The sequence below is a fragment of the Pinus tabuliformis genome, chromosome 5_2, assembly GCF_031772625.1.
Source record: "Pinus tabuliformis cultivar Carrire ecotype Pingquan chromosome 5_2, CPIR1, whole genome shotgun sequence".
NCBI classification, from domain to species: Eukaryota; Viridiplantae; Streptophyta; class Pinopsida; order Pinales; family Pinaceae; genus Pinus; species Pinus tabuliformis.
In genome coordinates, this window is record NC_142306.1 from 522,929,601 (window position 1) to 523,073,779 (window position 144,179).

General features: G+C 37.7%; 1 protein-coding gene and 2 pseudogenes across 1 annotated transcript in view; 2 read left to right on the forward strand and 1 right to left on the reverse strand.

The window, feature by feature from the left end:
- Positions 1-51,545: 51,545 nt before the first annotated feature.
- Positions 51,546-100,659, reverse strand: LOC149160000 (cryptochrome-1 pseudogene; annotated as a pseudogene).
- A 12,391-nt stretch (positions 100,660-113,050) lies between these two features.
- Positions 113,051-114,733, forward strand: LOC149160001 (LRR receptor-like serine/threonine-protein kinase SIK1; annotated as a pseudogene).
- A 19,048-nt stretch (positions 114,734-133,781) lies between these two features.
- Positions 133,782-144,179, forward strand: part of LOC149160002 (uncharacterized) — a 254,342-nt gene continuing 243,944 nt past the window's right edge. The window contains exon 1 of the mRNA XM_089436599.1: positions 133,782-134,498. Within this exon, the coding sequence (XP_089292725.1) occupies positions 134,378-134,498 (121 nt within the window). The 5' untranslated portion in view covers positions 133,782-134,377. The remainder of the gene's footprint in view (positions 134,499-144,179) is intronic.

Sequence of the window (144,179 nt, forward strand, 5' to 3'; positions counted from 1 at the left end):
TTATTTCCTGTCACCGAAAGGTGAAAAATCGATATAAAACTTGCCCAATTTTGACACTGGACCAAAACTAACCCCCTGGAAAATGTGCTCAGGTAAGGTTTCACCCCCTGTCATAGGCCTGCTCATGATTCTGCCACCTGTAATTCATCTGTCTCGAAATGTGTGCATTCCCTCCTCCCTGACGCACTGTGAAAAAAGGATGATATAATGTTCGGTGGGCAGATTACCCAATAAAGGTGTTGGGTGCATTGGTTAAAGTTAAAAAATGGTTGAGGAGGGTTCAGGGGATCAAAACCCACCCCTCCCATTTTTAACACATAATACATTTGGTTGTTTTAACTTGGGCAGCAGGTCCGCCATTCTGGTGGCCCGCTCACCCATCTTCTGCCTATGGTTACATTATAGCGGTGAGCTGGAGGGGTGACGGGATTGACAGCCCATGCCCCCCACCATATATTTAATATGTTTTCGTTTGGTGGACTCCGGGGATGGCGGGGTCATGGTGGCCCACCCCAATTCAACTTTGATTTTGTTGGTTATGGAATTTCCAGGGGTGGTAGGGTCATGGCCGCCTGCCCCCGTATTTTTTTTTTATATTTTTAAAAATAAATAACCACTGCCTATTTAAATATTTTGTAGAACCTTAGGCATATTAGACAAATTAACGGACCCACAATTCGCCCAGAAAACTGGTAGGATTCTGGTGCCGGATTCATTCCAAATTGTGCCCTCCTTAAGCTTACCACATGGGTAAGTCAACCCAAAACTTTGACTGCTTCCATCTTCTTCATATGAACTCAGATTGGAGTGTCATTCACATCATTGGAATTAGGGCAACGAGTGCTTCGATCTGATGTAAAGTTAATCAACTTTCTGCCACTTTGAATTTTGAGCCTTTTTCATGCCACTATTGTTTAGAGATCCACCTGGATCAATCCTCCCAATTGACGAGCTTTTGGATCACCAAAAGCTTTATCAATCAATTGGCAAGTGAGGAAATTGTTCCCTCACTCTTTCTTTTTCTAGCCATTTTTCCTTGCTAGGGTGCATCCCTTCGAAACCAACTCGAAGGTATTTCACATCCCCCCATCATGAAGTCCTAGTTCTTCTTTCAAGGATGATATCTTTAGGAAACTCATCGAGATACTCTAGTGCAAAATAATCAACTGTAGGAATTGATCCCACCTCTTCGGTGTCCACAGTCAATGGTGGCTCAGAAAGCTTTAAATTTTCCACATTCACTATGGACTACATTTGCATATATGTCAGCAAATCGAGATGAAAGGCATTGTCTCCAATCTTCTCCAAGATGGTGAATGGACCATACCAGATTAGTCACAACTTCTTCCCTTCCCTCTTCATTATTCCCTTGTTGATATGGAACCAGACTTTGTCTCCCACTTGAAATTGGTGGTCGACTCAGTGTTTGTCATGTCAAGCCTTGTACTGGGCTTGACTTTTCTCCAACTACTCCTGTACTACTTGGTGAAACAACTGGATCCGTTGAATGAACCATTTTACTTTATCCCTGTCATCACGTCCACTGGTGTCATCTTCCCTTCCAAAGACCATATCAAAAGGATCTTTGAGCAGGTAGCCAAAACATGTCTCAAATGGTGAACAATGCGTAGATGAGTGCATAGCTTGATGGTAGGAATGCTGCACATATGGAAGAGGCTCATCCCACAACTTAGGATGTTTTCCACAATAGCCTCGCAACAAGTGTACCACAGTGTGGTTGAAAACCTTTGTCTGTCTGTCTGTCTATGGATGAAATGTCGTGCTTCTTTTCAACTTGGTGTCCATGATCTTCCACAAGCTAGTCCAAAACTCTCTGAGAAAGCGAGAGTCCCGATCTGACACAATCAATGTGGGCAACCCAAAATGGACCCAAACATACTAAAAGAAAAGATAAGCAACCTACTCTGTAGTGATCTTCTTTTTACAAGGAATTAAAATAGACATCTTACTAAAACAGTCAAAAATGACATACAAATAGTTGTGACCTTTTCTAGACAAAGCCAAACCTCCTACAAAATCCATTGACACACTTTCCCATGGACGACTTGGAATAGGGAGTGGTGTGTAGAGCCTAAGTTTTCTATAGAGGGCTTTGAAACAGAACACATCACCCATCCATTTACATAGAAAGTCACAATGTTCTTCATGTAACAATGTAAACTTTGAAAAGGGAACCCATACTGTTACCCGTTTTGTAGAGATAGCAAAAAAGTGACCCGATTTCGAAAACGGGTTATCTAGAACACACATGTGTTTTTTAAAGCTTAGTTTTTGGCACTATAAATTTTTTTATGTACATTGTGTTTTATAAAGGTAGTGCTTTTTATGCTGATTTAAAAACGTGGTAATTCTGCACCACACTCTTTTTTTAAAAGGTTTTTTTTTTAACTTTTTTATTTTCTAATGTATGAGATGTAAATAATTATTTTGTAAACTTAATAATTTTTGAAGTGGTCTTTTTCTTCATATTTTCTTGTTTTTATCTTAATTTTATTTTTGTTGTAGTGAGGTTTTTATTGTTTCGCATATTTAAAGAAGAAGGTTGATATTTGAATTTTCGATATTCTACATATTTATACATTGTTAATTAATTTTTCAATCCACAAGAAATAATTGTTTCTAAAAAACAATATTTTCTAACAATTGACATAAAAATAGCCATTTTTACAATAAATATAATTAAAAAACTACACATTTTGATAATTTTTTGTTACAATTGACATGCGAAAATCACAATTTTTATAATTTTAACTAAAAATAGTTAAATAATAGTTTTTTTTATGAATTTCATATCAAAAAATAATAATAATCACTTTTTTTTTCAAAAAATAATGGTTAACTTAAAAATTAATGTGAAAATCACATATTGCAAATATTCAACGCATAACAACCTTAATTGAGTGTATATTCTTCTCATAAAATGTCAAAGTCAAAACATTGCAAGTATAACTACTTAATAGTTACAAAAATTGAGCTTGATTTCCAAGCATAACTTAAATTTAATCAACAATGTCATGTAATCCAAACTCTTCGTCCTCCAAAGTTTCACCATTGTTTTCTTCTCAATATTTTCTACTTCCTTTTGCTCATTTTCGTCTTCTAATGGATCTTTCATGTCTGTCAATATCCCAATGTATGTCTTTCCAAAAATCCCATGTAATGGTGGTTGAGGTTCCTTTGCCTTTTTTGCGACACGTGATTCACTAAAGTCCCCTTTCTTCAACCCAATTTCTTGCCTTGCATCTAGAAGAAATTGAAGAGCATTAATTCTTTGCTGAATGAAATTGCATTGTAATGGATCTTTTTCAATTGCAATGCAATTTCTTCCTTTTTGAAGGCGACATGCTAGTGTTGTACCTAGTTATCAAGAACAAAAGAAATAATGAAGTAAATTAGTACAATGACATATTAATTAAAAAAATAACATATTGAAATTCAATTCTATATAATAAAACTTACCTGAGCCAGAAAATAAATCCAAAACCCAATCTCCTTCATTTGAACATATGTCTATAAGATAGTTAATCAATAATTGTGGTTTTTGATAAATGTTAACTATCTCTCCTTTTGCTTCTTTGTCTTCATATGTTAGTTTTCTCACAACAGCATCAAAACTCAGTATTTGGCTATGACTCTTCCGTCCACCCAATTAAAAATCATAGACATACAACTATCATCTTTTGCCCAACTATCAATATGAATGAACTCACAATCATTTATAAATACTTGATCATCACAGTTAAGAAGATTTGACTTTTTCCTGTAACATGAAATAGTAGAAGTTCAATCAACTTGTACATAAATGAATTTTTCAACATTAATCACATATACATTTTAAACGTCTTACCATGTAAGCTGCATCCTTGAATTTGTTTTCCCTTTGAAGCTTGACAATATCATTGCCAATTGTGTGTCTGAATCAAATGTCACAAATCTCCATAATGGTGATGACATGACTTCTACAAATCCCGCAACCAGTTTACTAAAATCTTGATAAGTATAAGGGTCACTATCATAGTCAATATTTGGAACATTGAAACCATGGGGAATATCTGCAATAACTAGGGCATACTCCCTTTTAGGTATGAGTTTGGCAATGTCTTCACAGTCGCCTTGTATTACTTGATATTGAACAGTGTCTAGCCCATTCCAAATGAAATGAGTAAGAGTTGCATCAAGTTCAACATTCTTAACACGTTGCTTCCTCATTCTTGAGGTCTTTATTTTTTCAATAAAGGTTCTGAAGCTAGTTGGTGCTCCATTATCATCCTTCTTCATATTTTATAAAATAAACAAATATATGTGTAAGTTATAAATTAAAAATAGTACGTAGATGAATAAAAATGAATGTGTAAATCAAGATACCTTTTTAAATGCAAGATAAAAAGCTTTTAATGTTGATGTAGAACTTGAATTTGGATAGTTGCGTACGAAATCATCCCAACTATCTTCATTCAACAATCTAACCATTTGTTCTTGAATTTTCATGTAAACTTTGTGACTACATAGATAAAGTAACAAAAAGTCAATATAATAATATTTATATCAAATACTACCAAGAACAACATGTTTTATTTAAAAGAAAATTATAATCTAGAGCTAAATAGAAATAATTCAGCAAACTTACTTTTAAAAATCTCATCAATCAAGTTCCAAACATCTCCAGTTCTAAATTCCAGTTGGAAAATGTTATCAACACCTCTGAATATATCATTAGGAAGGTTGAATTTTCCACCTTTTGAATTGTGTTTCTCTTCAATTTGATAGCCTATTTCCATACAACATTCCCTTCGGAAATATGTAGTAACATTTATCCTGTCCCCACCACATTTTTCTTGAAATTCACTATGAATAAATCTAACCCTTTGGATGAAAGTCATAGACATCCTATATTCATTATCTGAATTATGATCCCATGCCACTAACTTTTCTTCTGTATCTGGTAAACCAACATAAATGATACATTTCATTGTTTCAAAACGTGGTTTATTGGGATATTCCTCCATCAATTGTCTTTGAGCTTCTACAGAATGGTTCCCCCCAAGACCATAATAATTGTATTCAAAACATTTTGACTTATCAAATGCTTCTTTGTTGGGAACCTTAACTGGATCAAAAAGAAGCACATAATTAACCACATGAGCATATGGATTATACCTCATCAATTTCTTCAAGTTGTGAACATGCATATGGTGTGGCTTTCTGACTTGATATTGACATTTTCCTTCACTTGCCTTATAGGTTTGTCTGACATTAAGCTGAAATGTACGACCACCATCAATTAAGTTTTTCTTTGTCAAATTCTGTCAAATGGCATTTTGTTTTGTTTTGATAATGCCATCCTCTAAATCAGCTCCTGGTGTAATGATTTCTCTACTTTCTTTTGAAGTTTCACTAGGTTCTTGACTATTGGTAATGACTACCTCAAAATCTTCAACTTTACTTTTCTTCGTCATAACATTCTCAACAGATTTATTTCTGGGATTTGTTACTTTTGGTGTTTTACAACTCTTGTCAGTTCTAATGTCATCTTCAGTAACGACAACAAATGCTTCATTGTCACTTTCAACTTCATTGCTCTCAAAAGTAACTTGTTTACCCTTGCTAGATTTATCCACTAGAGGCCTTTTTTTCTGATCCTTTGGATGTAGTTTTGTAGCATCATCAATTACTACATTTTGCCTATTTTCCATATCTTCTTCTGACACTGAGTAAAAACTACTCACGACTTTCATGATATCATGCCCTATGAAATGAATGCCTCCCAACCTAATTGAACAAATTTCAACAAAATTCTGCCAAATAAAATATCATATGTCAATAAAAACAAAATTAAAAAAATATAGTGAGACACTTTCAAGAAAACAAAATACAAATATAAATGACAATACTTACGATTTTTTGTTTCATCTCATTTATGATTAGTTTACACAACTTTGTAGATATCTCTCTCATGTCATACAATGAATATGTTAGTTGATATTTAATCCTTTCATGTGACTTGGGAGCTTTTGTAAGTACGTAAACAACTTCAGTGTCTGGTACCGAACAATATCTATGACTCTTCCCATCAGCTGAAAAATTCCATTTTCATTCGGTATATCAATATATAGATATATGTTCACATCTTGACATTCTCTTTCTTTCACATACCATATTCTTGATGGGAATTTCACCTCTTTTGAATTCTTCCAGTCTGAAATCATCTTCTTATGATTTGAGGCACTTGAAAGATTTGTATCCATGAGCTCAAGTGGAGTTCGTTGACCAATGTTTTTTGAAGATGCACCTTTAAGTGTCTTTGGTCCAGACATATTCACCAAAATCTTCTTTGATGCCATTTTCCTTGAAAATAGAAACACAAATTAGTAAAAAATGAAAACATATTAACTTAAACCCACAATGAAAATATATATTAAATCATTAATTTGTATAATCAGATAATTGAAATTAAAAAAATATTAACACTAAGAAATGACAGAAGCCCACTGACACCACCCTGTCCATCCACGGAGTGGTGGGTGATTTTCCCACCCGTTACCCTGCACACCCCCTACCCCTCTTCCCCCTCAACTGACCCACGGCACCACACCCCGCAATTGGACGGCCATCCAACCGCACCCTTACCCCCCTTCCACACCTCCCCCCTACCCCCACGCCACCCCAGCCCACCCTTACCCACCTTCGACCTATTCGGCCTACCCGCCTCGCCCCCAACTAAACCACCCCTCCTCGCAATCGAATGGCTACCCCAGCCCGCGTTTACCCCTCCTTCCCTCTACCCCTTAACCCCCTCTCCCCTACCTCATCCCCCCTACCTGGCCCCACTACCTCACTCCCCCTGGACTCACCACTCATCCACCCCTCCTCCCTTCCTCTCACCTCACCCCTCATCCCCCCCTCTTCATACCCCTCTTCCTCACTCCCCCACCACCCTGCCCCCCCCTCCCCACCACCCGCGGCCACCTCTACCCCTTGTTCCCCCTCACTCTACCCAGACCCCCCTCACCCCTCACCACCTCCTCCCTCCCAACCTTCCCCCTCACTCCCCTTCCCCCCCCCCCTCACCCCTCGTTCCCCCTCACTCTACCCGCCCCCCTCACCTCACCATTCATCCCTCCCCTCACTCCCCTTCTCCCCCCTCTACCTAGCGCTCCCCCCTCACCCCCCCGCCTCATCCACCTCACCCCTCGTTCCCCCCTCACTCTACCTCCTTCTCCCCCTCATCCCTCCCCCTCACCTCACCCCTCTACCCGGGTCGCCAACCCTCCCCCTCATCCCCCTCACCCCTTGTTACCCCCTCACTCTAGCTCCTTCTACCCCTCATGTGTCCCCCTCACCTCAACCCTCTACTTGGGCCCCCTCGTTCCCCTTCATCCACCCCACTCATTTATCCCACCCCCTCTACCAGGTCCCCCCCCCCTGCCCCGTGAACCCTTAACTACCCCCACCCATCCTACCTCTACCTCCCTTAACAACCTCCCCCCACAACCCCTCGGCACCGCCCTAACCGCCCCCCCTCAATCTACCCCTACCCCCCTCACCCTTCGGCCCGTCCCATAACCCACCTACCGCCCCTCACCCTACCCATAACCCCCCTCCATCCCCACCCCTCGGCTCCCCCCTTAACCCTACCCACCGTCCACCCCACCTAACCCCTGACTATACCCCTCCCACACCTTGCCCCTTACCCCTCCGCCCCCTACAGCTACCACCCCCCTCCTCCCCCACACCCATGACCGCCACCCTCCCCGCTACCCCACCCCACCACACTTACCTTCGTCCCCTTTTCCCCCTACCCCATCCTCCCCCTTGGGCACCCCCCCTTATCCCCTCCTCCTCCACACCCATCCCCGCTCCTGGCACACTCCAAACCCACCCACCCTTAACGCCCCCCGAAACCTGTCCACCTCGCCCCCTAACCCATCCCCACAACCCCCCCCCCAAAACCCCACCACCCATCCCCCCACCCACCCATAAACCCCCACCCATCCCCGCACCCCCCTTACCCCCCTACCCCCAAACCCTACCACCCAAACCCGCCGACGACCCCAAACTCGTCCACCCATAACCCCCCACCCAAACTCACCCCCAAACCTCGCCACCCATCCCCACGGCCCTCCTACCCAAACCCGCCCACCCATAACCCATGCCCCCCCTATAACCCCCTACCCAACCCCCCCTACCCATCCCCACAAACCCCCCCCCCAAACCCCGCCACCGATCCCCACAACCCCCCACCCAAAACCCACCCCCCCATTACCAACACCCCCCCACCCATCCCCGCGTCGCCCCACAATGCCCCTTCCCAAATCCCCCACCCATCCCACACCGCGGCTCGCCCGTGTGGCCATCCGAGCAGGTGGAGTTCGGGGGGTAGAGGCAGAGGCGAAGGAGGGAGGAAGGGCGAGGGGGAGGGGCGTGGTGGGGATGGGAGGGTGCAGGGGGCAGGGTTAAAGGGGGGCGGGGATGGGCCGAGCCGGGTTACGGGGTGGGGGGTGAGGAATGGGTTACGGGGTTTGGCGGGGAATGGGTGTGGCGGGGAACAGGGTTACAGGGTGGGGGGCGAAGAATGGGTTACGGGGGCCGAGTGGGGTGGGGAACGGGGTTACGGGGTGGGGGGCAGGGAATGGGTGGGGTGGGGGGCGGGGAATGGGTGGGGGGTGGGGTTACGGGGGTGGGTGGCGGGGAATGGGTGGGGCGGGGTTACGGGGGTGGGCGCTGGGGTTACGGAGTGGGGTGGGGAACGGGTTATGGGATGGGGGGCAGGGAATGGGTTGGGAGTGGGGTTACGGGTTATGGGGGTGGGGGGCGAGGTTACGGGGGTGGTTTAAGGGGCGGAAATGGGTTGGTAAGGGGAGGTTAAGGGCATGGGGCGGGGATGGTTAGGGAGAGGGGTTAAGAGAGGGGAGGCGGGGATGGGTTAGGGGGAGGGGTTAAGAGAGGGGGGGTGAGGATGGGTTGGGGTGATGTTAGGGGGGTTAGGGGTTAGCGGGAATGGGGTGTGGTTTGGGGCATGGGGTGGGGAAAGGGGTGGGGTTAGGGTGTGCGAGTGGGATTAGGGTGGTGGAGGATTGGGTTGGGTTGGGGTAGGGTTGGGTAGGGGTAGGGTAGTTGTTGGGAGCGGGGGGGTTATGCGATAGGGTTAGGGGCTGCGGGTAGGGTTTTGGGGTGGGGGTGAGGGGGGTGAATGGGGTAGGGTTATGGTTATGGTTAATGGGGATGCCCGAGGGGTGAGGGTGGGAGTAGGGTGAGGGTAGGGTCCTAGGGCTAGAGGGGGAGGGCCGAGGGGTTGGGGGGGTTATGGAGGGGGGCCAGGTGGTGAGGGGTAAGGGTGAGGTGGAGGGGGAGGGGTTGTGGCGGGGGCGTGGAACAGGGATGAAGGGTGACAGGGGGAGCAGGGGGTTGTAGTGGGGGGGGTAAGGGGGATGTAGGGGTAGGGTGGGGAGAAACGAGAGGTGAGGTGAGGGCGAAGGGAAGGGGAGTTGGGTATGGGGGTAGTTGGGTGGCTCTAGGGGAGTGACGTAGGGGGCCAGGTAGGGGTGAGGGGGTCGTGTGGGGTAGAGAGGTCGGGCGGAAGGGGGGTTGAGGGGTGAGGGGGAAAGGGGTTGCTGAGTTTGGGGAGGGGCCTGGAAGGGTGTGCAGAGGGAGTGGGTGGCCGATCGATTGCAGGAAGGGGTTGCCCTAGGCCCACCATGCTCATGTCAAAAATATTTGTTAATTTGGTTGACAAAAAATTTTAAGTTTATAAAAAAAAATATAATGGCGGGTCGATTGCAGGATGGAGTTGCCCTAGGCCCACCATGCTCATGGCATAAATATTTCTTAATTTTTTGACAAAAGATTTTAAGTTTAGAAAAAAAATATACTTCGTTAAACTAATTTAATATGAGAAATTTCAAGGAAAAAAATTTAACTGACCTTTCAATTGCAGAAATTCTTCGTTCAATATGTTTTTGATCCCAATGTAGCTGCTCCACAAATTCACTTGAAGTCTTTTAACGAACCTCAAAAAACCTTGATGTAACGTGAGTAATAGTGATAATGGAATATATAGGTGAAACTAAGGAGATGTTTTATCGTACGATGAATGCGGGATTAATTAGTTTTAATAAATTTTAACATGCTAATTTTTTTTATGGCGATGAATAAAAATATGATAAAGCGAACAGTTTGGAATTGTTCTACAGCGGGGTGAATGTGGGATTAACTTGTTTCTCAATGTATTATAAAAATTTAAAAAACATTCAATTGTTTAGTAAAAATTATATACTTTGACTATTAAAATAATTTAGGTAGAAGTTGTAGTTAACAATTTTAACTTTAATGATTTATTTCATAAAAAAAATTAAGTTTACATTTTCCATTAAATTGCATAATAAAATAATGAAGTGAAATATATCTCACAAACTTTTAGGAGGGAAATATTTTCACAAAATTTTTTGGTTGGAAAATTTTTGGAGGGAAGTATTTTCGCGAAATTTTTTGGGAGGGAAAATTTCATTCTCTAAGCTATATAATAGCTTTAGGAGACTCTCCATTTGTATCATTCAACATCTTCTATTTGAAAAGGATGGATTGTCTTGATAGTGAAGTTTCGATTTATACAGCATCAACATCTTCATCACATAACAACTCTCTTCATATGGATGAATATAGCGGGAATTCTTCCACTATGAATAGAAAGTCAATTCTTCAACTTAGTCCTGATCCTAAGGACTATGAGAGCAGCACTGATGAAAGAGGGGATGGAGAATTTCAAATAAATAAAGAGTCGCAGATTCCACTTAGTTCGAATTCGAAGGACTATGAAAGCAGTAGTGATGATGAGCTTGATGAAAAATTTCAAAAGAATGGAGTCTCACGGTGTCCACTTAGTCCTAATTCTATGGACTATGAAAGTAGCAGTGATGAAGAGCAAGATGGTGAAGTTCAAAAGAATGGAGTGTCATAGTGTCCACTCAGTCCTAATTCTAAGGACTATGAGAGTAGCAATGATGAAGAGTGCGATAACTAACTTGAAAAGAATGGAGTGTCAAAGTGTCCACTTAGTCTTAATTCTAAGGACTATGAGAGTAGCAACGATGAAGTGCATGATGATGAATTTCAAAAGTATGGAGTGTGACGGTGTCTGGTTAGTCCTAATTCTAAGGACTATGATAGCAACGGTGATGAAGAGCGGGATGATGAAATTCAAAATAATGGAGTGTCACGATGTCCACTTAGTCCTAATTCTAAGGACTATGAGAGCAACAATGATGAAGAGAACGATGATGAATTTCAAAAGAATGGAGTGTCACAATGTCCTCTTAGTCCTGATTCTAAGGACTATGAGAGCAGTAGTGATGAAGGACATGATGATGCACTTAGTCCTAATTCTAATGAGTATAAAGGTAGCAGTGGTGAAGGACAAGATGATACACTTAGTCCTAATTCTATGGACCGTGAGAGCAGCACTGAAAATGCACGAAGAAGAATATCCAATAAAAATCGAATCAAAATTTCCATTGAGTCCGAATTCTATGGACTATGATAGTAGCACTGAAGAAGGGGAAGATGAAGAATATCCTCCAAGTCAGTATGTGAAAAGCATAGTTGATCATAGTGTGGACAACATTCCTCTTAATGATGATAAAAATCCTTGTACAAATGATGATCTAATGATGGAGATGTTTCCAAGAAATATTGTATCGAGGAGTAGGAGCAGACCTTTTCGTATCAATGCAAGATGTTCTAGTTATACAAGGGGTAGAGCAGAATATCTGACAAGAAGAAGTTCTATCAGCACACTCATTTCAAGTGAATGTTGCCAAAAAGATTTCTTGAAACATATGGATTTCAAATTTTCATTAGAGAGCAGGAAGAGATATTTGTCAATGAATAAAAGCATGCAAAATTCATATTTAGTTGGGTGCATGCAATCTACATTGTCAGGTTATGATTATCATATTAAGACTTTATTTATCTATAGAAAAGATTTCAAAATGTTTCATTCGATTGGGAATTTTCGTGTCTCAAGAATTCAAGAAAATTTGGAAAAGGATCCCACATTTTATTCTGAAATACATCATAAAAGATAGTTTGGGCCATTATCAAACACTACAATGTCATGGATGAAAGATTTCTTTTCAAATCATGGAGAGTGTATGCCAAATAGAGAGACAATACATATTCTAGATAATTTTTCAAGACGCGAAATCTACAACTTATACAAAGAATATGCAGAAGGTGCTAAGGGACATGGCGAGTTTATTACATATCAATATTTTGTGAAGATATGGAAGAAAGAATTCAACAATGTCCATATTCCTAAGAAGACAAGGATGGGGATTTGCAATACATGTGCTTCTCTTAAATAAAAAAGGGACAAATGTGAAGGGTCAGAAAGAGGTAGGCATTCATAACTTTAACTTTAAAGATTGTATATTTATCAAGTATGAAAACATATTTCTTAATGGCTTTCTTTTATGTTGTGTAGATTCAATTGTCAAAGAACTTTAGGAGCATTGTGAACAACAAGAAAATGAATGGAAAAATTTGTACAAGCATCAAAAGAAGTGTTATGATAATCCGAATAAATATTTGGGTTTGATAATTGATGGTATGGACCAGAAGAAAACACTTTTAGCACATTTTGTTCGCACACCCAAAAATTTACAGGAGGAAATTTTTTTTCAGTATCACTTGGTCGGTTGTATGGTCTTCAATGGGAAAATGTTGCCAAAGGTGTACTTCACAGCTCCAAATATTCATAATGATGCAAATCTGACCATAACAATAATTCATGATGTGCTTTCTCATTGGTCTGGTAATCTTCCTAAAGTTTTGTATCTACAATTGGACAACACTTGCCATGAAAACAAAAATCAGGTTGTTTTTGGAAATCTAAACATGCTTGTTGAATTGATAATTTTTCAGAAGGTAAAGGTTGGTTTCCTTCTTTTTGGGCACACTCATGACCATATTGATCAGATGTTCGGTCATTTTTTAGTCACATTGAGGAGGAAGGAAGTTGGGAGCTTGCCATCATTAATTGAATGTATTAAGAAATCATACATGCCAGAGCCTACTTTTGATGTGTTGGAAGAAACTGTTGACATGCGAAGGTTTATTATGGGATCATATGGTGAGGGGAAATGCATTGAACAACTTAATGACATTAGCTTCCAACATCAATTTTGTATCAAAAAAATTGATGGGAAAACACTAATATGGGGCAGAAAGTATTCAACTACTACAGAATGGACACCGTCATTAGGTTTGCAATTTTTGAAGTTCATTCCAGATCATCCAATATTTGAATCCAAAATATTGTTATTACAATCAGTTGGTGAAGTTCATAATGCATGCAAACAAAACAGAGATATAAATTATTCTAATTGCCTAGAAGAAATTAAAAAATGTATTAGATATACATTTGAGTACTTTGACATTGCTGATTCAGTTTGGTGGGAGTCATTTTTCAATAATCAAAGTGATATCATTTCAACAAGAACAAATCGAGATATACCTTTGAAAAATCCATTTATTTGGCCACAAAATGTGTCGAATGCACATGAGGAAATAAACATTGTTGAACAGCAACAATCTCAAGGTCTCATTAATTCTTCACAGGGAGAGGAAAGAGAGATGTATATTGGTTCCAGAAGATCTCATGCACAACTTGAAGCCATGGAAGACCTTTACAGGGGTTCAGTATAGGATATTAAGGAGGGTTCCATGATCGCAATGCTAGCAGATGGAGATCTCAATGGCTATCCATTTTGGGTTGCTAAAGTTATAAAGGTCTTTACAGAAAATGAGGATGTTATAAGTGTTGAAGTACATTGGTATGCCACAAATACACACCCATTCAATGGTGTGTATAAGCCAGAGATGGTAGTTGACAAAAAAAATGGCGAAAAGAGAAAAAGAAACGGTATGAATATAAATCGTCGCCGCACAGACATATTGAAATTGGAGGATGTTGACATACTTGTTTATGACTTCAATTTAACAAAGAGGGGAACTCTTCGCTTCAAGACGATAGAGATTCTGAAAAGGTTGTTACCAGAAGGAACATTATTGAGATGGGAGTCTGTTGAAACCAGTCATAGATCTAGAAGAATTTTGAAACATAAAATGATGGTCATGCATATGGACTCAGATGGGGCACTAGTTGATGAAAGAGAAGAATATGGAATATCTTCATCAACATCCAGTGACTCATTCGAAGATGTGAATTCTGATGGCATGCAAGAAAATATGAGTGATTTTGAATAATTGTTTAAGACAGTTTATCTAACTGATGTATTCATCATCTCTTGAAATAAAATTTTTAATTTCCATATGCTGTTAAATGAGAAGTTATGAGTCACTTTTATGTTGTTAGATCATTTTACTAGCATTTTTTTAAAATTTTGAAGATTGACCCTAAAAAAAAATCATCGTTCCAGTATAATCACTTTTTCGTTTTCAAGCTATATTTTGCACGAAAATTTTGTTTTCACTGCCATTTTTAAAACATGTTCAAAATTGTCCCTAAAAAAACCATCGTTCCAGTATACACACTTTTCATTTTAAGCATTGTTTTTGATGTTTTTTTGGCGTTTTTTGCCAGAGTTCCCATTTTGAGTTTATAGTTCCTATTTCAAAGTTTACATTGTTATGTGAGACCAAAAGCAAAATCTTTGTACATGATACAAAGTTTTTTCAACACCAAAATGACCAGACACAAGGGAGGTGTGGGCCTCCCGAATTAAATGTACCCTTTCCCCTGTGTGAATGCACAATTTACCAAGGTGATACAATAGTTTCCCCTGCAAGTGATAGTTGTCCACCTGTGAACCATGGGCTAGTTTTGCATAAATCTCCTTAAAGTCATCATCATTAGCATATTGTTTAGCATAACTTTCAAAAGATAATGAAGCATTATGAAAAATAACAGAAGCAGAGATAGGAGGGTGAGATATCATATCGGCCACTTTGTTGCTAGTACCCTTCTTATACTTTATTACCAGATGAAATTGCTGAAGAAAACACATCCACCTGAAATGACGAGCTTGCTGCAGCTTGGTTTATGACTGAAGATACTGTAAGGGCTGATGATCCATATGGATGATGGTCTCCTCGTCGATCAGGTAGTGTTTCCACTTTTTCACACTTTGGACCAAGGCATATAACTCTTTGTCATAAGTGGGATAGTTTATCACAGTTTGAGATAATTTCTCTGAATGGTAACATATTGGCTTCTTTTGTTGCATCAGTGCAGCTCCCATGGCATATCCGTTGGCTTCTGTCTCAATCTCAAATGGTTGTTGGAGATTTGGTAAGGCCAAGACCAGTGCGGTGCTGATCTTTTCTTTCAATGTTTCGAAGGACTTCTTCTGCTTTCCTCCCCATTGAAAGAGTTGCTTTACACTTGTCAGTGTGTGTAGAGGTGCTACAATAATAGAGAAATTGGCAATAAATCTCCTCCAATACTGTATTGCACCCAAAAAGCTGCGAACATCGGTTACACTAGTAGGCTTAGGCCAATTTACAATTGCTTCAACTTTAGAAGGATCAATTTTTAACTCACCATGACCAATAATATGACCTAGGTAAACCAAAGAGGTTTTCCCAAACTCACACTTTGACAATTTTACATAGAGTTTTTCTTTTCTCAATACATCAAGCACTTTCTTTAGATGGCATACATGTTCATTCCAATTTTTACTAAAGACAAGAATATCATCTAGATATACAAGAACAAATTCATGAATGAAAGGCCTAAAGAGATCATTCATGACCCTCATAAAAGTGGCTGGAGCATTGCAAAGTTCGAATGGCATCACCATCCATTCGAATAACCCCTGTTTGGTCTTGAAGGGACTTTTCCACATATCCTGCTCTCCAATTCGGACCTGGTGATAACCACTACACAAATCCAATTTGGTGAAATAGATAACATTCGTTAATTGATCTAGTAAATCATCAATGCGTGGGAGAGGGTACATGCCAATATTTGGTAAAGGAGCGTCATGCTGCAAATGGATCTCATGTTGGATTTCCCTCTTCGGAGGTAATCCCCTTGGTTCCTGAAACATCTCATCATAGTTAGAAATTAATTCACATAATTCCTTTTTATGCACATGATCATAGCCATGGAAAGCATCGGATAATTCTGCATCTTTCCCCCTTACAACCATAAGCATGCAACCCTTACTGGAATTCAACAACCTCTTCATTTGTCCTGCACTTACAAGGCTAGCATTGTTTTTAGTTTGATGAGCCCTTACAATATATTCTAGCCCATATTTTGTGATTTGGTATTTGTTTTCATGACGAAAGAAGATTCTTTTTCTATCATATAGATATGGACTCCCTAACACCATGCCACATATATCCAATTATATCACATCAAGTTCTACCTAATCCACTAACCTGGAAGTGATCACAAATTTAACCTTGCACTGCTTAGTTACATTCAATTTTGCTTTATCATGTATCCATCCAAGCAAGTAAGTTTTTGGATGTGGTTTGGTTTCTAAGCCTAGCTTCTTTACCAAGGACTCTGAAATTAAATTTTCTTGGGATCTGGTATGAAACAGAGTTTCCACTTTCGTATGATTTATGACAACTCTAATATGAAATAACTCAATTACCTTTTGTTCATTACGAAGAGAATTATCTATTGAACTAGTGCCTTCATCTGATTTAGAATTACATGAGGTGTAATATTACCTTTTGTTCCAGATGTCGTGATCAATGCTTCATCTTCGGAATCAGATCCAAGGTCTTGTTGCACAGTTGCCACTATCTTCTACTTGCCCTTTCCTCCATAATTCTTTAGTCTCTTTTCTGGGTACAGTTTCCAACAATGATCGTCGTCATGACCTTCCTTTTTTCAGTGAGTGCAATAAGGCCTTTCTCCTTCATCTTTCTTGGTTGATGTCATCCTCTTCTCCTTTCCCTTTCCTTTCACTTTGGGTTTTCCATTTGGAGGTTTGAAAGGTGGTTTCTTGGAATGATCATCTCTTTCATTTTTGCCCCTGTTCTCAAGATGAATGGCCTTCAGACTATCCAAGTCAATAGTAGTTGGTTCAAACAATAATAACGAATTTCTAATGTAACTATGTAATGATCCAATATACTTAGTTACTACTTCAGGTGAGTCAAGTGCAATGCCAAAATTAAGTGCTTGTTTTCTAAAATCCTTGATAAAGCTTTGAAAATCCTGACCTCTGCCTTTCCTTAAGTACTGCCAATCCATTAAGGATTTTTTCTTATAACCTAAGGGATAAAATTTTTCCTTTAATGAAAAAACAAAACTAGGCCATGAGGAAAGAAGATTACCCACACTCTTACTGCTTCACAATTTTCTCTCCCACCAAATGAGAGTAGTGCCACTCAGCCGAAGAGAGGCCAGCTGAATCTTTACCTCATCCTCTTCGATTTGTTGAATCCTGCAGTAGATTTCAATATGCCTAATCCAGTTATTAAGCTTTTCTGCATTACTTTCACTTTTATACATGGGAAGATCAAATTTGACATCTAAATTAAAGAAAGGTTTCTTAGATGCATCCCTTGAATTTCTATGATGATGGTGATGAGAGGAAGAATAACTTTCACTCGTGGAAGGAGAAGGAGGGGGTTCTTCTCCACCATTTCCATGTACTAAACCTTGTTCTTCTATATTTCTCTCTTCTTCTTTCTCCAGCCTTGAAAGCAATTGATCGAACTTTTTTGCCATTGTATAGAATGTTTTGTGGTAGTTGCACTCCTCTTTATAACGATCCTCTTCATCTGCCATGTTTCTCCTTCAATGTGCACGCCCCTCTTTGGGATCAAAAGACTTTAGCTTCCCTTGGCCTCTTTAGAGCCTGTTTCTTGTTAACATACAAACATGCAATTCACATCTACAAAGACCTACTCTGATACCACTTGACCCAAGATCTTTTGCTTATAGATGTATTAAAGAATTACATGGATAAATTACAGCTTAACCATAGAAATTTACTGTGCACATGAGAGAAGAGAAGAAATACATAAAAGCATGAAAGAAGATAAGAGACTTGATAACAAAGTTCATCCAATTTGGACTACATCTCTGGGCTTTGCTCAATCAATGGGGAGGCCTTCATTCATTAAGTGGCATGAGAAAGAAGAGTACAATCAACATTTACAAAAAGGAGTCTTATACCTCCAATCTGGAAAATGGCCGAAAAATGGAGATCGGCATCACCATTGAGTTCTTGTCACTGAGAGGTGAAAAATCGATATAAAACTTGCCCAATTCTGACACTGGACCAAAACTAACCCTGTGGAAAATGTGCTCAGGCAAGATTCTGCCCCTTGTCATAGGCTTGCTCACGGTCCCACCACCTGCAATTCATTTGTCTCGAAATGCATGTGTGCTCTCCTCCCCAGCGCACTGTGCAAAAAGGTTGATATAATTTTCAGTGGGCAGATTACCCAATAAAGTTGTTGGGCGCATTGGTTAAAGTTAAAAAATGGTTGAGGAGGGGTCGGGGGATTAGAACCTGCCCCTCCCATTTTTAACACATAATACATTTGGTTGTTTTAACTTGGGTGGTGGGTCCACCGTTCTGGTGGTTCGCTCCCCCATCTTCCGCCTATGGTTATGTTAAAACGATGAGGTGGAGGGGCGGGGGAGTTGACAGCCCACGCCCCCCACCATATATTTGATATGTTTTTGTTTGGTGGTCTCCGGGGGTGGCGGGGTCATGGCCGCTCACCCCAATTCAACTTTGATTTTTTTTGTTATGGTGGTTCCGGGGGCGGCGAGGTCATGGCCACCCGCCCCCATATTTTTTTTATATTCTTTTTTAAATAAATAACCACTACCTATTTAAAGATTTTCTAGAGCCTTAGGCATATTAGACAAATTAACAGACCCACAATTTCACCCAGAAAACTCACTGGATTCCAGTGCCAGAGTCTTGCCAAATTGTGCCCTCCTTAAGCCTGCCACACGTGTAAGTCAACCCAAAACTTTGACTGCTTCCATCTTCTTTATATGGGCTCGGATTGGAGTGTCATTCATGTCGTTGGAATCAGGGCGACGAGTACTTCGATCTGATGTCAAGTTAGTCGACTTTCCACCACTTTGAATTTCAAGCCTTCTTCATGCCACTGGTGTGTGGAGATCCACCTGGATCATTACCAATGCACCTTCTAAATTTCAAGGTTTGATGAATTCCATTTTCAAGCCCTTCCTTAGAAAAATTGTGTTAGTACTTTTTGATGATATACTAATCTACAACAAGTCTCGGAAGGATCATGTTCAACATGTTGACAGGGTGCTCAAACTATTGGAGGAGAAACAATTATGTGCAAAAACCTCCAAATATTTCTTTGCAGTACAGGAGGTGGAATATGTGGGTCATATAGTATCTCATGAAGGTGTTAAGGTAGACCATCGCAAAATTAAAGCCATTAAGGAATGGAAAATCCCCACATCCATAAAGAATTTGCGAGGATTTCTTGGGTTGACATGGTATTATCACAAGTTTGTTAAGAATTATGGGAAAATAGCAACACCTCTAACAACATTACTGAATAAAGATGCATTTTCTTGGACTCTAGAAGCAACCAAGGCCTTTTAACATCTTAAAGACGCAATGTGCCAAGCATCTGTCTTAGCTATGCCAAACCTCATGAAAACCTTTATTGTGGAATGTGATGCCTCAGGAAATGGAATTGGTGTTGTTTTAATGCAAGAAGGGAGACCCATTTCTTTTGAAATTCATCCAATCAAAGGAAAGTATTTACACAAAGCTATTTATGAGAAGGAAATGTTGGCAATACTACATGCACTTAAGAAATGGCAACCTTACCTAATGGGAAGACACTTCAAGGTAAAAACAGATCATGATAGTCTTAAATACTTTTTAGAACAAAGATTATCATCAGAAGAGCAACAAAAATGGGTCACAAAGATGTTGGGTTATGACTTTGAAATCATATACAAAAAAGGGAAGCAAAATGTTGTTGCAGATGGAATCTCAAGAAAGGATGAGGATGTGAAAGCATTGCTTTGTGCCATCTCTATCATCTAACTAGATTGGATAAATGAAGCAAAGGATGAATGGAAGAATGACGAAGAAGTGTGGGCACTCATTCAAAAGTTGTAGCAAGATCCTAATACATCTTATACATTTAGCTAGAAAATGATTCGTTATGGTACAAATATCGCTTATACCTCTATAATAATTCCCAACTCAAACAAAAGATTCTTTTAGAATTTCACACCTCTCCCTTAGTAGGGCACTCAAGATTTTTAAAAACTTACCATAGGGTTAAGAAGGAATTTTTTGGGGATGGCCTTAAATACGATATTCAAAAGTTTGTGGCAAAATGTTTGGTTTTCCAACAAAATAAAGTTTAGAAAATTAAGACGCCAGGTTTGTTACAACCTTTATCAATTCCGAGTCAACGTTGGGATGAGGTTTCAATGGATGTTATAGCAGGTTTACCCAAGTCCGAAGGAAAGAGTGTCATCATGGTGGTAGTTGATAGGCTTACCAAGTATGCACACTTTTCTCCATTATCTCCTCCATTCAAAGCCATTACAGTTGTTACTACATTTATGGAAACAATTCAAAAGCGACATGGAAACCCAATGATTATTATATGTGATAGAGATCCCATTTTCACTGGAAATTTTTGGACCTAATTATTTTCTTGTCTCGGTACTTAGTTAGCTCATAAATCATCTTTTCATCCTCAATCTTATGGGAAAACTGAGATAGTGAACAAATGTTTGGAAGGATATCTTCATTTCTTTGTATCTAATAAACAAACACAATGGGTCAAGTGGTTACCTCTAGTTGAATGGTGGTATAACACTTCCTTCCATACTGCAAAAAAATGACCCCATTTATGGCACTTTATGGATATCATCCACCATCCATCACAACATATTTAAGAGAAAAATCTAATGTTCAAGCAGTGGAAGATCACATCAAGCATCAACAACAGGTTCTCCAACTCTTAAACGATAACCTCACTTTGGCACAGAATAAAATGAAACAACAGGCAGATCAACATCACAGCGAAAGAAGTTTTGATGTAGGTGACTAGGTATTTCTACGAATACAACCATACAAACAAATGTCCCTCAGGTAAGCTAAGAAGGATAATAAATTATCACCAAAGTATTATGGTTCATACAAAGTGTTGCAAAAGATTGGTATTGTGGCGTACAAATTGGAGCTTCTTGCATCTTCCTCAGTGCACCCAGTTTTCCATGTTTCATGCTTAAAGAAGGTTATAGGTGACAAGCTCCCAATTCAAACAATATTTCCAGAACTTGACGAGGAAGGAAAAATCATGTTGGAACCTGAAGCAGTCACAGAAACAAGAACTCAGCAGCTACGAAATCGATCAATTTCAGAGTATCTCATCACGTGGAAGAACTTACCCACTGAATATTTCACATGGGAGGATGAGAATTTTATACAGAAGCATCTAGAACTACTCAAGCGTTGAGAACAACACTTTTTTTGAAGGAGAGAGGCATGTTAGGTCCCTATAATACTAGTGATTCCCCCATTACTATTGTCATTATAGCCCCTTATTGTTATTGTTGTGCCCCTATTATCCTCATATTTTTGTTATTGTGCCATATAGAAGCCCACTATTATTATTATTGTGCCCTTATATTATTATTGTTATGTCAGCTCTGATTATATTGTGACCCCTTGACTCTTATATATACAAAGGATGTTTTGTCATTTGAATCATCCAAGAATTGTTCATTTGTGTAATGTAAATGAGTTTTCCCCCTCGAACAGGCTTATTTTGAAGTCATTGATCTATATTTTCTTCTATTTTGTGAGCTATTTTCATAACAGCCAGGGTAGTTACTCGAAACTAGCCAAAAACTTTTAAGTATATAAAAAAATGAATCCAAATTATAAATTGTTAACAATTTTAATTTAATATCACAAAAGAAGAAAAGTTCATGTTCTAATGAAAAATTGTAGGGGTCACAATTCAAAGAGACTCCCACAGAGGAAGACCTAATTTTTTTTTTCAAGTACGGCTATCAAGGCGTGATTTAACGGTGGACAATCTTGGCATCTTCACAATCTTCCACCACCCAACTTAACACTCAGGAAAATAAAAGCAACGAATGGCATTTATAAATCGTTACTTGTACAATCTATTGGTTATTATTATTCGCCATAAAGTAATGTGCTTTTTTGTAAAAAGCAGGCAAGCAATCTAGATACAACACATGAACCTACTAATGGTGGAGTACCTAATCTTGAGACTGATGTTTAGCTCAGTATTGGAGGTATTCCATGTGTTATAAAAAAATGTAATAGGGAATATAATTAAAAATATTTAAATGCAAATGGTGTATTAATTATAACCTTTCTTGTTTCTACACCAGAGCATGTATAGTATGTGGTCAAAGAAGAGCAGGAACATATCACCACATCCGAAAGTATTTCGCTTCCCTCCATTACCAAAGCAGGAAAAGAACACTCTACTAATTTCTTTATTAATAAAACATTTGTAATGATAATATATATAAATATGAATTTAACATTTGTTTCTGATTGCAGTTGATGCTCAGCTCCACTTGTAGCATCATAGTCATAGAACTAAGTCAATAGTAATATATATTACAGTAGAGACCACAACAATTGAAGGGGGGCAAGATCAAGAAATTCTTGCTAACTACATGTTGAAAAAGGGAAAGAAACCTGATAAAAAATGACTACAGTCATTTAGAGACTGTTTTTTTTAGTACCACATTTTTTACTGAGAGGTTGAATTCCTCATGGCATGTGCTCATGTAATTTTAGACTATCTTTATAAAAAAATTGTGATTTTTCTATTGCAAAAAATTAGAATGATTTTGTTTCATATTATGTAAACATATTTTTTGTGATTAAATTTATTGAGATAAAATATTTTTTGGATGTACAAATGAATGAATGAATGATGACACCCTTGAAGGCATCATATATTTGTGATATTTCTCCATCCAAGTCTAGTTTGATGTTATTATCAAATTATAATGCAAGCACTTGTTTATAGAGGATCAACCAAAACCCATGTAAATTGAATAAGGGGAAAAATCTAGAAGACGCATTCTAATATTTTTTCTCACATAAATTTTGTGGATTTTAAACATCTTGGTATACAATTAATTTTGAAATATGTACAACACTTATCACTACCATGCAAACAAGCAAGCTTTCATAGGTTATAACACTAGTTTCCATAAGATTTATAATTAGAAATACCATGCATTGAACTTGTTTTTAGCATACCAACATTTGTTAAATCAACCACCCATTTTAGTCTTGGGGATGAGATACTTATAAACATTTGCCTAGTCAAGGATTTGAGTAAATCCAAAACTGAGTTTGTAGACTAATGTATTATTACAGTGCAGTATGTTAGGGTCCTATAATAATAGGATTCATAATTTTGAATTGAATATGGTTAGTCTTGTAATATTGTACATACTTTTGCTTTCTGCAAAATGTTTTCCATATTAGAAATTAAAAAATGTAAAGAGGGTATGTCCTAAAAGAATAATCAAAGGACAAAAACAAAGACAAAAAGATAAAAAAAAAAGTGAAAAATATGAACCCCAAAAAAGAAATAAAACAGATCATGAAAGTGTGCAAATTCAAGTGCCACTACTTTTTACTTTACTATGCAAAATAAGGTTGTGTGCAGCTTGTTAGAAATTCTACAATCCATGATGGTAAAATAGCTTAATCTTGACCCATTCATGTTCTAAATTTTATGTTCATAAATAGAGAATAAAGATATAGCCAAACTGTTTAACCTTGGCAGATCAGTAGTTAGGTAGAGAATAAAAATGTGCTCATCAGCTTAATCTGAGCCATTGGAAGTAGGGTCTGGTAGCTTAAATGCACCCAAGAAAGTGAAGAAAAAATGTTAGGATAAATAATGGGTAGGTAGAAGAAAATTTGCAAATGTACAAGGTTGCTCAGTCAAAAGCACATTTATCATGCTTAATCCAATGTTTCATGTGCAAGAGCATTTATGAGAGTGAAAAGATGTTCAAAAGCTTGTTTGATTAACTTCCCCTCATTTCATTTCACCCCCACATACATACTTACTAATTTCCCCATTATCTCATCATTTTTAATTAAATACCATTTTTCTCTTCATTTTGACCCTTATCCCTTGGTTTCACACATTTGCCTAGTAAATTACCTTCCAAAACTCACCCCTTACCCAAAACCCCTTTTCCCTAGTGTGAAACCCATTCCCCCATTGCAAATATTACCATCCCCCTTATTAATTTCCCTATTTCCCCTCAAAACCCATAAAACCCCTTATCCTAAGTTTTTATCCCCCCCATATTATTTTAATTAATTCCCCAATTCATATTTCCCCAACAAAAACCTTTTAACCCACCAACCCTTTGTGCGGTTAAGAAACCCCACCATAATAAACCCTGGTCCCACTTTATTAAACCCAACCTTATATTTAATCCCTACTTTACTCATTAATTAATTACATTTATTTGTAACTAACCCCCTGGGCCCCGCAAATCCCAGTCCCAATCCCAATCCCCTCCGTGCAGCTTGACCGCACGACAACTGTTTGACCTCCCAAACCCAAATCTGATGGTGCGCATCCATATCACACATGATCACTATCTGACCGTTACCAGCCGGACAGCATGCGAGATTCACGGTTTTGCTTGGGCACTATTCTGCTACGTGGCAGCCCCACACTAGATTGCGTGCTCGCAAGGAAATACTGCCTGCCCTCCAAAAGCGGGGTGATGGCCCATGAAACTGCCTCCTTGCCAAGACCAAAACCATCCACTGTTCATTTGTAAATTCCATGCCAAAATGTAACCCTTGCCGGTTAAAAGGCCGGAGAAGCCCCATTTCGATTCTTTTCACTCGTTTGCACTGTGAATACTGCTCAAGCTTTTCTGCAACACCCTGAGCCTCTGTGACCAAAATTGACCGTTGTCTACCACCCGAAGAAGCTCTGGACAACCAATTTGAGCATCTAGTTCATAGCTATAGCAACCATACCCTCTGGAGCCACCATTCAAACTAGTTTGCAATCCATACCACCAAATTCCATGTATTCTCGAGAAAAACTAGAACAACCCTCTCAATTTGAAAACATACAGTCAATTAAAAGATTATTAATTGCAATTAATTAAAATTTCCCTAAATTGAAGAGTATTTCAATTTAATACCCAAAGCCCTTCTCGTTGCAAACTGTAATTACCCTTCGCTGTACCAAAGCTCCAAAAACCTAACATTTGCAGCAACCACAAGCCTAATCCCTATCCATAAACTCAGTCATGGCTTCCCAGACCTCTCTGTACGTAAGATCTATGTCAACCCCTCACCTAAACATCGACCATTTGGCACTAGCAGGCAGGGATTTCCAGATAAAAGATATTGCCTCACTAGCCTACCTTCTGAAGCTCCACTTCTAGAGTAAGGATAGATTCCTAAACCATACTAATGACATCCATCTGTGGGAATCCAATTTACCCAAGTATTTATTCTCAGAAGTGCACCCATTCCCTGATATCATACACTTCTGCCATGCCTGCTATATCCATAGCCAAAGGGCTATTGTTGCCCCCAATCAACAGTTGTTCACAATCACTCCAGAGTCTATTAACCAAATGCTACAAGTCCAACCTAGCCCTAATGAGACCCCATTATCCATTGGAGACCTATTGGACCTATATATCACACTAGACCTAGTTAAGATAAGACAAATCTTCCAAACCTTCATCATAGAAGACCGCCATACTCCGACTGATAGTCCACCTTATGCTACCAACATTTTTTCAGAGACAGTGAGACATATAATCACCATGCTCTCTTGCATCCTAGGATATACCACAGATGAACATGTGGAAGAGGTTATCCTGGATTTCCTATCCATTTTTACCCCAGGCAAGCCTCCTGCTATCATATACAACTATTCTCAGTTCGTTGCAGATAAAATGCATGAACAGTTTACCAGAATGCCAATTGAAAGAGTGTTTAAGTACTCTTCAGTGTTACTTCACATGTTTTTATATTATCAAGCAGATAAGTTCCCTTTCAGCATCCAAAAGTTGGATACCAAGGGAAAAGAGAGATCAGTTTTTTACTGGACACCCTTAATCTAGAAATACTCCACAACATTTACCTATAAAGATTTAATTGATTCATTTGTCTACCCAGTCATGAACATGCTGACCAGTAACACTTAACCTAGAATTAGCCAAGAAATCAAGAGGGTGCTACAGTTGACCAAGAACAGCAAAGTGGGAGACTAGTATCTGTACTAGAACCACACTAAAATTAGAGTTTATGGCTGCCAACTAGCCCCTTATAAGCTGCCCAAATACCTCCCTATGAGGATATTTGTACTTGAGTATTTTAGGCAAATCATCAACTCAGATGAGTTCATCTTCCTAGCAGCTAGGAAGAAGACCCAGTTTAAAATAATTAACCAATTGGGCCCCTTCATATGTAATAATGGGGAAGTTGAACCTGAGGCTGACAAGATTGATGAGCCCCAAAAATGGACAATTATTTGGGCTCATTCAACCTCCTAATTTGACTTAATCCACCATTCTCATTAGTTTATTGCATGTTTTTGATTATATTTATGTTAATAGAGTGAATTTGGTTAGTCATTATGCCAACAAGTCTAATGGGTGCTTTGTGTAGCCTTTTTGGTCAACTTGGAGACAAAATTGAAGGTCTTAATGAGCACTTGGCAGCCAAATTCGTGGGAGAACAAGCTAGAGGATTTGTAGGAAGGTGTCCCCCTCATTTATGGGCCCTTACCTCGAATTCTCCACCATCAGCTCGGAGTTCAAAGGCCACCAAATCAATGAGCACAAGGGCAGCCAAGCAAGTCAAGTAGGACTGCTGTTAACTACAAGTCTTGGGCAGCCAAGTCCCTAAATTTTAGGAGGACTGTTGGGTCCTCAAATTGTATAAATAAGAAGGCTTAGGGCCTCATTTTGGTTAGCTAGTGGTTAGTCAATTTGGTTAGCTAGTTAGTCAATTTGGGTTTTTGCTCTTTGTAAGCCAGTTTTGGCATGATGTTAGACTCATGATTATTTAATAAAGGTAGGCAGCTTTGGATTCAATTCTGAGTTTTTAAGGGAGCAATAGACCTCCTCTTCCTTGTATTGTTACTTGTTTCCTTGCAGCACTTTATTTCCTCTGTTTTGACATGCATTTAGAATTTACAGTCTGCTGATTTGATTTCTTTTATGTGATTGAGTAGGATTAGTTTACAGTTCAAGTGCTTTTAGTTGCTTAGATTAGAGTAGGAGGATTGTAATCCATTAGAGCTCCAAAAAAGGTTGATAGTGCACTCGCTGCCATCTCTGTTTAGAGATTGGGGGTGTGGGCTGTACCAACCACCAAAAAACGCAGTCTTATGCTTTCATGCAAGCTGCCACACAGTCATTTCAATTGTAGATCCATCCATGCATTCTGCTCTTGAGCACTACTGCTTCGTTCCAACACCATGCATGATTTTTCTCCACACTTTACATTGTTGTTCATTGGTTTAATAACACAGTTAGAATAGGTTGATGGAATTCTCGATTTTGTGCAAGATATAGATGATTTGTTTCTTTTACACTGCATAGCTTCACTTTATCATGTTCTTCTTCTTCCTAACCTCGCCTCAAGCCACCTACTCGACCATTGTTCAGCTCGTTCACCTTCCAACTCTTCCATTGCCCATGTAGCTTCATCCTTTTGACCTTTCGTTGCTGTCATCCTTCTATCCATCAACCAACTTCGTGCACTCTTTCTCCATCTTATTTCTCTGCCCCCGAATCATCACAAGCTCCATCTCCACCTTACCTATCAACCCATACCGGTCCATCACTTCACCATCACCCAAAACTTCCACTTACAGCACATCCTGTAGAAGTTAGCAGACTTCCTGTAGAATTCCTTAGTTTCGTGTAGGATCCCCTGCAGAAATCCTGTAGAAGCCTGCAAACTTGGTTGCTGAGCATCTGAACGTTGTAGACTTCTATGGACTGATGCTAGGAACCCTCTGGGACCTCTCCTAGCCCTCCTGACCTTTCCCAAGCTTTCTCTCCCTTCACACCACCTCTGCACAGCCAAACCCTAATAAGAAACAAATTCATAATCACTCCATCCGCTTAAGCAAAAATACAAAAACAATGTTATTTATCATAGGAGTAGTTTGAGTTAATGCATTTCACATTATTAGAAGTAATGGCATCATTTGTAGACATTTGCACTCTCACTATTGCACCATAGAGGTTAAACTAGTCAGATTAGGGTTTACTAGGGTTTCCATGCTTTGGTTGGCTTTCAGTTCATTTTTGCAAAGTAGATCAATTTCCCTTGAGATAGCCTTCGTCCATCATTTAGAAAGCTTCTTCTGAGAGCATATAGAAGTTGGCTTGATCCCTAGCAAACTTGTGCCAGCTGACCAAGTGACAGTTGCGACAAGAGCTAGTACTTGTGCATACAGCACCGTCGCTTCCAAGTTTGTACGAACTACCGAGTTGATAAAATTAGAGATAGGAAGCCCCAGGAGTTGGAGCATTATTGCTACAATACTGGAGCCCACCATATTTTTAGCGCCGTTGCCGGGGAAGCGTCAGAGTATTGGTGATTGTCGCTTTTCCTCTATTTTCCACTACAATCTTCTTCTAAGTAGTTTATTTCATTTCCATTATGAAATTTCATTTATGCAAAAGTAGATTAGCATTTCTTGCTTTCATAGATTAGCATTTCAATTCCGCAATTTCAATTCTGCAAGCGTAGATTAGCATTTCAATTCTGCAAGCGTAGATTAGCATTTAAATTCCGCAAGCGTAGCCTAGCATTTCATTCCTGCAATTTCATTTGAGCAAAATAGATTAGTCCTTTCCTTCTTTCATTTCAATTCCGCATTTTCATTTTAGCAAGATAGGTAGTTGTAGTTCAATCTATTTCAGTTTTGCATGTAGAAGTAGAAAAAAGAAAAAATCAACCAAAAAGATTTCATTTCATGTCTTGTAGGAGTAGAGATAAGTTAGAAAAATGATTGCACAACACCCCCACTGCTTCACACAGCCAACGTTCTCTCTTCTTCGATGGCTGTGATTAAAGAACCCCTGGGTGGACATCAAGGCATATTTCAAGAACCTCTAGGGGAGAAGAAGAAGAAAACATTCCTCTGGAGCAAATGGCTACAAGTAGAAATGTTGGGAGCAACATCTTGTCCAAAGATGAATTTGAAAATCAGATCAAAGATTTCAAGAGTGATATGAGCCAGTTTCTTGCCATGCAACTGGATACCTTGCGAATCCAACAGAAGCAAGAGGAAGCCAAGAGGGCTTTGGTCATTTTTTGTCCTAGGTGCACTAGAAAACATCCTAGGAACAAATGTCCATTGTACTCCATAGAAGTGTGTTTTGTCTGTGAAGAATACCATCCTACAGATCAGTGCCCTTCCTTACCCAGATTCAAAGCTGCATATCAGAGAGCCAAAGGAGCCACTGAATCACTCTATTACATGAACCAAAGTTTGCCGCATGGACCTAGATCTCACCAGCAGGGACTGCAAGGGACACCCGAGACCTATTATGACCCCTATCAAGCCACTTTCATGCCTTCTTGGGGTCCCCTTGCTCATCCTTCCTGGTCTACACCTCCTCCTTGGTCATATTCTCCTTGTTCCTTCATAGATCCATATTATGCCCAACCAGTTGCTCATTCATTTCACTCTTATGCTCAGCCACAACCTCAGTGGAATGCACCTTATCAGGAGTGGAGGCCCCAGTACAACTCTCATCCCACTCATTTTCCTCCACCACCTGCTCATCCACAACCATCGCCTCCTCCTCCACCAAGGCAACCCCAAATGCCTACCCAACCACAATGCCATCCATCTCCATCTCAATTTCACACCTCCACTCAACTACTCGTACCATTTCCAAACCTACCCATTGGAGTAGCTCAACACAATTGCACATCTGAGGCACAACATGTCCAAACAACTCCTCTTGAGCTCAATGATCTTCACCATAGCTCAGGAAAAGCATTGCAAAAAAGAGATCATCTTGAAAGCATTGAAGGATCACATCCAGCAAAAGAAGATTCAAAAGAGGAGATCAAAGAACCATGGGTTTCACTTGATGAAGAGAAGAGATCAGAATCAGATATCGAGAAAACTTCCTCATGGTTACCATCAAATCTTCCATGTATTCAAGAGAAAGATCAGCAAAAGGAGGAAGATGAGAAAGTCATGATAGAAAGTGACATGAAGAATGATCCAGATCAGCAAAAAGAGGAAGATGAGAAAGTCATGTTAGAAAGTGACATGAAGAATGATCCAGATCAACAAAAGGACCAAGGATATTAGAGCTGTATAGAGAGATGGTTTCGGAAGGTCACTAAGTTGCAGCAGTACTCTCTTCTTCAGCTATGTTTGATCCCTTCAAAGTCAAATCATTTGGTCTCTAAGATCTGGATACCTGTCAAAGCATGCATTTTGAGCCTTCACATCATTTTTTCTTTAATCTCGATGTGCACATGGCTCCATTGGAAGTATTCTTATACTTGAAAATGATTTTGTTTTTCAAGTAGGGTAGGGTAGAAAAAAAAGAAAAAAGAGAAAAAGGAAAAAGAAAAAAAAAATGAAAAAAGAGGAAAATAGAAATCTAAGGTGAAAACCTCCTCGGAGGTGCCTTAGATTGCCTCATTGATTGAAAACCTCCATGAGGCAGTCAATGGGTTGGAAAAAAAAGAGAAAAGAGAATAAGATCCCTGGGTGAAAACCTTCCTTGGAGGCGCTCAGGGTAGGCAATTAGGGTGAAAACCTCCATGAGGCACCCTAGTTGTTTTTCAAAAAAACAAAAGAGAAAAAGAAAAATAAAAATAAAACTAATTTCCATTAGCTAATTACAGGTTGCAAGAAGGACGTTTCATGACAGGAGGAGCACTCAAATCAAGGTCAAAGTAATTTTTCTTGTGCCTTCTATAGGAAGCTCTGTATTTCTACAGGAAACATACTGTAGAACCTTTGGACGAGCCAAATCCAATTTCAAAAGTGAATCTAATGGTGGGAATCTATTGATTAGGCCTTCAAGCACTTGTGTGTCCATCCCTTGCCTTTATCCATCATTTTTTTCCACCTCCTTGTGCTTCTCATTGTGCTTCTACAGGAGCTTCCTGTAGAAATTGTGGGAAACTAGACATGGATTTCAAAAAGTGGTTTGGCGAACATGGTAGCTTCCTCAAGGGTTGAGAATTTGTCATGCAATCTTCCAACTCCTCCTCCATCATCTCCATACCTGCATCACAGAGCAAGCTCAGTTTTTCCTTCCATGCAAACACATGCAAAGTGCCTTGAAGCAAAAATCCATAGAACAATTTTTTTTTTTGCCATAACTTGAAAACCATGCATCCATTTGACAAACCATTTTATGGGGAATTGTACAAGGGTGATGGCAACATGCTTGAGCAGTTTCAGCTAATTCTGGTGCATGGTTCCCAAGAAATCAGCCTCCATCAACATCAACCATTTTTGCATTTTCTCTATATCCATGCATCCGTTTCAAAACCTGTTTCATGGGGATATGCACGTGAGTGATGGTAATCTACCGAAGTAGTTTCAGCCGATTCCGATGCACAGTTTCCGAGAAGTCGAGGTCTGAATTCTTCAGCCATTTTCCATTTTTATCAAAATCCGTGCATCCATTGATCACGATTTTTCTATGGGAGATGCATCATGATGATATAAAAATGCTCAGCAAGTTTCAAATCAATCCGCTTCACCGTTTGGGAGCAATGGCGAAAACAAGTTCTGGTTTTGTGACCATGCAGCAGCAGCAGCTTGAAGGTGCAGATCTGAACGTGGAAAACAATTGCATGCAGCTCAGATCCGGCCAGAGGACACCTGCACAAGGAAAAAACAATCAAAGATTAGCAGCCAAGCCACATGCAATCAGAAAAAACCAATGCATGCAGCAATGACAGGCCACAGTAGCTCACGACAACCATTCAACTTCGAGGTATGTGACTGAACCTCATTCTTGTACTGCATAAATTTAATTTCAAAACTGCATGAATCAATGGAATGGTGGGATTAAGCCACGAATTATCAAGGTTAAGCTGATTGTTCAGCCGGCAGTCACGCAGTACATGTGGACAGTTCACTCACGTGGAAATTTAAAAAACAGGAAGTGTTGGCCGGTTAAACTTCAGTTCAATTCACGGCAGTGATTACAGGGGGAAAACACATAGTTCATGAACAACACTTCCAGTTGCATGTGGCCACGTACACTTGGCCACTTCACTCTCTCACGCAAATCATGCACCAATTAAAGGTGGCTCAGCTAAAACTTATGAATTGTTGTTCATCTGCACTTTCCACATTCTCAACTGAAGTGTGGACAATCGGTTAACCTATCGTCCTCCACTAAGTTTTTCTACCTGTTTTCAAAATTATCCCGCATATCATATTGTTTAGAGGCGCAGAGACATCCTACAGGAGTTTCTACAGGAAGTCTTCTACAGGAAATGCAGAAAACAACCAGGCAGAAAGAAAATGTGGGATTTTCGGTGGATTCCAAGATCCAAATGAGGTAGGATCAGGGAAACTTCATTGTGCATGATTTGTTGGTACAAAATGGTGAATGGAACATGGCATCAAATAAGAAAAATAATAGTAACATTCTACCTGTGTATTCAACTAAACATGAAAGATTGCATGCATGTTTCACTGTATTTTACGAAGTTCTTTCTCTGCACTCTGAAATCTCCTCGTCATCTTTAAAATAAAAGAAGATATATGTTGTAGTAGAGGCCGCCCTCTATGCACGAAAACTTGAATTCACATATGTATCTATGTGTTGAGAAGAGAATTTGTGCCCTTATGCTCAGTTATGCAAAAACAATATTGTACTCTCAATAAACCGACAGTTGAATTCTGGGTGACAGAAACAAGAGACTTATTGCTATCTGGTATTCTGAGGAACACAAGAGAAACTCCTCCCTGGGTTCAGAAAACACCAAATTCAGTTGTCTTCTATTTTAGTGATTGATTATTGTTTTCCTGAGCATTTTCTTTTCTAATTAAAACATAAAAAAGCACCCCCACCATTGCATGAGGATTCATAATGGGAGAACACATTGAAGAAGGTGAACAAAAAAGCCAATGATGAGGGAGCACAAATCATTCAAGTAGAGGGAAAAACAAAGGCAGAACAGAGAAAAAAAGGCTATAGTAGAGAAGGCAGAAGCTAAACAAGATGAGAAGAAAGCCAAAGCAGAGCATGAGGAAGCAAGCTAACAGAGGCAGAAAATACCAAAGAAGAGGAAAAAAGGAGGAAGAGACACACCATGATAGATCAGTGACAGTAGACCGAAACAGTTTCTACAGGAAGCCATAAAATGGCCACTACAGGACTTTCTACAGGAAGTCTGGAAACGGAGCAGCAAAGGGAGAAATCGCCTGAGATTTTGGCCAGGGAGGCAGTAGCAGTGCTAGATGCCCTAAGCACATCTCCAAAGCAAAAAGGGAAGCAAAAAAAAGGAGCCTTCCATGTACTTTAAGGCAAGAAGGAGCATGTCGATAAAAGCTGGCAGACCCTAGCCACAGTCAGAGGAGCTAATTACAATTGAGGACACCACAACTAAACAAAAGGAAGAGTCTCCTTCAAAGAGATCCATCATCTGTGAATGAGGAAGCTAAAAACCTTCACCTAGAGAGAGAAAATCAAGATGATGGACTCAAAGACAGTCTACAGGAAGCTGAGACAGTTCTACAGGAAGCTACAGGATTTTCTACAGGAAGTTCTGTATTTTTAACAGAAACATCCTGTAGAAGCCTTTGGGCAGGCCAGAATCAATTATGGAGAGGGATTGGAAGCTTGAAGTCTGTTGAGGAGGCATGCAACCACTCTTTTCTTCCATCCTCCACTGGTTTCATATCCTTTCACCACCATTTCCGCCATCAGATTGAATATACTTGCACAATCATACCAAGGCTGAGAATTCACTAGGAAAAGGAACATGCAGTGGGAAGAAGCAAAGAAACATGGTTTCATGATAGAAAAGAGGACATCACTTCAGAAGCTTGGCATGAAAAAGAAGCCACTAGGGCCATCAAAGATGAGGAGAGAGATTGGTTGCTCAGAGGATGAGCAACACTTTCAGTAGGGGGTTGATGATGAGCCCCAAAAATGGACAATTATTTGGGCTCATTCAACCTCCTAATTTGACTTAATCCACCATTCTCATTAGCTTATTGCATGTTTTTTATTATATTTATGTTAATAGAGTGAATTTGGTTAGTCATTATGCCAACAAGTCTAATGGGTGCTTTGTGTAGCCTTTTTGGTCAACTTGGAGACAAAATTGAAGGCCTTAATGAGCACTTGGCAGCCAAATTCGTGGGAGAACAAGCTAGAGGATTTGTAGGAAGGTGTCCCCCTCATTTATGGGCCCTTACCTCGAATTCTCCACCATCAGCTCGGAGTTCAAAGGCCACCAAATCAATGAGCACAAGGGCAGCCAAGCAAGTCAAGTAGGACTGCTGTTAACTACAAGTCTTGGGCAACCAAGTCCCTAAATTTTAGGAGGACTGTTGGGTCCTCAAATTGTATAAATAAGAAGGCTTAGGGCGTCATTTTGGTTGGTTAGTGGTTAGTCAATTTGGTTAGATAGTTAGTCAATTTGGGTTTTTGCTCTTTGTAAGCCAGTTTTGGCATGATGTTAGACTCATGATTATTTAATAAAGGCAGGCAGCTTTGGATTCAATTCTGAGTTTTTAAGGGAGGAATAGACCTCCTCTTCCTTGTATTGTTACTTGTTTCCTTGCAGCACTTTATTTCCTCTGTTTTGACATGCATTTAGAATTTACAGTCTACTGATTTGATTTCTTTTATGTGATTGAGTAGGATTAGTTTACAGTTCAAGTGCTTTTAGTTGCTTAGATTAGAGTAGGAGGATTGTAATCCATTAGAGCTCCAAAAAAGGTTGATAGTGCACTCGCTGCCACCTCTGTTTAGAGATTGGGGGTGTGGGCTGTACCAACCACCAAAAAACGCAGTCTTATGCTTTCATGCAAGCTGCCACACAGTCATTTCAATTGTAGATCCATCCATGCATTATGCTCTTGAGCACTACTGCTTCGTTCCAACACCATGCATGATTTTTCTCCACACTTTACATTGCTGTTCATTGGTTTAATAACACAGTTAGAATAGGTTGATGGAATTCTCGGTTTTGTGCAAGATATAGAGGATTTGTTTCTTTTACACTGCATAGCTTCACTTTATCGTGTTTTTCTTCTTCCTAACCTCGCCTCAAGCCACCTACTCGACCTCTGTTCAGCTCGTTCACCTTCCAACTCTTCCATTGCCCACGTAGCTTCACCCTTTTGACCTTTCGTTGCTGCCATCCTTCTATCCATCAACCAACTTCGTGCACTCTTTCTCCATCTTATTTTTCTACCCTCGAGTCATCACAAGCTCCATCTCCACCTTACCTATCCACCCATACCGGTCCATCACTTCACCATCACCCAAAACTTCCACTTACAACACATCCTGTAGAAGTTAGCAGACTTCCTGTAGAATTCCTTAGTTTCCTGTAGGATCCCCTACAGACATCCTGTAGAAGCCTGCAAACTTAGTTGCCGAGCATCTGAACGTTGTAGACTTCTGTGGACTGATGCTAGGGACCCTTTGGGACCTCTCCTAGCCCTCCTGACCTTTCCCAAGCTTTCTCTCCCTTCACACCACCTCTGCACAGCAAAACCCTAATAAGAAACAAATTCATAATCACTCCATCCGCTTAAGAAAAAATACAAAAACAATGTTCTTTTTCATAGTAGTTTGAGTTCATGCATTTCACATCATTAGAAGTAATGGCATCATTTGTAGGCATTTGCAATCTCACTATTGCACCATAGAGGTTAAACTAGTCAGATTAGGGTTTACTAGGGTTTCCATGCTTTGGTTGGCTTTCAGTTCATTTTTGCAAAGTAGATCAATTTCCCTTGAGATTGCCTTCGTCCATCATTTAGAAAGCTTCTTCTGAGAGCATATAGAAGTTGGCTTGAGCCCTAGTGGACTTGTGCCAACTGACCAAGTGACAGCTGCGACAAGAGCTAGTACTTGTGCATACAGCACCGTCGCTTCCAAGTTTGTACGAACTACTGGGTTGATAAAATTAGAGATAGGAAGCCCCAGGAGTTGGAGCATTATTGCTACAATACTGGAGCCCACCAAAGATATTGCAACAGGTGAAATTCAGAAATAACGTCATGTGGTAGTATGACCCCCATGGGGTTATAAACAAATTGAGAATTAAGGTTAAATTGGGACCTCTCATCCACCATCCCAGACCTGATATTGAGCAGTTTTCCAACCAATCTGAGTGGTTGGAAAACACATCGATTGACATGGATAGCATAGTAGTGGATGTTGAAAACACACTAATTGATGTTGAAAAGAAAATTGACTACAGTTTTTTCCAGCAGGTTCCAGAACTAGGGGAACCAATGAGTAATCCTCTTGATGAGGACAGGAATCCAAAAATAAATAGGGAGGAGGGTTCTAGTTCTGCCATGGAGACTACAGATGAATACTTTGAACTCAAGAAAAGGCCCAAGTTGAATCTTGTGTCTGAACAGGAAGAGAACATTGAATCAATGGAAATAATTGACACTAAAAAAATGGGGCAAAGAAGCAAAGACACAACTACTTCAAGAGAGACTCATCAACCATCAACCTCCAACACTCAAATGATTGAGAGACAGCTAAGTGTTGAGGTTTCCTCTTTCACTAGGCCAGCTGATAGAGAAACGGACATCAAAGACAAGGACAAGGAAATAAAGATTAGGAACGAAAAGTTAAAGGCTGAGACATATGCCCAATACTTCAAACATACACCAGCCAACCAGAGCAGTTTGATGTTAGCTTTTGACATCAAAGCAGGAAATATGCAAGACTCATTTATGCAGCCCACTGTTCAACAACCAAATACCTTAGCGGATTATAGGAATATTTATTTTGAGGTATTAGCCAGGGATGTTCATCCCATTGAACATATAGAGTTTCATAAATAGGCTGGAGAGATGATTTACTCCACCCTTACAGGAAAGGCCATGGTTGCACACAAGCTGCAGGGTTTACTGGATAACATCACAACCCAATATAAATTGGAGAAGGCATTCTCACAGGCCAAAGACAACAAGATCAAGTCATTGGAGGACTTGGTTATTGAGTTGGTCCATGATCTGACTGACATTAAGGCTACTGATAAGTTGATCAAAAAGAAGAATGGGGATATAGCAGCTCTCAAGAAACAACTAAATCTACCTCATTTAGAACACCCACAAACTAAAGAGGTCCTGGAGAGCCAAACCAATCATGAAGAGATGATGGACCTAGTGCTACAACTAAATGATCAACTAAAGAAGATGGAAAAATAATTGGATAGCTTGATTCAGCAAAAACAAGCTAGTCTAGTGAATGCCCTTGCCACTGTTATTCCAACAGTAACCACTACAGTACCTTCCACTTTGGTAGCATCCTTAGCTCCCATAGCTCCAATGGCCATAGCACTACCAACATCCACACCGTCTACATCAGCAATAGGGTCTACAACAACAAGGTCTACAGGTGATGAGGCAAGCAGATTGGTCAAGGCAATGGAAGACATGTCCATTCAGACTAATGAAATGAACAAGCTTAAAGAGAAGGTGACCAGTCTGGAAACTAACTACAAGCTTGCCCAAATCATGCACAAAGAAGAAGTGCAGAAAGAGACCAAGATGAACGAAAGAATGAAAAGCCTGGAGAAGGAACTTACGATGAAGGAACCCCTTAGACAGGCCAAAGAACAATTGTGGGCCAATATCATTGACTCTGTCAATGATATTTGGCCATCCATCCAATTTATTTTTGAGCAAAATGATTTGATAAAATAGGCTATAGAAGCCATATAGAGAGTAAAAGCAGAACTTGTAGACATGCCAAAGGAAACTACAAGGATCATTCACTTCCTCAACTCCAAGAACAAGTATGAGCTTCAGGAATTAGAGATACCTAATAGAATAGGTACAATTTTGGAAGTGAAAAGGGTCCTCACCAAGAGGAATTTAATGTTAAACCTGGAAGACAAGTGCCAAACCATGCAGCTGGCCATTGATAGATTCATGGTAAAATTTGAAATTTTGAGGCAAAAAGGTTTATCGAATCCCTTGGTAATCAATGATAAGCTGATGACACAGGAGGACTATTATAGAAAAATCTGCGAAGTATCTAGAGATCAAGTGAACACTCCATCCATGAAGGGCATACCTACTGGCAAGGTCTTGTACCAAACTTTTGAGAATTTGTTTTACCTCCAGGATGAGGTAAAACACCTTTTTGTCAATAAGCCTACTTTTTCCAAGTATACAGAGGGAGATGAGATTTTTAGGAAAATGATCAATATCCAATTACCAAATGCCGAAACATGGGAGAAATTAAATGACTTACTATAGAAAGTCAAAAGGTGAAAATGTACAGTAAGAATAAAAGGGCACAGTAAAAGGATAATGACAGCTCAACCAGGTCAAAATGTATCAGGTAAAAGTGTATCAGTTGAAAGATTGGAGTGAATAGACCATCCAGCGTGAAGACCAAATAGAAAAGCACATATTAAAGTGCAAAATATCAAATATTAAAGCCAACACAACCTAATAAGCATGGACAACAAGCATCCTGCCTTGAGATCTGAAGTAACTCTGCTATCTTGCACTGTAGACATTGTATTTAGAACTTGATCCAGTCCTGTTTGTATGACATTTGACCCCATAGCCCAATGGTAAAAGACACCCATATTTTCATCTAAGTAAGTGATCCCACCACCAAATCTAAATCAAAACACAAGCACAATCATAACTAGCCTAAAATCAAATAACTAAACAAACCTAAATAAAAAATAGAGAGCCCTCTCTGAGATTAGGAAGGCTAGATCCTAATCTCCAAAGTTGGTTTGTGGTTACCTATAATCATTTCTTCCTCCAACACTCTAGAGATATTGGAGTGCTAACACGGTATACATGACCTTTAGGAATCTCCATCCACAATATTGTGTTACAATACTTATAACATTCTTGTTAATAAAAGCGCCAATGCCTTCCATTCCTTGAATAATACCTTTCTTATCTTCTCCCTAAACTACTACCTTAGTTGTGATACCTCAATCAACCTTCCAAATGAATAGTTAAGGATTTAGTCCTCTAGGTTTTAGTGATTAAATTATTCATCTTCATGTGCCCATTTCAATTACATAATGGTTTCAATTCATGTGATAGTTAACTCAACTATCCATTTGAAAAGATCATGATCAACAAAAGACAGACTTCTCATTGAAATATACCATAGACTCACTTAGTACTACTAACTAGGCCTCCTAATATAGAACTAATCCAAGTCAATTCAATTAACAAAAATATTATATTCCATTGTCCAGTCACCTCATGATGGTTCTCAGCCAAATGATGCCCAATCCAATTGAGCTAACTCATTAAATTAGAATTTTTTATTGATCTAAAATGTTTCATCAAATTCAAATCTTTAAATGTTTATAGCTGAGGATGGTGGAATAAAATTACAAATTACACTTATCTGATAAACAGGGTGATAAGGGGAAGGCACCATGCTTAGAGCATCCCATAGATGTTGGTGAGGAAGTGCTTAATGATCCCAATTGGTTTGATGATGATGAAATGTACATGTCTCTTGACCCAATCGTAACATTCAATAAGCTTGTGGTTAGAATGAACGAAGAACTTGCTCATTTGATTCGCATTAGAAATAAAATTCTTGATATCAAAGATAGGATCAACATGTTTAACCATCATCTTCGAAGATATTTGGTAATAACCATAATTTAAAGTGATTTTTTTATGTCATAAGTTCAATTATGATTTTTTAGATTTTAACTTTTACATTGTCTAATCGAAAAACCATTTTATTTCTTATATAGGATCTTTTGGCTAAGATCACACCACAACATACAGACACCACAGGGCAGCCAGAAGAGGAGAACAAGGTAGCCATTCCAACAGTTTCTACTAGTGCACGAGGTAAAGAAAACTCTAATGTTATTTTTAGTAATTAATAATAACAAAAAATATAAATTTCACATTTCTTTCTTGTTACAGCTGATGATCCACCCCTCTTACGGTAGCCTCGACAATGTCATGAGTACATGACCAGGCCATCAAAAATAGAGAAAAAGAAAAATAAATGATTGCACTATTTATATCATTAGAAACATCACGTACCATATTATGAAAACATATTTTTGATGATAATTTTTTTTGAGATGGAGTATTATGTGTCTATGATTAATGAATGAATGTTATATGTTAATGAATAATTGGTATATGTCTCTTTATGTACATGACCTTGCTTCATATTATGTAAACGTGTTTTTTATGATAAAATTTATTGAGATAAAATATTTTTTGGATTTACAAATGAATGAATGAATGGATGTTTGCTATTTGTTTTTTTATGTATCTTAATGTCTTGCTTTCAACTATTTTATATATAGTAGATATATTGGTACTGGGGAATTGAGAGTGATGTGAGGGGGGGAGGGGCCATGAGAGCTTCCACCTTCACGTGGTTGGCCCTATTCAGTATAGAATAGATTAGGATTTGGATAATCTTGGAGAAAAACACCCTCAATCCAATGGAGCAACAATAAAGTCAATGTTGACTTCGTTGTTGCTTCATCGAGTGGATGTAGTTTTTCTCTAAGATTAGGCTACTCCAACAATTTATTCTCGAAACCAATAGGATCTCATTCAGGTATTCATGTATGAAATTCCTTTTAATTATTATTTATTCATGTAATTAAATTTAAAAGTTGGTCAAATTTAATCTAAATTTTCCTCATTGGTCTCATGAATATGTGTAGGACAACTAGTTTCAATTCAGATGTTGAAGTGGAAAAATTATCTAAATCAAATAGCTCAAAATGGTAAGGGTTTAGGTAATACCAAAAAAATTGTTTGATATTTGTGTTGTATGTCTTGGTTGAGTGGTAGTTACATAAAATTTTATAAGAAATAACAAACTTTTCCATGAAAAAAAATCATGCAGTATTTGTCTTTATTGGGATGGGGTCGCTGGGGTCAATTTTGTTAAGTTTTGGGAAAAATTTGTAATATATTTTGTAATGAATGTAAAGTCTCTGTAAAATTTGGAAGCAGAGCGTGAAGCTAGTAGAATTCAAAAGGGGCTTTACTCCCTTATTTAGGTAGGTGATAGAGTTGTTTTGAGACCCGCCCATGGTAAGGGCAAGGTGCTAAGGCATGAAAGGTCTATTTCCTGTACTTAGGCAAACGGGAAGGCTCCTGTAGCTGACTGCGCTGAGACCTTGGTAAGTTCATAGGCTAAGTGCGCAGGCCCTTGCAGATGAGTGTGCAGGGAGAAGAAGTCTGTAATTGAATGATTATACTAATAAAGACTGTTTTGGGCCGAAATTGGTGCATCTGTGTCTTGTTATTTACTTCTGCTAAATTTATATATGTTTGATCTATGATGTGTTTTATGTGAATTAATGCTTATTTACTACGTGAAACTAGTGGATCTGTAATCTTTATGCATGATAAGTACAATTAAATAACTTTGTGAAGATTTGAAAGTCCTTTAGATAGATTTTCAGTAGTTATCTATTTGGAAGAATTATAGTTGTGAGAAGGAAGATCTAAGCCATAGGAACTTCAGGAAACCATCACACAGGCCTCTAGATGTAGAAACCTGGTTCTAGCATCCCCCAATATTTCTTTAAGTGAGACTACAGCCTATGCTATGCAGGTTGTTGCCGAAAGGGCCAGCAATTAGGGTTTTGTTGGTTGGTGCAGATAACACTGAACCTTGGTCACGCCCCATCAGGCCAACAAATGGTTCTGTTGCCGGGATCGGGATCTATCCGAGGAATGTGTGATGTCGAATAAGTGGTTCCCTACTAAGAAGGAAATCAAAAAGTGGCTCAATTAGAAGTTGCACGCGTTCGCATCTGAGGAGAACAAAAATCTGTGGTTATCCAAGGAGCAGCGGTTGAATACATACTTATACACAGACGAAACCGAAGCCTTTTTTGTTTCTTCCCCTGCGAATTACACGAGTGGTTATCTAGATTAGCAGAGAGTTAAGGTACGTGGAGACTTGACAACCCTATTGTGTGGACTCCAGAGCTGGTGAGGCACCTAGAAGCTTTAGAAAACAACATCATGGAGGGCGTTGATCACTGGATTGATCGTATATTATGAGGATTTGTCACTGAACTTGTGATTGATACGAGCATCAGCTATAGTGAAGTAGACAACAGGCTCTTCAAGGGACCATGAGGTAAGTACATAAAATCTTTGAAAACTTGGACTAAGATGTTGTTGTGTGAAAAATAGGTTATGACATTACCTTGATGTTCAGGACTACGGAAAGTGGAAAACCCTTCAGAAGGAACGAAGAATCGGGCTCTGAATACAGTCCGTTGTTAGGATCCTCTTCTAGCGATGACAAAGGGACTATTCTGAGCACACCACAAAGCACGCAACAGATAGTAAGTCAAGGTATCTCGAGGATACCTCTTCCATCCACTCCACCTCCACCTCCACCTCCACCATATACACCTACACCTTCACCTCCACCTCCACCTCCACCCCCACTGCATACAGCTATACCTTCACCTCCACCTCCACCTCCACCTCCGCTGCATACACCTACACCTTCACCTCCAACTCCACCTCTGTATCAACCATTCAATAGGGGGAACACAATGAAAATGTTAATCTTTAAGGGGGTAGGAAGCGAAGACCCCGAACAATTCTAGTTTGTTTCAAATGTTGTGTGGACAACGCAACAGATTACTAAAGATAATATAAAGAAAGAGTAGTTGGTCATAGTGCTGCAGGATAGGGTGTTGATATGGTATATTAAATTCTGTCATGATATACTTGGCGCTATGTTTGTAGAGACTCAGCAAGCATTGAACAATGAGTTTAAGAAGCCTAAGTCTCAAGCACAGTCTGTAACAAAGTTTAAGGAGATACAATAAAAGGTAAATGAGTCTTCGTGGGGTTTCGATCAAAGGCTAAAATGCTTTATCTGGTAAGCTAATATGAACATCATAGATGAACACAGAGACTGGTACATTTCTTTGTTGTTTCCTCATCTAAGGTTATCATTATCATAGTAGAAGATAGGAATGCAAGAAGAGGTTATGGAGATTGCGATGAGGTTGGAAGCCTCACCAGTATAAGATATGAATGTTGTAGTACAATAGATTCAGTCACAGTTGGAAAGTATGCACATGGAGTTGTAGAGCTTAAAGAAAGGGAAGGAAGCTCAGCCAAAGATGCACACTGAAGTATGGTGTATTAAATGCAAAGACAAGGGACATGATAAGGATCACTCCCTATTTATCAGAATTACTTGATTGGAGGAGGTCCTGTGCCTCTGAAACTTGATAACATTGTGGGACCAAGCGCGGGAGTACCATTATGGTGTGCTATCTACCAGATAGTTGGGAAGCATGTGGCTAATAATTGTCAGCTCTTGCAAAATCGTGTTCAGGCACCGCAACAATTATTTTTTACTTTTTGTAAATTGGTTGGACATGATGAGAAAAGTTGTCAAAGCTATGAATTGATGATGGAGCAGACCCCTACATATCGAATGCAAGAAGAAAATTAGCCTCAGGATCAGGGGGCAAGTACAACGCGCGGAGGATTTTAGGGTCATGGAAGAGGAAGGGGAGGAGGGGCTGGCAGAGGTCAAGAACAAGTTATTTGTTATAACTGTGGTGAAGCCAGACATTTTGCGCGTGACTGTCAGAACCCAACGCATCCATCTTGTCAATATTACAGACAGTTTGATCATGTGATAGAAGATTGCCTACTATTGATTGCAAAGATGCAGGAGAAAAAGACGCAACAACCTACGGAAAACATACAGATCATGAGGGTAGAGCCTCGCGAAGAGGATCATAGCATCAATATCATAATACACAGTGGTATGGCCATAGGACAAGATAAAGGAAAGAAACCAGAGACTGAAGGATGGGTGCGTAAGGCTACTGAAAAGGAAATTAGGTTTAACCTCAACCGAGCTAAAGAAACTTTTATGGAGGCCAAGAAGAATTTTACTGAAGCTTCTACGTCAGGGAGTTAAGGGAAATCAGCTAGAAATTGTGAAGTATAGGACGTGGATCCCTTGCTATTAGCCACTTTTCTGAAAACTTGTATGAAGTTTTTGAGGGATAAGAAGGCAGTGGAAGGGCTCCAGGAGCTAATCTACAATTTTACGGGAAAAATTCAGATTCCTTTGTAACAACGCACTGTGAGGAAACTAGGTAAACATAAGAAGTGAACAGGGCACAAGGTGAGGCTGACTGCGCAGATTAGAGAATATGAAATGGATCAAGTTATCTTAGATATGGGATTTGATGTAAACGTACTACCAAGAAGACATGGGAAAGGATGGGGAGACCTGCACTACAATGGTCTCCTATACAGCTACGCATGGCCAATCAGTAGAGGATCATTTCTATGGGGTGCTTGTATGGGGTAAGAGTAGACATTGAAGCAGCAAGTGCTTTGGCTGATTTTGAAGTAATTGAAATAGTGGATGACAACAATCCTTACCCTGTGCTACTAGGAATTGATTAGGCCTTTGACATGGATGCAATAATTAATCTGAAGAAGAGAAGAATGGCATTTGAGAATAAGGAACTTAGGGTTATTGTGCCACTGGATCCTGCTGAAGGAGTGTGGTACACTGAACTGGTCCGGGACTATGTGGAGGAAGATGACTTAGATTAAATATACAATATTATTGCACGCGACAAATATTGGATTAATCCCACTGTAGATAGGTGGATCATGTGGGATATAGAAAGCTCATGTACCTTAGATTCAGATGAAGAGCTCGAACATTAGTAGAATAGATTGTATGAAGTATCTATGCTACATTGCAATATGATGAAAAAATCATTGTGGTGCATACCAACAGAGTTAAGGAATCTCCTGCATTATAATGGCTTAAATGATGTTAATTTATTTTTCAATGAGTTTGAAAGGGAGGTGCCTGAGGAACATCGATTCCAAGCACTTGATTTGGCACTACGCGTTATGCATGCTCGTTGGTGGGGTACACAAAAGGATAGCTTCGCTGACTAGAAGGAATACAAGTGAATGATGAAGTTGAGGTTTGGATATGTTAATACCCGTATGACTGAAAAATACAGTGGGAAGGATGATCTGCGTGTGCATTTGGCGTGGTGGACTAAAGCATGGGGCGAAGAGCCACAACAGGAATGGGTACATATCTTTTGTCACACCTTAGAGACTATTCCAATGAATTGGTACTTGGAAACAGAGCTATGTCATGGGACTACTGAATGGGATATCTTGAGGGAGAGTTTCTTATTAACCTTCAACTTTGAGAATGGATTTGAGTGCATTGATGAAGCACTCCAGGAACTTAAAGCTACTAACTTTAGAGCACCTGTAGAGCTGGTACAATGGGTTCAAACGGATTTGAGTACCCAGTTGTGCCATGTGCTAGAATGCTACAATGTGACTACAAAAGAAGAAGAAGAAGATCTGCAAAAAATCAATATTTCGGAGACCGAAGGATAGTGTGAGGTTGAAGGTCCTAAAGGAGCGAACCCTGATATATCAAAACCTTTGAAAACTAGAAAATTAAACATTGGGTCTGATGCGTAGCCTAAGTTTGCAAAGATAGGCAATTACTGGGATGAAGATACAGTTGATAAAATTGTGGAGCTAGTACACGAATACCAAGGCTTGTTTCCTACCAAGTTCTCAGACCTGAAAGGAATAGTAGGGGGTCTGGGAGTTATGAAGATCACTTTAAAGCCTAATGTGAAGCCCATGATATAGATACCCTACCACCTAAATCTGAAGTATAAGGAGAAGGTGCGCAAAGAGCTAGACAAAATGATGGAAGCTAGAATTATTGAGCCAGTAGAAGAATCTGATTGGGTGATCCCTATGGTTGTTCAAGAGAAGAAGCATCAAGGTGAAATCAAAGTATGCATAGACCTAATAAATCTCAATGATTCATGCATTCATGACCCATTTCCAACACCATTTACAGATGAATTTTTGGAGAATGTTGGAGGATAGGAAGCTTATTCATTCACTGATGGGTTCTCAAGGTACCATCAGATTAAGATCATGCCGGAGGATTGCAGCAAGATGACCTTCGCAATAGAGTGGGGATGCTTCCAGTACATAGTAATGCCATTCGAGATAAATAATGCGCCCAAAATACTTTTAAGGGTTGTAATTGCAGCGTTCAAAGAATTCATCGATAAATTCTTAGAAGTGTATTTTGGCAACTCCATTGATTTTGGATTGGTAAAGTGCCATGTTGCAAGTCTACGCCTTATGTTGGATACATGTCGCAGATACCAAATTCCTCTGAGATTGAACAAATGTATCTTTTGTGTGACTTATGTGATATTGATCGGTTGTGTAGTCTGCAAGCAGGGATTAATGGTTGATCCAGTAAATATTGCAGTGATTGTCAATTTAGAGGCTCTGAAGAATGTAAAGCAACTGCGCACAACGCTTGGCCACACCGGCTACTATAGAAATTTTATCAAGGCTTATGCACAAAGAACTATGCTAATGGATAAATTTTTGAAGGACCTGACTTTCTATTGGGATGAAGAGTGTCAGTGCATTCTAGATGTATTATATGAAAAGATGGTGACTATGCCCATTTTGGTATTCCTAGACTAGAAGAAATAATTTCAAGTTCACGTGGATGTCTCCTCTATTACGTTGGGTGTGGTATTGACCCATCTAGGTGAAGGCAAGATAGATCACCGTATAGCCTTCACGAGAAGGAAATTGTCAAAGGCCGAGAAGAACTATTCAACTACACAGCGCAAAGGATTGGTGATGGTATACGTGCTGTAGAATTTTTGACATTACCTATTAGGCGCGCATTTCAGAATTCATGTAGATCACTCTGCACTTAAGTACCTGTTCAACAAGCCTATATTGGGGGGAAATATTTGTAGGTGGTTATTTTTGTTTCAGGAATATGGCTTTGAGGTGATTGTGAAGCCTCAGTGGTTGAATTTGGGTCCATATCATCTATCTAGAATTGAGACAGATGAAGAACCTACTAATTTGGAGGAAGGATTTCCAGATGTGCAACTCTTCATTGTACGCATCACAGATGACCATTTTGATGATATAATCCAGTTTTTGACTACTGGAATAGCTCCAGAAGGATACTCTACACAGCAAAAAAAGGAGTTGGTGGTCTACGCAGCTGAGTTTTCTGTGATTGTGGGAAACTTATATAAGATGGGCACTAATGAAATACTGTGCTGATATGTTCCATAATTTGAACGATCAAGCATCCTTTTCGACACACATGGAGGAGTGGAAGGAGGACACTACGCAAGCAGAGCAACGGCGCAAAAGATTCTGTGCACAGGATTATGGTGGCCAACAGTGCATAAGGATTCTAAGGCATATTGTAGGGCATGTGATTCTTGTCAGAGGGTGGGAAAGTCATCGTGAAGGGACGAATTTACCTTAAATCCTCAAATGTCATTACAGGTGTTAGATAAATGGGAGATTGACTTTATGGGTCCAATACAGCCACTAGGGAAAAAGACGGGTGCGCGGTACATTATTACCGGGATGGAGTATTTGACAATATGGGCAGAAGAACAACCGGTGAAGGATGGAAGCATTGCTGCAGTCACGAGTTTCCTATTTGAGTATGTCGTGACAAGGTTTGGGTTTCCTAAGATACTGATGAGTGATAGGGGTATGCCCTTTCTAAATAAAACTATTGCCATGATGCTTGAAGAATTTCAAGTTTATCATCAAAAGAGTATGCCTTATCATCCTCAAGCAAATGGTACATTTGAAACATTCAATAAAATTTTGGAAACTACATTGACAAAGGTATGCAATGCACAAGGAATGATTTGGATGTAGACATACCAGTGGTCCTATGGGCATATTGGACGACGTACAAAAAGTTGATTAGCTAGACTCCATTTAGGTTGGTCTATGGGATAGAGGTTGTGACGCCCATGGAGTATATTGTGCCAAGTCTATGGATTTCAACATTAACTAATATGGCGGATCACAAGACTATGGAGGAGCACCTCGCACAGTTGATGGAATTAGAAGAAGACTATGGGGAGGGAATTTCATTGTCTGTCGTTGGTTGGTTACTAGCTGTATTGGAGCTTTCTCCCATTTCCCTTCTGGTGTATCTGAGTCCTGCACGACATGGAAATTCCTCGACTTCGATGGGGTTTATGATGCCTTGGCCTTTGATGCCGAGGCCCTTTCCCTGATACCCCATGTTCTTCAATAGTTTGGATCCAATCACTGTAGTATTTTTTTCAAAGGCAGTGAATTCATCATCGTGAAAATCATATGAAATCAAGGAATCGATTTTTACCTCTGAATAGTGATGGTGCAGCTTTTCCAAGGCCTCATCCTTGGCCTGCAACTGGCATAGTAATCTTTGTTTTTCTTCTGTTGCCTCCTATAGAAGTGCCCTTAGCTTCACATTCTCTTCTTGGATGCGGTGGTTGATCTCCTCAAGTTCTTGGAGTCTTGCTGTGGGGAGTGCCCTTTTTGTTATGTCTATTGAAATCCTTGATTCAAGGCTAGAATCAGACCCCAAATCTATGGGTCCTCCTGCCACAATCCCAAGGGCTACAAACTTCGTTTCATTGCCAGAATCGGACCCAAAGTCAATGGACCTACCTCGCGCAAATCCTGCAGTTGCAACCTTCTCATCTTCCTCTGACTCAGAATCTTGGTTTTGCTACACAGTGGTGACAACCTTCTGCTTCCCCTTTCTGTCATTCCTTTCAGGTCTCAGCTCAGGATGAAACTTCCAACAATTTTCTTCATCATGCCCCTCTTTCTCACAATGTGTACAAGAGGGCTTTGCTCCCCTTCTCTTGGCTACTCTGGTTCTCTTTGGGTGGTCATCCCATTCAGGTTTTCCCATATTTTCCAGATGAATGGCCTTTACACTAGCCGAGTCAATGGTAGTAGGTTTAAACAATAATAATGAATGTCTAATGTAACTATGTAATGGTCCAATATACTTAGTTACTACTTCAGGTGAATCAAGTGCAATGCCAAAATTAAGTGCCTATTTTCTAAACTCCTTGGTAAAGCTTTGAACATCCTGACCTCGGCCTTGCCTTAAATATTGCCAATGCACTAAGGATTTTTTCTTATAACCCAAGGGATAAAATTGTTCCTTTAATGTAGAACTGAAACTAGGCCATGAGGAAAGAAGATTACCCACACTTTTACTGCTTCGCAATTTTCTCTCCCACCAGACGAGAGCGGTGCCACTTAGTTGAAGAGAGGCAAATTGAATCTTTGCTTCATCTTCTTCAATCTGTTGAATCCTACAGTAGATCTCAATCTGCCCAATCCAGTTATTAATATTTTTTGCATTACTTTCACAGTTATACATGGGAAGATCAAATTTGACATCTAATGTAAAGAAAGGTTTCTTAGATGCACCCCTTAAATTTCTATGATGATGATGATGAGAGGAAGAAGAGATTTCACTCATGGAAGGAGAAGGGGGGGGGGGGGTTCTTCTTCACCATTCCCATGCAATGAACCTTGTTCTTCTGCCTTTTTCCCTTCTACTTTCTCCAGCCTTGAAATGATTCAACTGACCAACATTTTCTCCCATTGTATAGAAGGTTTTGTAGAAATTAAGCTCCTCTTCATAACGAGCCTCTTCATCTGCCATGTTTCTCCTTCGATGTGCATGCCCTGCTTCAGCATCGAAAGACTTTAGTTTCCCTTCCCCTCTTCAGAGCCTGTTTCTTCTTAGCATACAAACATGCAATTCACATCTAAAAAAGCCCTGCTTTGATACCACTTGATCCAAGATATTTTGCTTATAGATGTATTAAAGAATTACATGGATAAATTGTAGCTTAACATACAAATTTAATGTGCACATGAGAGAAAAGGAGAAACACATATAGCATGAATGAAGACAACAAGACTTGATAACAGAGTTCGTCCAACTTGGACTACGTCTTCGAGCCCTGCTCGATCAATGGGGAGGCCTTCATTCATTAAGTGGCATGAGAAAGAAGAGTACAAGCATCAGTTACAAAAAAAAAGGAGTTTTATACCTCCATACTGAAAAATGGCCGAAAAAATGCAGAACTCTGATGGAGAAATGGACAACGCCATTCCGTTCATGGTGTCGAGAAATGCTGAAGCCATATAAAATTTGTCAAAAACTGACAAAGTGAAAATCTGGCCTGCCTGCAAAAAATTGCCTTGAATTGCGTGCACTGCCTCCTCTCCTTGGGCACACTGACACGTTGCACTTAAATAAAATAATGGTGACAGATTCTTCAAGGATTCTATTGTGGCACATTGGTTGAGGATCCAATTAATAGAAGGGAGGTATGGTGGTCAAATCCTGCCTCCTCCTTTTTTATACATCGAATCAAATCCTTTTCTTAAATTAAAATGTTTGGTTGGGCCGGGCCCACCTTGGACAGCCTGCCCACCATACCCACCTCCGGTTGGTCCTGTGCATTAAGTGGTTGGTTGTTTGTTAACGTGGGTTGGGTTTGTGCCCCAAGGGTCGGCCCACCAAACTCCCGGGCCTTTTTATTTATGGTGGTTCCGTTGGGATGATTGATGGACCCGTGGGAGGGGTCAGGGGTCTTGGCCCTCCCCTACACCAATTATTTTATATTGTTATATGGCATGAGTTGGGGTGGTGGGGTTTGTGGCCAGCCACCCTTTTTTTATATTTTTTTTTGTTATATTAAAACAAAGTGTGCTTTTTTGGAAATTCAGTTTTGGACTGAAGGAGTCATTGTAATGAGGCAATAATTTTGCCCAGAATATGGTTGGAGTTGACCGGATTCCGTCCGCCGGAAAAAGTCCAAATTGTGTCTTTGTTAATCCCGCCTAGTGAGAAAAAAGTCAACCCAACTTTGACTGCCTCTATCTCCTTCATCTCGACTCGGATTGGAGTGTCATTCACACCATTGGAATCAAGGCGACGAGCACTTCGATCTGATGTCAAGTTAATCATCTTTCTGCCACTTTGAATTTTGAGCCTTTTCCATGCCACTGGTGTTTGGAGATCCACCTAGATCAATTATATTCAAATATTATAATCAAGTGTAGTGACAAAAGGAACCATAATTTAGTCAAGATGAGGTGTGGCAGCATAGATAAGAAAAACAATGCCACTGAAATGATTGGTCGCAACTGGGTATAAGAATGTCTCACTAGGAAGAAAGCCTCATATGATTAGAAAGCTTGCAAAAATAGGTGGGTTAATGACTTGACAAACATTAAGTTACCTTGGAGTAGTGTCAAATAGGGAATCAAACTTGACTACCTAGTGTACTGCAATATACTACTATAAGAATCCTATCTATGTTTAGTACATAAATTCAAATTGTACTGTAACATACCTAAGGATTATCTTTTTGATCTATCTCACACCCATCTAGCAAGAAACCAGAAATGTACTTCCATCCAAAAGCATCACACTCCAAATCAACATCCAACAGTTTGTCCCATAAATACTTCATGCCCCATCCCCAAGGAAGTTGGGGAACCTTAACAAAGAAACTATACTAGAGATCACCACCCGGATTCGATCATCCAACCATCCTATTACCTAAAGTTCCCACATCCTAGCATCAACTACAGTATATTCAGTCCTACCTCACCTCCAAGATTTAAACTTTAAATAAATCTTTGTCAACCCTCCATGGGAAATAATTAAGATATGAAATAAGTGACTTCTCATAGCTGCAAGGAAAGTTGAAACTCAAATATCTTGAATATTCTAGGAGACCATTTGACTTCAAAAACATATTCACGCTATGTTCTAAAGTATTTCCCTCATTAGCCCACAAATCTTTTCTGATCTGAATAAGGTAGAACACTTTTATAATAGTCAACTCCAGAAAATGCAGATGAGGTGATGATAGATAAGTTATTGCACTTTCTTCCTTCTAAAAGTTTACTGCATAATCAAGCCTAGGTCAATTGATAAATGCAGGGAGAGCCTTTTTAGAACTGCTCCAACTAGGTGACCATGCCCTTGAAAAATGTACATTGTTGGCCTTTTCAAATTCATCCTCCAGGTTTGGATCATCTGATGGGTCATTAGACACTTCACCTAAATATATATGACCATGCATTTACTAAGCATATCATTAAACAACTAACACAGGTAGAGCTAGAAACGCAAAAAAATAGGAAACTATGCAGCCCAATATTTAATGTTTTGAGATTTTGGAATGTGTTAGTGTTGAGCTCTAGCGAGGTGTTTTCACCTTGATCTTAGTAAAATACGATAGCGATAAACCATCATTGTATATGGTTATGTTATGCATCACTAATTGTTCACTATTTATAACTTAAACTTAAGTGAAAAAGGGCGATGTGCAAGCAAAAATACTACAAAACACCATGCAATAAGATAATAATTGGTATACTGGCCTTCCATCTTGTCAAATGGATGTGAATAATATAGTATTAAATGGACAGAACGAAAACACAGTAAGCTGATATTAGCTTACTGCATGGTGTTTAGAATTTTCCATTTGCAAGTCGTCAATTCATTACAATAGTACTTGCTACATCATTGTTCCAATTCTTGTTAGACCATGAATGTCAAATTGTAGGATAAATATTTTGTCCAGGACTTGTCACACAAATGTTGGATCACAATGTATACTATGGCATTGATTATGATAAGATTGGTGTGATTCCACCAGCTGTGAAAAACACTATATAATTTTAGCATATCAGAGAGTACAACTGGATGACCATAAGGGTGAGCCCGAACTTATCTCGAGGCTCAGAGGTAGGATTATAGACTAATCATGAATCTAGTATGTGCCTCTAGCGTGCTTAATCCTTACTAGTTGTTCACAAGCAGTTTCATTACATTTTCCATATGAAAGGCTACTAATTATATTGTTTGATGGATGTGGGACAAACAATGATACACCTTTTGATAGAGATCATTGCTCAAGTATTCACCAGTTATAATTGAACCTAACTAGCAACTGATTAGCACTTACTTGAAGGCACCTTAAGTAGTTTGATCACCTGAGAAAATGTAAAGATAATGCTTCCTATCTTAATTTTTAACAAATATATATATATATATATATATATATATATATATATATATATATATATATATATATATATATATATATATATATATATATATATATATATATATATATATATATATATATATTTCAAAGAAAAACTTATCTATTAGAGAAATTCTTTACAATCAACATTGATAGATTTGAATTCAATGGACATACCACTTATTGACCGGAATTTCAAAATATTGAACTTATGGTAACAAAGTTCATTATACCAATACGTTTATAATCATCTGAAATATAGAGGTCCTATTCTTTAGAGACATTATAGGAAGGTTGAAATTTTTCTCGTAGATTGTTGTTAGCTATCAACACCTATCGAGAAAAGCTCAATTCATACCATTTCTACCACGCTATTCCATGGAACTTGTATTATTTTCAACTTTTCATACATCCAAAAAATATGTTCTTGGAAAAAAGTGAATTATTGTATACCTTTCTCGATTTTTTGGATCCAAATTAATTCAAAATGCATAAACATTGAAGAAATATATTGTAGTCAAATGTATGGTTTGACACACAAACACCACAACCCAAGGATGAAGGAAGGCATTAGATTGATTTATGGACTATTGGTAGATTTATTTTGAACTCCCTCCTATACAGTTGATTGACTGTGTCCAAGAATCAATCTAGTTATCTAACCTTACTATTATATATTGGTATTGTCCCATAAAAGCATTCACACTTTTAGCTTGTATAGAATAAAACAAAGCAACCATCACGAATGGTTCATTGGACTGTTGGTGATGTCAATGGAGTATTAATTTGTCCAAAAAGGGTTCCATTCTCACTATGGTCTCTACAACCCAAATGGCATATCTCAAAAAAGGATGAAGCTTGGAGGCATGTCCCAGACAATTTTGGCAAAATCAACATCAAATCCAAAAAAGTCCATGGTATGCAATGTAGTCCATAAAATTTGAAGGAAAATCATAAAATACAAAAGGGAGGGAATCATTTGAGTGGACGAAGTGAAAGAAATTGCTAAAAAACAAAGGTATAATCAAAGTACATTTACAACAAGAGAAGGAAAACTAACTGATGAGAAAAAAGGGAAAAATGTTGGCATTATGATACAGGTGTTGTCCTTGATGGCAACGCACAAAGATGAGAATACATAGTGCAACAGGTTAATAACAAAGGATTACATATCAGACTCTAGAGATTGAAGAAAGAGAGTGGTTTAAGAAGTATACACTAGTTCACTTTGTCCAAGAAGTGTATACACGTGGGTTAATAGAACAAAACGAGCGTATACATATACATGCACTCCCACAGGAGGAAAAGCACATACATGTTGGAAAAACAAGCTTTTGGTCTGAGGTATTTGGTCCAAGGTATTTTGGTCCAAGGTATTGGTCCAAGGTATTTGGTCTAAGGTATTGACCCTAGGTATTTGGTCCAAAGTATTGGTTCTAAGTGGTTTTGGTCCAAGATATTGAGAAAGGCCTAAAACTATATAAGCAGGAGAAGATCATTCAGCCAATGTGTTCAAGTATTGAATATATTATGCAGTGTTAGATCAAATACGTAGGTTATGGGTTTCTGATGCTTTGCTTGATCTGAAATAAGGATACACCTATGTGGTTGATGGTGGATGATGGATCAAGATCACAAGGCCTGGAATGAATTATCATTATGTGGTTTGATCCTGGATAGTCTAGATCTAAATATTAATGCACGTTTTATTCTGTAAATGTTATGATCTAGGTATGACTGAAGTCTGAAATAGATGTGAAGTTTTAAGTTAGTATTTGCATATCTATAAGTTGATTCCCTTTGGTAAAAGCGCATATACATGTTGGTTTGTCACATCCAAGTAGCGTATACATTATGAAATATGATAATTGAAGTTGTAGTTGGCTCTGGTTGTTATTGTAGAGTTTTGGGTTCTACTCTGTGTTCTGGTGATTGTGTTCTGGTGACAGTGTTCTGAATGTTCAGATTGATTGATTGATTCAGTTGTGGTTGATTCAAAGATTGATGATTGAGTTTTAGTGATTCGTTGATGCAAATGTATATGATGGTTGTATTGTAGTTGTGATTGATTTTGAGCTTCAATGTTACTAATGGGTCCATTATGAAAATTTGATGAAACGAGGCTTTCAGATTGTGGTGTTGTGTTCCAGGAGTATCTAGTCTAAATATTTATGAAACATTATCCCTTGAGGAAGAGAGAAGGTCGTAGTGTTTTGTAGGCTGACACCTACGTACTGGTAAACATATCGGCTAGTAGAAGAGCCAGGGGGTTGGAGCTCCCTTCCAGTAGCAGCTGGAAAATGAGTGAAGGTTGGAGCCTTTTGTAGGCTGGCACCTACATACTAGTAAATGGATCAGCTAGTACAAGAGCTAGGGGGTTGGAGCTCCGTTCTAGTAGTAGCTAGAAAATGAGTGAAGATTGGAGCCTTCTGTAGGTCGGCACCTATGTAGTAGTAGATGGATCTGCTAGTACAGGAGCTAGGGGTTGTATCTCCCTTCCACTAGAAGCTGGAGAATGAGAGAAGGTTGTAGCCTTCTATAGGTGGGTTCCTACATACTAGTATGAGTCTGCACCAATACAATATTGTAACAAAAATTTTCTTATATTAAAAGAAGACAGCAACAGGTGGTTTTTGTGCAGCATTGGGTTTCTACCTTAAATCTTGGTGTTCATGTGTGTTGCTTATGTGTGATGGTTTATTCTGTTATTAATGTACATGGTTACTGTGTATATGGTTAATTAAGTACCTGTAGAATCAAAGTAGCATAACACTATCCAAGAACATAGATATATTATCATAAACAATATAGGATCAGATGTACATTGACCACAAAAATGCATAAATCATCAATCATACAAGAATGTGGAGGAAAACTTGAATAGCTTTATTGATAATCAAGAAAGAGCAAAGAGGATTACAACCAATTTTTGTAACCCAACATCATCCTCTCAGCAAGAAAGCCCTTCTTCACCTCATGAAAAGCTTAGATCACCCAACACTATGATATTGCACCAAGAAACCAACAACACTTCCTTACAAGATACAAAATTCCAGCCTCTGGATCTCTGGGATGAGGGATCCATATATAGATGTCTGCAAGGGAGGTGAGTCAACTTTTGATATTTGATTAGTGTCTTCTCTCTGATAGTTCTTGATTCCACTTGTAGATTGATGATCTCTTACTCATCCCTAGTTGAATTCAGAGAGGCAAGTGTCACAGGAGATCGAAGGTTTCTGGAAGATTCCATGCTCCACCACCTTGCCGATTGACCTTGCCATTTGTCTCTTCTCGCCCATCACACCCCATATAAGGGTTTTTTGACATGCATCGCACCTACTGTGTGTATTTAGGTGGGATGCAACGCACTTTTCCTATGGAGCAGGTGAAATGGTCCAGTTTTGACTAGTTCTGAGTAGTTTTTCATGGAGAACTTCTGGGAGATGCTGTAATCAGTTGACCTTGTTATTTTAGGGGTTGGAACAACACATTAAGGAACTTAGGAGCCCTTGGTCTATGGAAATTTATGCTTGGGGTTGCAGTGCCCAAAAATGTCTATAACAATTGCCCCCTAAAGCATGAGGTCGTTAATCTTTTGATGTCGGGTGAAATACTTTATCATGAGGATCCGAAATTTTTTCGAGCTGGAAGGAAACCTGTAATAAGATACAATACAATACATTATCTTCATATTATTTTCATGATCTAGCTGAGGTGGGCATTCCCATGCTCATCTTTATAAATTCATTTTCATGTACATAGGACAGACAATCGTCTGAGTGTAGACTGATGATTCTGGTAGAGACATCATCCCTTAGGTTGAATGATTATCTGTGCAGCAATGACGTACATTTGATGACTTTATTTTCCTGAATATATATTGCAGGCCATATGGATGAAACTAGATCCAGGGTCTTCAATCTCATTCGATCTTCACTCAATAGTACAAGTCGATCCATGTGAGAGATGTTCTAGAGTCGAACATGGAAAGACATCGCCTGATTACCAGCCAATGATGTAAGTTGTTAATAGGCGCGAGAGGAATCATCGATAATGATAATGATCTTCAAGGTACTGCAGTACAATTCATGTGGTGTGAATAAGGTACTTGGAATCGAACACCACACAAAAACTTTCGGTCGAATGTCATTGATGTAAAACTGTCGCCGGAAGTGAGAAACTTGCCATTGAGGCATGCAAGCTTCAAAGTACTGAAAGGGTTGTTCCTAGATCGACTTCTTGGATAATGAGCTGATGTCAACAAGAAGAAATCTGTCATAGGGGGGCCTTAGTGAATCCCACATCAATGACACGGAATGGAGCAAATGATTTTAATGGAGGTGAAAACGATCTGGTGATACACGGTTCAGGGTGGCGGTCATGAAAGAATGGAGCGAAAATGTATTATAGTGGGTGAGACATAGGTGAATTCTCTGAGCGACTTCTCTTGAACATATCGGCGACACTGACATGATGGATTGGTAGCATTAACCCCAAGTGTGGATGGTGTGATGGAACCATGGTGATGTGACCAGTGAATGCAACAACCCAACCCGACTCGGATGCGGAGTGAAAGTGTCATGTTTAAGAGCGACTTGCTACCAACAAAGTTTCTTTAAGTTTTCTTCCCAATTTTTCCCCAGTCATTGTTGAACAGTACCTCTTTATTTTTGTCAAGCTTGAGTAGGATAACATATGCTTGTTCTATAATTTTCCCTTTGAGCAAACCCATCGCTATGTTTTAACGAGCCTAGCGATAGTGAAACTCGTTCTTGTCTGTTATGGACAAGTTTGTCACTATTAGGTTTAAACGAGTTTAATGACAAAGATAACTCGGTCCTTTTCAATTTTAGAGAGTCTAAAAAGGGACATAAAGGCAAATCCAAAAATCCTTTTTCGTCATCTAATCCCTTAAGTCTGAAAAAGTATAAAATAATACGAAAGGGATGAATTTTCGGTAATTTTAACAAGCTGAACAAAACAAGCGCTCGATCTTTTTGTGTAATAATCCCTCAGGTCCAAAAAGATTAAAATCTAAAGGAGGGATAGCACTTCCGGTCACTTTAACGAGCTGGAGAGGCCAATCTCTCGGTAATATTTTCATATTTTATGAGTCAGTTGAAAAGAGCTTAAAGGAGACTCGTTTTTTGAGGAACGAGTGATAGATTAGGGTAGCAGCTAATTCTAGGTAAGGTTTGGAATTTTCCAATCACGGCAGCGTCACAAGGATGGCTAGCAAGATCACTCTTCGTAGTTGTTCCTCAAAAGGGGTAAACAATCAAGTGGAGGTGAATGATCGGCCAATACAGAGTGGAGGTGATGATGAGAACACGACCAAGGCTTCAAAGGCTAAAGTAATACATTCATGATGGTTATTTACCGAAAATTGGTTCATTTTTTATTTTAAAATGAGCTTAAACTCTGGAGGAACATTTGCTCATTGCTTATATTTATTTTTTAACGAGCTTGAATTCTGCGTTAAAACTGCTCGATCCAATCATATAATAAGAATGTCTCATCCAAAAATAGAATTTTTTAAAGCTTTTCCCCACATCCTTTCTTTATGCAAGTTAGGAAATGACCAATCCTACGAGTTTAAAGGGTTAGAGGGCCTATAAATTATAAAAAATAAATGGTCGCTCTTCGCTTGCATGCCAAAAGGTTTGCATGCCCCCAGGTATAGTGAAATAGAGTTTCGAGGTTACCCCTCAATTTGCAGACAAAACATTTGTTTTATCGGGAAAGGCCTACCTTTTTCAGGTTACCAAAGATTGTTATATCTGTACCACAAACAAAACACTTCTTCGGCGATGTCTAGCAAAATAGACAAAGGTGAGTGGCGCAGATGCCTCCACTCACATAACTTTGACGAGGGAATATTATTCCAGTCTAATCCCATTTTCCTAAACGGATGGGTGTGTCAAACTAGTCATATATCCTTCGCGGAATCCTACCCTATACCTAAAGCTTTACAGTCGTGGCAGACCAGGGTGCATGCCCCCTCGATTTCAGTCATATCCTCTGAATCACTCGTGCTCATCAGGAGGACGAACTAGGGATTGATGAGGCATTCCTTGCGTGAAAAGACCATTCAGGGTTGGTATATGACTTTTTTCTATGTGTGAACCGGGAAATGAAAGTTGGTCTATGAGCTTGACCACTCTCCCTTCATGCAAAAAACACATTACTCTAAAGAGTGAGGAGACGACGACTCCCATGCAATAAATATAGTCTCGCCCAAGGAGTAGATTATAATCCAGGGGTCCTTGGACTACCATTACGTTCATGTGAACGGTTTTCCCTCTCAATGTTAGCAGCACATCGGGAAGGATCCCTAATGGTCGACTGTGTTACAGGGAAAAGTGTCTATTTAGAACTGCTCTATCCCACTAAGGTGTGACAGATGCCTTAGAAACAAATAGAGAAAAACTACTTTTGTTTTTTCTTTATGAATTATAGATAGAGAGGAACAGAAAGACCAACCTCTATCTTGTGCTAATCCTTCGGTTCGATCCCTCTCTTCTTTGATAGTCCTCAGCTACCTGCTCCCTTGCACGCCCAACTTCACAAAGTACCTGTAAGATCACAGAAGCATAGCACTATTCAAAGACATGCATCTATAATCATAAACAATCTAGGATTAGATGTACATTGACAATACAAATGTAACAAGCATCAATGATACAAAAGCATGGAGGAAAACTAAAATATTTTTTATTGATAAACAAGAAAATATCCAGGAGGAGTTACAACTAGTTGTTCCGACCCAGCATCAACCTCCTAGCAAAGAAGCCCCTCTTCACCTCAAACAAAGCTTAGTTCACCCAACAATCTGATGTTTGTCTCTCTAAACCAACAACAATTCCTTACAATGCGCAGAATTCTAGCCTCTGGATCTCTAGGATGAGGGATCCATATATAGCTATCTGTAAGGGGGATGAGTCAGCTTCTGATTTGATTAGTGTCTTCTATCTGATAGTTCTTTCTTCCACTTGGAGGGTGAAGGCCTCTTACTCATCCTTGGTCAAATTCAGTGAGGCAAGTGTCACAGGAGAAGATTCTGGTAGCTTCCATTACCTCTCCACCTCGCGGAATGTCACTGCCATTTGTCATTTCTCACCCATCGCACCCCACAGAAGGGACTTTTGAAATGCAATGAACCCTCACAGTGTATTTAGGTGAGATGCAACGCACTTAGCCAGTGGAGCAGCTACAATGATCCTGGTTTGACCAATTCTGAGCAGTTTCTCATGGAGAACTTCTGGGAGAAGCTGTAATCTGTTGACCTTGTTCCTTTAGGGGTTAGAACAACACTTTTAGGGACTTAGGAGCCCTTGGTTTATGGACATTTCATGCTTGGGGTTGTAGGGCACAAAAATGTCTATAACAGTTGCCCCCTAAAGTATGAGGCAGTTAACCTTTTGGTGTCGGGTGAAATGCTTTATTATGAGGATCCGAAGTTCTTTCAATGTTGGGAGGAGACTTGTAATAAGATACAATACAATACATTATCTTCATACTATTTTCATGACCTAGCTGAGGCGGGCATTCCCATGCTCAGTTTTATAAATTCATTTTCATGTACATAGGACAGACAATCGTCTGAGTGTAGACTGATGATTCTAGTAGAGCCATCATCCTTTTGAGTGGATGATTATCTGTGCAGCAATGATGTACATTTAATGTCTTTATTTTCCCTGAATATATATCGCAGCCTGGATGGATGAAACTAGATTCAGGGTCTTCAATCTCGTTCGATCTTCACTCAAAGTACAAGTCGATCCATGTGAGAAATGTTCTGAAGTCGAACATGGAAAGACATCGCTTGATTACCAGTCAATGATGTAAACTGTTAACAAGCGCGAGAGGAATCACCGATAATGATAATGACCCTCAAGGTACTGCAATACAATTCACGTGGTGTGAATAAAGGACTTGGCATCGAACACCACGCAAAATCTTTCGGTCGAAGGCCATTGATGTAAACCTTTTGCCGGAAGTGAGAAACTTGCCATTGAGGCATGCAAGCTTCAAAGTACTGAATGGGGTGTTCCTAGATCAAATTCTTGGATAATGAGCTGATGTCGACAAGAAGTGATCTGTCATAGGAGGGCCTTAATGAATCCCACATCAATGACACAGAACGGAGCAAATGATTTTAATGGAGGTGAAAACAATCTGGTGATATAAGGTTCAGGGTGGCGGTCATGAAAGAATGGAGTATAATGTATGGTAGTGGGTGAGACACAGGTGAATTCACTGAATGACTTCTCTTGAACATATCGGCGACACTGATGTGATGGATTGGTAGCATTAACCCCAAATGTGGATGGTATGGCGTGACCATGGTGATGTGACTAGTGAATGAAACAACCCAACCCGACTCGGACACAGAGTGGAAGTGTCATGTTCAAGAGCGACTTGCTACCAATAAAGTTTCTTTGAGTTTTCTTCCCAATTTTCCCCAGTCATTGCTGACCAGTACCTCTTTATTTTTTCAAGCTTGAGGAGGATAACATATGCTTGTTCTATAATTTTCCCTTCGGGCAAACCCATCGCTATGTTTTAACGAGCCTAGCGATAGTGAAACTCGTTCTCGTCTATAGACAAGTTTGTCGCTATTAATCTTTTTAACGTGTTTAACGACAAAGATAACTCGGTCCTTTTCAATTTTAGAGAGTCTGAAAAGGAACGTAAAGGTAACTCCAAATTTCCTTTTTCGTCATCTAATCCCTTAAGTCCGAAAAAGTATAAAACAATACAGAAGGGATGAATTTTCGGTACTTTTAACGAGCCGAACAAAACAATTGCTCTATGTTTTTGTGTAATAATCCCTCAGGTCCAAAAAGATTAAAATCTAGAGGAGGGATAGCACTTCCTGTCCCTTTAACGAGCTGGAGAGGCCAATGGCTCGGCAATCTTTTCATATTTTACGAGTCAGTTGAAAAGAGCTTAAAGGAGACTCGTCTTTTGAGGAACGAGTGATAAAATGGGTAGCAGTTGATTCCAGGTAAGGTTTGGAATTTTCCAATCACGGCAGTGTCACAAGGATGGCTAGTGAAATCACTCTTCGCAACTATTCCTCAAAATGGGTAAACAATCAAATGGAGGTGAATGATCGGCCAATGAAAAAGTGGAGGTGACGATGCAAACATGACCAAGGCTTTAATGGCTGAAGTACTACATTCACGATGGTTATTTACTGGGGAATAGTTCATTTTTTAATGAGCTTAAATGCGGGTGGAAACATTTGCTTGTGTCTTATGTTTATTTTTTAATGAGCTTGAACTATGTGCTAAAACTGCTCGATTGAATGGTCCCTTTTTTATTTTACCATAAATAGTTCTGTCCTTTCAAAGATTGTATTGTATTTTCAATTGCTTCATCAAACTAGTCAGAAATGAACAATATATGCTTGAAAATGAGTTAGAACACCAATATTTTACTTTGAACTACGTAAAAAGTAATGAAAAAGTGTTTTTACCTCTCTTTTACCATTTCTTTTGAACTTTGGTTTGTTGGAGCTTTAGAGGTGCTTTCCCCCCTTGATTTTCATCAGCTGATTTCGGGGATTCTGTGGATGATTCTCGGCGCCGTTTGGACCAGGTAGGAGCTGAACCTGAGCTCTTTCATTTCATGGTTTTCATTTTGCATTTTGAGCTTGATTCCTAGCTTTTCTGAGCCCCTGGGGTTTGAAAAGCTCGTTCTGTCTTCAGCGCACCCTCTGTGTATCAAAAGGTGCATTGAATGTTGGCCATTCTAAAGGCCATCTAACATGCAATGCACCCAGAGTACTGCTGCAGGTGCGATGGGCACAGAGAAGGAATTCTGTGCACAATTTTTGATGGAAATTTTGCCTGTTTCTTGCCAAATTCAGGATCTAACTCTTCTCTTGTTTTTTTTTCAGAGATCTTTGGAGCAAGATGACCATTACATGGCGAGAACGTGAGCATGAAGAAGAGGACATGCTTGCCCTACATGATCGAGTTACAGTAAACGCACTGCGGAACTGTGGCTTGCTGAAGTTTTTCCGCATTTCTAGCATGAGACAACAGATCAACTTACTGCAGTATTTTCTCGATGCTTGGGATCCTACCAACCAGGTTTTCCAGATCAGGGGAAAATCTATCCCCTTGACTGTAGTAGACATCTATTTCTTGACTGGCTTGTCAAGGCGGGGTGCCCCCATCTCTTTATCAGGTTCGACCCGAGGAGGTGACTCGGTGAGAGATTATGTTCGCCGGTACTGCAGAGAAGGATCTCAGCCGAGTAAAGACGGCAAGATCATCATCCGTGATGTCACTGACAGGTCCCTTAGGACTATTCTGTTTACTTTTGGTAGGATGGCCGGTGGTGCGGCTCTTCATGTAGCCAACCGATCTTATATGCAGTATGCCTTGGAATGCCTCCAACCGAAGGTGTTCAACTGGTGCGACGCAGTACTTCTTGTGATGAAAGAACAATTGACCAAGATAAAGAGCGAGAGGTTGAAGAACTTTGGGTATGGTTCTATTTTGACCACCTTTGCCTTGGAGAAGATACCACTGATGCAGCCACAGTACATTGCACTCGATTTACCTTCTCCTACTGAACCACGTATGCAGAGATGGGTTGACCACATGTCTAGGCATGCTGGCCAGTCTCAGATTTCATTTTCTGATACCTTCTTCAGGTGGTTTGATCGTCAGGAGATGGTTTATTCCGAGTATCCATATGCTGGCATGGACTTTCGGGGTGATCCAGATTTGGTACTGCCGGATGGTGAACAGTGGGGCGCCATTGGTAAAATTTTTTGACCATATTCCTGTTTATCATTTCTTATTTATAATATCCTTGTGCTTTATTCTATCAAGACTTTAATCAAACTCATGTGTACATGCAGATGTTGGTCCTGTCCGTCCAGCAGTTCGCCTGAGAGTACCAGCTGCTGCCCCAGCAGGGGAGGCCATAAGAAGGGCTATCCTTTGTGACCTTGACGTGGCCGAGACACTCACAGCATTACAGGAGCAGATTGAGGGCCTCACTCTTGGTATTCCAGATGTGAGGACTGACGAGCTACCTTTGAGGTTACAGCAGCATACTACTGGTGTGCCCAGACGATGGACTCGTCTCTTACGCATGATCGCACAGGCTGTGACTTGCTATCACGAGCATCATTAGACTAGGGTGCCCCCTAGCATTTTGAGTTTTTTGGTCATTTGACCGATTTTGTCTTCGTTACAGAACATTATGTGTAAACCATAAACAGTTATATATACTTTTGATTTTCGGAGTTTTATTTTGGTTAAGTTACATGATCCAAATGTAAACATTGATGGTATGTTTCTTTTTATAAATGTTGTAAATGTCTATCTAACACATAATTTGCTAATGAGTCAGTTAATGTGTTTAAGTTTCTGGAAATGTGTTGATATTGAATAAAATCAAATTGTCTTTCCAAAATCTTAACCCTTAGGAACATGCGATAAATAGCTGGGTTTCGGACGGAATAGATACCAGTGAGTTGTAGTATTACGAGTTGTGAGTCTAGCCTGACAATTAGTCGGCGTATACCATGTGTGATGGCATCAGAGAGAAGTTCTATCAACGCGCTATATTCAGTGATGTTATTTGTTGATCGACCAATACATACCCCTCTGAAACTTACTAACTCGCCCCTCGGATCAAAAATAGCCCAGGCTGCAGAAGATAGGTTCCGCGAACTACGACTCGCTCCGTCGGCATATCCAACACATGACTCCAATAGGTTTGACATCTGCAACAAATGTAAAAAGTGGATTACTTGACCAAAATAAACACTTTAGCGAAAACAAAAACATAACAAAAGCATACAGGTTACCATTACGCATAGTAACGCTTGAGGTACAACCCATTACGAGGTTGCGCCAGTGGAATTCCGTCATAATCCATTAACTCGTAGGCTCCTTTTGCTAACACTCATTTAACAATATAGGGGCCCATCCATAAAGACTTAAATTTACCTGCTCCCAATTTATCGGATTCTTGGTCGTAAAGTAAGACCAAGTCACCTTCTGAGAAGACACGGGGTTTGACATTTTTGTTGAACTACGCCTTGACTTGTTTCTTATGGGCTTCATTAGCCAAAGCGGCATCACGACGAGTTTCATCCAATTGGATTAATTCCAAGAAATGAGCTTCTTCTTCTGAAGTTCCGGGGAGGAGATCAATTGCGAGTTTGAGAGACGAGATTTCACACTGGATTGGTAAGACTGCTTCCAGGCCATATACTAGTTGGAAAGGTGTGAACCCGGTTGCATTCCTTACCAATTTTCTGTAAGCCCACAAAGTTGAGTACAAGGTTAGGTGCCATCTTATTTTGTGAACTCCAATCATCCTTTGCAGCATGTGTTTCAGGACCTTATTGATTGCTTCAACCTGTCTGTTGGCTTGCGGATAATATGGAGTAGAGCTATTGTGAGACAAGCCTAGTTTGGCAACTAATTCGACCATCATGTGATTGTGAAAATGCGATCCATGATCTGTGACTATAACCTATGGTACGCCGAATCTGGCGACTACATGATTGAAAAAGAAGAGGGCAGTTGTTTCACCAGTATTATCTAATGTAGGCATCGCCTCAGCCCATTTGGTAAAATAGTCAACTGCAACTATGATATACCCATGCCCCCTGGTCGAGGTGGGGTTACATGTCATGAAATCTATGCCCCATTTGGCGAATGACCCAACAACAACTATTGGCTGCAGAGGTGCGGGTGGTTTTCATGTTTTGCTATCGAAAATTTGGCAAGCATGGCAACTTCTGACTGTGGTTATGCAATCTTTGAACATTGTTGGCCAGAAGTATCCTGCTCGTAAGATTTTTTACACTGTAGCATATCCAGATTGATGCCCCCCACACGCGCCTGAATGACAATCATTCAGGACTTTTTCAGCTTCCTCATGGGTGAGGCACCTTCTCAGAACTGTATCGATACCGCGACGGTAAAGTGTATCACCGACGATCATGTAGTCTTTTGCTTGGTGTCGAATACGTTTTTGTTAGGAGTGGGAGGTGTTTGGCCTATATTTTTGGGTTTGGAGATAAATGATTATATCCCCATACCACTCATTGCTTGTCGATATCAGAAACAAATTTTCGTCCACGATTGTTTCTTCGGATGTTTCATCATTGGATGACGATGGGAGATCGCACAATAATTCTGCGAAAACTAGAGCTTTCTTCGACTTGGATTTTACAAATTCCAGATCAAACTCTTGTAGGATTGCTATCCATTTTGAATATTTGCCCCCAAGCAACTGTCACGAAAATATATAATTCATGGGGTTGCAATCTGACAGAATGGTAGTTTTCCGAAAGAGGACATAGTGTCGAAATCTCTGTATCGCTTGAACAGCTGCGAGTGCTAGCTTTTCAATGTAAGAATATTTTCTTTCTATATCATTTAGGTTTTTACTTAAATAATATATAGGATGTTCAATTCCATCAACTTCTTGAACTAAAACCATTGCGATGGTCGTATCTGCTGCAGCCAGATACAGGTTAAAATCTTTTTGATAATCAGGAGCGTACATTAATGATGCTTTCATTAGGGATTCTTTTAAAGCATCAAAGGAAGCTTGCGCAACCTGATCCCAGACAAAGGGTACTTCCTTTTTCAAAAGACGTGTATAACCTTTAGCAAGTTCGGCGTAATTTGGAATGAACCTCCTCAGAAAGTTTGCTTTCCCTTGGAGTTTCTGAATCTGAAGCAAATTCGAAGGTGGAGGCAAATTTATGATTTCCTGGACCTTACATGGGTCGAGACGAATCCCATACTTTGAGACTACAAAGCCAAGGAAACGACCAGAACTGACGCAAAATACAAATTTGTGTGGATTGAGTCATATCTTGTAGTGTCGACAACGTAGAAATATCGCTCTTAAATGCTGCGGGTGATCAGTCCGCTTTCGCGAATGAGCCGAAAGGTCGTCGAGGTATGGTTGAACGATGTTTTTGATGTCATGGAAGGCATAATTCATTGCCCTCTGAAACGTCGCCCCTGCGTTCTTTAAACCAAAGGGTAATTTTTTATATGCAAATGTGCCCCATAGACAAATAAATGTAGTCTTTGACTGGTCCTGTAGGCGGATATTTATTTGATTATATCCGGAGAATCCATCCATGAATGAAAAGATTTCGCATCTGGCGCATTCATCAATTATCTAGGCAATGAAGGGTGTAGGGTAGTTGTCTTTTGGAAGAGCTTGATTTACATCCCTATAATCGACGCACACTCTAATTGTTCCTTGTTTTTTCATAACAGGGACAATATTCGATACCCAATCGGTTAGAGGAACCGAGTAGATGAAACTAGCATGGAGAAGTTTTTCAACTTTTTCCTTAATGGCAGCGGCTTTCTTGGGGTGCACCTGCCTTAGCCGTTGTTGTACTGGTTTGACATCTGGATACATCTTAATTTCGTGTTCAACGATACTCGAGTCAATGCCTGGCATTTAACTATATGAGCAAGCAAAGACATCTCTGAATTTGCGAAAAAGAGCGTTATATATTTCCAGTTTTGAAGGAGAACAACATTTGTCAACATAATATTCTCTACAACATCTGTTTTGGTTGAGATATTTATGGTGATAGTCTCTTCAATGTTGGACAAGTTTCGCTCGGAATCCACCGTGTTTACAGTATTTGATAAGAAATCAAAGACTAAAGGATGATAAAGGTCATCTTGAGTATCTTCTCCACAATCCGGGAGAAGGGAACGATGGTGGGAATCATTCCATGGTGTCCCTTCAATTAACATTGATTGGACAATCCCTTCGTCGGTGACATGCACTCGCGACCAAGGATCTGAAGGGGTACCATATTCTTTAGACCTATCTATCCAAACGCTTGATGAGCGTTGATTTGGGTTTGCCTCCCATGCTAGGAACATTGATTGCTACAATATTTCCGTTGGGCTTGGGGGAAAAACCATTGCATGATCCATGTCGATATCGTTTTCTGAGATCTTTTTAGAAGATATCATGTTGCAGGTTCCTATCGACGCTACTTCCGCTAGGTTGATTGGAGGTGGAAGAGCAAAAGTTCCCATTAGTATAGGATCTTTTAATAGGCCTACTCCGATATTTTGAAGCGAATGGGGGCTTCCATGGATCATGGGAATGCTTCCTGTAACTTGAGAACCATTGGGGAGGAAGTTTTGTTGATCGACGATTGTAATCCCTCCTTGAAAGGGAAATGCAATCTTCCTAAAATAGGTCGACACAACAGCCGCCATAGCATATATCCATGGCCTTCTTAGTAGGATGTTGTAATCAAGATTTCCATCAATTACTTCAACATCTATTTCTAACGTTTTCCCTCCTAGTTCAACTTTCAAGTTACTTAGAATACCATATGGGGTATATGTTCTTCCGTCGAATGCTTTTAATGTCGTCGAAGATCGCGACAAGGTTGGAGATCCTAAAATTTTCCAGCAACTCATCGACATAATGCATGTAGATGCTCCGTCATCAATAATTGTTCGATGAACAGTTTTGTTGAGGGCTTTCACTTGAACAAGGAAAGTTAGTTGAGCTGGTCATTGAGGATCGTATCCTTTATGGTCGAAGGATACAAGATTGGAATCCTTTGGGTCTATCCCACCAATGGCTGATAATAAAGCCTGCCTTTGGGATGGGCAATTCTGTAGTACTTCAAGAGTCGACATAGCGGATGGCGATTGGGCCAAATCTTCCACTATATTATAATGTTGTGCCGCTCTAGCGCGGGGATTAAATGTCGACTTGTGTACTACTCCCTTTGGCGGTTTTATTGTCAATTTAGGAATGGTAGGCAGCGCAACTTCTGTCGAAGTTGTTGTCAAACTACTAGGTTGATCTTTATCCTTGTTGTTCGACAGCTGAGGATTCCCATAATCTTTGTTCCTTGTCGATATCAAAGCATCATTTTTCTGTTTTGAAACCGATAACGTTAGCACTTGAGACGGGGAAGCATTTCCACTTTCAACCAGATTTGCTCCTGGATTTGGAAACGGATCAGTTAACACGGTAGAGGTTTTCGAATTCTTTAAGAATTTCTTAAGCTCAGCTCTGTGTGGACAATTTGTGGTCCAATGATCCTCATCGCATATGAAGCATGGATTTTTTGGTTTCCTATCTCCAAGAGGGTTTGAAGAATCTTTTTCAGGTGATGATTCCTCCTGTTTCTTCTTCTTCCCTTTGCCTTTCTTCTTGCTCCCTGGTTGTTTGGTTTCTTTGCCTTTATCTGTCGATACAACATTTACTTCCGAAGCAAGAAGTTCATCTTTTGCATTTTGACTTGAAATCTTACGGGCCTTTTTGGATGTAGAATTTTTTGATTTCGTGTCTGTTGTGCCAATCACGCCATCACCGGCATGAGAGTCATTGTTCGATTTAGGAGGAGGAGGAATTGAGAATTCCGGTCTAGGGGCGTCAGGTATTTTATCGTAGAGCATGCCGGACTGAGTGTAAATCAATTCCAGATATTGTGCACGAGCGATAACTTGCTCTTCTGTTACGACTCCCCCTTTGCCACATCTTTCGTGATGGAAGGCAGTAATGACTTGATAAACCATTCAGCTAAGAGCTGATCGGGGACATAGGTTTTTACCATTCTACGACGACGTCGCCACTCATGTATATGATCAGATATGTGAGTGGTCATTTCCTATTTGAAGTTGGTAAGAAGTTCTGTTCCCGTTTCGTACCTTATTGGTAACTGAAAATGGGTTAAAAAGGTTGTGGCTAAGGTACTGAAGTTTTCGAACGAAGCTCTAGGCAATTCGATGTACCATTTTGCCGCCAGACCCGTTAACGTCCTCTGAAAGAGGCGAAGTCTTATCGAATCATCATTTAGGGTGTTTGATGAACACCATAGATGAAAGTTCATCATGTGATTTGATCGATCTTCACCCGTATTTCCATTAAATTTAGGAATATCTGATGGAAGTTTATGCGGAATCGCTGGCCACCAAGGGGCGTAAGCGATTGGATCGTTTGTTAACCAATTTAAATCAGGTAACTCTAAAGTTGCCACAAAGGGTAACTGTTGATTCAGGTTAGGTGAAGCATACCCAAGATAAGATGGGATTGCCTGAGTAGTTGGTCTTTGCATATCGGCATAATGCATTTGATGCTGGTAACTTTGGTAAGGTTGGTGTGCATGACCATTGTAAAATGGTTGATTTTGACCATTTTGAATATACGGTTGTCCACTATTTGCAAAGATTTGTTGCTCAGAACCTTGGTATACTTGTTGGAATTGCAGTTGTTGGTATTGTACCAGCCATGTGCTATTGACCGATACTAACAGTTTGACCAAGATGAGGGGTAATTGTACCCATCTGAACCTGTGTCATTCCACCAGTCGGCGATTGTGGTTTAGTCGCAGGGTCAAGGGGTTGTTGCATTACAACCTGAGAAACCTGAGGTTGGCATACAACAGGCAGCGCTTGAACCTGTGACACCGTCACAATAGCTGGCGTAGTTGGTATATTTGACATAGGTAAGCATTGTTGCATCGAATATACAACTCTTGGTTGTTGAGGTAGTATTGGTACCCAACCGCTTGAGGTAATTCCAGTATAACCTGAATGTTGTTGTGAACTCCCGTATGTATATCCTCCCGGAGGGGATAATGAAAGGGTATACTGCCCCCCATATGGTGGTAATCCAGAACTCAAGGGAATTGTTTGCCCTTGGGGGCCGGATTGCCCAAATTGACCTCCAAATGGATCAATTTGTTGAGACTCAACATAAGAGTTTCCGGATATTATTCCAGATGAACAAACAGGAACGAACCATACTGTCGAAATAGCCCCTGAGTGGACTCCTTCTAGCGATTGAGAGCTAGTTGGGACAGATGGTATACCGGCGAACATTGTTGGAGTGATAGCAGGGAGTTCTACCGTCGTTGTGTCAGACGACACAGTCCTAGATGTTGACGTTTGTTCAGACATTTGTAGTCTATCCAAAAGATTGCCTAGCGATTGTACAGGAGCTTCCACTGGTGGTAGACTAACTTCTGATGAAGAAGGATATAGAGTGACCCCGACTCCAAAGTGCGTAGGAGTACTTGTTGGAGGATCTTCTACAATTTCTTCTATGGCAATCAGACCAGGTGGAAGGGGAAGACCGTCAGGTCCATAGAATATTTCTGGTGCTGAAGAAGGTGTGAAATCGGCAGCGACATATGTTTGAAGAGCAAGACATTCCAAACCGGTTGTAGATGGAACTGGTTCGGTAACACAAGTGTTTACTCTCAGACTAGGATCAGTATCACTGTCCTTCTGTGGCTGCTGAACTTCTTCTGTACAGGCAGGGATTCCAAAAATTTTTGGAGTAACCAGAGTCTCTGATGTCGTTGGAACACTTGTTCTAACTTTAATAGGAGATTTGGAACCAGTTAACCGAGTTCGCTTTGTCCATACTGGCTTCGATTCCGGAGACAAAGACGGTTGACTCGTAAGCCTCCGCGAACGACGGGGTTTCAATTGACTTTCTTCCACGATTGCGGATTACTCGATCAACTAAAATAAAGGGGAAGTATGTTTCCGAATTAAATGAATTTAAGACACTTTGACACAACTTGTTTTTTCAGTTTTTAAGAGTCGAGAAAAAACAAAAGATGACTCTAGTCTCCTTCGATTTTTAATGAGCCTGAAGTGACAAGTGCTCAGATGGACCTTTTCCGTTAAGGAGTCTGAAAAGGAACGAAAGGGACTGCTCTGGAAATCTAGGTAGAGGGAGTACCAAACCAATCGCAAAACTGCAGAATACTTTTTACGGTACGACAGTCAATATTCTCGAATGCTGTGTTCAGTGCATTGCGATCGATAGGGCGGTAGACACGGCTTCCTATGGATAAAGGATTAAGCCTACTGGGGTCTCCCAAAATAAACTCGACGGTACGTGCGAGAACAAGTCCATACTGGCACTTATCGTCTCAAAGTGGAGGAATCAGCCAACCATCAGTGAGAACAACAGTTACCAGGCTTTACGACACCGGAATACGTCTCTAGCCTAGACTTCTAAATGTTGTGTGTTAAGTTCCAAAGCGTTGTTAGATTCATTGAATTTATTTTAAGTTGATCTTTTTTATGAATTTTTCCTTTCGGGTTCACCACGAGATGTAGATGTAATTCCTAAAATGCAATCTAAGATGATAAACAAACTTTTTATCTCTTTTATGCAATGAAAATCCTAGCTACTAGGGAAAAGAAAGACATAATCTTTTCACAAAGAGCAAAGAGCACACTCTAAATGCACTTTCCTAAATCAAGCCAATCAGACTGTCTATATGCAAATGCACATGCATGTATTTGTTTTTCGACTTTCTTAGTATATGGATGCTAAAAAGAAAGTTGATGAACAAATCTGAACTTCTTTTCAAGCGACAAATATCAACAAGCTTCTTTTCGAAATCAAAAAATGGAGACGATCACAGCACTTCATGATTTTGAACTGAATACTTGTTCTTGACACTAGAAAATTAAAAATTCAGACCAAAAGCAATAGTAACAGGATAATCGACCATCAACAGCAATCAAATGTTTCCCTACGATCGAAATCGACACTTGCGACAGATTCAAATCAAAGGACGACAGTACGACTATGCTACTTTTGCAAAGGAGAACTGTAAATGACTCAAAAAACACACAAAAACATCTACAGTTCTTTTGTACAAAGGAGGCGGAATAACAGCAAGGAAAAGGAGTTTCAAACAGACATATACTGATCACAGGCAGCAAAATTCAGGAGTAGAACTGGAAAGAATGAACCACAAAAGCCACAATTGTACAGAGTTAGTCTGATCAACGCACCTGTAACACAGAGAATCTAAAATGCAGCACAGGATGTCCACTCGGGAAGTGCGCTGAAATTCAGAATCTCTGAACAGTACCTGTGCTGGGCCAGAAACAAGACTTTGTTCGGGTTCTGAGTCATAGTTTGTAGTTCAGTTCTTGGGTTTTTGCCGAGCAAAAAGAAATCAGTAATGCAACAATCAGGGGTAGATCTAAGGAGGATCTAAGAGCTATCACAATGGCAATCAGATAGTTTGTGAATCCGTTGTTTAAATCATAAACAAATCCAGTGGATGCATTGAAGTAGCAATTATCTACTTTGCATTTGTTATGACAAATGCAGTTCGAATGCTACTTGTAATTTTATGAAATAGGCAACAAGTAATGATAAACAAACAAACTAATTAGCTCCCCAGCGGAGTCGTCATTTTCTTACAGGCAAAAGTGTCTATTTAGAACTTCTCTATCCCACTAAGGTGTGACAGCTACCTTAGAAACAAACAGAGAAAAACTACTTTTGTTTTTCCTTTATGAATTATAGATAGAGAGGAACAGAAAGACCAACCTCTATCTTGCGCTAATCCTTTGATTCGATCCCTCTCTTCTTTGATAGTCCTCAGCTACCTGCTCCCTTGCATGCCCAGCTTCACAAAGTACCTATAAGATCACATAAGCATAGCACTATACAAAGACATGGATCTATAATCATAAACAATCTAGGATCAGACGTAAATTGACCATACAAATGTAACAAGCATCAATGATACAAAAGCATGGAGGAAAACTCAAATAGTTTTTATTGATAAACAAGAAAAGATCTAGGAGGAGTTACAACCAGTTGTTCCGACCCAGCATCAACCTCCTAGCAAAGAAGCCCCTCTTCACCTCAAACAAAGCTTACATCACCCAACAATCTGATGTTTGTATCTAGAAACCAACAACAATTCCTTACAATGTGCATAATTCTAACCTCTGAATCTCTGGGATGAGGGATCCATATATAGATATTTGTAAGGGGGATGAGTCAGCTTGTGATTTGGTTAGTGTATTCTCTCTGATAGTTCTTGCTTCCACTTGGAGACTGAAGGCCTCTTACTCATCCTTGGTCGAATTCGGTGAGGCAAGTGTCACAGGAGAAGATTCTGGAAGCTTCCATTGCCTCTCCACCTCGCGGAATGTCACTACCATTTGTCATTTCTCGCCCATCGCACCCCACAGAAGGGGCTTTTGAAAATCAATGCACCCTCATAGTGTATTTAGGTGAGATGCAACGCACTTAGCCAGTGGAGCAGCTGCAATGATCCTATTTTGACCAATTCTGAGCAGTTTCTCATGGAGAACTTTCGGGAGAAGCTGTAATCTTTTTACCTTGTTCCTTTAGGGGTTAGAACAACACTTTTAGGGACTTAGGAGCCCTTGGTTTATGGACATTTCATGCTTGGGGTTGTAGGGCACAAAAATGTCTATAACAGACTGGTTCCTTTGTCAAAGCCTGTTATATTTCTCATCTCAGGCAAAAGCGATGGCGAACCAAGTGCTTTCCAAGCAGTTGAGGAAAGGATACTCACATAAGCCCCTTCATCTATGATGGTATCGGCCATAACCATTCTATATAATTGAGCAATGATTTGGAATGGTACACTAGCTGGTAAACAGGGTCTGCCTATTAGATTCCAGTCAATGGAAACAACTAGGTTGCTTGGAGGTGGGACCGAATAGACAGCTGGGTACAACTCTGACGAACTTCCTTCCTACGGTAAAGCAACGGGTAGGCTGCCCCCATGTTCATCAGAGTCTGTGTTTACGAAGAGAATTTGAACAGTGTCATTCTTGTTCTATTCGGTGACTGTATCATCTGAAGATTGATCCTCTTAAGGCACAACCGGGTCAACTGCCGCCTCGACCTTTTGAATTTCATCTGGTATGGATTCAGATGGCTTACCTTCAATGATAGATGCTTCGGCCGATCACAAGGGTGTGTCAGCTAGATTTTCAACTAATGACGAACTCGGCAAGAGTTTCTTGTATCCAGGAGGAAGCCGTAATGGTGAAACTGGACGGTCGTCCAAAACTCTTTTAGCTTCGTCTAAGAAGGGACAATGGTGGACGGCATGATCGCCTTCACACAATTTACAAGGAAATTTATATTTTCCTTTTTGTCCACGGGCTTCACTTTCACTAGTTGACGATGTATGCTCAACATGATCGTCAGAGGTTGATGACACTGGATTGTGCAAATGAGGATACCAGTCCCTTAAGATCCGAGGGATGCAATGACAATATCGATGATAATGGTCTCCTTTGCAAATGACACATGGCGATTTAGGCCTGGTCGGTGCAGTGTGTGGATTTTCGCTAGACGATTCTTGGTTGCCCTTTTTCGCCTTTGGCTCCTTCTTCTTCTTCTCTTTCTTCTTCTTCTGTTTCTTCTTCTCAGTTACTTGATTTTGGGCTTTACCAACTTCATCAAGTGAAGAGGAAGGAGGAGAGGAAGAATTGGACGAAGTAGAGGGTTGGGGGTAACTCTAATATCGTTTAGTTGCTGACTTGATTGTTCAGGAATCACGGTATTCTGAATGACAGAAGTTGAGAAGAGCCATACGGGCAAGCCGATTATCAATCCTGGAAGAGACAATGTGGCCATATGGGGTGCACCAACATCTCGCCAAGAGGAGAGGGGACTAGGATTTCCTCCAAGCGGAACTCCTTGGTTGGTGGACTCCATTTTTCTCAACTTAAGATCAACGTAGGAAAGGTGATGATTATTCCATTTAAAATAAATTTTAGACGCTTTGACACAACTTGTTTTTTCAATTTTTAAGAGTCGAGAAAAAACAAAAGATGACTCTAGTCGCCTTCGATTTTTAATGAGCCTGAAGTGACAAGTGCTCAGATGGACCTTTTCCATTAAGGAGTCTGAAAGGGAATGAAAGGGACTGCTCTAGAAATCTAGACAGATGGATTACCAAACCAATCGCAAAACTGCAGAATACTTTTTACGGTACAGCAGTCAATCTTCCTGAATGTTGTGTTTAGTGCATTGCGATCGACAGGGCAGCAGACACGGCTTCCTATGGATAAAGGATAAAGCCTATTGTGGTATCCCAAAATATACTCAACGGTACGTGGGAGCAAAAGTCCGTACTAGCACTTATCGTCTCAAAGTGGAGGAATCACCCAACCAACAGTGAAAACAACAGTTACCAGGCTTTACGACGCTGGAATACGTCTCTAACCTAGACTTCTAGATGTTGTGCATTAGGTTCCAAAGCATTTTTAGATTCATTAAATTTATTTAATGGTTGATCTTGCTTAAGAAATTTTCCTTTCAGGTTCACCGCATGATGTAGATGTACAATTCCTAAAATGCAATCTAAGATGATAAACATTTGTTTAATCTTCTTTTTGCAATGAAAATCCTAGCTACTAAGGAAAGAGAGATGGCATTCTTTCAACAAAGAGCAGAGAGCACACACTATATGCATTGTCCTAAATCGAACCATCAAATAGTCTAAATGAAAATGCACATGCATGTATTTGTTTTCAGCCTTCTTAATGTGTAAATGATAAAAATAAAGCTAAGCACAAATCTGAATTATTTTCCAAAGCAACAATTACTAACAAGTTTCTTATCAAAACAAAATGAGGACAATGACGACACTTTGTTATTTGGAATTGAAAACTTGCTTTCGACACTTGAAAAACTACTAACTCAAATCAAATACAAGAGTAACAGTGTAATCAACTATAAAGAACAATGAGATTCTCTTCTATGACTGAAAACGACACTTGCGACACTTTCAAATCAAGAAACGACAGTACAATTACGCTACTCCTTTGTAAAGGAGAACTCAAAATGACTCAAAAATACATAAAAACATTTACAGTTCTTTGCACAATGGAGGTAGAATAACAGCAAGGAAAGGGGTTTCAAATAGAGGTGTACTGACTACAGGTAGCAAAAATCCTGAATAGAACTTAAAAGAGTGAGCACAGAAACCAAAATTTAGGAACAAGGCCTTATCTGATCAGTGCACCTATAACACAGTGAAACTGAAATGCAACGCACCTACTACACTCGGGAAGTGTGATGCATTTGAAGTTCACAGAACAGACAGTGCGCTGGACCAGGGACGAGACTTTTATTAGGTTTCGGGTCACAGTTTGCAGTTCAGTTCAGGGATTTAGGCCGAGCAAGTGGTAATCATTAAATCAATCACAGGGGTAGATCTAAGGAGGTTACTAGAGCCACCACGAGGGCAATTAGAGAGCTTGTAAATCAATCGTTTAATTCATAAACAAGACCCGGAGATAGACTGAAGCAGCATTGATCTACTTTGCACTTTCATAGAAAATGCAGTTCGAAGGCTAGCTGGCTTGACTTCAGGCTCCGTCTGTAAGTTTATAAAGTAAACAAATGTAGATGAACAAACAATCTACTCGCTCCCCAGCGGAGTCGCCATTTTTTTATCGGGAAAACTAGTGTCTATACAGAGCTGCTAGTCCCACTAAGGCTGGTAGCTACCTTAGAAACAAACACACTAAAAACTACTTTCGTTTTCCTTTATGAGAAATAGATAAGAGAAGAATAAGGAGACCAACCTCTGTCTTGCGCTTGGTTCCTTGCTCGATTCCTCTCTCTTCTGGTAGGTCTTTGCCACTCGCTTCCTTGTCTACCCAGCTTCAAGGAGTACCTGTAGAATCAAAGTAGCATAACACTATCCAAGAACATAGATCTATTATCATAAACAATATAGGATCAGATGTACATTGACCACACAAATGCATAAATCATCAATCATACAAGAATGTGGAGGAAAACTTGAATAGCTTTATTGATAATCAAGAAAGAGCAAAGAGGATTACAACCAATTGTTCTAACCCAGCATCATCCTCTCAGCAAGAAAGCCCTTCTTCACCTCATGAAAAGCTTAGATCACCCAACACTATGATATTGCACCAAGAAACCAACAACACTTCCTTACAAGATACAAAATTCCAGCCTCTGGATCTCTGGGATGAGGGATCCATATATAGATGTCTGCAAGGGAGGTGAGTCAGCTTTTGAGATTTGATTAGTGTCTTCTCTCTGATAGTTCTTGATTCCACTTGGAGATTGATGATCTCTTACTCATCCCTGGTCGAATTCAGAGAGGCAAGTGTCACAGGAGAGGTTTCTGGAAGATTCCATGCTCCTCCACCTTGCGGATTGACCCTGCCATTTGTCCCTTCTCACCCATCGCACCCCATAGAAGGGTTTTTTGACATGCATCGCACCTACTGTGTGTATTCAGGTGGGATGCAACACACTTTGCCTATGGAGCAGGTGAAATGGTCCAGTTTTGACCAGTTCTGAGTAGTTTTTCATGGAGAACTTCTGGGAGATGCTGTAATCAGTTGACCTTGTTCTTTTAGGGGTTGGAACAACACCTTTAGAGACTTAGGAGCCCTTGCTTTATGGACATTTATGCTTGGGGTTGCAGTGCCCAAAAATGTCTATAACACTGGGGGAGCAATATCATACCACGTGGGTTCATATTGGGGAATATATATTGAGGAAAAAATGACATAATATATTGGGGGATATATGGGGGTAAAGGGTTTTTATATTGGAAAATATAAAAAATGGATCTCAAAGTTAATGAAAAAATATAAAGTGGTGTAAAAAATGTTAATGAAAAAATGGATACCTATAATATCTAATGAAAGTAGGGGTTTTTTAAATTGGGAAACTATATTGGGTTTATATTGGTAAGGGGTTAAATAATGTAATTTTTATAGGGATTTTCCAATATGTAGTCAAATTAAGGGTATTGTTTAATATGCCACGAACACACGTGATATGTCAGAGGTTCACTGAGTGAATCCCCTGTGGAAGAGGCTAAATTCTAAGGCATTGATCTATCTTTCTATCTTTTTGTGTGCCGGTTTCATAACATTTGGTATCAGAGCTTTGGATTCTAGTGTTTCACTGCTCCAAACAGGTCATCGTGGAATTTTCGCTATAACTTTTCTTCTGCAATGTTTCAGAATCAAAAAACAAAACCCATTTGAGACGAAATCTTGTTGAACCTCGGGTCCAAATTTCATATCTTGTCTCACTATATTTCGCAGATATGATTGAGGAAGTTAGGGTTTTTTCAAGCTCTAGAATTTCATTTAAAATAGGTCATCGTGGAATGTTCGCTATAATTCTTTCTGTACAAAGTTTCAAAAGCTAAAAAAAACCCATTTGAGAACAAATCAGTTTGAACCTCAGCTCCAAATTTCAAATCATGTCTCGCTATATTTGCGGCGATATAATTTGAGGAAGTTAGGGTTTTTGAAGACCCCCAAATTACATTCCAAATAGGTCACCTTGGTAAAATCATTATAACTGTCTCTCTGAGCATCAGATTGAATTTTTGTAGGAAGTTTTAGAAAGAGGATGGATTGTAGTTTTTTGGGTACCATTCTTAGAACCTAAGGTTGAAACAGTGACCCGCAGCACGTCATACAAGTTTGCTCTATTGAACAAGTCTATACTGAGGTCACCGTGGGAGAATTGGCATAACTCTTCATTGGAGAATCCAATCTTGACCAAACTTGTGGAGTTAGAAATACTACTCAGAGGGTTACCACAAGAAGAAATTTTAGAGCTTAGAGATCCAAAATTATAGAAATACATCAAATTCAATATCAAGCTCCTACAAAGTGAAAAAAAAGGTGTGTAGTTTTTTTAAATTTTTGCATAAGCTTGGTTTGAAAAATTAGTTTGAAGGAATTCAAAGGGCATAGTGAAGCATTATTACTAGTAATTGATGCCTCGAATAAAGAAAATGGAAACACATAGTAAACAACCTAAAAGCTCTAGCATGACTCATGAAGAAGAGGAAGAAATGCAACATGATATATCAAAATTACGAGACCAAGTGCAATAAATGTCACTCGCACAAAAAGTAACAGAATCTAAGATGGATGGTTTAAAGAAAGATGTAGAAGCTAAGATGTATGGCATGGAAGCTAATATGTATGGTTTAAAGAAAGGCATGGAAGCTAATATGGATGGTTTAAAGAAAGGCATAGAAGCTAAGATGAATGACATGGGAGCTAAGATGGACAGCGTGGAAGCTAAGATGGGCGGCATGGAAGCTAAGATGGAAGATTTGAAGACATATTTGAAGACAAGCATGGAAGATTTGAAGACAGATATGAAGACAGATTTGAAGATAGATTTGACAAAGTTTCTACAAGAAATGTTTACTAATGGCGAAAGTGTAGTAAAGGAAACTCACGATGAGAACAAAATAAATGTTAATCATGGTTTCATAGACTCTAACATTGGATCAAATAACCACCATGTTCCAAAGATCAATATGACAAAGTTTGATGGCAAGGATCCCAGAACATGGATACTACAGGTGGAGCAATTTCTCGATCTCCATAATGTGCAAGACACGCAAAAGGTATGCATTGCAACTTTATATTTGGAACCAAATCAGTTTGTATGGTATCGATGGCTTTGATCTCATAAACAAATTGTGACTTGGGCTATTTTTATGGATGAAATGATAGCACATTATGAGGATACAAAAAGCAACAATTTTTTTAGCCAATTAATAAATCTCAAAAAAAAGGGTTCAATGGTGGAGCACGTTGAGGACTTACAAATATCGAATATAAGGGTAAAAGATATTACAGAGGAGCATAGAATTGATGTGTTCATAGGGACTTTCAAAGGTAACATCCAACATGAGGTTCACCTTTGGGAACCAGATTCATTGGAGAAGGCATTCATGTTGGCAAGAAAAATGGAAAGAAAAATTATGGCAACAAGGAAGCCTACCACTCACAATAATAAATATGGAAGTGTTGCTGCCCTTAGCCATCCACAACCTACAAGGTTGACACCACAACAATTGGAAGAAAAAAGAGCAAAAGGGCTTTGTTACAGTTGTGATAGAAAATACACTAAAGGTCATAAGTGTGGCGAGAAGAAATTATTTTACATAGATTGTGAAGAGGAGGAGGAAAAGGAACAAGAAACGTCAAAAGAAGAGGATATACACCAGGGACAAACACTAGAAAAAGAAGAAATGAATTCGACCATACCTTGTAATGCATTGGCTGGAATTACAACTCCTCAAACTATCAAGATAAAAGGGCATATCAAGAAGAAAAAGGTAATAGTGTTGATTGATTCAGGAAGTACCCATAATTTTATTCATTGTAAGATAACCAAGGAATTGAATTTCTTCCTATATCTAGCACCAGAGTGTCAAGTGATGGTTGCAAGTGGAGGAACCATAAATTGCTTAGGAAAGTGCCATAATATCAAGCTATCCATATGAGAATATGTATTGAATAGCCCAATGGTTTCCATTCCAATGGGTGGTACTGATGTTGCATTAGGAGTCCAATGGTTACAATCTTTGGGTAGAATAGCTTTTAATTTTCAAGAACTTTTCATGGAATTATTTACAGAAGGAAAGGAAGTTGAATTAGTGGGTATCGTAGGGAAATTGGGAAAGATAATCAGCTCTAATAGAATGACAAAGCTTCTAAAGAAAGAACGACGAGGCATAATTGCACAATTATGTTCACCAGAAGTTCCCACATTGAAACCATCCATTTCTCCAGATCTCCAAAAAGTCTTGGACAATCATTCCAAGGTATTTGAGACTCCAAAGGCCTCCCACTTATTCGTGATCATGATCATGCTATCAATTTGATTCCAAGAAGTGTTCCTCCAAACATTAGGCCTTACAGATATCCCTATGTCCAAAAGAGTGAAATTGAACATATGGTTGCAGAAATTCTAGAGGCTGGTATAATTCAACCTAGTCAAAGCTATTTCTATGCTCTAGTAATATTGGTTCATAAGAAGGATGGATCATGGCGCATGTGTCCAGATTATAGGGAGCTCAACGAACTCACTATTAAAGATAAATTTCCCATTCCTATCATTGATGAATTATTGGATGAATTACATGGATCAATTTACTTCACCAAGTTGGATCTTCATTCAGGATATCATCAAATCAGAATGAAGACTGAAGACATTCCAAAAACAACATTTAGGACTCATAAGGGTCATTATGAATTTTTGTTCATGCCTTTTGGCCTTACTAATGCACCTTCTACATTTCAACATTTCATGAAATCCATTTTCAAACCCTTCCTTAGAAAATTTGTGTTAGTATTTTTTGATGACATACTAATCTATAGAAAGTCTTGGAAGGATCATGTCCAACATGTTGACATGGTGCTCAAACTATTGGAGGAGAAATAATTATATGCAAAAATCTCCAAATTTTTCTTTGGAGTACAAGAGGTGGAATAGCTGGGTCATATTGTATCTCATGAAGGTGTTAAGGTAGACCCTAGCAAATTAAAACCATTAAGGAATGGAAAATTCCCACATCCTTAAAGAATCTATGAGGATTTCTCAAGTTGACAACGTATTATCGTAATTTTGTTAAGAATTATGGGAGAATCGCAGCACCTCTAACAACATTATTGAAGAAAGATGCATTATCATAGACTCTAGAAGCAACAAAGGACTTTGAACATCTTAAAGAGGCAATGTGCCAAGCACTAGTCTTAGCTACACCAGACTTCACAAAAACCTTTAATGTGGAATGTGATGCCTCAGGAAATGGAATTGGTGATGTTTTAATGCAAGAAGAAAGACCCATTGCTTTCGAAAGTCGTCCAATCAAAGGAAAGTATTTACACAAAGCTATTTATGAGAAGGAAATGTTGGCAATATTACATGCACTTAAGAAATGGTGACCCTACCTAATGGGAAGACACTTCAAGGTAAAAATAGATCATGATAGTCTTGAATACTTTTTATAACGAAGATTATCTTCAGAAGAGCAACAAAAATGGGTCACAAAGATGTTGGGATATGACTTTGAAATCATCTACAAAAAAGGGAAGCAAAATGTTGTGTTAGATGCACTCTCAAGAAAGGATGAGGATGTGGAAGCAATTCTTTGCGCCATTTCTATTATTCAACCAGATTTGATAAATGAAGCAAGGGACGATTGGAAGAATGAGGAGGAAGTGTGGGCACTCATTCAAAAGATACAACAAGATCTCAGTGCATCTGATACATTTAGCTGGAAAAATGATTCGTTATGGTACAAGGATCAGTTATACCTATGTTAGAATTCCCAACTCAAACAAAAGATTCTTAGGGAATTTCACACCTCTCCCTTAGGAGGGCACTTAAAACTTCTAAAAAGCTACCACGGGGTTAAGAAGGATTTTTTTGGGATGGCCTTAAATTGGATATTCAAAAGTTTGTGGCAGAATTTTTGGTTTGCCAACAAAATAAAGTTGGAACAATTAAGACCCCAGGACTATTACAACCTTTATCGATTCCAAGCCAACATTGGGAGGAGGTTTTAATGGATTTTATCACAGGTTTACCCAATTCCGAAGGAAAGAGTGTTAACATGGTGGTAGTTGATAGAATTACCATGTATGCACACTTTTGTGTATTATCTCATGCACTTAAAGCGAGTACAGTTTCTACTACATTTATGGAAACAATTCAAAATCTACATGGAAACCCGAAGATTATTGTAAGCGACAGAGATCCCATTTTCACTGGAAATTTTTGGAAAGAATCATTTACTTGTCTTGATACTCAGTTAGCTCATAGCTCATATTATCATCCTCAATCTGATGGGAAAACTGAGATAGTAAACAAATGTTTGGAAGGATATCTTCGTTGCTTTGTATTTGATAAATAGACACAATGGGTCAAATGGTTGCCTCTGGCTAAATGGTGGTATAACACTTCCTTCCATACTGCAACAAAAATGACCCCATTTATGGCACTTTATGGATGTCATCCACCATCCATCACATCATATTTAAGAGACAATTCTAAGGTTCAAGCAGTGGAAAATTACATCGAGCATCAACAACAAGTTCTCAAACTCTTAAAGGATAACCTCACCTTGGTGCAGAATAAAATGAAACAACAGGCAGAGCAACATCGCAGTGATAGAAGTTTTGATGTAAGTGATTGGGTATTCCTATGGCTACAACCATATAAACAAATGTCCCTCAAGAAAGCTAAGAAGGATAATAAATTATCACCAAAGTATTATGGTCGGTACAAGGTGTTGCAAAAGATAGGTACTATGGCATAGAAATTGGAGCTTCCTTCAACTTCCCGAGTGCACACAGTTTTCCATGTTTCATGCATAAAGAAGGTTATAGGTGACAAGATTCCAGTTCAAACAATATTTCCAGAACTTGATGAGGAAGGAAAAATCATATTGGAACCTGAAGGAGTCAAAGAAACAATAACTCGACAGCTACAAAATTGATTAATTTCAGAGTATCTAATCAAGTGGAAGAACTTACCCATTGAAGATTCCACATGGGAGGATGATAATTTTATACAGAAGCATCCAGAACTACTCAAGCATTGATGACAACACTTTTTTGAAGGAGAGGGGTATGTTAGGTCCCTATAATACTAGTGATTCCCCCATTACTATTGTCATTGTATCCCTTATTGTTATTATTGTGCCCCATAGAATCCCACTATTATTATTTTTGTGCCTTTATATTATTATTTCTAGGTCAACTTGGATATATTGTGACCCCTTAGACTCCTATATATAGAAAGGAGGTTTTTTCATTTATATCATCCAAGAATTTTCCATTTGTGTAATGTAAAGGAGGTTTCCCCCTCGAAGAGGCTGAATTCAAAGGCGTTGATCTATCTTTCTATCTTTTTGTGAGCTAGTTTCATAACATTCAGCCCCCCTCTCAGTATTATTTCCAAAAATTGGTATCAGAACAGGTCCTTTGGCAGAAGCTTGATAGCTTGAAGGAGATCCATAGAAACAATGGGAAAGAAGCTAAAGAAGAAATCACCTTAGAAGAAGAAGACATATCAAAGGAACAGTGACAACAGGAGAGACAATGGGCAATCAGGTGGAAGCAAGTATTCAAATTTAGAATCACCTCAAATTGAATATGAACAAGAAAAAGAAGTATCAAGTACAAATTTTTGGTCTTCTGGTGATACTTTTCTCTGTTCATGCAATGTTGAAGATATTGAAAGAAATACAGAGGAAAAGGTTAAAAGAATCATAGATAAAATTAGATATCAACAAGATCTGTTTAACAAAAGAGAGTGTGCCTTCAAAGAAGAAGTTACCATATTAAAAGCTCAGTTGGAGGAAGGAAACAAAGTAAGGAAGAAATACAAGGAAAAGGAATATCAATGTCAAAAGTTGCAGGATGAAGTGGCATCATTAAGAAATGAAGTGAATGAAAAGAGTACAACAATCAAGAAACTTAAAGATAGATCCAGTTACTATGAAAGTCTTGAAGCTAAGATCCTATCTCTAAAAGAATATCTTGAAAATTCAAATAATAAGAATGAAGAAATACCTCAAGTAGATGAAGAACAAGAAAATGAGATTCTCATATTAAGGAAACAAGTGGAAGAAGGAAGAAAGGATGAAGAAATCTTAAAGAAATAATATCTGGAAAAGGAAGATCAATATCAGGCTAAGGTAAACATCTTAAAAGGATAAACTGTTACAATTTCAAGCCAATACTAAGATTTTGGATAATATTCTTAGTAGTAAAAGGTCTCCTACCATCAAAATTAGTCTTGGTTTTCATAAAACTGTTGAAGGTGGATCTAGCTCACAATATGAGGCAAGGAACTCTAATGCAAAATTTGAAATGCTCAATAAGGAGATGAGAAGTCAACCCCATCTACAACCAAGGAAAGAAACTCTTCAAAGAAAATCATTTACTCCTAAATATGGAAGTGATAGTCGGTTATTTCCTTTGATCAATAATATTGAATGTTTTGTATGTCATAATTTTGGACATGTTGCAGCCGAATGCAGAAATAGATTGGTTCAAGCTAAGAAATGTCACACAGAAAGATCATCAACTTCCAGGTACTTTAAGGGATATTGTTTTTCTTGCAATGTGTTTGGTCACAAAGCCATTGATGTCTATAGAAGGAATAAGAAACATATAAGATGTTATGCATGTAACAAGTTTGGACATATAGCAAAGGAATGTAGGAGCAAATTTTGGCCACCATACCAAAAGGATAAAAGATCATCACATTCGAAGATATGGAAGAAGAAGGAAGTACAATCAGAAAGATGTGGCATATCACAGTATACAAACATAACAGACTCAGGGGGAGCTGAAAGTGTGAAACTTCAGTGCTCTAAATATCATACGCAGTTATCATGAATACAAGTCACGTATATACACGAGTTCGAAGCTACACAGTCACGTATATGGGGTTTTTAGGAAAAAGCAGTGGAACAGACTTAGGAAAAGGGATTTGATATGGTTCAGTCAATTATCTTCTTTGTTGATGATGATTACAATATGCTGATGATATGTGGAAATGTGTTGGTCCCCATAAGTTGTTAAAAAGTTTATGTATATCTGATTGATGATCACGCCTTGATGACTCTTACTAATATTTGCAATGATCAAATATGACAATGAACAATTGGCACAAGTTCAGGGGAAGCATATGCTTCTAATATGCATTGTTGGCATTATGTTAGAAGACCTTGGTACATGATGATAATTATATTTCTTGATCCACATAGTTTTTTTATTTAGGTGACTCTTTTGATGATGGACATATATAGGCTGTTGATCTTGATGCTGCTAACAAATACTGATGGTGCAGATCATATATGGTGTATGATAGTTGTTGATGACTATCATGGTCTTGTTTAGATTGTTGGTCCTTGTTATCAATGTCATATACATCATTTGATGTAAAGGTCATGAAAAGACCTAATCTGTAACCCCACTATGCATGGGAAGGAAGATGTAATAATTTCTATTTTAGTCATGTATAAACATTTGGTATATCCCCACTTGGTTGGGTGGATGAGTCAGAATTGGTGTATCCCCACTTGGTTGGGAGATTGATGTATGTATGAGTAATTGGCGATAGGAAGGTCATACTAACATAGTTGAGTTATAGAGTCATGATTTTATTTTGGAAAATATTTTTGTAGGCTCTGCATGTGCTTAGGAGGAGCATGGATGGTTTAGTGCATCTCAGTATGTAAAATGGCGGAGCCTAATTAGAGAATTCAGCATGTACTCAGGGGGATCACGGACAACATAATGAATATCAAAGAGGGAGAATATCTTGGTCCGCCCTTTTCCCTTGATGTCAAATGGGGAGAGTGTCTTGGTGTTGTTGTTGCCATCAAGTCCAAAGGGGGAGATTTTTGGCATTATGATATAGGTGTTGTCCTTGATGGAAACTCACACAGATGGAAACTCACAGTGCAACAGGTTAACAACAAAGGATTATAGACTAGACTCCAGAGATTGAAAAAAGGGAGTGGTTTAAGAAGTATACGCTAGTTCACTTTGTCCAAGCAGCGTATACATGCAAGTTAGCAGAACAAAAGGAGCATATACGTATACACACACTCCCACAGGAGGAAAACCACGTACATGTTGGAAAACCAAGGTTTTGGTCTGAGGTATTTGGTCCAAGGTATTTTGGTCCAAGGTATTGGTCCAAGGTATTTGGTTCGAGGTATTTCGTCCGAGGTATTTCGTCCGAGGTATTGACACTGGGTATTTGGTCCAAGGTATTGGTCCTAAGTGGTTTTGGTCCAAGGTATTGAGAAAGGCCTAAAACTATATAGGGAGGAGAAGATCATTAGACCAATGTGTGCAAGTATTGAATATCTTATGAAGTGTTAGATCAAATATGCAGGTTATGGGTTTCTGATGCTTTGCTTGATCTGAACTAAGGATGCACCTATGTGGTTGATGATGGATGATGGATCAAGATCATAAGGCCTAGAATGAATTATCATTATGTGGTCTGATCATGGATAGTCTAAATCTGAATACTAACGCGTGTTTTATTTTATAAATGTTATGATCCAGGTATGACTGAAGTCTGGAATAGCTGTGAAGTATTAAGTTAGTATTTGCAGATCTATACGCTGGTTCGCTTTGGTAAAAGCGTGTAGACATGCTAGTTCCCCACATCCAAGTAGTGTATACATTATTAAATATGATAATCAAAGTTGCAGTTGGTTCTGGTTGTTGTTGCAGAGTTCTGGGTTCAGCTTTGTGTTCTAGTAACTGTGTTCTGGTGACAGCGTTTTGAATGTTTAGATTGATTGCTTGTGATTTGCTTTAGTGATGATGGTTCAGTGATTGATTGATTCAGTTGTGGTTGATTCAGAGTTAATGATTAATTTTCAGTGATTCTTTGATGTAGATGTATTGGATGGTTGCATTGCAGTTGTGAATGATTTTTAACTTCAATGTTACTGATGGGTCTAATATGAAAATTTGATGAAACAAGGCCTTCATATTGTGGTGTTGTGTTCCAGGAGTATCCATCCTAAAAATTTATGAAATGTGGTCCATGGAGGAAGAGAGAAGGTCGTAGCCTTCTGTAGGCCAGTGCCTACATACTGGTAAACATATCGGCCAGTACAAGAGCCAGGGGGTTGGAGTTCACTTCCAATAGAAGCTGGAAAACAAGTGAAGGTTGGAGCCTTTTGTAGGTTGGTGCCTACGTACTAGTAAATGGATCGGCTAGTACAAATCCAGGGGGTTCGAGCTCCCTTCTAGTAGCAGCTAGAAAACAAGTGAAGGTTGGAGCCTTCTGTAGGTCGACGCCTACGTACTAGTAAACAGATCAGCTAGTACAATAGCTAGGGGGGTTGTAGCTCCCTTCCAATAGAAGCTAGAGAACGAGAGAAGGGTGTAGCCTTCTTCAGGTTGGTGCCTGCGTACTGGCATGAGTCAACACTAGTACAAGATTGTAAACATGTATTTCTTATATTAAAAGAAGACATCAGCAGGTGGTTTTTGTCCTGCATTAGGTTTCCACCTTAAATCTTAGTGTTCATGTGTGTTGATTATGTGTCATGGTTTATTTTGTTATTAATGCACATGGTTACTATTTATATGGTTAATGAAGTACGGATGCACTAATTAAAGATCAACATATGGAAAATTAACTGAATCATAAGTTTGTTGGATATACACTGGTTTCTTTAAAGATAGTTGTGTGTACACGCGAGTTACCTTCATTGAAGTAGCATATATAAATCTGAGTATGAAATGAAAAAGTTATTGAGTTGACTAATACTGATTCACCGCCCCTCTCAGTGTTATTTCCAACAAAAAACAAGTTACAAACTATCAAAGGTAATGGGAATTGAGCATGCAATCAAATAAGCATGACTACAATCTTTTTTAAATCATTAAAATTATTTGCATTGGCTAAATTATTCTTATATCTAAAAATTGGATTCCTTGTTGAGAAAAAAAAGAATACCCATCCATTATGGTTGATCCAGGGTACATCCTTGACATTAAAAGTAGGTCAACAATTAAAAGGTATTGATGATATAGTGTGGAATATCGTGTAGTATGATCATGAACCACACTAAAATGACTTATCACTGCAATTGAGGTCGTATATCTGTATTGTGGGTACTCAACGAGTGGAAATTTATGTATATTAACCTTGAAATCTATGTGATTCCTTAAGGTTTAATTCTGCACTAGATGTTTTAGCAAGAGTGCAAATCTAATATGTCCAAAATAATATAAGTTAATGGAAGGCTTCTCTTTCTTGACACTTTATGACAGTCAACATTAACATTGAAAATAACTATATGGAAAAGAAACAATAGCACCATTTAAGAAGAGTCTAAAGCAGAGTGTGAACCTGCAAGAATCATTTTGGGAGGTAGAAGTGGAGTTGATGGATCATATGGCATGTTAAGGAACTTATTCCAATAAGCTTGGAAGATAGAAAACGCATGTCCTTCCTCATCATTGACCTCCTAGGGATCATAAAGTGAATCTGAATTGAATGATCTCATTTGTATGCTTCGATAAGAGAGATCCTGCTTCAACTTATGATTAAGAACAAGTGACAAAGGATCTGATTCAACAAAATTGGATAATGTAAAATCAGTTTTTATATCCCGAGCAAGTTAATTACTCACACTAGAAGAATGTGGGGTTTTGAAACCTTATAGAACCTCTATAATTATTTGTAGATCTAATATGATCTAAAACTGAAGTAATAAGATGAAACAAAACTTGTTTTTGTATGATGGTTGTAACTTTTGAATAATAAATAAACTCAGAAAATTATATTTATAATTTCCATTGTTCCAACGATGAAATTACCCAGTTGCAACACTCTAAATGTAATAAATATATCAATGCCTATGTTACAAAACTTGCACTAACTGTAACATATAGTTAGAATTAAATTATGTGGTTGATGATGCTTTGAAACAAAATTCATATTATGATAGGGAAATGTTTGTAAAAAAGGAATAATGATAGATGGTGTTCCAAGATTTCACTTTTATGATGACTTGAAGTTGGTTTTCTTAGGCCCCTAGTAGAATAAAATATGAGTAAGGGATCACAGAACCAAGACCCTATATCTAAGAGACCCACTATATTTTATACATGTTAACATTATTACATTCAGGTACAATAAAAAAACATGGAGACAATATTGCCTATTATTTTATATCACATTATCCACCTCTAACTTTGATTTCTTAACTAGGAATAGAATCTGTGATGTGCCTCCCACAAAAAAGAACTTATAGGATCATAGAAACATTATGAGCTCACAATATATGGGCCTTCTATTTAAGTGACCTAGTATATATTATATAGAGAAACATTATTACATTCACTTCCATCTACAAAACCAAAACACAAAGAGACACAATACTACCAATTAGCTTGTATGACATTACCAACCTCTATAAGCTAGAATTTCTTAATTAGGAATATAATCCATTACATGAATCCATGAGAAATCCCTTATAGGATATTATAAGCATTACAGACTCACAAAACCAGAAAGCTATAAATAAAAATACCTAACATATTTTTTATAGATAAAGTTATGAATAGTACCATAAACTTCCAAATAATATTTTATAGAAGCTTATTCTAGCTTTCTTCCAAGCATATCTTTATCTTTATCAATGTAGGACCTCTGTATATGCAATTATTGAATATTATTTCTTCTTCCTTGTCTTCAAGTAATTTAAGGTGTTCCTTCTGCAACATGTTGATTTTTCTCCTTGAAATTGCAAGTGAAGATCTAACATCATCTATCTATTGTTGCAGAATAGCTTTCCCTGATTTCAACTTTGAATTTTTAACTAAAAGGTCTTCACATGCCCAATTGATCCCACCCATGAATTCGCATGGTTTTTTAACGACTCCATCCAACTATCCTTTGATACTATCCTTTTTTTCTTTCATTTGCTCATTTCCAGCTTATACAATATCGACTTCTTCCTTCATATTCACCAAGTCTGCATGTAGAGCATCTTTCTCTTTCTCGAAAAAAATAATTCACCATATTTCAAACTCAAATACTTCTCGAAATATGTGATCTCATTCTCTTTGTAAGACATTTCTACCAATTTATTTGCTCCAACAAATGTTGTTTCAAGCCCCCCCTCTCTGGTTGTGTCATCCATAACCCAACTACACTTTAGAAAAGATCGAATTAATGTCTCAATATTAGCATTCAATTAGCTTTGCATCACCTTGATCTGACTGGATCCTCTAATCCCTTATTTTGTCAATGCTAGAGAAAGTGGGTGTGTTCATTTGAGACATAAACTTGTTTCGTATCTCTATGGATAAATTTTATTCTGAAGTTTTCATTAGCTATGCCATGATTTGGAGTTAGAGCTAAGGATTTGTTATTAGTTATGGGTGAAAATTTTGTTTAGGCTGACCGAAGCTATAGTTTGAGACCAAATCTAATGCCAAGAGGGGTTTAGTGATGTGCAAAAAGGCTAGGAGATACTACAATTGAGGGAATCATGTATAAACTGAAACTAAAATTCATTTTATGAGATCAATAATTACAGTACTAAATCTACCCTAATATCTTCAATATCAATGTTACTACTCTTAACAATTTCAGGCTTAAATTATGTGAATTAAACGAGAAATATAAGTGATGGACATTACCAAACCAAAAATACATTGATAATTGAAAATGAAATTTGCACCAAGACAATTTTGGACAACTGAAAACATATATATATAGTTCAAGTACATACTACCAAATTTATATACATTGATTCAACCCTCTAAGCTCTCCAAAATAGTACCCAAGGAATAACATGAAAATCCTAGCTCCAACACGTATATTTCACAAGCTATTATCAACGTAAGAAGATCCCCTTGGGTCCAAATAAGATGTATTCTCTTTCCTCTTCTTCTCAAACAAGTACAACTCTAGGGTTTATTGTTAAACCCCAACTCCTTCATTAGGGGAATATTGAGGTCTAAAATGGGCCTCCTAAGAAAAATGTACAATCAAAATAAACTTTACAGGAACTAATATGATTTAATATGATGATGTCAACCATGGGGGACGATTCACCATTTTTGGAGTAAAAAATAATAAAATAATAAAATAATAAAACTACATTTTCAACTAGTACTTTCAACTTATATTCCTAAGGTTTTACTCACATTTTGAGCAGGAGTACTCGTTGGATGCAAAATTTAATTCCTCATACAAGGAGTACCCATGTTGCATACCTTTGGTGGACCCCGATACACGAAAAATGAGAAATACATGAAAGAAACGTGATTGTAATTACATTTTTCATGTATTTCTCATTTTTGTGTAGTAGGGTCCACTAAACATATGAAGCATGGGTACTTCTTAGATGAGGAATAAAATTATGTATCCAATGAGCGTTTCCACTTGAAATTTGAGTAAGGCCATAGGGAGATAAGTTGAAAATATGAGTTGAAAAATAGTTTTTTCTTTTTTCCCTCTAAAATTTGATAATGTAATCTAATATTATTTTATTATTTCCACTATTATTTTATTATTTCCTTAGGAGGGCCATTTTAGGCCTCTAAATTTCCCTAATGTCATCCTTGAGGTAGAAACCCTACCTACACTTCAAGAATGCCCAATAAACCTTACAACTCCAAGTCTAGAGAGATAAGTACAATAAAGAATGAAAAAGAGAGAGACTAAAGCACTCTTCTCCTCAAATCTCTAAACACAAGATAATGATTATAGAAATGAAAGGACTCTCTCCTTCCTCTATATATATGAGAGGTAAAGGGTGGGGAGGGGCAATATGAAAATGGGCCTAAATCCTTACAAGTAAACTACTACAAACAAGTATGCCCACACATGTGAAGTGACACATATCAAGCTCCATGGTGTTGACGATCCCTAAGAAAGGTTTGAAGGAGAGGAAACTCCTAATCTAAAAGTCCAATTCTCCTCCAAAGGCTATAATAATTCAATGCCCTTCCATGTCAATGTGTTATATCTGTTTCCACACATCTACATGTCCACACCTTCAAATCAAGCTAGCATAAGTCAAGTACAAACCTCCACGTAAGAGATATCACTAACCCCATATTGTCTAAGGTTCAATTCCCTTATCTGGAATGCAAAAGGGTCCTCCTCCATTGTGTCTAAGATTTTAACTTCGTAGAGGTTTTATAAAATTTCTAGTTGAACTATCATTATCTAGATGTCAAAAATATATATCTAGCTGTATATTTCTTTCCATTTTCATATAACCTTAGTCTTTCTCTAGATTTGTAGATTCAAGTATTCTATGTGCCTTCTGGTGTAGATGCCTTTTTTACTTCTTTTGAGAAACTAGTTGTGTTGAATATTCTTCCTTTTCGATGGACATGCTAAATTTGTAGGTTTTAACCCTGTACAGAAATTACCTGCATACGAATTCTAAAAACAGAAAATAAAAAATGGTGAGAGCATAACATATAAAACAGATATACACAGAGATTTTCCCCTGATCCCAAAACCGGGACTACCAGATTGATTTTTCATTATATTCCTTTCAATTTTACAGTACATATATATACATGCCGAAACATCCATAAACCCTAATCCATTAACCCTGGATTAGAACATAACAATAGTTCCCTTGACCAGATCTACATAATACCATGGACCGAAAAACATTGCGCCCAAAACCATGTGCGAGATCCATGCATAAAACCATAGGTAATATAGGGTAATATAGGGACCCCGTGCAGAGGAGACCCCTGCATACCCCGTGACAGGGGGGTTTCCACCCTTCATGTGACCCCCCTGCTAGTCGTGTAAGAATATAACACAACCCAACAAAATTTCTCTGTTGGCTGTATATGGAATGCCGATGATTATAGTGCCATTTAGTTATGTGTAATATCTGGTATGTATCCTTTTAAATATGTTTCCAATCCCTAAGGAACCAAACGTAATATCATTTGTTTCTTTTTTTGTCTCTTTTTTATTGATGGCTTATAAGAAGATAACACCTGAATTTTGTTTTTTTTACTTATCTCCTTGCAACTTTTTTCTTTGGGATTCTCCTAATTGGTTTATAATATTTGGAATTTCATTTTTCACGTGTTAGGGTCATATGTATCGGTGGAAGAAAATGAATGTCATACTAAACTAAATGAAGGTATAATATTATGGATAACAGAGAAAAGGAAGTCACTAGGTTTCATAGATGAAGTGTTTGGACAAGTGAAGATGCCATACTACCTTTCTTGTATAATATTGTTGTCAATGTGCTTGATTATGTGAGGGAAGGGGTACATGTTTCATATGTTCTAAAATTTGCAAGGTTTGTACTAAAAGAAGACCCAAGTATGTATAGAAAAGGATATGATTCTTCTAGTGAACATGATTAAGAGCTTTCTAATGAAGTGTAGTTCTTGGATTACGAGAAAGAGGTAGAGTATAAAAAGAAATATCACTAGTGAAGAGGGTAGCCAATTCAAGAGAAAATATCCAGGAAAAGAATTATGGAAGATGTGAAAAAAAATAAGATTTTATGGATAGAAGTAAGAGAGAAGGTCCTGGTAGTTTCTTGCAATGTAATTTGAATAGTGAAAATGGATCGAGGCATAAATCTTAGGTATGTAGAAATATTTCTTGTTGTTTGATAGATTTATTAATTGATCATAAACACATCCTTTGATTTTTTCTTGTACATTCTATGCAAATGGGATTTTATTGGAAGAAATTATTTCAATAGTTCATTTGGCTGGCCACCATCTGCAACTATAACCAGAAACAAAATTGAAATAGGCTTAGAGCCCCAACTCCATCTAAAACCCTGCCTGTACAATCTTATGCATGCATCATAGTACTGGAAACAACCTTATACAACAACCTCCTCAACTTTCAAGCTCCACAAGTGGTCCCTCAATACCACCTGGAACTCTATTGGCATACTCTGGAGAACATATTCAAGGCTTGATTATGTTTGCAAGTGAGCCTCATCCTTGGGGAGCAAAGATCAATCAAGATGCTACTGAAGGGATGTGTCCTGCCCAACCTCCTATTTTTGGTGAACATGCTTGTGATAGTAAATTTATGCCAAACTTAGTAAGTATTTTTCATTTTGGACCACTATATGATCATGCCAAAGGGATCTACTATGGGAAATAACCTCCTACTAAGCATTTTCATGATCTTGTGGGAAAAACACTGCAACCAACCAAGGAAACCTTATTTTAGACCACCTTTCTTGGACTCTATTGAATGTTTTCACCAAGTCTAACCCCTTGTTCTTGGCTCACCTATTATTAGTGGGATCTACATGAATTTGAACCTCAATAAAAAAAAATTATAGGCCAATTCATCGTTATTTTATAGGAGAACCGACACAATATAATAGCATTCATCCTAGATTACCCAATGAAAAATGGACTAGAAGACATTCTGGCCAAGTATCTAGAGGGCGTCAAGTACCATCATTAGATGCAAATCAGGGAGCTATCAACCCTATTTTTTTTAATCAGGTGCAAACTTGTATTAGAGTTCTAGTTACACAAAATATAGGTTCGTATACCAGCATGGGAATGAATATTTGCAACATTGGAGATCTTCCTCGACAAAATATTATTCCATGTCCCATGTCATGGTGACAGTATGCACCAATGTTTCAGGGGAATCCAAATCAACAATATCATAGCAGAATTAAGGAAGACAATGGGGGTGTTCCTTTCTCTCAACCAAATAATATTTTTGGCAATAATTCTAATGAGAGTGTTCCTTTATCTCAGCCAAATAATATTTTTGGCACTAATTCCAATGAGGGTGTTCCTTTCCCTCAGCTAAATAATATGTCTAGTAATTATTTCAATGGGAATGTTCCTTTTTGGAGAATAAATAATATGTCTTGAAATATTTCCAGATCAATCCTTCAAAGTGGACACCCACCCTATGCTGCCAATTGTGGACATTCAAGACCAAGTAAAATGGTTCTCAACGGACATTCTTTACTTTCTGTTAGTTTGGATAGAATGTGGACTTCCATAGGAACTTTTCATAAGCCAATTTATGTGCAAAACTTTGGCTCATCTTGTATCTTGATATTTAAGCCAGGTGCATATTTATCTTGTAGCAGAGATCGTTTAAAGTTATACTTCTTATTTAAAAAAGAGAATTTGGCGTATGAAAGCATTGTTTTTATGGTATATATATTTTTGTATTATCTGCAAAATGATGGTCCAAACATTATTCACATTTTTTTTTGCCTCATGAGGCATTGTGTATTGGAACAATATAACTACAACACATTTCGGGAGAGTGAGGTATTACCAATTAATTCTATGAATAATGAAGATAATATATATCAGAGCATAGAAAATGTGAAAAGTATGCATTATGTGCTTTAGGACCTTTAATATATCTTGTTTTAATATTTTTTTATGTATGAGACTAGTGGAAAGGTCCGGCATTGATTTTGATATGATTACTTTGCATGGCATATCAATACAACAATAATTAGTTATTCTTCAAATTCTACATAATTTGTCTCCTAAGTGTTAAGTACCCTAAACAATATTAAATTCCAACTAATACTTTCCCACCTTAGTAGTAGTTATTGAACTATTAACCTGTGACATGCATTGTGCAACAAAAAATGAAAAATGGAAAAAGGATGTTCAAAGTATCATATTAAGCATAGCAATCAAGGTTTCAAATGACTCCTACATGAAAGTAGAATCCATTTCTCTATTTTTGTTATAATTTAGAGGAAATGGAGCTTTATAAAGTACCATCGTGGACTTCCATCTTTCATCTTTCCAATGAGATTTTGAGCTTGATATCCCTCACATATATCTCAATTTTTCACTTCTCGGTATCATTTCTACCATCTAATATTGGTTCATTCAAGCAGTTGGAGGAGCTTGATTTATCCTTTAATAAACTAAATACTTTACTAGATAATATTTCCAATTTAATGGATTTAAAATTTTTGAAGGTGGCTAACAACAAACTAGTGGACTTGTGACTTGGGCTATCAAGTCTACCAAACCCACAAACTATTGATGTTTTGAACAATAGATTGACATATTTTGAATCTATGAAGTTGTTTTCCATGGTGACAATAAAGTAAATTAATGTAGAGGAAGAAATATTATCTTCTAAATTAATGGCTTAATGTGCATTGTATATTTCCAACTGTTTTTAGGAGCATAATAAACTCTGTGAAACTGGAAAATTATTGTCTAGATAAGCTGTAATTTGGATGGAAATGATGCAACAGAACATGAGGTTGCTAAGTGTGAGCCAATAAACTCTTCTATTGCGGAATAGCTCTTTGATTCAAACTTACGTAAGGAAAAAATAAAAAATCCATATGAAGGCAATTGTAAAATGTCTTTGTCAAGCCTTTCTTCTAAGAACGTGTCAACTATTCGATAATCTCTTGCATTCATACCATTCTTATAAGAACATGTCAACTATTAGATATTCTATTACATTCAGACCAAAAAAAGCATGGAAGCAAAAGCACCATGATAATCAACAATAAAATGCTTGTTAATAGTGATTGAACAGTAGTATGGAGCTTTGTATTGAAGGTCATAAAAAAAGAGAGAACATGAGAACCATAATGGAGTCACTTCCTGTGTTAAATGGGAAATTATATCATGGACAGGAGAGTGGTGAGGCACCAATAAGAAAAGTTATTGCATTGAAAAATAATTGCATCCTAAGATATAGGATGTGGTAACAATAGGCAAAGAGATAGCTAACAATAGATAAATTAATTCCAAGAAATTGATTCCATATCTCTAGTGAAAAAATCAACATTAAAAGGAATATTTCATTTGGATGATCTTAATTACAATTTTTATATTGTACCGATTCTATTAGTAGTAATTTTGGAAAATTCATTTCCCATTCCATGTTGATTATAGATCAGAGTGGAACATACCTTTCTCTTGTGAAGGAGCGTGGTCAATTAGATGGTTTCTTTCAGGCTAGTAATGATGATTTTCCCACTCCTAGTAAGCACCATGGTACTTTTATCAAAAATTCTAAGCTGAACAGAAATAGAAGATCCATGGAAAAATTCTCCTGGGCATCTAAAAAAAATAGCACTGAGTCTTTTTGTGGCATAAATTATTAATTACCTGATGGATTTTATGATGTTGGATGAGATCACCAATTTAAGGCATTGATAAACTTTGAAAAGGAGAACATTTTATTATTTTCTCAGGAGATTATTTTGGTTTATAAAAAAAGATGAGGAGTTGGATGTAATAGCTTTGTCCACTCAAAAAAAAATTCCTCCTTCGAAGAATATAGCAAATGGAATGAAGAGGAAATCAAGTCTATAATTTGCGAACTTCATATAATGTTACTACTTTCTCTCTTTGTGTCAAAATTCTTTGGTGGAAGTGATAAATATTTGAATATGTCATCCACGCAAAGAGTTGTTATCCAAGATTTTGATTACAATACATCCAATACTAACCTATAGTGGTGTAGGCATAAATTCAAAATTTTAATTACAGTATATCCAATTCTAACCTCTCTAATTCTCAATGTGACTTTGTGTTAAATGTGGTTCGATCTTTCTAGCCATTGGATTGGTGTGCTAAAGGAAATCAAGGTGCTAGAACCTAAATTAACTGTGAGTACCTTGCAGTTGGATAACATCCACCTACATGTTCATATCACAAACTTGGTTTACCTATAGCTAAGAAAGGTATTGTTCAAACCTGGTCCATTTTCAATGTCTTGTTCATATGATAGACTTGGTTTACCTATAGATGAGAAAGGGTTTATTCAAATCTGTTCCATTTTCAATGTTAAGGTGTGTAAAGGATCCACTTTCCAAATGACATAAGCTAAGATGAGATAAAAAGAAAATGGATAAAATTGAACCTTATTATGAAGAAGATAAAGTATCTACAGTGCCTGTCCTATTTAAGGAGCTTATGGTAAGGAAATACTATGTTCCAGAACTAGTAGAAGTTCCAAAAAAAAATCCATGAGGGATCCAATCAGATAAAACTGGTTGAAAAGATAAAGCAAAAAGATAACCAGAATATAAAATATATACCCACCACTATATCAATTGATCCCTAAATTGATCAACCCTAGCAATCTCTCAATGCATATCAAATCCAACTTTACATGGGATTGTTTCTCATCTGAAGCACTTATTTTTAACAAAGTATTGAAAATGCAATGACATAACATGATTTTAGGCCATTCTTGAAACAGTAGGAATTCAAATCAAAATTCAAATAACTTACGTTCGATGTGTAATTGTTGTTGTTTTTACAAGAATTCCCCGTGATCATGAATAGAGAGTATGTCCATAGCCAATCTAAGTCATGATGTTCATGAATATTGATCTTGTTTATGTATGCATTGTATTCATTATATCTACACATTTTTTGAAAAAAATATTCAAACTTTGATGAATCTAAATGGAACAACTGAGTTAGAAGGTTCAGTTGAATATGTTGTCTATATTGCTAGATACAAACTATTATCTCTTCGATAATCCTTACAAATACTTAGCAAGGTGGTTGTGAGGTAGTTGCGAGGTATTAATCTAAATAGAGGAAGGGGAATGGAGGATTCAAAGAACTACCATCCAACAAGTTCTCAATAAGAAAGAGACCAACTAATATCCACTAGCAAGAATAATATGAAATAAAAAAGGAAATCAAGAATTTCAGTCTTAACTATAAATTTCAAGCATGACAAATAAAATTATTTTAAGCGTATGATATCACTGCAATTCTGACTTGAAATGGCTTGCAAAGCATAAACAGAACAATATAAGAGCTTGTGGACTTGTAGTTGAACATTTGTGAAACATTATTTCAGTTTGACATCAATAGATATTTCTTGAAAAAAAATCTCACTAAATTCATATTTTGATTCAGTTCATGCATATTTTGTTTGTGTTACAAGAGCTGAAGGTTTTCCAATAAATTACTTCAATCAATTATAAACAAGGGAAACTCACTGATAATTAAAATGGCATGATTCAAGAAAATTGGGCACTTAAGGTTTGAACTAGAGGGGAAGGCCTAAGATTTTATGATACTCAATACTCCAAGCCAAAAGTCAGCTATTGTTGCACTTTGCAGCAAGAGGAAAACCGAAATAAAAACATAAAAAAGAAATCAATAGAAGAGAGACTGCAATCTAGATTCCAAACTACAATATATAAGCCCAAATGTTTATCACTTATCGCCATACCTCTAACACTTTTCGCCATAATTGTAACCCTTGCAACCCTATGAATGATGGATGTCGATGATGATGATATCGACAATTTTTTCCTTTAGGAAGGTCAGTGATGGCATCTCCTATCTCTATTTAGATCATTTAATTCGTCACTTGACCCAGTCCTGATCTAGCCTAGACATCTCACTTATAGAAATTCAGATGCCTTAAGAGCTAGGAATGAAGGCACCAACCAACCCTTTAAGAGGGTTGGAGCTAGATAGTTTTAAAATGATAGTCGGGTCAGCTAAACCTACAAAACCTACTAATATGCACCTGAATTTTTATATCAATGCTTACAAAAAAATTGTGATGGAGGACTAACTACCTACCAACACCTACAAACAAATTGTGATGGAAGACTAACTAGAGCGTTGGAATTTAAAAACAAAATTTAAGATTTGAAGGTAGTTCGATGCCACCACTGATTTATTTATGTTACGTTGGTAGAGATATAATAAATATTAATTAAAATAAATAAGAAATAGAAAAAGGTTAATTTGAGAAATTGTATTTATTTTGAAATTAATGTCTTAAAATCCTTGCTTTGTAGTAGTGCTTCCACCTAACAAGAAATATAGGTACCCAACCATGGTTTTCATGAGTTATCTAGAGAAATATATTATCAAATGTATCCATTTCAATGTTATATTCTCTAAACCTACTAGTGAGAACTTATGGTGCACAATTCAACTAAGAGTTCATGGGGAACTCCCTTTCAACAACAATGCAATCTTAGGAATTATTTTACATCACATAATATTGCTCCACGGGACTACATGTCATTGATAAGAAAATGTGAGACACATGATAGGAATATTGTCTTCCTCCTCATGCTTAGTGTCTTCAAGTATGCCTTTGACCTTTGTGTCTTCAACATCTCTATTCAATGTTTATCTTAAATATTTATTATTTCACCCATCAATTGTTAAAGTGGAAAATTCTAACAAAATAATTCTATCCTTTTGAGGTAGAAAATTTCAATGTGATTCTTAGGTTCAAAACTTCAAAATTATAAAGATATGGTATCCACACAATATTTCAAACAAACCCTCTTAATGGTAACATTCAAATCTGATTTATTCTTATAATTGAATGTGACAAGCTCTATTGTAATCAATTTCCTATGAACAATATGTTCCCATATCATATAAATGAGATACCAAAAATATTATTTACTTAATCCATGGGACCACTAATGAAATTATGAGACCAAAGCCATTAAAGAAGTCACCATTCGGGAATTTGTTGGACATTATCTAGTCTTTTATCACTTATGCATGTATTCATGGTGATTACATTTCAAAATCACATCGTCCAAAATATCACAAAACATATTAATTTAATCCATGGGACCACTCATGAAATTATGAGGCCAAATCTAGTAAACGATTTTCCATTGAGAAAATTTATTAGATGAAATTAAGACTTGGGATTTTAACATTTATGCATGTATTCATGTTGTTTTCACTTCCAAAACACGTCATCAAAACTATCACGAAGCATAAGATATCATATGCGATGAAAGAGATTAAAATATATACTTGTGCTGTAAGTTGTGCCTTTACTATCCGACATGGAATTCTTCATAAATTTCACTCTTGATGCATCCCTTCCAAGTCACCCAAATTTCGACCATTCTTTATCTTTCCTCATCATTTGGCCTCTCAAATCCATGTCACTACCATGAGCTTTTCCCACTATCTTAACACAATTCAATTTTGAAACAAATTTCAATCTGTGAAATTGAAAACCTGCTTGGGCATCTCGAACTTGCCATTGAAAACCTCCAAATGATAATGCTCACCTTGGTGTGGAAAGCGGTGAAGCAATTCTTCTGCTATCAAAATTGAACCTTTTTGGCATTATTTTCTATGGGCACATAATGTCAACATCCAACACAATCACCATGTTTCACAACACACTCACAATATGGTTTGGAGATTACATATATCCCTGTGCTCCATGACATACTCCAACAACCTAAGCCCTTTGTCCACTACTCTTTCTCTCAATAAATCAACTTGCACATGGATCTTAATTCACATGCACATTGTCTTGAGCTAACAAAACTGTCAATGGCCTTCTGTAATCAACACACAAATTCAACCTATCAAACAAAATGATAACTTTCCTATGAACTATGATGCAACCTTCTTTTCTTTTTTTATAAGACAATATTTATATATAAAATCCCCATTCTCATGTCCTTCATGCTTGCAATCTATATGAGGCTATAACCATGAATAATAAAGTATTTTGGCACTTCATGTTTCAATAGCATACTAATGGGTGGAGGAGCACCAATGTTTAACACCTCTACCTCACTCAATATCCACATGGCCACTGGAGAAAATATGTAGCCTAGTAAATTATACCACTAGGCAAACAACTGTTCTTTATATGCATAACACAATTTATAGTGTCTACTAGGCACTCCATCAAGTCCACATTGTATCCAATGATTGTGGATGCAAACAAAATGCCTTCTTAGCTAATCTAAAACTCAAATCTGATCCTCAAACACTTAGTTCTAAATTAATAGAATTGTCAATTTCTCTCCTACATGCATGGTGACACTACAGATTAGTTACATACTTCATTAGTCTCCATGTTTGTCATGGTTTTTGATATTTAGACCCGTTTTTGGTCATCCTTCATAATGGGATTCAATGGATGCCCTTTGGAATTCAGGACTTGGTCATTTTCCTTTTGTGTATTGTTTTATTTTTTTTGTATCATTGTGCATTGTAATTTTGGTCTTGAAATATTCTTGAAAAATGTCAAATGTTTTCTCCATCACACTCAATTTCTGTAAAACAACTTGACACTAGCTACCTTTCTCCACCACCTCCTACGCAATGGATATTATATTCACCCAATACAAATCATACAAGTTAAATATATCTGTTTCATGAGCTATCAAGTACCTTGTGTCATAGATGAAACCTTTAAACTCTTCTTCCTAATAGTCTTTGGAGAAATTTTCCTTCTTTTATGGATAGCTTTCTCCATGCTTTCCATCTCTTTTTTTTCTAATAAGTGATTATGAAAGTCCTTTATTTCCCTCATATCATTTTTTTGGGTTCTTCTTGTGCATTGAGGTGTTTGAAATGGTAGAGGATGTTTGCTAGTAGTTTTTGGTGCCTTTAGCAAGCACTCATTTATTACATTCAGGCATTGAAACATTTCCTCTATGATTCTTGGTTTTCATTTTACACCAAAAATGATAAATTCAGGGTCATGTGAAGTAGGAGGGAATTTGAAATTGTGGTTAGGGTTTCCCAAACAAACTAATGACTGTGATTTTAAGCAAGGAGTGGGATTTCCCACAAACAAAGAGGGAATGAAAAGCCTAGAAGAAGATTATGGTTATAAGAGTAATATCTCTATCCCAAATGGTTTTGAGAAATTATAAGACTATCACCAACATTTACAAAGAAAAATGTCACCATGAACTTGAATCGCAAGAAACTCATGTGAGAAAACCAGAATTCCCTTTTGAGAGGATTGGTTAAGGAATGTGCAAAAAGTAAGTGTAGCCAAAATGAATAGGGTAATGGGATTCATCACCACCTATCCTAGCTTACAGTTCAAATCAAATTTGAGTTTACCTCATTCCTTCTATACCACCTAATTCTAATAGTGGTATCACAGAGAAAACCAATAGTAGATTTCCAAGAGGAAGGAGAACTCAAAACACTAACAAGCTATGTTTTAGATAGACCAATTATATTATGCCTAGACCCAAATCCAATGTCATTTCATTGTCCCTAGTATCCTTCCACAGACATGAGGTTCCCAGTTTAAAGAATGAACCTAGATTTAAAGGGCTACAACCTCATGTTTTCCGTAACTATAGATAACCTCATTAGACTACCCACATAATGATTTAAACTCATATCCAAAGGAGGTATCCTAATATGAATTCCTTTCATCCATCCACCATAAAGTATCATAACTTGATCCCTTGATATTTTTTTCGGACTACGTCCAAACATATGGGAGATGTCCTAAAACTATGAACAAAAAAATCATAATACTTAATATCATTATATTTATTAAATTATATCATGAAATAGGTAAAGAAAAAATTCAATTTTAAATGTTTAAAAAAACACTTAAACACTATAAGTTGTATAAATTCATTACACTGGTAGGCATCTTTATTTGGAATACCGGTCGAAGAATTTCGATTCCAGTTCATCTAGATTTGATAAAAGTAGAATTGTTGTCTTCATAATATAACATATGAAATTAGGGGTTTGGAAACCTAATCAACATGATTGTATGTTTAAAAGCTAATGATGAGGTGTCTCCTTGGCCTAGCCTAGTGAGGTGTTAGGTGTCTATGTGAATTGACCATTTCATAGTAGTGTATACATTATCAATTCACTATTTCATGATAATTTATGCTCATGATTCAACAATCGAGGTGATCATTCAACTAATACAAGTTTAAGTGCTACAAACAAACAAAATTCCATCACCAGCTTCTAATCTCAACACTTTAATATTAGCTATTCAAGATCACTATATTTCCACCAAAGACCTCTAAACACTATGAGGTATAGATAATATTGGCTGCTACATTATATGTGTCATTCCTAGCTTTTGATATGTACATGATTTGTTATTAGGGATTTCTTGTTAAATATTTAGTGTGATTCATTTTGAAAAAAATATTATTTATTTTCCAAGGTGGAAGTAGTTACATATGAGTATGGAAGACACCCTAGCATCTAGGATATATTCTCCCATATTCCAGGTTAAGTTGAAAGAAGATTATTTCCAATACCGATGCATTTTTAATTGTTGATTTTTATATCATTATCACTTTTCTTGACTAGTTGATTCATTGTGGATTTTTTTTTGTAATTATATTCTCCCTTGACTATTAATTATTAGTGGTTTTTACTACTTGATTCCTTTCAGTAGCAAGTGAAAATGACCCGTGAACCATTATATTTTTGAAATATGGAGAAGAAAAATGAAGTTTTGACAATGACCTTCTAACTATAATTTGAAATCATTATTGAATGAAGCCACATTCTCAAGTACGTCATGGACCTGGAATATTTCTGATAGTTTCTTGAGTGAAAAATACATTTATTTCCAACAAACTTGCAAGATTAAGACATGGAAAATCAACCAATAACTAACAATGAAAGAGACCAATCTAGAGAATTTTGAAATGGAGTTTGAATACCTTTTTTTAAGTTGGAAATTACACAACATCAAGTTATATGCTTCTTCATTTTCATGATTTCCTCATCCCACACCAATTACTAAACCTAACCTTTTCCTTTGAATTTAATCCCAAACTAGTGTTTTCTACCACACATGTGGAAAGAACCAAAATAATTTTTTCAATTTCCACAAATTACCAAAATAGATCAATGGGACTGCTATCACAAAGTCTACGACCTTAATGTAAAGCCTTCACATGGTGATAAGGTTAGTGGAATAGGGAAGTGCTACCACTATCGTTAAGGAAAAATATTTCACCATTTCAGTGAAGGGTGGCTCCTACACAAGGTAGTGTTCCTTAGTAGTATCTATGGTCCCTCAAAGCAAGAAAATTAAGTCTGAGGGAACCTATCTAGTTACCAAACTTACCACTAATAGAATATAATAATCAAGGTAATATCAAGGTTATTATTGAACGTCATTTCTAGGTTTGGATGGATGAGGATCCAAGGAAATTTGGAAGGCTTGGTAAGTCATCAATTATTACAAGAGGATCCCCAGACACTACAAAATAAGAAAAATATATTGGTCGAAAACTTTCATAAAAGGCGGTAAATCATAGTAGTAGAACACGTTAGATTCAACCCTTTAAATAAGTAATCATCAAGAAAAAATCGGGCTAAACAGTGAGTTAAACAATCATTTATCAAGCTAGGTGTATTTGAATATTAAGACGCATATATCATTCCTAAGTATTAGGATGTCTAGCCCTAATAGGGTTGTAAACAAAATTAGCAAGACAAACTATGGCGACAAGAGTAATTTTATGTCAAATAGATGCACCGTCACCAAGACGTCTAGCTTATCTATGGATGAGAACTTACGTTTATTTTTTGTAAACCCAAACCTAACCCCAAAACATAAAATAAGAACAAAGTTTTAGGTTTTATGGAGGAACGAGTGCCTACTCTATATTTTTGGGCATATGAAGTCGACTAAAGACTCCCTTGAGAGGATGTAAGTATATCTAGGTTGATTTATAATGTTTTCTACTACAAACTCTAGAAAATCCAACTAGTACCTTACAAGCTTTTAGGACAATTCAAGGGGAGATTCTCCACTAGAAGTATTCTCAAGCAAAGAAAAAATAAAAACAAAGGTAGACTTTTACCCCTTTCTCATAAATTCAACATGAGTGTTGGGTTGGCATAGTAAGTACCTTTAGTTAGGTAATGGGGTTTGTTATGAGTTATGAGTGTGTGGATTAAGGGATTATGGCTTGTGGATTAAAGGGATAGGCAATTTAGTCGTCATGGGTTAAGCACTTATGGGTTGTGATAATGGGGCCCCTACTCCCCTTATCACCACTATTGAGTTCCCTTGTCAATTTGAAAAAAATTGCCATGAAAAATATATTTTGGAGCAATCATTTAAACCACCCCACCCCCCACAAAAGTCACAAGAAAACACTTTTAGAGGAAGTTGTTGAATTTTCATGACTCTTGGGGGGTAAAAACCACCATGAAAAATATATTTAGTGGAATTCATTTAAATCCCCCCCCCCCCCCCCCCCCCCCCCCCCAAAAAAATAGTCATGAGACAACACTTTTAGAGGCGGTTGTTAGAACCCACCCCCACGCCCCCCCCGCCAAAGTTCAATTTTCATGACTTTCCGGGGGTTTCAAAAAATCACCATGAAAATTACATTTAGGCGAAATAATTTAAAAACCCCCTCCAAAAGTCACAAGAAAACACTTTTAGAGGCTATTGTTACAAAACCCTTGAAAAAGTTCAAATTTTCATGACTTTCGATGGTGTTTTCAAAAACCTCTCCTAAATACCTAAAAACACTTTTAGAGATGGTTTTCAAAAGACCACCGTAAGCCAAACTTCCCCTAAAGGCCATTTTTTTAGTAGTGTAGGTGCCAATACATGCCAATTGTTAGTGAATTTTAATTGTTAAATCTTCCTCTATTACTTATCTCTTTCTTTCCAATAATTGATTTGAAATAAATTTAATATTAAACCATGCCAAACCATTTTGACACATGCTAAAGCATACCAAGGCATCTCAATGCACGTTAGGCATGCTAAGGATTTACCAAGTGCCAACACGTGCCAAGTTCCAATGTGTTTCAAGGAGTGTTATGCATGCTATGAAGTTGCGGGGCATGTTGAAGAGTGCTAAGGTGTGTCAGAGAGTGGAAGTTCATACCAAGGAGTGTTAGGGGGTACTAGGGAAACATAAGGGAGCACTAGGTAAAAATGCATGCAAATGAATGATTATTAGGGTGTGATAGGAAGTGTAAATGAGTGCTAAGTATACCAAGGAGGGAGTGACAAGGTATGCTAAGTAGTGGTAAGGCATGCCAGGGAATACCATAGCATGTCAAGAAGTGAAAAAGTGTTCTAGGGAGTTATGAGGTGTGATAACATGTGCCAAATAGTGTTGATGCATGTCAGGGTGTGTAGGGTTCTAGGGTGTGCCAACATGTGTCAATGAGTGTCAAGGAAACAGAGGGACAACCAAGCTAAAATTCAAGGAAATTAACACTTAAGAGGGTTAATAATTCAATACTTTAACTTTTTCAAAAGGGTCATGCTAGGCACACTAATAGTAGGTTCCAATACATGCCAAGTTCCAATGTGTGCCAAGTGCTAATATATGCCAATGCATTCCAAGGTGTTCCAAAGCATGCTAGGGACTACAGTGCATACCAACACATGCTAGTGGAGTGCTATTTTGTGCTAGGGCATGGCAACATGTGCTTGGGACAACTAGTCATGACAAGATGTTCTAGGTATAAATATGTTCCAAGACATGTGAGGTGCCAAGGAATGTTAGTGTGTGCCAAAGCATATCAATGTGTGCCTAGAGTGTTGAGGAGCGATAGTTCTCTATCATTAATAGAATTCAATGAGCTTGATTATGTATTAAATAATATGGTTCCTACACAAACCAATGGAATTTCATATAAAGGGAATTTGCTAGATAATAAACCTAACAAACATGAATCATGTGTTGACTCATAGGGAAAGTATATTCTCATTACTTGAGGGAAATGATACACACTAACTACTTTTTAACAAATTTATTGACTCTAACCACTATGGCCTTGGGCACATAATGAAAAATATTACATAACAATGGTCTTAAATCATTATCTTTTGACAAAAAATATAGCAATGGTCACATATTGTCATCAAAAACTCATTGGAAAAATCAATGATGACAGACATTTTTTGACCATCACTAAAAGTAACCAAAAAGGGAATTGGTGAGGGCCAATAAAATATCTTCAGTAGAAGTGTCACCAAAGAGACAAATAGTGATGGGCCTTTAACAACCATCACCAAAAGTGTCATTGAAAATGGGTTTGATGACAAATCGTAAAGGATCATTAACGTATGCTCTTACAACAATGTCTTTTTAAGGACAGTCACCATATGCAACGTTGGTGATGAACATTAAAGGTCTGTCATAGGCATGACCCTCACCAAAGACCTTTTTTCTTGTAGTGTATATATCTCTTGTTTGATTTTTTCGAAACAAATATGACACTGGCTTGAAATTGCTACAACATAAACCTTATAGTTTTATGGTACTTCTCTTGATTTTAAATGTGGCTTTCTCCTTGTTTAACTCATTAATTTAACATTGAACAATATGGAAAGTATAAAGAAAAATATATATTTTGAGGAGAAATATCAGAGGTGAAATCTCCCCAGTCATTCACAATCTGAAAAGTCCAAAATCGATGTATGTGAATCCATAAGTCTAACGTCTATTTGTTTTTAGACTATTTGGGTTGTCATTTAAGTTGATTATTACAATGCCAATTATATGCAGAAATTATTCAGAATCTTATGGCGTTCTTAGTTGATTTATTATGTTTTGTATGCAGTGACCTAAAAATAAATGGTTGCTATGGCCAAATTCCTGACGATATTGGCTATTTCTCTTCTTTGAAAATCCTAGGAGGTTTTCTTTCTCATATTGCAATGGTATGACAGGTTTGGCTTCTTTCTTAATGAAGTGGATTTATTCTTCTAGGAAGGCCCCATTTCAAACGTTTATATGTCCAAACAAAACTAATACTCAACTGCAAGTTAGTTTAAGTAGATTTTATCATATCGCAACACTGAGGATTTGGTTTAAGGTCACTATATTATTATTTTTATAAACAAATGGGTCACAATCAAGTATTATTCTAAAAAGAAAAACGTATTTTGATGAGATATAATAAGACCAACCAATCTATTATGCTCCTCTGAACATCTCCCTAGTGAAATTAAATAGTCATTAATCTAATAGTTTCATAGAATGCCTTGAGTTAATTTCATCTTAAATGCTCTTGTAGAGATATCTTTTATAATCATTTATATGAAGACATTCCTTTTTTGATATCAAAGTTGAAACAACTTGAACAACTGTAAGTATTGTAACGTCTTGTGGTTATTAGCTCCTGTAGAGGGTTTTTTTCAATTTGTAATTGTTTATTTATTTTGACTTGTATGAGAAAATAATGGCAGTTTCCTTAACACATAGACCAAATTTACAAGATTGTGAATAATAACAAGTTAATGGGACCTATTTCTTTGATATTGTCTCAAGTTCAAAACCTGAAGATTATGTAATTTGGGAGTTCTAATTTGGGTTCTACTCTCTTTCCAGTTCTTTACTTGTTGAAAACGTTTATAGGATACGGAAAATATGGAGTCTAGAGATCCCATCATTAAATTATATGCTTTTGCATTTTTCTTGGGACTTGGCACATAATCAATTAGTGCACCGATGGATTAGTATCTTTGTTACAGGGATTTAAGTGATAATCATCCTACTAGAACAATTCCTCCTATGTTAGGAAATTTTAATTACATTAGAAAGTTGTAAGTTTCTTGCATACTTAAATGTATGAATTATATCCTCGAGTTCCTTTCATTTTGAATATTACTTTAATTAATTTTCAAATTTATTTTGTTACTCTTTCCTTTATAATTCTCAAATATTTTCATAATAATAATCTCATACGATCTATTCCATCAGAATTGGTGAACATAAAAAAGTTGAGCTACTGGTAAGAGCTTTAAATCACATCTGTCATCATGTATACAATGCAAAAATTAGAAATTAGATTTGAATTATAAGAGAATCCGCATTGGTAGTGACCAGTACATGAATATGTAAGCAACGAAATGACAATCGGCTTACAAGGAAAATTCCTCTTGTGCTGGGAAATTTGGAACAACTGTTTGAATTGAAATTTTATGTTTGCATGGTAGAAGAATACTCAAATCTAATTATACAATTCACATCAATCATTAACTTTAGTGGATTTTTGCTACAAGTATTTAACAATACTAGGTTGTATTTTGTTGGGATGGGAACCTTACTACAAATCATATTGAAGGTCTAATTTTAGCAAAAATTAATTCATGCATTGCTCTTAATTACTTATAAGTGCTATAATCTTCAGGTTTACTAGAGAAATTGTGGGATATAATCTTACTATTTGTCTAGCAATATTGAGGCCATGTCTTTTCTTGACTTTTGTTGTGTAGTAATGTACATGGCAATTATTTGAATGGAACAGTTCCTTTGGAATTTTGTAAACTTGACAACCTCACATATTTGTAAATGTCTCTAAGCCATAGCCAATGTGATCGATTTATATAACATAATGAACCATTGAATTTATTAAAAGTAAATTCAAAGTGATTAACATTTTTTGTTGCGGGTTTTACAAAAAAAATTCGTCCAACAATGTCAAGGGAGAAATTTCGTGGAGCTTGAACAAATTATAAATGTAGAGACATGGTGCATTCTTTTTATTTGATTGTCTTGATTACGTTTCCCAGACTCCCCATTAAAATTTCATCTAGAAACATAATTACTCTAAAGGACCAAAGGTGGAATATTATTTTTGATTGATCCATGATCTGATGTGAATTTTTATGGGCCTCTCTAAAAATGATATTTCTAGACCTATTCAGGGATATGTTGGGGATTTGGAGCATCTTTTAAAATTTTAAGTTTCACATGTAGTTTTCTTTTTTCTTTTTTATAAAAAAAAAAAAAAAATAGTTTCTATAGGTAGATATTATATTAATCCTTGTGATCTCTATTAGATTGTGAATTCAAGGAACTTGTGTGGAAATAAACTCAGTGGTTTTCTCCCAGCAGAATTTGGAAACCTGAGAGGCATTAGGGATATGTAATACTTCTATACTTTATTTGTGTAGCCTACAAAAGTGTGCTATAGTTGTGTTTCTTCCACATCGTTAATTACTGTACCCATTACCACCTTAATGACACAGTCACATGGTGTGATACATTTTCAATGCAAAGTCTTTTTGCTAACCTATTATTAGGTAACATTCCTTAAGAACTTGAATACCTACATAATTTGGTCTCACTGTAAGTTCCTCATAATGACTTATAAAATAAAATTTATTTAATAGGTTCACAGTTATTCTAAAAATAACTCTGTAGTTAGATAATTTACAGGATCTTCAATAACAACAATTTATTACGGGAGGTTTTGTACCATTTGACCCTTCTTTTCATGTTTTCTACATTGTAAGAATTCATCTGAATCCCATCACCTATTGTAAGTTCATTTTTTTGTGAAATTACAAAGGAAATAATATTCATATTTCTAGTATGTGTACTAATTTATACCAGAAATGATTTCAACCATTTCACATAAATCTCTCCTACAACAATTTATCTGGAAATATTCCCTGTAGTAAAGAATTTTCTAAGATTTACCTCAGAATGGTGTAGATACAATGTAAACATTTTTATCTGGATTAAATTTGGTATTATTTCTGGTTATTAATGGGTTTGTGCATCTCATCTGACAAGATTGATTATTGCAACAATTTTTTAGGTAATCCATATCTTTGTGGAAATTGGATTAGATCAGTTTGTGGGATATACTCTAGACAATCAAAAGGTGAAACATTAACTAAATTTTAGATTCCATAGATTAGTTATGTTTTGTGATACAAGTTTCTGTGAAATTATATTTTTAAGAGAATTAAGTTAATTTTGAAAATGAAAAGCTTGAATCTCAACACCATCTATTATTTACGTCTCGTTGGGTTTAGTTTTATTAGTATGGTTGATCATTATAGCTCTCTACCATTAAAATCATCCTAAACAATATACCAAAGGGTCATCAAACAAAATGGTACAAGGTATTATTTCTCTGGATTATATCATGGACCTAAGAATTATGTCAACATCAATATGTGTCCCTTATTTCAAAAATTCTTTCATGTTCTGACTAGGTTCTCCAAGGCTAGTAATATTTCACATCGACATGGACCTCCACATGCATGATGACATAATGCAAATCATAGAAAATTTGAATGAGAAATATGTAATTGGTTATTGTGCTAGAAGCATAGTTTATAAATGTGTTCTAAATAATTGGAATCCAATTTCTATTAAAAGATTATAGACGCCATATCCACAAAGTTTGCGCCAATTTGAAACTAAGTTTAAGACTATTGGAAGCATCAAGAATCAGAATCTTCTGAGTTTGTATGGTTATTCTCTTTCTCCACATGGAAATTTGTTCTTCTACGATTACATGGTGAATGAAAATATATGGAACATCTTACATGGTGAGTGAAATTGATGGAAAAACCTCTCTAGAAATTTACATGCATAATAGTCATATAGGCTTTAGTAGAAGATTCTAACCAACCTTTCATATATAGTCAATGTTTGCTAATGGCCTACTTGGAGAATCCAAGCAATGCATCTTGTACGTATGATCTTCAAAGAAGATTAAGATAGACTGGAACACATGTCTAAGGATTGCTTTGGCAGTTGAACAACATATAACATATCTCCATGATGATTGTAACCCATGTATTATTTATAGAGATGTTAAAACTTCCACCATTGTCTTAGATAAAAATTTGAAGAACATTTTTCAGAATTTGGAAATGCCAAGTGTATCCCTTCAACAAAAACCCACACCTCTACCTATGTTATGGGTACTATTAGTTATATTGACCCTGAATATGCAAGGATGCATAGGCTTCACAAGAAATGTGATGTGTACAACTATGACATTTTTCTTTTGGAGTTACTCATAGGGAGGAAAGTTGTGGATAAGGATTCAAATTTTCTTCAGTTGGTAAGCTGATAATGAATAAATTTTCTTTAGTTGGGATTTTCTTTTTTTCAATTGTGAAACTTTTTTATCTTGGGATGTTTCATGGATGAAGAAAATAAAGAAATAACCTTGGTTTCTTTGACATGGGCATTTGAATGCAAATTTTATCAAAATCATACAATGATATAGTAATGGAAATTGTAGATGAAGAAATAGCAACAACCTGCACAGATCTCGGGTTTGTAAGAAAGATCTTCTAGCTTTCACGTGCTTTGCACAATGAGAAAACCTTTTTACTATCCCACCATGCATGAGGTTACCATATTTTTTTAGTCATTAGTACCAACTTCTAAACAATCTCCAAGTATCTGTGTAAACCAACCATCCCCCAACAATAATTACAAGAGATATTTGGATGATTATGTGGAAGGAAATCATAAAGATGTTATAAGAAGCACGAGTATCACTTTTTATGGACATTTATTTATGAGATATGGCAAGGTTATTTCACAAAACACTATTTGACTATTCTGAATACTTGAAAAAGCCTTAGATGGAGCTGACAATCAAAAGTGTATCCAATTGTCCATTCTACCATATTGTTATCAGTGGAAAATAAATCTAGCCTCTTACATCCAAAGCTCACATTTTCCAATTTTGTTTATGGAACAGAGTGTGCTATAAAATTCAAATCTTGGTAGCTAGAACAAACGAGAGTGTCAAGTGTTATGGGCGAATGGTTTGTGCATGGTTTTATAGAGAAGCCAATTATAATCTTTGTAACATTTGTGTTGCTCGAGTGAATTTCTAATTAAAGTTTAGTAACCTATAAATGGAATCCAATAGTATATTGTGTGGTACCCAAACATGAACCTGAATATTATTGCTTTAAGGTGGGAAACATTGGTGGAAGAAGATAAAAATCATGTTACAAGACAATCCTAAGTAGCTTTTTTCATCTCTCTTCGCTCAGATACAAAATCCTGATATGGTTTACTTTAGGGGAATTTTGATGTCTAAAATGGGCTTCCTAAGTAAATTATAAAATAATAGTGAAAATAATAAAAGAAGATTAGATTACATCAAATTTTAGAGAGCAAAAAGAAAAAACTATTTCTTGAACTCGTATTTTCAACTTATCTCCCTATGGGTTTACTCAAATTTCGAGCAAAAACACTTGTTGGATGAAAAATTTGAATCCTCATCCAAGTAATACCCATATTTCATACTTTAGATGGATGCTACTACACGAAAACCAAGAAATACATGGAAAATGTGATTTCAATCACGTTTTTTCATGTATTTCTCATTTTTCATGCAGAAGGGTCCATCGAAAGTATGCAACATGGGTAATCCTTGGGTGATGAATTAATTTTTTCATCCAATGAGTACTCCTGCTCGAAATTTGAGTAAAACCTTAGGGAGATAAGTTGAAAATATGAGTTGAAAAATTAGTTTTATTATTTTATTAGTTTTTACACTTTTTACTTTTTTACTCCAAAAATGGTGAATCATCCCCCACAGTTGACATCATCGTCTTGAACCCTATTCTTTCTTATAAAGTTTATTTTGGTTGTATATTTTTCTTAGGAGGTCCATTTTAGAGCTCAAAATTCTGATAATGGAATGAAGTCATCTTTCCTTCATAGCATGACAACAATATATACACTTAAAACTATTAATAGTGCATATCTGTGTACATAAAGAATATTGTATGTTTATTTATTAAATAGAAATCCTTCAATGTATTTTTTCTTGCAAGAAGTGAGTATTATTTTTGTCTTTCTTGTTTGATGATTTTTCCCCTGCCAAGATTTCAGGTCGAAATAATCTCCATAGCCAAAACCATGTTCTCAAGTCAGGTCTCAATGGTCATAAGAAAATTATGCTCTTTAGGTGGGTTTGCACATATATTTAGGAGAGAATCTATTGATATTCTTATTTGTTAGATTAAATCACCAACAAGATAGAATGGAAAATCCTCTCGATTTTTGTTTTTTTGAAATTTTGAGGTGAATTATCTACTAGGTGAAATTTAAATATGGAAATAATGTGTGTCATGTGTGTGCTTAGGTGCTCTTCTTCAACAATTTGTGTCTGAGGGATGGGGTGCATTAGATTGACACTAAGAGTAGATGGTAGGATGGCAGATGTTATTTTTTCATCCAAATAGGCATTGTCCTATGAAAATGAATAGGTTATCTACCTGATATGATGCAAATGCTCTTGTATATTTGTTTTCAAACACATAGTTGTTGATTTTCTGACGAAAATGGCACTTATTTTTGAAAAACACTTAATTATATGATGAATCAATACTTGGGTTTTGCAGACATTACAAATAATAATACCAAGCAAGGTATTTTGTAAAAAAATCATGGTACATGGTACAATAATGTTGTCAAACTTATTCTAGAATGATTAGAGATACTTGTGGTCTTAGTGTTAGGTGAAAAACTCATTACTCATTCAAGGTTGTTGTGTTCATTGTAGCACTTAGTGTGTACTTTTGTGCAAATAATTGAATCGAACATGCACTCTGGGTCACGAACTAATTGCACTATTTTCTCCTTGTGCTAAGAACCTTCCATGGGGTTAAGGTTAGGTGCAACTCAGGTACCATAAGTGCTCACATAATTCTTTAAAAGTTGTTATCTCGATGGAGGAGCTCCTGACTTGTAAGTAAGAGGTTGTTGGTTCGATTCCACTATGCCTTAATTCAAATTGAGTTATGATATTGTAGTTTATTTTTAATTAAATACTTTTTATGTTGATTTATTTCAATGCTGAAATATTTTTCCAGATTCATTGTTTTATATTCTCTAAAGAGACAAAAGTGATGTTGTATTATCCTTAAATATATTTTTAATTGTCTCTAGGGGGGAAACAACTAGGATTAAAGACATATTGTTTGTATAAAGACAACGTCTTTAATCCCAACTATTGTCTCTAAAGAGAAAAAAATGAAATTATCTTCCAAGAGACAATAACGCTTGTCTTATATATTTTCTTTATAGAGACAATTTTTTAAGACAATAATTTGAGACATTCGTTTCAAGACAATATTTAAGACAATAAAAAATGTTTTTTTTGTCTAAACTTAAGACAATTTACCCAAATATTGTCTCAAATATTGTCTTAAAACCTCTCTGTGTGTAGTAGTGGTATCATCCTATCAACCATCTTATGACAAATCATATCATCATGTCAGCCATATTCCCACTTATGCATCAATGAAACAAATCGGAATTAATTGTTTCATCCAAATAGAATATCTACTAGAATAGTAGTAGATCTCACTTGTCGCATTATTTTATTTTGTTTACATCCAACCCTTCAACTATTGAAACTTCATTTCTTTTTCTTGCGTAAATCTTTATGCACGATCACATTCTCAAATTCTAGGTTTTCTTTCTATTTCCAACTCTTTCATCTTTTTTTTGTAGGGTTTATCAAAAGTTTGACGAGCATGTAAGGGAGCCCCTCTTTTTTTTGGTTGCAAATCTTCATTCTTCAACAACAAGATTTTACAAGGGCTTTACGAGTTTTTTTTAATGTTTACACTTCCTCATTTTCTCCTAGATTATGTGTCTATAATAGTAGAACTAAAATATTGAAGACATGGATTTAACACATAGTTAACAAGTCTAGAATGCATTGCAGCGTAAACACAAGAACACACAAATATAATCAAAGAGATAAATATTTTGGAAGGTTAACCAACCATATATTTATTTATTCTTCATAATTATTTATAAAGATGATATATGGTTGGAGTGATTTTACTTCCAACTAAACATTCATTACATTTACTTCATATATATATCCTTTATTAAACAAATTTACTCAATGTATAATATGCTATGTAGAACATTACATTAGTCTACGAGGCCCCTGAACACCATCCCTCTTCTTCTTATTTCTTGGGTTCATCTCTTGATGCAGCTTCCAACTCCTTTCCACAATGTTACCATCAATGTTGTAGTTGTTGCAATAATTGTTATGATCATTGTGCTCAAGTGTAGTGGTTGTTCTATTCTTATCATTCAATCAATTCGACTTCTTCTTCCCCTCCTTGGAAGTTTCCTATTGTTCTTCCTATCTTGAAACACTTGACTATGCTTTATTCTAGCATATGTTTTCTAGATATTGTGCCTGTATAGAAGCCTCATCCAATGTTCTTGGCTTAAATATTGCCAACCACCTTCATAGATGGTTATGTAGGCCTCCTACATCCGGGCTCTTGTATTATTGAAAATCTATATCAGTCTTGGATAGAATCATAAGGTTTGGAATTTAATTGGATATTTTTGGCCCCAATAAATGTCATTTAATTCCTCAAAAGGACCCTAGAAGGTTTCACACCCTAATTCTACAAATTGGGACCCACTGATAAAAATGACCCAATAACCTAATTCTTCCAATTTTCCACTCTAGTAGCATTAAGATGGATGAAAAATAATGTAAATATGTAAATAATGGGATAGGATAATTATCCTTCAATAAAGCTTTTTTAAATCCTTATAATCATCATAGACCCTAATGGTTTCTTGTTTCATGGCAATTAGAAAGATATTATATACCAACCCAATCAAGGGATAATATCTAGATGAAGTCATCATGATGAAGCTTTTCAACCTCCATTTTCATTGCAATTAATATCTTACGATTAAAAAGCTAGATCTTTCACTAAATACAGTTGGATCTGTCATGCACTTTGATCTCATAGATTGCAATTAAGGGATTAAAATTAGGCATCCCTTGATAAATCTAAGAAAAACCATAGTGAAATACCTTGAATAATACAATGTAGCTTATAAAATTTCTTAGAGAAGAAAGTATGAACCTATTAAATTGTTTTCCATGACACCTAATTTAATTGAAATTTTCATGAGTATGATCCTTGAAATGTTTTCCAAGTGCTCTTTCGACATGGTTTCATGTGTTACAAATAGTAATTGGTGCCACTTAAAATTGTGGGGAGGAATAATTTTGTCAACATCAGTGTGTATTGTTTCTCAAGACATATCAACTGGATCCATGACGTCCATGATGGAATCATATGATGACAACTCACCATGTAAGACATCATGTGAGGCGAGTCAAGTAATTTAGTATGTGGGAAGAGGATATTAACAATGTTCCACATTTTGCTATAGGGATTTAATCACCTGGTGAAAATTGACTTCTTTTTAATCTTACAATCCTTCCCAAGGACAGGACCTATACTTTCCAAATCCAACATGTTCGTGGCCTTTCAGGTTTCTAGGATGAAGTTTCTCGGAGTTCAACAGTCTGCCATTATATAAACTATGTTTACACATTGTTCTCTGATCATCTCAGGTTACTGTGGCACATGTTAATTGGTAAATTAAATATCCCCTTTTTGTATTTGGAATATTTTCATACTACTTGGTTTTGTAGAGGGGTAGCTTTACAAGAGGAATTGAAACTGGGGCCCCAAATGGCCAACTCAAAAGATATAGAAATTTAACTTCTCTAGGAAAGAGTAAACCAACTGCATGAGGAAATTTACTCTTTGAAATTCAACCACAACAAATCCACCCCAATGATAACAAAAATGATGGATATCTTAGTAGAACCAAATAAAATTATCCAAAGAAATTAGTAAGGGTTGGTTTTCCTACGTCAATTAGTAGAAATTATCTAGTTTCCAATGGATATAGGTCCATGCGAACCAACATATTCTAGCAGTGAATAATGCACAATTACTCAATAGGTTGGAGACTTCAATGCCATAAAATCATCTTACTAGGAAGCAATCATGGAAGAAGGTGGCCCTTCTATTTAGATCGCATACATGTATCTTTGTAAATATTGTTTAATTCTAAGAAAAAATTGGCATTATATATGCATATAGACATACTAGAATATATGGGAAAAACTTCCAATTTTTTAGGATAAGGGTCCTCTAAATTTGATGGTCTCAATGATTCTATCTAGCTAATAACTCATTTTTTTACTAATTCTCTTTATATAACAACTACACTTATGAATATTTGAACTAATAAAAATGGTATTCCTGTTCTTATTAAGAAAAATATGAGACTTTAGTAATAATTGATATTCATCGCCCTTGATAAGGGGTGCAAGAACATGCCTAATTTGTAATTTTTAATAAATCAACTAAACCATAATTATAATTATTAATAATCATCTCTCCTCGTACCATACTTATTAATCTAGATTATTTTTAACAACCTTAAACTTCTATGCAATGAAGAATGACTCTCAATTATATTTAACTACCATAGAATTATGTAAATTAAAATATATAGATTTTATTAATAATGATACTTATAAATGTAAATTACTTTTAACCATCTATATGATGAAGAATCACTCTAAATTATATCTTATATAGATTAGAGTATCTAAATTCTGTTAATAATAATTTCCCCTCGTTATAGATTATTTTCTAGTTTACTACCTATATTTTTGTAAGTTCCAAATATAAAATGTTACCATAGCTATAAATGAACATCACTATATTAGTGCTTCAAAGATAGTGAAAGTGTGTGAGTAGATATTCCTAATCAAAGCAACATATGTATGCTAGTGGCCCTCAACAGTTAGCCATGATTTTTTTGGAGTACATGACATGTCTATCGTGGTCTCCTCGAACTCTGAAATATTTATGGCGATGTTCTCTCCTTATCACCATAAATATTCAATGGCACGATTCTCCATACAAAACTCTGAATGGTTTGAACATAATATTGTCTTTTGTTGGCCATTACCGAAACCACCACACTTCTAGAGAGAAGCCTTGGAATGATCCATGTGTTATGACAAAAACTATTTTAACACATGACAAACACCATTTAATTGATTACCACAAAAACATATGTATTATCTAAACATATTAAGCTTTAATGTTTTGGTTGGAATTAAGTGAATATTTTTTTATCTAAATCTTAATTTTTGTGGTTTAAAATGAGTTTTTGATAATTTAACATATTGAAAACTTTTTAAGACACTAAAATTATGAAAAATTTACAATTTAAACTTATGATTTCAAAAAATCCCTAATAAATTAATCAATTTAAACCAAAATTCTTTTGAAACTCCTCTAAAACATAAAACATATACATGAATTTCTCCTTCTGACCCTACTTCATACCTCTTATTTAGTGCAGTTGCAATAATTCAGCGATGAATATTCTTGATAAACAAAGTTAATGATGAAAAGTACAATTTCAATTAAAAATAATTTCTCCTCCTAACCATACTTCATACCTCTTATTTAGTGCAGTTGCAATAATTCAGCGATGAATATTCTTCATAAACAAAGTTAATCATGAAAAGTACAATTTCAATTAAAAATAGATATTTAGCGAAGTTTGCAATAATCTAATAAATTTCTCCTCTGTACCGTACTTCATACCTCTTATTTAGTGAAGTTTGCAATAATCTAATAATGAATATTCTTCATATTAAAGGTTAATCATGAAAAATTCAATCTCATTTAAAAATAGATAAATTTCTTTTAAAAGGATCAAGAAATAATAGAAAACACGTTACAAGTAAGTCCATAGAAGGCAACCAATTCTACCAGTCCTCAAGATTGGATTGCCCCGATTTATTTCAAAAATGTGACATGGTTCTTTTATTTCCATATGATACACGATCCATACCGAAGTTTTCACCTTAAACAATAAGCATGCGTATTTTTCTTTTAAATGTTTTGGATATGGACTTAAATAATGCATATCTGAATGGCTCATTTTACGTGTTTTACACATTGATGTTGATAGTCACAATATAAGATGCCCAATTTTAAATTCAAAGAGTTCGTTGGAATCTTATATTTAAAAATATTAATATATTATCATTTTTTCCCATCTTCTTATCTAAGTTTTATTGTTTCTCAAATTAAATATTTTAACTAGGGCACAGATAGAATCACTTTACTAATGACAATGACAATTATGAGTGGACAACATGATGTTATTCCTAGAAAATAAATTATGCGTCCAATTAGTCAAACTCATATATTCCCGTCATCTTTAAAAATTTACTTTACTTATTAAGTAGGGTTAACACATGCAAAAATGCCATTCCTTTGTCGATTCCCTATGGACTAAGAATTGAACACATTCCTCTTTCTATTCCTTTTGCAGCTGAGCATTGAACACATTCTTCTTTCTGTTCCTTTAGCGGCTAAGCGTTTAACACGTTCATCCCTCATTTCCTTTTGTCTTACCAGAGTCACAGAGTTCCACTTTACCATTCCATCAGATTTGAATGGAAAGAACCGTCCCTTCCTTGCAAGGGAGACACCTGGCTATATTAGAGACTTGAAGGTTCCGATTTTACTTTTAAGTGGTCGTTGGCAATCTTCATTAATCAGGCAGGCAGCAGGCGGTAGAGTTCAAAATAGAATATTTAAGGAGGATAACCTATGCTTCGTCCTCTGATTCTTAGGCACCATGGTGTCCTCGTTATCATGGTAACATTGATGCCAATGAAAGTATCCAGATACAAACAGCAACCAAATCAGTGATGTTTGCGGAAACCGGACTTTGTATAGATGATGATACCGCGCGCTGGTGTAATATTTGGTGACCTCTCCACCAAAAGGCCACATGTTTACGGTCTGCTCGGAACAGCTTCTTTAGGGCCGGCGGTGCAGATTGACCAGCTTGCTCAGGAGGATTCATCACTCGCGGTTACGCAATGTTGGAAGAAATTGGTAGCCAACAATGGCAATCCAGTTCAAACCCTAGCCCGTAGCTCGCCCAGTTCCAGAAACCCTCTTTTCTCACCGACGCGGAGCGTCGAACGAAGAAAACGGCAGCAGGAGGATGTCATGATCATGAGGCTAGCGAGGAATGCATTGGGAATGCTCGTCTACACAATCTGAGGCGGATTAACATGAAAGCTCTTTCCTTGACTCTGTTATAACTTCTAATATGGCAAGGTGAGGCTTTCTATATCTCAGGCATTTCAATAAAAGTATTAAAAAGATAAGTAGAGGGGCAATAGTTTTACTTGTGTTTGACATTTTTGTAGATAAACCATACGAAAAGAAGAATTAAAAACGAAAATAAAAGAGTAATTGTTGTACTTCTGTCTATAATTTTGAAGACAAAATGCACATTATCTGACAAACTGCTAGAAGCCATTCAATAGATTCGTCATTTACAAAATAAGCTAATAGAGGTCGAAAAGAAAAGACGTACTAAATTTTTTGCCTCCTCTTAAACACTTTTCCAACACTTTCGGTATCTATAAAAGCCTGCAAGCTTCCGAGTTTCAAGCCTCCAATGTCCGGGATAAATTTCAGACCATAAGGGTTAGCAAATTTGGTCTACGTGTTCAAGTCACTCTAAATATTGTCAAGAATCAGATCGACTTATGCTACCGTTTCTGCTACAAATGATAGGTTTTTTTATATGATTCACACGGAGGTACTCTCTTACTGACCCTCAAGCTGCAACGTTTGTCTGAATTCCTTTTTCCAAATACTTTAACGACTGTATTTTAACCCTACAGTTCTTAGATTTTCGCCACTTTGATAGCGCTGTCCTGCACGGGATAATTGACCAACTGATGAATGGCATCATTCTAAAATGTTCAATGACAAAATAATATATAGTTTACTTTTCTTCTGGCTAGCTATTCCTGTTAAATGTATCTTGACTTGGCAACAAAGATCCCTGAGACTAGGTGTAAATTCAAAACAGGCTGGACTCAAGGTTCTATTTATTAAACTTAAAACAAAAGGTTTAAGCACTTTTTCCTCTATATAGTTTAAGCAGGCTTTCATCTATATAGGAGCACAAACGTTTGTGTAACGTGAGTTCATGTTGTAGTTTTCTTTTCAGTTTTCAGTGTTATCGTGTTTGTACAAATGGAACTTCGAAACAGAAATAATGAAAAATAAAATGATTGGAAGCTGAGTTGTACTTTTTAGGCTACACGATATTTATATTGGAGACTAATCGCACTCATTCACATTCACCAAGAAAACAATCAAGTATTTATATATCATTCACCAAGATAATAATCAAGTATCTATATACAGAGAGAATCGGAGAGGGAGTGTTACAATATAGTTAAGCATAATTTCAGAATAAATAATTATTTTCTTTGGTAGAGGCCAATATTTTCAATATTCACAATTAATCATAATTGATAATATAAAACTTGAAAGTTCAAATAGATAATGTTTCCTTACCTAGAAACCAGTGACAAAAACCAAAAATGAGCAGCTTTTAGAATCCACGGTGCTTGAGTTGACAAGAAAAGGAAACTAGACGTATACTATAAGAATAAGTTGTTGGCAACCCAAATAGGAAAGAATGAGAAATAAGGACTAAACCCATGAAATATAAGAACCCTTACTATTAACAAGACAATGACATGTCAAGGCTGAAGGGTTGTTCTTCAACCTTGCATGATAGTGGAATGGGAGAGTTATGTGGTGATCCCATCTATAGCCTCACATGTATCCCTGCTATATCAAGCATGAGATCCTTGAGCTCGTCTAGTCTATGCATGGGATTGACTTGACTTTGTCTCCTATCCAAAAGAATCTCTGTAAGCAGTAGCTTGACATGGTAGTACAAGTCCACTGTAAGAAGATAATGATTTTGACAACCTCTACAGTTACCACTGTCAAGACCCTAAAAGGCAATGCTTGACATAACCCCCAAGTCGAATGTGACTCATCTTTCCCATCAAATTTGCACCACTACAAATCAAATTTCCTCCTAGATGTCGAGAGGAGTGTTTTCATGAGATATGTGGGTTAAGGAATTAATGTAGAACCTCACTTTGGAGCATCGTAAAGCACTGTGATGTTCACCTCCCTTTTAGCCTTGAGCTCACTGGAAAGCCATCGATCCTGGAGGCAAGAAGAATTCACTAAGTGAGGGTTGGAGCTAGGTGAGAAGCTATAAGAGTTTGTTATGAAAGCATTTAATCATAATGTCATGCCAAGTGGGTTTCACCAACAATGGCCTCGATGCAAGTCCCATTCCATCTCAAAAATTCGCCAAGGGAGGAGGGAATCCTGAGGAGATGGAGAGGATCCCCACACTCAAACAACCAAATGGTAATCAAAACTAATGGTGAATAGACATAGCATCAAGAGGAGACGTTAAATGAAAAACAATAATGCAAATAGGTTACATAAGAGAAGGAACGCGACAGAGCATGCAACCCTCACTCGAGAGTTGAAACAAAAGACATGCCAAGAAGCCTTTGCAGCCCTACTTGGGAGGGAATGCCCCATTGCTATTTCATGATATGGTGGCATGTTCAGAGGATGGAAAATAGGAGGGCATGTCATTTCAATACCAATAATCATTACTATCACATTAACACCCTCATTGGGGCTCTGGTATTTTGGATGGTGTTTCCCTAGAATTCTTTCTTTAAGGTGGTGGGGAAAGAAGGCTACGATGAGTGGCTTAACAAAATATGATTATTAAATCCTTCATTTTCTAGCTTATTGGCCAACTTATTAGAAGATCCTCTAATATGAAAGGTAATGGAAGATGAAATATGGGGGGGTTGGGGGAGGGGAGGGGGGAGTTGTTCAATGTGAGGCGAAGATCCTTCCATTATCAAACTTTTTCAATTTGTAATAAAGGAAACCCCTTGAGAAGCTTGGCGATCAAAGAGAATATAATCTCCCCCAACCCAACACTAGTGTATTCTAGTCTCTAAATAAGGCCTAATTATGTATCTAATATGATTGGTAACATATAAACAATATTTTTTATCTTTTCTTATATGAAATTCTGCATAATATAATGCATGTCTAAATGCTTGTTAAGATTCACTACTTATGCATAGACATATTCCACATGAATATCCTAATTGAAATTCAAGAAACAATTCTCTTAAACATGTAAACCATTGTATTAGAAATACTTATAGAATTTAAATACTTATCCTTCAATTTGTTTCCAATTGGTTGCAGGTCCTCAACATTCTACCCAGCCATAGATCATGTTGTTCATTTTCTCTCAACAATGAGTCACCACCGAGATGGGCCCTTGACTCTGTGGGAATTAACTTGTCCAAATTTTGATACATGCTCAATATCATCAATCAAACACGGTACTAAATCGAGCAACCTCTAAATAGAAAGCTCACGTGCCTTATCAACCCCTATCTTGACTAACTAGGGATGATCCAGAGTCATGCAAATTCCAAGAGTTCGAGTCCTTCATACAACTAAGGTACCAAACCCGACAATCTCCAACCAGCACGGTTGCATTCCCCATCAGCCTACACCCAAGTGCTGAACACCGTTCTCTTCACCTGAAGTCCCTCATGCTATGCCACTACATTCGAGGGCATATTAGTTAGCCAAAAATGAATGTTCCAGACTCATATGGCTTCCAAGAGTTCCAATAAACTCACAAATATTCTAGTTACCCTTGCAAGATTTCATTGCATACTACCTCTAGGCTTTCATGGTTGTTTACAAAAATGGATAAACTTGAGTAATTTTCGCCCTTCATAGCGCCAAAATCGTATTTTTATATGCATGCCTTTATTATGCCACCTGGCACTTTCCCAAGCGAATAAATGGACATTGGTTGTATGCATGTGCACATTTTAATGTTTATTAAATCATATGTGCCTTTTTTTACCCATACATGGAGTCTCGAGCCCCCATACTCTTTACATATTTTCAATCTGTGGTCATTATATTTTTGTTAACATGCATGTGTTATCATAATTACTTTTCCAGACCCTCTAGCCTCAAAACACATATACAATTACCAACATGCATAGTTGTGCATTTTAGCCCCAAAATATAATGACACATCTATAGAGGCACAATGGCCCTTCTAAACATATAAACACACATGGACATGGGTATAACAACATTTAAAATATGTCCTATGCTCATCAACCTATTTTGTATGTTTCAATTTGCTAGTTTTGTTCCACATATACATGTTATTTACATTACTAGGGGTCGAGTAGGAGTGTTACATTCCCCTCCCCCTTATTTATGCACTATCATCTGTTCATTTATATATAACTTATCCAAAAATATGATGTATTCTTCCCTCATTACATCCTCTTGCTCCCATGTAGCATCTTTAATATCAAAACGGGTCCACTACACCTTTACTAAGGTGATGGCCTAGCTTCAAATCAACCTGAATTTCTTGTCCAAAATCCACACTAGCTCAAGCTAAAGGAATCCATTGAGCTCCACTAAAATCATGTCCCAAACAATCACATGGTTAACATCAATAACATAAATTTTAAGCCATGAAACATAAAAAACATTATGAGTGTTAATGATTGTTGGAAATGCAATCATATATTCCACGAGATCAATCCTCTCCATGATTCCAAATGGTCAACAAAATCTAGCTATTAATAATTGATAATCATCACACTTAACAAAAGTCCAAAAACATGTCTAATTTGTATTTTTAGTAAATCAACAAAACTACAAATACAATTATTATTTATCATCTCTCATCATAATTATTATTAATCATCTTTCACCATAACATACTTACTTATCCATGTAGGTTATTTTTAACTACCTTAAATTTATATGGCATGAAGAATCACTCTAAATTATATTTTACCTAAGATTATGTGGATAAGATTATGTAGATTAGACTATGTAGATTTGGTTAATAATGATGGCCTCTCATTATGATGGGCTATTTTCTAGTTTACTAAGCCTCCATCAATAATAATGGTAAACCTAGGTTTGTTTAAGTTCCAAATATAAAACGTTACTATGCTATAAATGAAGATCACTATATCTATCCTTCAAAGATACTGAACATGTGCCACTAGATATTCCCAACCAAAGCAGCGTATGTATGACAATGACCCTCAACAATCAGCCATGATTTCTTTGGACTACATGACATGTCAATCGTGGTCTCCTCGAAGTGTGATACGTTTATGGAGATGTTCTTGTCCTATCACCATAAATATTCAATGGTAGGGATTCTCCATACAAGATTTCGGATGGTTTGAATGCAATGGTGTCTTTTGTTGGCCATTACCACTACCACCGCACTTCTAGCGAGAGAAGCTTTGGTAATGATCCGTTCTTTATGACGAGCACCATGCTAATGGTTGAAAAAAAATAGGTGTTGTTTAAACATGTAATGTTTTGATGTTTTGATTGGAGTTAAGTAAAAAAAAAATCAATTTAAATTTAATTTTGGTCGTTTAAGATGGGTTTTTAATTATATATAAATTTAATATTATAAAAAAAATTATTACACTAAAATTGTGGAGAATTTATAACTCAAACTTATGATTCAAAAAAATCTTTCTAAATAGATCAATTTAAATAAAAAAATATACTAAAAAATCTTCCCAAACATAAAACAAATAACATATACATATACATAAATTTCTCTTATCCACCCTACTTTCATACCTCTAATTTAATGCAGTTGCAATAATCTAATAATGAATATTCTTCATATCCGACGTTAATCATCAAAAGTTCAATTTCAATTAAAAATATATAAATTGTTAATCCAAAAAAATCAAAATAAAGCCAAAGAAATAATAGAAAACATTTTACAAATACGTCAGTAGAAGGCAACCTGTCACGCCCCTACACCTGCGGTAGTCTTCCAACCACTTATAGCGAGGTGCGGCACCACCGAACACTTTCTTTTCACCAATACTTATGTTCGTGGACTACGCCTACTTTCACTTTAACATTACTTAGCTTGCGTTTCGCAACCAAGTAAACATACATTTATCCTTTATACCAATGAATCCCATACTCATTCATTATCCATAGCAATTATAATAAGAACAACAACAATTGCAACAGTATAAAGGGGAGGGGCAACTCCCCGTAATGTGAGTCTGCCCGAATCAATATATTATATAATCATCATTTTTACAATGTACAGACTAAGTCCTTGGGAAACCCCAAATTTACACTTAGCCAAATTTTCACAACTTCGGCAAACTCGGTTGCCCAGCTCGTCGGCACCTCCGCACGGTCGCCGCACGACTCTCCAACCCGTCGTTCACCTCGTCGTACATCTTCGCCGGTTCGCTCTTCGTTTGGTCGCAAACGCCCAAACCGTGTATCCCTGCCCACATGCAGTCCCGCTTGCCAACTCTTGACAAACGCCCAAATCGTGTGCACAACACGTAGTACCGCCTGCCCAACTCTACGACCTCCGGTTCCAACCTCTGTTTCACCTTCGTGCGCACTTGCACGGTGGGCGAGCGCTCACCCGAGTCGCCAAGACACCCACGCCAAGTCGCCGCACAAACGCCTCCGCACAATGCACCCGGGCACGCCTTGCCCAACGCATCCACCTCCCACCAAGAGTGCTCTCACCAAGTGCGACTCACCAAGAGGAGTGCATGAGGTATGCGCTCATCCTCCTCTTAAATCTGCGCACTAGAGATCTTCTTCCAAGAGCGTAGAGAAGTGCGAAGTTCGTTGTTTAAAATGACTCAACGCATGTCATATTTATATGCGTTCCATCCTTGGTTTACATGTGGGTGGCAGCCCCTTGGCCGACCCCCAAAATACTCATAATGCGCCCATAAACCACTTCTTCTACCATCGGCCATGCCTCAACGCAACCTCCTCCAAGTCGTAGTATAAAGGCTTCATTTTTTCCATGCACATTTCAAAGTGTTGTAATTCTGCTCATGGTATCGTCGCACCGAACTCGTACAAACATCGCATTTCTGCCTGCACACCATCGCACGCCCGTTCAGCACGCGCCCGTCGTGCGCCCGCGTGCCCGCGCCCTCGTGCACGGCGACTTCGCCCGGTGCCCGTCGCACAATCGCCCGGAGGCCTTACATCCTCCTCCACCTGAAATCATTGTCGTCCTCGACAACATACCATCCCGGTAGCCATCCACCAAGATCATCATCATCCATGATGTTGACTCCTCCACACAAAGCAAACATCCTTGCAACATATGTAGAGCCTCATCTCCATCATGCCTCGACTTAGTGACCAATTGCCACCAAGCTCACCATACCAAGGTATGCACCTCAACGGTATGCTCTCCATCAGATATCATCTCGATCCATGATTACTGACCTCCTGTCTTCATCATGTGTCCTCATGTGAACTGCTGCCATGATACTCCAACATAATGCTAACACATCTCTGCACACTTCGCGACCCCATGTCTGAACTAGTCGGGTGATCAGTCCAACTATCACGTTCAAACCATGAGAGTGAACATCCTCATGCCATCATCAGTTGTTCCTCAAACATCTGCCACATCCTTGACTCATCAAGAATCTATCTCCATAATCCATGCTCAGGTCCATGGAACTCCATCCATCTCATCTGCAACATGTTGTCCATGATGTTTGGTGTCAATGTGCTACATGAAATCAGCCACATCTATCCCAACATCACCATCTATGTGTGTGTCTCCTTCATATGAAGAGACCCTCTCCTCAAACATCGACTCTTGATGTGCCACATCCAGGTCCATGAAGCAACCTCCATCATATCCGCAATGTGCCATCCCTCAAGTCATCCATAGAAACAAGTATGCACTTGTCTCATCTATCCATGTGCTGCCCATGATCATAGATCAATCAGCTCCCATGTGTCAAAGTAGTTGAGTCTCGGCTCAACCCATGCCCAAGTCAAGGCATCATCATCATCATAACTCCATCACTCCAAAGTGTCTCATATCGATCCTCCACATCAAGTCACTCTTCCAAGCCATGCCCATACATGTACTTTGAAAGTATGCATCCCATACTGCATCAAAGTCTCTGACCTCAACTCCTCAATCCATCAAATCCTCCAAGTCCACCATATATGAAGTCCCTAAAAGTCACAACAATCTCATGTCATCATGAGCTCCATAATCTGCTCACAAATCCATCCAAGTCCATGGTCTTGTTGCACAAGAGTGTACAACCTCTCCATCGGCTCATAAGTAATAAGTCTCCATGTCACACTAGCAAATCCATCTACACAACATCCCTGCCTTGGCACTCTTCCTCGGATGTCCATGACACCTCTACAAGTACTCCCACACAATGTCCCTGCATAAGACTGCCATGCTCCATGCCTCCAACCTGATGTCCATGACTAAGTTGTCCATGTAGTCCAACCAAGTAGACCCATCACAAAAATCGGTCATCCTCATCCAAGCTGTAATCTTCAGTTTAGTGAACTCAGTCACTCAACCATATCATCATGTCATGAGTCCCTTCATCATAGCTCCTCCACCAAAGTGTCCACCAAGACTATCTCTTGGTCTCAGCCATGAGAAGTCCACCCAAGAGTGTGCCCTCCAATCTGTCCATGAGTCATGCCGGGCACTTAGCCAAAGTGGCTAAAGCATGACCCAATCCTCCACAACGATCATCAAGTTCCACCCTTGTCATGGGTCTTTGTACCTTCTACCATAAGGTCACAAACAACCCCAACAAGTCTTGCAACCATCAACAATCCTTGTCCTTCATCATCATCATGAGGGTCTTCCTCATTCATCCATGTCTGCAAACTGCACGATCCTAGTCCAACTTGATCAATCTCAAGTTCATCCTCCATCGTTATCATGTCTGCAACATCTTCAAACATCACGGCTTCCTCTTCCTTGATAGCACAATCTGCAACTTCTCCTTGCTCCGTTGTCAACCAAGTTGAAGAAGCTCCTCTTCAATATTCTTTTCCAAGACTGCAAGCTTCTCTTGAATCTGGGGATTCTCTTCTTTCAACCTCTTCAACTTGTATAAGGTAAGCAAGAGCTTCCCTTCGCATTATTTCAAACCTGCCATGCCTTGTCGTTTAGCTTGGCCCAAGCACTAAGCTTCAACCCTGCTAAACCTTTCACAAGCTTCACCAAGTTCCCTGCAACCATGAACCGGCCCTTGTTCCACTCGTATGTGAAACTAGCTTCTTTCACCTGCAAGTACCTGCTTCCACTGTCACTTCGTCATGAGCAACCTTGCTCTAACACCAGCTCCAACCGAGCTCTGATACCAACTGTCACGCCCCTACACCTGCGGTAGTCTTCCAACCGCTTATAGTGAGGTGCGGCACCACCGAACACTTTCTTTTCACCAATACTTATATTCGTGGACTACGCCTACTTTCACTTTAACATTACTTAGCTTTTGTTTCATAACCAAGTAAACATATATTTATCCTTTATACCAATGAAGCCCATACTCATTCATTAGCCATAGCAATTATAACAAGAACAACAACAATTGCAATACTATAAAGGGGAGGGGCAACTCCCCGTAATGTGAGTCTGCGCGAATCAATATATTATATAATCATCATTTTTACAATGTACATACTAAGTCCTTGGGAAACCCCAAATTTACACTTAGCCAAATTTTCACAACTTCGGCAAACTCGGTTGCCCAGCTCGTCGGCACCTCTGCACGGTCGCCGCACGACTCTCCAACCCGTCGTTCACCTCGTCGTACATCTTCGCTGGTTCTCTCTTCGTTTCGTCGCAAACGCCCAAACCGTGTATCCCTGCCCACACGCAGCCCGCTTGCCAACTCTTGACAAACGCCCAAATCATGTGCACAACACGTAGTACCGTCTGCCCAACCCTACGACCTCCAGTTCCAACCTCGTTTCACCTTCGTGTGCACTTGCATGGTGGGCGAGCACTCACCCGAGTTGCCAAGACACCCACTCCAAGTCGCTGCACAAACACCTCTGCACAATGCACCCGAGCACGCCTTGCCCAACACATCCACCTCCCACTAAGAGCGCTCTCACCAAGTGCGACTCACCAAGAGGAGCGCATGAGGTATGTGCTCATCCTCCTCTTAAATCTGCGCACTAGAGATCTTCTTCCAAGAGCGTAGAGAAGTGCAAAGTTCGTTGTTTAAAATGACTCAACGCATGTCATATTTATATGCATTCCATCCTTGGTTTACATGTGGGTGGCAGCCCCTTGGCCGACCCCCAAAATACTCATAATGCGCCCATAAACCACTTCTTCTACTGTCGGCCATGCCTCAACGCAGCCTCCTCCAAGTCTTAGTGTAAAGGCTTCATTTGTTCCTCGCACATTTCAAAGTGTAGTAATTCTGCTCACGGTATCGTCGCACCAAACTCGTACAAACGTCGCATTTCTGCCTGCACACCGTCACACGCCCGTTCAGCACGCGGCCATCGTGAGCTCGCGCGCCCGCGCCCTCGTGCACGGCGACTTTGCCCGGCGCCCGTCACACAATCGCCCGGAGGCCTTACACAACCAATGGTACTAACCCTCAACATTGGATTCCCTCAACTTATTTCAAAACTATGGCATGGTTCTTTTATTTCCATATGATACACGATTCATACTCAAGTTTTCATGTTAAACAATAAGCATGTGTATTTTTTTTAAATGTTTTGGATATGGACTTAAATAATGCATATATGAATGCCTCATTTTGTTTTACACATTGATGTTATACTGACAATACAAGATGCCCAATTTTAAATTCAAAGAGTTAGGTGGAAGCTTATATTTAAAAATATTAATATATTATAAAATTCTTCCCATCTTCTCATCTAAGTTTTATAATTTCTCAAATTAAATATTTTAACCGGCCCACAAATTTAATCTACTTTTCTAATGACAATGACAATGACAATTTTGAGGGGCCAAAAATAATTAATGCGCCCAATTAATCAACCTCATAGATTCCTGTCAGCTTTAAAAATTTACTTTACTTATTAAGTAGGGTTAACACGTGCAAGTATGCGATTCCTTTGTCGATTCCCTATGGGGTTAACCATTGAACACATTCCTCTTTCTATCCCTTTAGCGGCTAAGCGTTTAACAAGTCCCTCCTTCATTTCCTTTTGTCTTTGCCAGAGTCACAGAGTTCCACTTTATCATTCCATAAGATCTGAATGGAAAGAACAGTCCCTTGAAGATTCCGATTTTCCTTTAATCAGACAATCTTCATTAATCAGGCAGCAGGCAGGAGAGTTCAAAATGGAAGATTTACGGAGGAAAACCTATGCTTATAAATATTCATACGAAGCGTGTTAGTCCTCTGATTTTTATACACCATGGTGTCCTCATTATCGTGGTAATATTGATATCAATGAAAGCATTCAGATCCAAACACCAACCAAATCAGTGACTTTGTATTGATGATGATACCGCCGCTGGTGTAATATTTGGTGACCTCTCCACCAAAAGGCCACATGTTTACGGCCTTCTCGGAACATCTTCTTTAGGGCCGACGGCGCAGATTCATCACTAGCGGTAACGCAATCTTGGAAGAAATTGGCAGCCAACAAGGGCAATCCAGTTCAAACCCTAACCCGTACCTCGCCAATATATTCTTTGCCCAGTTCCAGAAACCCTTTTTTCCCACCGACGCGGAGCGTCGAACGAAGAAAACGGCAGTAGGGAGGATGTCATGATCATGAGGCCAGCGAGGAATGTATTGGGAATGCTCGTCTACACAATCTGGTGGAGTGGCAGAGGCGGATTCATGAAACCTCTTTCTTTGACTCTGTCATCGCTTCTAATATTGCAAGGTGAGGTTTTCTCTATCGCAGGCATGTGAATAAAAGTATTAAAAAGATAAGTAGAGGGGCAATAGTTTTACATGTGTTTGACATTTTTGTAGATAAAGCATACGAAAAGAAAAATTAAAAACGAAAGAAAAAGGGTAATTGTTCTACTTCTGTTTATAATTTTGTAGACAAAATGCACATTATCTGACAAACCGCTGGAGGCCAATAAATGCATTCGTCATTTGCAAAATAAGCTAATAGAGCTCGAAAGGAAAGCTATGTGCTAAAATTCTCGCTCACTGTTAAACCCTTCTCCGGCAGTTTCGGTATCTATAAAAGCCGGCAAGTTTCCCAGGCTCGAGCCTCCAATGTCCGGGACAAATTTCAGACCATAAGGGTTAGCAAATTTGGTCTAAGTATTGAAGTCACCGTAAATATTTTCAAGAATCAGATCGATATCTCTAGTCTTCTAACGCTGTTAGAAGACGCCGGACTTGCAGTTGTGAATGCTACAGTCACTGCTATAAATTATAGGGTCTTTTATAGGATTCAGTCGAAGTTAATCTTTTCTTGTATTGAAACCCTGAAGCTGCAACGATTGTCTGGAATTCTGTTTTCCAAATACCTTAACGATTATATTTTAACCCTGCAATTGTTTTTTCCAAATACTTTAACGATTCTATTATAACCCTGCGTTTCTTAGATTGTAGCCACTTTGATAGCGTTGTCCTACACGGGATAATTGGCCAACTGATGAATGGCATCATTCCAAAATGTTCAATGACAAAATAATATATAGTTTACTTTTCTTCTGGCTAGCTATTTCTGTTAAATGTATTTGACTTTGCAACAAAGTTCCTTGAGACTAGGTGTAAATTCAAAACAGGCTGGACTCGAAGTTCTATTTAAAAAAGTTAAAACAAAAAGTTTAAGCAGTTTTTCCGACAAACATTTCTGTCACGTGAATGCATGTGGTAATTTTCTTTTCAGTTTTCAGTGTTATCATTTTTGTACAAATGGAACTTCTAAATAGTAATAATGAAAAACAAAAAGATTGGAAGATGACTTGTAGCTTTTAGGTGAGACATTATTTATACGGGATAGTAATTACATTCATTCATACTTGCCAAGGCAGAAATCAAGTCTATATATAAGCATAATTTTAGAATATATATATTTTTTTAAATATGAATATATTCAATATTCACATTTAACCATAACTTAAAATCTAAAACTCTTGAAGTTTAGAGAGATAATGCTATCCTATTATGGGGAAACTAACCATAAAAGCCAAAAATGAGTGGCTTTTAGAATCCATAGTGTTTGAGTTAATAAGGAAAGGAAACTAGACATATATTATAAGAATAAGTTGTTAACAACCTAAATAAGAAACAATGAGAAATAAGGACTTAGACTATGAAATATAAGAAGCTTTAGGATCAAGAAGATAATGAGGTCTCAAGGATAATGGGTTGTTCCTCAACTTTGCATGAGAGTGGAATGGGAAAGTTGTTTGGTGATCACATCTCTAGCCTAGCAAGCCTCTCTTCCATATCCAACATGAGATCACATCTCTAGCCTGGCAGGCCTCCCTTCCATATCCAACATGATATCCCTGTGTTCATCAAGTCTATGCATAAGGTTGACTTGAGTTTGTCTCCTATCCATAATAATCTTTCCAAGCAACAACCTCACATGCCAATACAAGTCCATTGTAAGAAGGTAATGGTTTTGACAACCTCTAGAGTTACCAGTGTCAAGAGCCCAAGAGGCAATGCTTTCCATAACCTCCAAGTCTAATGTGACTTGTATTTCCTACCAAATTTCCACCTCTACAAGTCAAATTTCCTCCTAGATGTCTAGAGGAGTGTTTTCATGTAATATGTGAGCTATGGACTTAACACACAACCTCACTTTGAAGCCTTGCAAAGCACCGTGACCTCCACCTTTATGCCATCATCGAGCTCATTGGTGAATCATGGCTACTAGAGGCAACAAGACTTTATTGGGGCACAGTTGGAGCCAGGTGAGAAGCTACAAGAGCTTATTATGGAAGAATTTAATCATAATGTCATGACAGGTGGATTTCACTGACAATGGGCTCGATGTAAGTCCCACTCCATCTAAAAAACTCATCAAAGGAGAAGGAAAAGGGGGAGGGGATGGAGTGGACGCCCAGAGCCAAACAACCAAACAACTATCAAAATCAATGGTGAATAGAGAAAGCATCAGGAGGAGGCATTAAATGAGCAACAAGAATGAAAATAGGTTACCTAGGAGATGGAGCATGGTGGATCATGCAAGCCTCACTCAAGAGTTCAAACATAAGACATGCCAGGGATCCTTTGCCGCCCTCCTTGGGAGCCAAGGCCCCATTCTTGTGTCGTGATATAGTGGGATGTTCAAAGGATGGAAAATGGGAGGGCTTGTCATTTCATTACCAGTCATCATTATTGTCACATTAACAACCCCATTGGGGCTCTCGTATTCTTGGTGGTGATTTCCTAGCATTCTTACTTTAGGGTTGTGGGGAAAGAAGTCTAGGATGACTGGCTTACCAAAATATGATGATTACATCGTTTATTTGCTAGGTTGTTGGCCAACTTATTAGATGATCCTCTGATATGCAAGGGAATGGAAGATGGAATATGGGGGAGAAGTTGTTTAATGTGAGGTAGAGAGCCTTCCATTCTCAAACTTTTGGCAATCTATAATAAGGAAGATCCCTTGAGAAGTTTGATGATAAAATATATTACAATCTCACTCAATCCAGTGTTGGTGTATTTTAGCTTCTAGCTAAGCCCCAATTATGTATCTGACATGACTGATAACTTATAACTAATTTTTTTCTCTTTTCTTCTAGAAAATTTTGGCATAATACAATACATGTATAAATGCATGTTAAGATGCACTTATTTTGCACATGCATATTCTACATGAATAACCTAATTGAAATTCAAGAAAAAATTTACTTAAAAATGTAAACATTGAAGCAGAAATAATTATAGAATTTAAATACTTATCTTTCTGCTAGTTTCTAATTGGCTGCAGACTTTAATCATTTTACCCAACCATATACCATGTTGTTCTTTTTATCGCAACAAAAAGTCTCCACCGAGATGGGGACTTGGCTCCAGGAATTAACTTGTCCAAATTATGGTACATGCTCAATACCTTCAACCAATCAGGGTAATAAATCGAGCATCCTCTAACTAAAAGGCTCACATCTCCTATCAACCCTTATCTTAGCTAGCTAGGGATGATCTAAAGTCATGTAACTTCCAAGAGTTATGTGCCTTCATACAACCAAGGTACCAAACTAGACAATCACCAACTAGCACATTCACATTACCCATCGGCCCACATGAAAGTGGTGCAGACCCTTCTCTTCACCTAAAGTCCCTTGGGCTATGCCATCACCTTATAGGGAATCTTACTCCACTGGAAAGGAATGTTTTAGACTCCTGTGGCTTCCATCAATTCCACTACCCCCATACTTCTTCTAGGTACACTTACAATATTTCATTACATACTACCTTCAGGCTTCCGTGGTCATCTACCAAAATGGATGAACATGTGTAATCATCATCGTTCACAGTGCCAACATCCTATTTTTATATGCATGCCTTTATTATGCCACTTGGTGCTTCCCAAACCAGTTAATGCGCTTTGGTTGTATGCATGTGCACATTGTATTTTTTATTAAACCATATGTGTCTCCTTTTACCATCCATGTAGTCTAAACCCCCCCTGTTATGAAACCAGCTCAAGAAAAAGATAGAAAAGATAGATCAACGCCTTAGAATTCAGCCTCTTTGAGGGGACAACCTCCTTTACATCACATAAATGAACAATTCTTGGATGATTCAAATGACAAAACCTCCTTTCTATATATAGGAGTCTAAGGAGTCACAATATAACCTAGCCGACCTAACAATAATAATATAAAGCCACAAAAATAACAATAGAGGGATTCTATGGGGTACAGTAATAACAATATGGGGATAATAGGGGCACAACAATATTAATAAGGGATGCAACTACAATAGTAATGGGGGTAGTCACTAGTATTATAAGGACCCAACATGCCCCTCTCCTTCAAAAAAGTGTTGTCCTCGACGCTTGAGTAGTTCTGGATGCTTCTGTATAAAATTCTCATCCTCCCATGTGGAATCTTCAGTGGATAAGTTCTTCCACTTGATAAGATACTCTGAAATTGATCAATTTCGTAGCTGTCAATTTCTTGTTTCTGTGACTACTTCCGGTTCCAATATAATTTTTCCTTCCTCGTCAAGTTCTGGCAATATTGTTTGAACTGGGAGCTTGTCACCTATAACCTTCTTTAAACATAAAAGATGGAAAAATGGGTGCAATTGAGAAGTTGCAGGAAGCTCCAATTTGTATGCCATAGTACCAATCTTTTGCAACACCTTGTACAGACCATAATACTTTGGTGATAATTTATTATCCTTCTTAGCTTGCTTGAGGGACATTTGCTTATATGGTTGTAGCCGCAGGAATACCCAATCACCTACATCAAAACTTCTTTCGCTGCGATGTTGATCTACCTGTTGTTTCATTCTATTCTCTGCCAACACGAGGTTATCCTTTAAGAGCTGGAGGACTTATTGTTGATGTTCGATGTGATGTTCCACTGCTTGAACCTTAGAATTTTCTCTTAAATATGATGTGATGGATGGTGGTTGATATCCATAAAGTGCCATAAATGGGGTCATTTTTGTTGATGTATGGAAGGAAGTGTTATACCACCATTCAGCCAGAGGCAACCATTTGACCCATTGTGTCTATTTATCAGATACAAAGCAACGAAGATATCCTTCCAAACATTTGTTTATTATCTCAGTTTGCCCATCAGATTGAGGATGATAAGATGAGCTATGAGCTAACTAAGTACTAAGACAAAAAAATAATTATGTCCAAAAATTTCCAGTGAAAATGGGATCTTTGTCACTTACAATAATCTTTGGGTTTCCATGTAGCTTTTGAATTATTTCCATAAATGCAGTAGAAACTATATTGGCTTTAAATGGATGTGATAATGCACAAAAGTGTGCATACTTGGTAAGTCTGTCAACTACCACCATGATGACACTCTTTCCATCAGACTTAGGTAAACCTATGATAAAATCCATTGAAACATCCTCCCAAAGTTGGCTTGGAATGGATAAAGGTTGTAATAGACCCAGTGTCTTAATTGTTTCAACTTTATTTTTTTGGCAAACCAAACATTCCGCCACAAATTTTTGAATATCTGATTTAAGGCCATCCCAAAAAAATTCCTTTTTAATCTTGTGGTAAGTTTTTAAAAATCCTGAGTGCCCTCCTAAGGGAGAAGTGTGCAATTCCATAAGAATATTTTGTTTTAGTTGGGAATTCTTACAGAGGTATAAGCGATCTTTGTACCATAAAGAATCATTTTGCCAGCTAAATGTATCAGACGTACTGGAATCTTGTTGTAACTTTTGAATAAGTGCCCACACTTCTTTATCATTCTTCCATTCCTCCCTTGCTTTGTTTATCCAATCTGGTTGGATAATAGAAATGGCGCACAACAATGCTTTCACATCCTCATCCTTTCTTGAGAGTGCATCTGCCACCACATTTTGCTTCCCTTTTTGTAGATGATTTCAAAGTCATAACCCAACATCTTTGTGACCCAATTTTGTTGTGCTTCAGAGGATAATCTTTGTTCTAAAAAGTATTTAAGGCTATCATGATCCGTTTTTACCTTGAAGTGTCTTCCCATTAGGTAGGGTCGCCATTTCTTAAGTGCATGGAGTATTGCCAACATTTGCTTCTCATAAATAGCTTTTTGTAAAAAATTTCCCTTGATTGGAAAACTTTCAAAAGTAATGGGTCTTTCATCTTGCATTAAAATAGCACCAATTCCATTTCCTGAAGCATGACATTCCACAATAAAGGTTTTTGGGAAGTCTAGTGTAGCTAAGACTGGTGCTTGGCACATTGCCTCTTTAAGATGTTCGAACGTCTTTGTTGCTTCTTGAGTCCATGAAAATGCATCCTTCTTCAATAATGTTGTTAGAGGTGCTACTATTCTCCCATAATTCTTAACAAACTTAAGATAATACCCTGTCGACCCGAGAAATCCTCGCAAATGCTTTATGGATGTGGGGATTTTCCATTCCTTAATGGCTTTAATTTTGCTAGGGTCTACCTTAACTCCTTCATGAGATACAATATGACCCAGATATTCCACCTCTTGTACTCCAAAAAAACATTTGGATCTTTTTGCATATAATTGTTTCTCCTCCAATAGTTGTAGCACCCTGTCAACATGTTCAACATGATCCTTCCAAGACTTGTTGTAGATTAGTATATCATCAAAAAAATACTAACACAAATTTTCTAAGGAATGGTTTTAAAATGGAATTCATCAAACCTTGAAATGTTGAAGGTGCAATGGTAAGACAAAAAGGCATGACCAAAAATTCATAATGACCCTCATGAGTTCTAAATGTTGTTTTCAGAATGTCTTCAGTCTTCATTCTGATTTGACCATATCCTGAATGAAGATCCAACTTGGTGAAGTAAATTGATCCATGCAATTCATCCAGTAATTCATCAATGATGGGAACGAGAAACTTATCTTTAATAGTGAGCTTGTTGAGCTCCCTATAATCTAGACACATGTGCCATGATCCATCCTTCTTGTGCACTAATACTACTGTAGCAGAGACTCGGTTGAATTATACCAGCCTCTAGCATTTCTGCAACCATATGTTCAATTTCACTCTTTTGGGCATAGGGATATCTCTATGGCCTGATGTTTGGAGGAACACTTCTGGGAATCAGATGAATAGCATGATCATGATCATGAATAGGTGGGAGGCCATTGGGAGGCTTAAATACCTTGGAATGATTGTCCAAGACTTTTTAGAGATCTCGAGAAATAGATGATTCCGATGTAGAAACATCTAGCGAACATAATTGTGCAATTACACCCCTTTGTTCCTTTTTTAGAAGCTTTGTCATACCATTAGAGCTGATTATATTTCACGGTTTCCCTGCAATACCCCTTAATTCAACCTCCTTTCCTTCCATAGAAAATTTCATGAAAAGTTCTTGAAAATTAAAAGCTATTGTACCCAAGGATTGTAGCCATTGGACTCCTAGTACAACATCAGCACCTCCCATTGGAATGGAAAGCATTGGGCTAGTCAATACATATTCTCCCATTGATAGCTTGATATTATGGCACTTTCCAGAGAAATGTATTGTTCCTGGAATGGAAAGCATTGGGCTAGTCAATACATATTCTCCCATTGATAGCTTGATATTATGGCACTTTCCAGAGAAATGTATTGTTCCTCCATTTGCAACCATCACTTGACACTTTGGTGCTGGATATAAGAAGAAATTCAATTCTTTTGCTACCTTACAATGAATAAAATTGTTGGTACTTCCTGAATCAATCAACACTATTACCTTTTTCTTCTTGATTTGTCCTTCTATCTTGATGGTTTGAGGAGTGGTAATTCCTGCCAATGTATTACAAGATATGGTCGGATTCATTTCTTCTTTATCTAGGCTTTGTTCCTGGAGTATATCCTCTTCTTTTAACCTTTCTTGCTCCATTTCTTCTTCCTCTTCACAATCTATGTAGAATAATTTCTTCTCAATACACTTATGACCTTTAGTGTATTTGCTATCACAACTATAACAAAGCCCTTTTGCTGTTTTTTCTTCCAATTGTTGTGGTGTCAACCTTATAGGTTGTGGAAGACTAGGGGAAACAACACTTCCCTCTTTATAGTTGTGAGTGGTATGCTTCCTAGTTGCCACAATTTTTCTTTCCATTTTTCTTGCTAACCTAAATGCCTTCTCTAATGAATCAGGTTCCCAAAGGTGAACATCATGTTGGATATTATCCTTTAAAGTCTCTATGAACACATCAATCCTATGCTCCTTTGGAATATTTTTTACCCTTATGTTCAATTTTTGGAACTCCTCAATGTGCTCCATTATTGAACCCTTTTGTTTGAGACTTATCAGTTGGCTAAAAAAAGTGTTTCTTTTTGTATCCTCATAATGTGCTATCAATTCTTCCGTAAAAATTTCCCAAGTGATAAATTGTTTACGAGAGCAAAGCCATTGATACCATACAAACTGATTTAGTTCCAAATATAAAGTTGCAATACGTATCTTTTGTGTGTTTTGTACATTATTGAGATCGAAAAATTGCTCCATCTGTAATATCCATGTTGCGGGATCCTTGCCATGAAACTTCCTCATATTGATTTTTGGAATATGGTGGGTCTTCAATCCCACATTAGAGTATAAGAAATCATGATTAACATTTCTTTTTTTCGCATCATGAGTTTCCTTTACTACCTTTTCACCATTAGTAAGAATTTCTTGTAAAAAACTTGTCAAATATGTCTTCAAATCTGCCATGTATGTCTTCAAATCTGTCTTCAAACCTGCCATGTCTCTCTTCAAATTTGTCTTCAAATATATCTTCAAATCATCCATCTTAGCTTCCATGCCCTTTATCTTATATTCCACGCCATTTATCTTAGCTTCTATTAGCTTTTGTGAGAGTGACATTTGTTGCACTTGTTCTTGTAATTTTGATATATCATGTAGCATTTCTTCCTCTTCTTCATGAGTCATGCTAGAACTTTCAGGTTGCTTACTAGGTGTTAGCATTTTCTTTCCTTAGGGCATCAGTTACCGATAGTAATGCTCTACTATGCCCTTTGAATTCCTTCAAAATAAATTTTCAAACCAATCTTAAGCAAAAATTTAAAAGAATCTACACACCTTTTTTCACTTTGTAGGAGCTCGATATTGCCTCTGATGTATCTCTGTACTTTCGGATCATCTAGTTCTGAAATTGTGACCTACAATAGCCCTCTATGTCCTCTTTCCAATGCCACCAGTCTGATCCAAATTGGATTCTCCAAGGAAGAGTTATGTGAAATCTTCCACAGTGACCTGATTATAGACTAGTTCAGTAGAGCGAACTTGTACGATGTGCCACGAGTCATTCTTTCGACCTTTGGCTCTAAAAAATATATACGCGAAACTATAGTTTGTCATATTTCTGTACCCTCTGATGAAATTTCAATATGATGCTCAGAGAGAAAGTTATGATGATTTTCCCCAGGTCACCTGTTTGGAATGTAATTCAGGAGTCTGCAAAAAGACCAACTTCCTCAGATCATATCTCCACAAATATAGCGCGAAAATCTCTGAAATTTGGACCCGAGGTTCAGAGCAATTTCTTCTCAAATGGGTTTTCTTTTTTAGCTTCTGAAACATCGCAGAAAAAAAGTTATAGCGAAAATTTCATGATGACCTATTTGGAGTAGCGAAACCCTAGAATCCAAAGCTCTGATACCAAATGTTATGAAACCAGCTCAAGAAAAGATAGAAAAGATAGATCAACACCTTAGAATTCAGCCTCTTTGAGGGGCCAACCTCCTTTACATCACATAAATGAACAATTCTTGGATGATTCAAATGACAAAACCTCCTTTCTATATATAGGAGTCTAATGAGTCACAATATAATCCAGCCAACCTAACAATAATAATATAAAGCCACAAAATAACAATAGAGGGATTCTATGGGGCACAGTAATAACAATATGGGGATAATAGGGGCACAACAATATTAATAAGGGATGCAACTACAATAGTAATGGGGTAATCACTA